The sequence below is a fragment of the Megalops cyprinoides genome, chromosome 14 (assembly GCF_013368585.1).
Source record: "Megalops cyprinoides isolate fMegCyp1 chromosome 14, fMegCyp1.pri, whole genome shotgun sequence".
NCBI classification, from domain to species: domain Eukaryota; kingdom Metazoa; phylum Chordata; class Actinopteri; order Elopiformes; family Megalopidae; genus Megalops; species Megalops cyprinoides.
The window spans coordinates 29,907,829-30,052,007 of record NC_050596.1 but is presented as its reverse complement, the minus strand read 5'-3'; the positions used below and the strand labels follow the sequence as shown (position 1 = coordinate 30,052,007).

At 44.0% G+C, this 144,179-nt stretch overlaps 3 protein-coding genes across 4 annotated transcripts; 2 read left to right on the top strand and 1 right to left on the bottom strand.

Annotated features, from left to right (window-relative positions):
• Positions 1–96,307: 96,307 nt before the first annotated feature.
• On the top strand, positions 96,308–104,741 carry LOC118789091 (zinc finger CCCH domain-containing protein 15-like). The gene is made up of 10 exons (XM_036545402.1): positions 96,308–96,461; positions 97,543–97,644; positions 97,872–97,980; positions 98,840–98,992; positions 99,722–99,813; positions 99,979–100,161; positions 101,913–102,059; positions 102,535–102,642; positions 102,980–103,112; positions 103,621–104,741. The coding sequence occupies exons 1-10, from the start codon at positions 96,384–96,386 to the stop codon at positions 103,800–103,802; spliced, it is 1,287 nt and encodes a 428-aa protein (XP_036401295.1). The 5' UTR covers positions 96,308–96,383; the 3' UTR covers positions 103,803–104,741.
• Positions 104,742–108,182: 3,441 nt separating this feature from the next.
• Positions 108,183–137,149, top strand: LOC118788926 (integrin alpha-V-like). The gene is made up of 30 exons (XM_036545140.1): positions 108,183–108,814; positions 109,397–109,524; positions 114,747–114,838; positions 115,373–115,487; positions 116,307–116,368; positions 116,634–116,679; positions 117,820–117,942; positions 118,243–118,287; positions 119,129–119,172; positions 119,279–119,335; positions 121,012–121,064; positions 121,792–121,997; positions 122,792–122,983; positions 123,226–123,271; positions 123,812–123,919; positions 126,081–126,136; positions 127,214–127,368; positions 128,311–128,448; positions 128,950–129,017; positions 129,138–129,285; positions 130,583–130,675; positions 131,313–131,392; positions 132,120–132,200; positions 132,702–132,807; positions 132,923–133,081; positions 133,479–133,604; positions 135,059–135,172; positions 135,262–135,369; positions 136,169–136,288; positions 136,498–137,149. The coding sequence occupies exons 1-30, from the start codon at positions 108,651–108,653 to the stop codon at positions 136,591–136,593; spliced, it is 3,129 nt and encodes a 1,042-aa protein (XP_036401033.1). The 5' UTR covers positions 108,183–108,650; the 3' UTR covers positions 136,594–137,149.
• A 2,852-nt stretch (positions 137,150–140,001) lies between these two features.
• On the bottom strand, positions 140,002–143,829 carry phospho2 (phosphatase, orphan 2). Of its 2 annotated transcripts, none has more exons than XM_036544674.1 (2): positions 143,260–143,829; positions 140,002–143,122 (listed from the first exon to the last, which is right to left on the bottom strand). In XM_036544674.1, the coding sequence occupies exons 1-2, from the start codon at positions 143,367–143,369 to the stop codon at positions 142,369–142,371; spliced, it is 864 nt and encodes a 287-aa protein (XP_036400567.1). In that variant the 5' UTR covers positions 143,370–143,829; the 3' UTR covers positions 140,002–142,368. The 2 variants fall into 2 exon arrangements, with proteins under 2 accessions (XP_036400567.1, XP_036400568.1); XM_036544675.1 differs by having other exon boundaries at positions 143,340–143,829.
• Positions 143,830–144,179: the final 350 nt, after the last annotated feature.

The window sequence follows — 144,179 nt, the reverse complement described above, 5'->3', positions numbered from 1 at the left end:
GTCTGCGCTGCACTGAACATCAATTATTCAGACCTTGGGGGGGGGGAGTGGGGGTGAGCTGGATTAAGGAGAAAGTCCGTGTTTGTCGGGACCGGCGTCTGCGTCACCCCCAGCCAGGGTCAGCCGGGTACAGAGGCAGCATTTCCCCGGAACACGGCCGCCGGCCATCTGCAGCCCAGGGGTTTCTGGGAGTTTAATTACTTGTGGAAAAGGGCAAGCACTCCTCTTCTCTCTGGGGGGGGAGGGGGTGTCCGCTGCACAGCGCAGGAGAGAGGCCTGCAATCAGGGTGCCTTCGATAAAACTAATTATATGGAATCAACCCAAAATCAATGGCAGGGGACTAAAAAGAGGGTGTTCATCGCTGCCTGGTAAACTCACAGCGGGTGGCCTGCACCATCTTAGCCCCCTGCACATTGAACGAAACGTAATCCTTCCTGTGCCCAAATTTTGGTGGTTTAAAAGCATCGTGGCAAGCAAACGACACACACACAGTGCACACGGGAATCAGTTATGCCTCTGTGGTTAAGTCTTTATCGGTGGTAAAAATCTGAAGCTGGCTCACCTTTCCCCCTCCACCTGCTACAACTGAGAATCAGTACTTATGAGGTGTCCTCATTTTTACCAATGTCTCTGTAAGGGGGGAAAAAAAACATGACCTCTGCCGATTCGCTCCGTGCAGCCCCAGATATAAAGCGTGGATCAAGTAAAATGGCAGTCAGAAGACACCACCTGCCGCTCTGAGCTCGAATCATTTGGGAGTTCTCAGTGCAAATCCTCCCTTATCTCTGTTCTTTTCTCAGCACTATTGCGCTGTGACAGGGTAATCTCTACATTTTGAGAAGGGATCTTCCCTCTTGCGCCTGGAGCAAAATCACCAGACCTTTTTCTTTTTTTTTTTTTCCCCCTGTTTCATCTAAAAAAGAGAGCGCACGTTTGAGGTCGTCGGTTCTCACCGTATCCAGGCAGCAGACCCGACACTGCGTCCGACGCCAGCACGTGGTAACCAGTGAAGCCATAGATAATCCATTGGCTAATGCGTCTCCCTCCCCAGAACAGCACTCATTGCCCATTAATGCCGTTAAATCAGATCATTATGGCCGTTTTTGCAGATTACCTTTTGCGTTTTTGCCCTTGATCCCGTTTTTCCTTTTTACTCGCACCGATACGCACTGGAGTGCTGTGGGAAACGAGGCCTTTTAATAACACTTAAAACGCTGAATGCTTGTGTTTGTGGGGAACCGCCCACTGCAATGAAGGAAAAAAAAAAACAGCATGGCTGTCCACGTTTGTGCAGGAAGTGTATTATCAGTTTTGGACGCGGTCTTCTCTCAGTGCATGACGCTAAAGCTTTGTAGCGTGAGGAAACCATACCTTTCTCATTGTTCACAAACAAAACAGTTTTTAGGGCCGCCTCGGCCAGACAAAAAAGTGCCATCACCGTGGCAACCAACAAGCGAAAGGTCAGCTTTTTTCTGTCTCTCACTAAGATGTACCGTTACACGCATACTTTCATTCCCGCGGTCTCACATTGTAGGTGAAAGACGACCTTTATCCCTTAATGTAGTGAGCCTTTAACATTTTACTCAGGGCAGAGTCTTCTGTTGGATCTGTCGCACTTTGATAACGCCGTCAACACGCAACGCGAGGCGAGGACTGTTGCCACGGACCTCTGCAGCATTTTTCAAAGGGATTCTTTGTTGCATTTCGCTCATGATAATGAAAAAGAAGTGTGCAAAATCATTCAAGTTATTCAAAAAGGGAAGGCTGGAGGGCAAATTTAGAATGTAGTTAATCATGTTGATGCAGGAGGGGAATTCGATGTCTGTGCAAATCATGTATTCATACATCAAATGATGACTGGAATTAACCACAGCTGGCTGCTTTTATATCTTCTGATATTACTTAAATAATTCTAAAAATATTCTGGATGGGAGATATATCAGGCCATTCTACAATTATTGACTTTCATAGCTGTACAAAGTAAATGACTTATGGGCTGGGGTACTACTGGGTTCTAATTAGATTGTGTCCAAAATGTAATACTGTCAAATGCCAGACAAAATGTCGCGGGGGGGGGTGGTTAGAAGAATTAATTACAGTATTTTGAATTCTTATTCAATTACACCAAACTTGGTTGAAATACATTATTCTTCTCATCAACTCTTTCAACCACCTTTGATCCAATAGGTCATTACACAAGTGGTGATTCAGATGTATCTAACCTGTTAGCCTGGGTAGACTGCAAATATAAACCAGTGCATCCATATGTTTTAATATTTGATAGCCAAAAGTGCTCACAGTAGCCAAATACCAGGCAGTACTCAGTGCTTACATTTTTAATCGTCGAGATTCCTTAGCCTTCTACATTGACAAGGTAGAAGTCATCCCTAGAGAGGAAGGGGGGGGGGGGGGGGGGCTTCAAATCTCGACCACAGAATGTACTGATTCTACCCGGGGCGTTATGGGTTTACACTGCTTCCCGGTGGAGGATGTACAGAAAGCTCATGCATGGCACCACCGTGTCGGTTTCATATGTCAATGTCTGCCAGCTGCACCCCCGGATGGCACGGCTCTCACTCCCCCTCCGCTTTAAAACAAACCTCCGAACTCATCCCGCGCGCATCTTTTTCGGGTAGAACAAAGAGCAATGCTCTCTGGCTGTCTGCGCCTCAGAGCACCCAAGAAGAGGAGCCGTCATATCAGAGCTGCATGACTCCCCTTGTCACTTTGGGCCTCCGTGTCAGCAGATAAGATGCTATCTGCCTGCCAATTTATTCGACATGAAATGGGAGTCTCGAGGCAGAATGGCTTTTCCACAGATCCCCATTATCAGCCCGCGCCGGTCACTTGCCCTGTAATCGGATCAGTCAAGATAAAGAGTACCGTCGTTGCCGTCTTTCTGCTTTCCGATGCCTGATACGGCCCGGGTCTTCCGCCGACGCCGTTTCTGCGGCCCAGATAAAGTCCGCCAAGAGTGAAACCCATTTCCCTTTGTCAACAAACTGCCCTGAGTTTGTTTAGTTTCCACTAATTCAAAATAAAGCGTCACCCTGGGCGGGAATTCATTTGTTGTGTATGAGGTGAGCTTACCGCTGAAGGAGCATATTACAGAAGGTGTTAGCGCATATGTCATCTTGATATGCCGCATCACAAATGTATTTGAACATACAGTATGTACATGCTGCCATATTCTCACACTCCACCATAGTCACAAAATGTTTCAAAAATAAGGCATTGTAACATAGCAGTAAGCAGCAGGGCTCGTAACTGAAAGGTTGCTGGTTAAATTCCCTACTGGAGCACTGCTGTTGTACCTTTAGGCATGAGACTTAACCCACAATTGCCTCAGTAAACATCCAGCTGTGTGAATGGATTACATGTAAAAATTGTTTAAGTAAGCCTCTCTGGATAGTGTGTCTGCTAAATGGCAATAATGTAATGTAAAATAGACAGACACAACGCTAAAAATTACCATATAGTGTATGCTTACAGAGCAGATGGTGGTAAAATCTCTTATTTATACATTTTATAAATTAACTGATCCCCTGCATTGCAGAAATACCTGAAGACAATTTTAGTATAATGTTTTGGAGTATAGATTTTTCCTTTTGTTAAGGAGTGTTAAATATGTGTAGTCATCACTCATCATTATTGAGCAGGCTGAAACTCATATAAGAATACAATTTCCAAAATTTAAAGCTAAATATTTCTCCACTTTCATAATGCACCCAGCTGAGTGAAACATTCACCCTTCAATAGTGCCTTGGATATGTTTCATGGTGTTTTTATATTCAAGAAATGGTGCCCTGTGACTGCAGCCACTTTTCCTGTTAAGCTGTGTGGACACAAACTAAAATTACAGTGCTGATCTAACACCTTTGGTGAATTTTTTTTTAACATAAAAAGCATTAAAAATACAGCCCACAACTGTATTTTATGCTGTTGAGAGAGGGTTGCGTAGACTAAGATCCAGGGAAGAAATGGAGGAAATAAACAGTGCTCTCTGTAGCATGACCCTCCATCGGAATTCAAAATGTCATTTACAAATGGGCCAATTAGGACAGACCGAGACATTTTCATCAAAGCCGTAAAAAATCTCAAAGCAACTTGAAACAATTATGCCCTTTCTTCCGGCGGTCTCTCTCTCCTTTTTCCCCCCCTCTCCTCTCTTTAAAATGGGCCAGGTTATTAGAATTTGTAATTGCATTGGGTACATTATTTCACGTTAATGCAGTTCAATAGGTACTGTAATTGTTTGCTCCCAGGCAATGGAAGGAAACCAAACACAGGAGACAGATCAGCTGAGGAGAGAATTAGAGATGCTGCGCGGAGCGGTGAGCGCTGAGGGAAACCTGGGTGTCTGAGCCCCTGGTCCGGTTGTTTCAGCCCGCTTCAGTGCCGCGCGGTCCTAATGGGATTTGGTAATGATCACACAAATGGCCCCGATTATGGAAATGCCCCTGTACAATCCACGTGTTTTTGTTCTCTTTTTTTTTTTTTTTTTTTTTTTCTTTCTTTCCCCCTGCGTTCCCTGCGGTTCAGGGCATGTTCATGTGTACTGGGGAGGAAAACGCTCCTCATTCGCTGACCATAAAGGCCCCAGCTGTCAACGCTGCTCCCGGCGGAAAGCGTTGAAATTCGCGGTGCGATACTTCCAGGGTCTGATTTCCCCCTGGGCTTGGGGACGGTTGGGAGATTCGAGACAAGTGAGGCGCCCCCCCCCCCCCCCCCCCCCCACACTCGAGATATTATTAAGCGGTGCGGTGCAAGCTCGTCGGCGAGGCACAGATCATATGCAGCGATGGAGAACACCGGAACTTAGGCGGAAAGGTCCCAGATGACCCGCATCAGGCTCTCGCATCTTATTCTAGTGTGACGGATGAGGTGGCTGTGCCTGAACAAAGATGGAACGTGGCAAAACGATGGAAATCCCCTGCGGGATTCTACACTGCGGGGTTCTCGCCATCCGCACAACACAAGATGTGTGATTGCTTGATTTAGCTGGGGTCCTGGGTCTGTAGCTCAAGACAATCATATTCCACAGTAGGAATGACATCACCACCTTCTGTGGTGGTCTCCCTGCTACAGGAGGTGAATTTCAGCAGAGCTCAACTACACTCTTCCCCTTGGCCAACGCTTTGGTCTGCAGCCTTAAAGTTACAGGGGAGCAGGCATCAAAACAGGCAAACCTATATGTCACGAAGACATGGAACAGCATTTTTTTATGTTTCTTTGCCTCAGGCACATTGTAAAGTTTCAAATGTGGGGAAAAAAGCCCTCTGCTAGAATGATGTATGTGAGAACAAACATTGGTATGGATTTTACCTGTACACACAGGAGAATAGAATCTAGTTAGACAGCGCACTCTTGAACTGAGAATGGGAGGTGTCATCACCCTGCTGCGGTGGACTCATGCGCTCTTTTGAGCTCTGCTACATTTAGCCCCCACGCCAGACATTTTCATTCCGCGGGAACTAGCAGGAAACTCATAACCGAAAGTGACTTTTTATTTAAACATTTTCATAGTTCAAGCCCTGAACCGCTGTGATCCTTTGTCTGAACCGTTTCCCCTTAATGCCTCTTGCATGGTATTTGCACCGGGGGAGAACGGAGAGCCATTCTGACAGAAGGCCCCTCAGGTGAAAAAAAGGCCCCTCGGCTTTCTTCCATGTTAACACTGCAGATCATCAGATTGTAGCATGTTGGTCTATCAGCTCGGCTTAAAAAGAAAAAAAAAACTGGAATTTTTTTCCATGTCATCTCAGTTGTTTGTTTTATATTTAGAGCTTTAGAATGACACAAAATTCTCCTTCACTAATCAAGCTGTTGACATGAATATTAAAATGCATGATATTTCACATGCTCTGGATCATTATTTGATCATTATTTTTGAGGGCATTATGAGTTATGAATTTGAAGAGCCTTTTATGTGTTTTTTTTTTTTAATTTAGCTTCAAACCACTCAAAGGCACAAATTCAAGTATGAATAATTAACAGCGTGCTGGGTGCTCAGTAGAAAATGCGAATTCATTGCAGTCCTAAGCAGCAGTTGGATGAAATTATTGTCAATCAAGCAGAAACACAAGTCTTCTCAGTGGAATACCTGATTTCTGATGTGCCACTGGCTTCAAGTCAATCATGTTTCAAGATCCAATCAACCGAAAGAACTTTCTTGGCTGTTCATTAAACCCATTCTCTGCAGTGCTTTCAAGGCAAAGTGCAAGTAGAAGTTTGCATTTTAAGTATCTCTGGTTAGTAAGATACGTATTAGACAAGGGCAATAGTTGTTAAAAGTAGGGCTGTCAACATTAACGCGTTAACGCTCTTTTGCGATTAATCGTAAAACTTTAACACGTTAATGTTTTAACACAAATTAATCATATTATCAAGTTTGACCGCAAATTCCCTCCGTAATTCCAGCGCGGATATTTACCTGGCTGAATTACTGAAAGGCGTGGCAAACACAGATGTGCTGAAGGGCAAATTTCGTAAATATCCGCGCTGGAATTACGGAAGGAAGTTGCGGCCAAACTTGATATGATTAATTTGCATTAAAACATTAACGTGTTAAAGTTTCACGATTAATCGCGAAGGAACGTTAACGCGTTAGCGGTGACAGCCCTAGTTAAAAGTATTATAATATTTTTGCACAGTTTTTCGCATTCAATGCAGGTGAAATGTCCAGAGAAGCTGGTGCTACTGGAAGAAAAATGATTTCTTTATTTTGCAGACACACTCATCCAGAGTGACTTTCAAGGTTAATATGGTGTGATATATTAATTACTGAAGATATTAGGCTTGGATCACCAGTGTGACATGATGTTGGTGGAGAAAAACATTTCAGCCCTCTCTTTAAACATTGCATAGTTTGCGGAACAAATGGATAACGATATCAACGGCAGCACTAACCTTTCCCAGAGATTAAGTGCCTGCTTAGATTCTTTAAGCTTCCTGTCTTAAAGCAAAAGTAAACATCATGATGCAAACATGCAGGTCCCCTGCGAATATCTGCAGATTTGATATGGTGTCAGACGCCATGTACTCCATACAGTTACAGCTAGCTACCACAGAAGCGACTGAACTATGATGCAGATTGCGTGACTTCAAAAGAACTGTCAGGAAACATTAATTCACTACACAATTCACAACATTATTCCTGTTGGTTACAGCCTGGTTCAAAAACAATCTGAGCCAACTGCCATATAATATCATAAGATTAGCATGTTGTGTTTCACAACAAAATTTAATACTGCTTGGTTGTTCGGCTCACCCATCAGATGCTATTTATTTGAGAATAACCGCTTGTCTAGTAGACACCCTCAGTGTTGCTCTTTAAAGGGCAGAATGGCACTCCATGCCTATCTGCCCGGCACACAGCATTATGGATAAAAATTGGGGTCAATGACCCTGTGAAACGATTACGTTCTATCCTCGCGGCTTACTTGTTTTGTCTTCCACCGCAGAAATTAAGCTAAGCTCTAACGGCTCCTCGGCAACACCTAAATATTTACCAATTTATTTCATTATATGATGAGCTCAATGAGAAATGCTCTGCAACGATGAGTGATGTGTGTGTAGCTGCCAACTCAATTATTCATTGAGAAACATGTGGCATAACAAAAGCTCGTTAATACACTGAGTTACAGACTGACTCACTCTCACCAGAATGACTGCTGAATAAAGAAATGGCATTAATTAACTGTGCCTGTGTGGTATTTTCATCAGATAGCAAAGCATTTCATGCCAAGAGGGAGACTCACCTCAATCCAAACACTATGCAGGGCTCTCCTAGGTTAGGTAAAATGCATTTTCAGCGCATCATTCAAATCACAACAGGAAGAATTTCTTTAGCCAATTAAAGTGGGTTTTGTGGTTAAACTGGAAAGGCACATCATAGTTTTTAGCAGGTTCAGCATCCCCATCATTGCACTGAAGCATGCACCATGTACTTCCACTTGCTCAAGAGGCAACCGCCCAAGCATGTGGTTCGAAAAGGTGACTCAATTGCTGGGTGGATTGGCTCTACATGCTATTATTGATTCTACTGTTATCATGAATAGGTCAGGTGGCCTGTGGGGGGGGGGAATGGTTATAAATATAAGGGTCTGTTCCACGTGGGTAAAATTATCGGGGAAGGCACTGAGCTGTTGGCAACACTGTTAAACGGGCACATCAGCATGACGAAATGGTGTGTATAAGAATATATTGTATGCATGAATGCGGTTTGGCTGAAACAAACACATGCATAAACAAAAAAAGATGTGGCTTGAGGCGCTGGGCTGCGGTGATTGGAGCAGTTTCAGCCTACATTCATTTTGCAACATTTTCCAAGATGGGAGCTGCAAGGCCATTAATATTACGGTCACGCCATAGAATAACGGCTATTTTCAGCCACGGCTGTGTGTTTCCTGTTCTTTGGTGACAGCTTGCTGCACACTCCACAAATTCTTCAGATGCTCCAAAATAATAAGGACCGAGACACATTTGGCTTCCTCAAAAAAAAAAAAAAAAAGAAAAAAAGGAGAAATGACTCTGGGAATGGCTTAGAATTTGCCAAGGTCTATACGGCAAACAGCAACTCTTCCGATATCAAACTTCAATCTCACGGAAAGATCTGCATGTAATCTGTATTAGAAGGCTGTTTTTTTTTTTTTTTTTCCTGAATGCGGAGTCAGGCAAATGGTGCTTTTAGTCTGTGTGTGTGGTTTTGCTCAATGCACAGGCTGTAACGAATGGAAATTCAGCGCTTTGGACCGAGTAGCCCCTCTGCCTCACTGCCTCCCATTTGTAATGACGCTATGATGTGCTAATTCTCAAGCAAGCTCCAGGCTCTATGCATTTGTTTAGAGTCATGTTCATTTCAATGTGAAAGAGCGGTGTTTTTTCGTCTCCTCCAAAAGCCCTTTTAAAGAGAACAAATCAGAATTTCTAGTACATGTACATGTTTTTCATATGCACGTTATTTCTTTTGTGAATGTTATTGATCATACTGTATCTGTATGTGGTGTGTCTGGTGGTCAGGAGGTAATTTCTCATGCATTTCAGACAACTCTCATGATCAAGCCCCTTCATACAGCTGACTTCTGTTGGTTAAATATTAACTTAAACAAGCCTGTTTCCAATGAGAAAAAAAATGTTTCATTTAAAAGGTTTCTACATGAGCCCCATTATTTTGCCAATAATTAAGGTGAATGTGAACCCATATAAATGCCTGAGGTGTCCTGATGGTTTACCTTAGCCAAATCAGATACTTTAAAATCCATGCCACCTTTGTGACGTAATAGATTAATCCATCATTATTGTAATTTAGCAGATGCTCTTATCCAGAGCCATCTCAATTCACTTGATATGAATTTCCATGTTTACATACATCTCCATTTCCATGGTTATATCTGTGCTTATATTTGGATAGGAGGCTGACAAAAGAATCACGCCTGGCCATTGACTAAGGTTGTTGACCCCCCCATTTGGGCATCATAAACAGGGAAAAGACAGGGAGGAAGGAGGCATAACACGAACAGCTGAGGTGGAAAGGCAGTGGTCAGTGGGAAAGGAAGTTTTATAGCTGTGGATAAGACCAGTTCGTCTAGGTTTGGTTAATTGCACAGGCCTGAAAATTCTCCTCAAAAATTTTCCTTTGGAACTTCAATTAATCAAGCTCACCCAATGAAGACCCTGCTTCTTTCTGGATTTTATATTATGGAGTACTGAGACTTTGTGATTGTGTGTATCCAGTAATTTTGCATATAACATACTTCGGAAGCATGAAAACATGATTACAATCTCAGCCATGTCAGTCAGTTTGTTTGCTATGACTATTAGATCCTGTGAAAAAAAATCTTAATTTGAGTTCCACCCAGTTAATAGAGAACAGAATAAGAGTGTGCTTATAGATTACTAATTTTTTTTCTCCCAATGAACCATTGAATGAAGTACGTGCCGCATGTGAGGAAAAAGTCAGCCCCATGCTTATCATCAGTACTGTAGTGTTGAATATGAAATATGAAAATGCAAATATTTCCATCAGCTTCCTTGACACCACGGAGAAAGTACATCTACTGCTTAACTCCATCATAAAAGAAGACTGATTCAAATTCAGATTAATACATTTCTGCTACAATAACTTTTCCCATTTTGATTAGTTTATAGCATTTTATTGCTGAGATTCATCTGAAAGTGCTGGTTCTCTTTGGGCCTATTTTAATTTTTATGAACTTTCATTTATATGAACATAATCAATGGACGGAGCCATCATAATCATTCATTAAAAAACTAAAATGCAAAAAAAAACTTACCAAAGCAGAGAACAAATTATAGATAATACTTTATTTTTTATTCTTTCCCCCTATGTTGGGTGCAAAAGATGAAATTGTCTACATTTTTCTCACCCATGAAATGTTGCAATGTTATGTAATATCATGACATTTAGTTGTTACTAATGTTAACTAATGTGTCTTAAACAAGATTTTGACCTTGCCATAATTCAATTCCCAATTTAAATACAAAGGGGAGATAACAACAGAATTTAGAAGGAACATGGATCTTGCAACCACAGGCAAGTAAGAGGAGGCAGTAGGTGGTTACAGTAGATTGTTTGTTTGTTTGTTTGTTTGTTTGTTTCTTTCTTTCTTTCTTTCTTTTTTCCCATTTTCCATTTTCTCCCCAGTTTGGAATGGCCAATTCCCCAAATTCTGGAATGGCCAATTTCAGCCACTGCTTCTTTTTGCACTGCGGTCCACAAGCTAAGCTAGCACAGAGATGAGTCAGAGAAAGACATTTCATATCCAGCTTTGGCACGTGGACCACAGGCGCCTGATCGATCAGCAGGGGTCGCTGCTGCTAATGGGACCGAAGCCCCTGCCGACGTACCCACCCCTATCCATGGCAGAACAAGGCCAATGTGTTCCACCTGTGAGCTCCCAATCACTGTCGGCTAGTGACACAGTCGGGTTCAAGCGGGCTGTGGCACTCAGTCTACACTCAGAACGAGTGCTTTTACCAACTGAGCCACTTGGGAGCCCCCCAGCAGTAGATTCTGTTTCTATTCTTCACAAATACATATATATGAGAACTTGCAAAATCAGGTGTAGCAGACACAACAGAGTTCAGGGCAAACGGCTCAAAATGGATATCAGTAATATTTAAACACTCCACAAGATTTAGCACTTAACTGCATTCCAATTACTGCACTCCAGTGGACGGTATCAACAGCACCAGTAAGGCCTGAACTCTTGTCAGTGTTTGAATAATGAAACGGCAGCAGTTATTAAATGATGAACTTCAGGGGTGGGGGGAAGGGAGGGGGGGATGAGAGGGGGGGGCATCGCTTGCAACAGTCTCTTGTCTGCCAGCACATGTGCTTATTGTGCTTGTCACATGTCTGTGTGTGTCCGTTTCGCCCAGTGGACAATTTTGAACTGTAACAAGCCAATCAGTTCGGTTATTTAGAAATTATTATATTGACTGGAGGCTTAATATATTATTTCAATTAAGTCTGACTTGTGTCAGAATGGTATGTAATTAAAAACTGAACTGCTGAGCACCAGCATTTAATTAAAAACGAGGATATTAACACCAGTGGGAATTTTCAATTTCAGATCGTGCTTTTCTGTAAGCTTGTGGGTCCTCTGTCAGCATTTTAAATGTAGAGATGAAGCTTTCCTTTAAATTATGTAACAATACTGTATTAATTCAAACGTCATTCCTCGACATATTCCAATCATTCCTTCCACTGTGAGAAGATGCTAATGAGATTTATTCTTACTTCACAGAACAGCGAGTGTGGACTGGGCGGTTCTGTGTGATCCATAACGATGATGTAACACACTCATGTATATATTATGTATGTATAGCTATGTAATTGCGTAAAATTGCATCAGTTAGCTACAGATACTTTTAATTAGTTTTTACTTTACATGCAGTGGACACACTGACCAACAAAACCTTGAAGATATCGCACATCCAGATACTTTGGATTTGATGAATATTAATCTGTTAAACCAGACAAGCAACATTCGAGCATAATTGCTTCACGTCTTGGCTATTGCCGGTAGAATTGAGCTGTGGTTGGAATCGTTCTTAAATGGGTGGGCTGATTAGGGTCGTATCACTGTGGTGGAGTGGGAGGCAGTAATGAGCAATATTCTGAGCCGCCCGATAGCAATGCTCGTCTGTAAAGAGGAGTAACGGTATTTCGACGAGATCAAATGAATGATGTCATTTCATTACCACGGAAGGAGAACCGATTACCGCAGCATTACGGCAGCTGTCTTCATTGCACGCATCAATATTTAACTGTGGGCATCAAAGGGGACAATGGACAAACACCAGCTGGTTGATGAGGGATTTTGTAGGCCCGTTAAACGTCTTGAGACACCGTGATTGTACAGACGTCAATGCAGAATAAGTGAAACCAACCTCAAGAGACCAACAACCTCATAAAACACACCATTAGGATCGAATTAAAAAGGCCAAAGTTACCCTGTTTAATTCAAACAGCGAACGGAACCCCCATTTTATTCAAACTTAGCCCTCCTTGCCGATAAACTCTCAGCATTTACATTTATTCATTTGGCAGACGCTTTTATCCAAAGCGACTTACATAGGTTACAGTTCTTTACAATGCTATCCATTTATACAGCTGGATATTTACTGAGGCAACTGTGGGTTAAGTACCTTTCCCAAGGGTACAGCAGCAGTGTCCCAGCGGGGATTGAACCGGCAACCTTTCGGTTACGAGTCCTGCTCCTTAACCACTATGCTACACTGCCGCCCCACTCAGCAACATGGGTGCACACCATTAGACCACATGAACAACAGTGCACATTCGAACCAAAATGATAATGCATACCGGTCCCTAAAAGGACTTAAAACATACAGTAACACAACAACAATAAAATATCAATGTCCAAAGAACAAAAATAAAAAGAAATCCATATTTAAAACACTTCCCCCAATAATTATGAACTACCACATGCAAAACTAATTATGAATGCAAGGTATGGCCCTCCCTGTCATGCCAGCACATTGGTTATGCATTTTGGAGTCCAGCAGTGCTGTGTGGACGTGATTCACTTTGATTTGAGCAGTGTTATTTTATGAGCGGGGGGTCACGGGGTGGGGTGAGATGGGGGGGGGGGAGAAAAGTGATTTGACGAGGTTATGTATTTACTGTCAGATATTATTAAGTGCAGGACGTGTGGTCAGCAGAGATAGGGAGCATATGTTTGTGTCACTAAACGGCGCCCTCCTAAGGAGGCTGAGTGAGCCAGGGCCGACAAGGACAAATTCTCCTTCCTTGTCATTTTCTTTTCTCTTCTCAGTCCCCCCCCCCCCCCCCCCTCAACTGCTGATAATGGGAAAATGTGGGAAATGCTGGAAACTGCTGACATCAAAGGGCCATAGCCAATAGGCTTACTTAGATTATATAAAAAAAACAATAATGCTTTTAGATTACGGCTGACTAAAGTCAATTTATTTTTACTTTCCCATTTTGTTTTTTTTTTTCTTTTTCTTTTTTTATCTTCAGCAAACCTTGACGTCGGGTGGTGTTTTAGTTGGAGAGATTATACGCACAATATTCCATTTTCTTCTTGATATATATTATCTCGTTTTGCTCCCAACACAAGTGCGCGCGCGCACACACACACACACACACATGGCAAAATAAGTCTTGTCTGCAGCCAAAGCCGCAGGCTGAGGCAGTGTTGACTAATGAAACTTCTAGAAAGTTCAGTGATAAGAGCCGAGTGGGCTGAAAATTAGACACTAAAATGCTAATTACCGAATATCTCAGCTGATCGTTCCTCATTAAATGCCGAAAACAGTGTTTGAATGTGCTGTGAATTTGGGGGGCCATTATGTGTGTTTTTACCCGTCAGCCATTTCCAAAATACAAATGGCCATTTCAATGGGAAGGGAAACACAGAGACACAGGCGGCCCCAGAAAAGTCTGAGGAAAAAAGTCAGATTGTTTTTTTTTTCAAATAACCTTGAAAGCGTGTCAGCATGAAGTGTACTTTGAACCATGCAGTGCCAACATTACCACAATACAACAAAGAGACCAGCAAATTGTCAAAACATGGCTGTTTGCATTCGGTAACAAGTCATTATCAGGGGCCATAATTCAAACAGTTTTTATTCTCAGTTTTAAAAAAATAAAGGCTACACAGCACAGCTTATGAAATTCAGGGTTTTTTTCCTTGCAGGGGGAAAAGTATTTGTTTCTGAGGAAATTTAAAGTGGCTATTACATGGTTAGGTCTAAATGACTTAGACAAATACGATTCCCTTCACTGAATACCCTTGAATTGACTAATTAAAAAAGATTTAATTTGTAATAATTAGCTGGGAGTTCAGTGGCGTCCCTTCTGGTACGTTGCCCCGAATCACGACTCGCCATCCAGAAAAGCTGAATATCAACCGATCTTCTCTCTTAGCTAAAAAAGAATCTTCTTGAATTTCTGGCCACACTTTTCACATCGAGTGCCTGCATCCTGTGAGACGTGCACCAGTACAAACAGCAAGGCATGGAGCTGGACAGCAAACACACACAACACCAGAGCTCCTCGTGAACACACCTTACCGAAGAACAGGTCACCTCTGAGACAGCCTCGCTCCCGGGGGACCAGAGGGGTGACAGAAAAAACACAGACATCAGTCTGTCTGACACAGCAAGCGGTGATTTTAATAATATGAGGCACAAACTCAGCCTGCCTCAGATGAGGAGCTGTGCCAGTCCTTCGGGTGCCGAGGAGTAGGGAGCTGTTGACGTCCCTGGTCTTTTTAATCTCGCGGTCTGTGGGTCCGCTGAACGCCGTGCGTGAGGGTGGTGGGAGACTGCCTCGCGAACGGGCCCGGACTCCTCAGCGCTGACATCTGAGCAATGACGGCAATTAAGAGGTAAAAGGCTGCCGGGTGCTCGCTAATGACTCGCTACCAGGATCTCGGGAGCGACACCTTTTTTAAGGAAGGGAACTCTCCTCTCGGTCTGAGCCTTCATTTCGCCCCAGTTCTCTCGCCTGGGAGAGAGAGTTCTTTGATGTTGACCTAGTTTGGCAGTGTAAAATTATTTATTTTGCTGTTGACTCTGGCAAGGTGTTTGACAGCAGCTAGTGCTCTCTGACATGCACTCCACCTCTCCGCCGCACTGGCTATTAGGGCGGACAGTCTATCACCAAACTGCGGCCGATGGAGATTTTAACACCAGCCGAATTCAGTCTCAACGGTACATGCAAGCCTACTTGCACGTAGGTACATGGCAGTGCAATAGTTCCTATGTTGGTAGAATGTAAATATCAGTATCAGGGTCACCTAAATGTAAAGTTGAATGGAACAGCTTATTGCATTTACACCCAACAGGGAGGAAATTTGTTTGCTTCTGGTAGGAAAACGATGTGAGCAAAAACCAAAGGGGAAGGAAAAATGTGATTATGGCACTGTAATAGCTCAAGCCTGCCTGCATCTGCAGAGCCGGCGCGTTCATTTGAAAGGGCTGGTTTTGCAGGGAAAACAAAAGAAATCCCTCTTATTTGGAGGTCAGGGCGAACACGAGCCGAGACGCGGCGGAGATCAATGCGGGCGATTCTTCGGGGAGCTGCGGCGCGGTCGGGTCAGAGAGAGGGGAACAGCACGAGGCCCTTTTCACTGCCACAGAAGTCCCTCCCGCCCCCATTCAGGAGAGGACAATAGCGCCATGCTCTCATTCTCCGGCTGCCGCATGCTAAGGAATGGATTCCGTCCTGATATTTATCAACCATTGTTTGCGCATTCACACGGCCCCTGAGCTGAGCGTGCTCCCAAAAAAAAAAGGCTTACTGACAGGAAGGGGGAAAGGAAAGTGTGAATGAGTGTCGCGTTGCAGAAGGATCTGCTTAACCGCACATCTTGTGTTTAAAGTTTAATCAACAATTCTGTTCGATTCAACCAGCCCTAGCTGCATGGCAAGATATTTCAAGTGTTACCAAAGCACTACAATAATGGACAATACTATTATACATTTACTAAATAAATTCAAGGAATAATACAACAAATAAAATATTATCATAGTAAAGTAATAGATTATTTATTAAAATGATTACATTCAAAGTAACGAATAAATACAACTGAATGTAAAAAGTAATTGAATTAAATCACTTAAATTGTAGTGAAACGTACAAGATTATCACACTGTGAAGTTGTGAGCTCTCAGGACTTAAGATAATTATTTAAATTCACTATCACTCTTAGCATCATGAAAGAGGAGATGAGCATTAGGGTTTGATATCAATTAAAAAGCTTCAACACTGATCTCTGCATTATGACTTACTAGCAGAACAATGAGTGCCCGGTCATCAATGGCAGAAGAGAGTTCTGGCATACATTCTTCCAGATCTGTGGCAAATATGCACTTAGTTGCTGCCCTTTCTTACACATTTCTTAGGGCTTACTACTATGGCCCTTATTACAAGTTCATTGTCGGTTGTGTTTTTTGGGGTAACTCTTTTACCAAAAAAAATGTACTATACCATTGTTTTAATAGCATACTCATCACTGATTTGGTGAGAGTCATGAACAGTTGTATTTTTTTTTTTTTCTTTTCGAAATTTACTCTTGAAGTTTAGCATAAAGCACTGGCTGAAACAATGCAGTTTAGTCTTATGCGTCTTGAATCATATCTCTTAATGCGCCAAGCCTTTATTACCTGTGAGAAATATGGAGCAATCAAGGAAAAAATGATTTCTCCAAAGAGTCCAAAGTGGAGATCATTGTGTCCGAGGTATACAAAGAAAATAAAAAGCATATTGTGGAGAGGCATTGAAACTGGGAAACACAATTCAGTCACTTGAAAGACTTTACATTTTCCAAACCCTGTTAGAGGAACAGCGAGAATGTCCTTTCCCTCATACACAGCCTGCATTTATTGTCCCTCCTCCTCCTTACACATAAATGTGTTGCCAGATATATTCCCAGATGCTATCTGTCCCTATTCTAAAAATGCATTTTACCACTGTAGTTTCCCGTTTGTTCTGCAATATCTGCATAATGCGAAACTCAGGATTAAGGACCTATTTTCCACGCAGAAGCAGAAAAATATACGATTTTACATATGAGTTCCACAAACTCTCAGACAGATTGAGTGTGTGCAACCAGCATCGCAAGCCATCTGTCAGGAGACAATGATTTTCTTTGCAAATTACCCATCCTGCATGAGCGGGAGAGTACAGGACATGCTGTTCGTACCTGTATGAATGGTCCATAAACGGGGCCTCTGCGTTATTGAAACGAGCTCGTAATAAGGGTTTGAAAGTGCAGGAGCGTTGCTGAGGAGTGCCAAACAGGAAATGACACCACCAGTCATGCCATGAGGAGAAAAGTGAGGCTTACTCATGTCAACAGGCAGGTTCCCCGAACCTAATAACGGAACCCTTTAAAAGCACGTAGTTGCCACAAACGTGGGAAGACGTTTACTCATCTAGATGACGGTAGATGTGACACGTTTCTTTCTGAGGCTCCAACCGTAAGGAAAACGGCACAGTTACTGAAATTCCGGTTGCCAGATGCTGCTATCATCCCATATTCCCTACCACGGAGCACGGCGCACCTCTGACGCGAGGAAAATCAAGTGAAATTCCCAGTTTGCACTTGCCGAGGCCGTCACAACAGTTAGAAGAACAAGCAGCCTTATATAACAGAGGGGAAGAGGTGGGGGGCTGCGCTCGGATTTGTTTCTATAATGCAAATGCTCCGCAGTGTCAGATATTACATTTGAGATATGGAGACTCTGCCGTGGGCAGATGGCTGCTCCCTCCGACCTTGGAGTGAGCCTGTTAACAGAACAGCCTTCAGTTTTGCACTAAGACATTGTTTATTTTGCCTATTAACAGCATCTAAATATCATTCATACAAAAAAAATTCCAGTGCAAAAAAACCATCACCGAAAACAGCACCATTTTCATCATTTTCAAACTGTTAAAATGTGCAAAGGCAGATGGTATTAAAGTTTTTAGAGTTTTTTCACCTGATAAAACTTAAAAACTGAATTCCTATGGAGACTGCAAAGCCAATAGAAAGCTCCGGGCCCTGTTTTAGGAAGCGCGCTAAATTGCCCGGCTTCCTGGGATATGAATAAATGCATTATGCATATTTGCTCTTTGAGCTCCAAACGGATCAATACTCTTTTCCCTGGCCTGTTTGTTTTTCGGTCACATTTCATTTCTCACCCATGACTTCAAACAGGCAGGTGAACTTTGAGGGAGTCCAGGGAATGAGAGCCCCCCATCCCCCCCCCCACCCCCCCAGGGCCCCTGACAGATTGGACAACAATGCTAATGGCGTCATCTTCTCAGAGCAACTGGGAGCTAAAAGTGTTCGGATTTCGCGCGGGCAGTGTCCTCTTTTCACCAGACACCGGCTGGTGATGAGGTGTCCACTCTGCCTGCTCACGTCAGAGAGCGTCCCTCACGGCCCTGCGGGCTCAAAAAGAGAAGCAAGGGACCTCTGCCTTTTTTCCGTTGTTTTGAATTCATTTGTGAGGAATTCTGGGATAGGGCTCAGGTTAGTCAACAACGACTCCTCAATACCTCATTTACTTGTCCACAGTCTGTATTGGAATTTCATTGCGAAACACGGTTGGGAGTTAATACCGCTGTTGTGGAGTGGAAAGAGGCATAAATGGAAAAAATAAAGCAATGCTTTTAAGGAGCCTTTTAACAGCCTCCCTGATGCAATCTATATTGGGGTTGGATTGAGAAACACAGCTGGAGGTTAATACCATTGCTGTGGAATAGAAAGTGGTGTAAATGAAAGCAATAGATCAGTTTCCTCCATTCTAATGAAAGCCATAGACATTTTACCCACTGTATGATGCCTAATATGTTATATTTGGGGGGGAAAAAAAAGACATTAAAAAATATTTGAAAATCTTTGAATGCCAGCGGTATCACAGTTTGTTGCCATATAAAAGCTTCATTTCATTGTTACTTTAAACTTGTCCTGATTGGCTGTTTTTGGTTTAACCTGTTGTAATTAAGTGTTTTTTGACAGGGCCAAGTGCCTTTCCCTGAGCTTCCAGAATATGCTAGAGATTCTTTCCGGAAGTTCAATACTAAAGGGACAGTTTTTTCAGCAGACACTTTTAATTGTAATTAATGGATATCTGATATTTGTGATGGCTTAACAGTGCTCTTTGGTTGATTGTCATTATATTCTAAGTGGAATGTGAATGTTATTTTCACTGTGCTTAACGAGCTATGCATTTTGATGCTAGCATAAAAGCTTTGGAGACACACTTAGTGCAAGCTCCAGACATGATCAGACACATCAAATTAAGAAAAAACTAACAAAAACACTAATCCTCACTACCCAGCTCTATTTCCTGTCATAGAGCAAAGTGCTGTACTTGTTGCATCTGTTAAACGCCGTAAAGCAGCTGATCTTTGACTCGTTTTGTTGTATTTTAACACTATGATTATTATTATTATATTATTATTATCAGTAGTCATACTAGAAGTGATATTATCATTATTAGGATTATTAACATGATTACTGAGTTCTACATGACTGAAGATATGATAAATATAGGAATACAAAAAATACATGTAGTACAACACAAACAAAAAATAAAGCAATGTTAGATACCAACTGCCATTCATCTCAAACACCATACCAACAAACTATTATTAAATGCTGCTAACAGCTAATTACTGGGGTGGTATGGGTACTGTGTTAATTACTAACAAGTGAGGCCTGCTATCTTTATAAAGCAGTGCCTGGGTTACAGCACAGTAGACACATACATCCTGTCTGTTTCAGTAGCAGTCGGTTTCCCAACAGGAGCATTAAGCTGCATGATGTAGATACAGGGTTTTTATCCGCAGCTAGCTGGTTAGTATTGAATCATGAATGAAACTGTGTGGGGCGCTGATGTAAATGCTGCCTGCTATTACTGCTATTACTGTACCTGTGCCGGAGCCGTGAGGCCTCTTTCATTCAGACGCGGCCCGGGTTCATCCCGCAGTCGCTGAATGCTGAATGAGTCTGCGTCGCGGCCGAGGAGCCCCCCGCCTGCTATTTCAGCGCTTTGCTTCACTCCCGTTTCGCCTCAGACGCGCCGGCAGCGACTGATCGTGTTTCAGGCTGGGTCTGCTGTATTTTTTTAGGGGTTTGTATTCGAAATTTGTATTTGCTCGGGAGGGGTATTTTTAGCATTTGTTTGCGAGTGTTTGTGTACTCAAAAAGTTCAACTGCAGTTCAGCAGTCTCCCCAAATCAGGACTGATATGGGCAGGGGGGAGCAGGAGCATATGTGCTTAAATAGCTATATCATATATATATATATATATATATATATATATATATATATAATCTCATCATAGCAACCATATATATATTATTTATATTATTTATAGTTGCTATGATGAAACACCATTGGCACAGGTACGACTTCCCCCCCGCTCTGGTGGTGGCTTGGGGAGGAAACATGCCATGTATCTAATGGGACACCTTCCTGCAACATGAAAGAAAGTGTACAAACCTCAGGGTTGGAGCGGGCTTGATGGGTGAAGGCCTGCATGGATGCCCACAGCCACGCAGTCACGTTGATTTCAGGAGTCAATAAGGAGCTGGCGCCAGGGTAAGAGCATTCGAAGAGGATGATACGTGGGTGATTCTGCTTCAGTGGAGACGCCGTCCCCCGGATCCCTGTGGCAAACGGAAAGTCAAATACACAGAGAGAGACAGGATGAACTTTGACAGGTCAAAATGCAGGACGTTTTCAGCAAATGAACAGATTACATGGTTTGCCAGGGAAATGGTATGTATTATTCGGGTAAGGAGCTTTTGGAGGGGTGGAATGTGCGTTTTCCCCGCCATGTCTCTTCCTGTTTCTCATCTGTGTGCCTGGGTGATTCACTGTCTCTCCTGCTTGCAACGCCCCCTAGTGTTCTGGAGAGCTTGTTTCTCTTGCCTCCAAGGCTGTGTGATGCTTGATGCTGGTTTTTGTAAGGGGTTGGCACAGTATTTTGCATGCTGAAGTGTGTGATTGTACTAGAGTACAACATATCGATGGCTAATTGGGTTTGGGGATATTATGACCTGACAGACTGGCAAGGGACGAGTAAGGCCAGTTGTTTGAGATCAAGAGGAAGAATCCCATGAGTGCATGGATCTATGTTTCTATGTCAGTTTCCCATTTTGTTGTATTTATACGATCTAAAGAGAAATCAGAGTGTACCGGTTGTTGTATTAACCAGAGTGTGGCTTTTTGTTGTATTTATTTGTTTACCTCCACATGCTGGCATTTAATACATATGTAACAGTCTGGTGATAAATTTACAGGTCCAAGGTTTGAACTGCTAACCTGTATTCTGATGTTTTTTGCGATGTGGCTTCAGGGAATAAAAGTCAACCTGTGAGGGACGGAGATAGAGCCATTAATATTGGTCACGTAGGTCCCTTTTAACCATGGCATAAGGAAGGTTAAGGTGACATATTCTCTGGTGAAACCATATGCTAAGCAGAAACATCTCCCTACCAGCTTTGATATGCAGTGCTGTTGCTGGGATTAGAATTGCACAAGGAGGGTTTTTTTTCTGAAATGGTATCAATGATTTCAACCCTTTTCAAATCATTTGTCACAGTGATTTCCACAGATGTCCTCAGGAATGATTTCAGGTGAAAAAAAAACATTATATTTTTAACCAAACTCGGATGTCCTTGGGTAATACTGGTGCCTTGCAAATCAACCTCAGTGTCAAGTATCCTATCTGGGCACCCGTACAGCAAGCACTTGGCCTAGACAATTCCCCAGTTAAAAAAGGACCTTGTTATAACATTGTGTTTGTGCAAAAACTCCTGGTTATGTGTCAAAAATATTTTGGCAGCGGTTTGAAGGCTTTGAACTCTTGTTTATGTAGATGGGAGCATCGTGTGTTTCAGTGAAAGACGGTTTCGCAACACAACCACACTGCAACCACAGTTATGAGACATTGAACCTCACTCCATTAGAAACCACTGAGCACTGACAAAATGCCAAATTGGGTTTTAAGACAAACAAAAGTGATGGAACTTGTGGGAAAGCAGGTCCAGCTCAGTTAACAGCACAAAAAATACACCAGATTTGACCCAGAGAAGATAATCGCATCACAGTGGAGTGGGAGCTGTGGCACACCTTGTAAACCTTATCGCCATAAATGAGACATGAGCTGGGGGCTAGCTGTAAAAACATGCCCTCATCTGGCCCAAAAAAAAAAAAAAATCTGTTCAATCTAGCGAAACTCATAGGCGGCTGTTAATGGCTGCTTCCTGCGAACAGCAGGAGAAAAGAAAGGGTGTCAGCTGGAGGCAGAAATCAGTCTGAGACACTTCTGCAGGGAGATGCCGGCTGGGTATTTACACTACAAACATGAGAACCATTTAGACTGAATGAGGGCAGATTTCATAAAAAAAAAAAATCACCCTCACCTTCAACAGGACGGAACGGCAGCATGTCCTCGACGATCCCTCATCATACCCTCCCGGTGCAGGGTCAGGGGGCCTGTGAGTGGCTACGCTGGTCAAAGCATGTTGGCATGGCAGGCATGGACAGGCATGTTGCTTCCCCAGACTTTTGCCAGCTGTAATGCTTTGTCTTTGTTTTCATGTTTCCTGCAGTCACATGTAGTGAGGTATTGAGCTGGTGGAATTGTGGTACGTCAGCCTCGGTCCAAAAAAACTGTTTTGCTTCTTTTTGTTTTGTTCTACATTGGAATGGCCAGTTGTAGCATAAAGATGCTGCTCATTACTACAGTCCCTGTAAGCAATCGGGGAGAGCAGATCGTGTGCTGTGCGTGCTCTTCCCAAACACCTGATGTCAGCCATCGTTTCTTTTCAGACTACAGTCCCCATGTCAAGTTCAAGCCCGGACATGAGTCAGAGGAAGGCACTTCATGCACATTTTTTACAGGCAGGCTGTGGGTACATGACTGGGGTCTCTAGTATGTGACAGGACAAACCACAGGCCAACCTACTGACACAGAGGGGATCAAACCATGGCTATAGAGTTCACTTTACATTCAAAGTGAACGCCTTAGCCGCTGACCTACTCGGGAACCCTGAAAATCATGCTAATGTTTTTCAGCTGTAAAAATATTTATAAATACAATACATGCAAGGGACCCCATGCCTACACGCCTCACAACCTCTCAAAACTACCAAACCCACCCACTTTCACTTGTAAGAAATACCTCTGAAAGTGCCTAAAATTATAGCTTTTAAAAAAAGCTTTACAAACATTTATAAAACACCGTTAAATCATAGCATTTATCATTATATATCTTGGCAGGGGACCAGCTTTGAAGAGGGAATATTTATGCCAGAGAGCACTTCGGAAAGAATCAGTAAATTTTATTTGCCAGACTATTTACTTAACATATTCTGAGCAACTGAGCACTATTTTTTCATTTTGAGAATTAAAACACTTCTACCCACCCATTGTGTGCATACAGTTCTGCTGTAGATTAGTTATGAAGATTCCTGCTCTGCTAGTGGCAGCCAACTTGTTCATTTGAATATTTGCATTCTGCACCTACTGCTCTGTACTGTGGGTATTCCTGGACAAGGACGTCTGGCAGACAAACAAATAATCAATGATGACCGTCAACGGCGAGGCGATCCTTGTCAAAACTCCCGAAAAGTGTTTGCTGATGGACGTTAATTTATTCGGCTGTTGCGCTGATGATTCCGTGCAGCGAGCTCCGAAAACCTCGCTGTCGGCGGGACGATTTTACGCCAGCTGCCATTTATTAGATCGCGCAGATTGAAAATGGCATTACCATGGGAACGAGGCAGTGCCACATATTATGTGACCCATCGGCGATATTAATCGTGGCACCCCCATATTGAATGCTGTTTCTGATAACTCTTTTTAGATTTAGATGAAACAAGTTATGAATTAACATGAATTGGCTATGCATAGCTTGCAAAGTTATGCATTGACACGGATGAGGGAAAAATCCATATCGGTCAGCTTGAAGAGTGGGCTGGCTTTTGGCTCATCTGAAATATCAATAAAGACAAACACCTCTGGTCCATTCCTCATATTGTCAACCTTCATATTTTCACACCTGAATATATTCTATGGGTAGGGAATTAAATATGCTTGGCAATTTACATCTTAATTGGGCAAGCTCGAAACTCTTATCAGTTGACGTGTACCACTAAGACCTCAATCTGGAACACCAGATACGTAGACATCTGACCTGCGAATAAAGCCATCCTCATCATCTTCAGCCTTTCAGAGATTCTTCCTGGTAATATGCAAGAAGAATCTCAATATTTCACGCTTTCTTTCCCGGCCTGTGCAAGGCCTGCTCCCTTTGATCTCCACACATGTTTTTGAATTCAGCCCACAGAAGACTTGTTATAAATAAGCTGCATCTCTTATTCTGACATGATCTCCAAGATGATAGGGGATTTCTGCTTAATTTCTACATATATTTGTATAAATATGAGAGGAGATGAAGTGCACTTTTCCTCAGAAGACCCTGTCTCGTTTAATTAAGGGTGGGTGGTTGTTAAGACACTTACGAACCACAAAGTTGCGAACTTTGAAGTGCGTCTTTGACTTGAAAGCCCAACTAAGTTTATAACACGGAAACCTCCAGAGTTTCGAGTTAGAGATGTTAACCTGGGCCAAAGGGTGTGGAGGTATGGGCACTGATGCTTCAATTTGTCATGACACCATAGGACTGGGTGACTTTGGCCTTTATGCCCTATTAAACAATTGTAGCTTCACCTCACCTCTTTGCTGACCATGTGATCAGCACTGTGGAGACTTTCAGCTCACTGTGAGGTTGGGAATACAGATGCTGCAGGTGACCTACGCCCCCCCGTGCCTTCTGCATTTACCAACTGGTGTGCGTTAATGGATGGGCAAACACGAGGCACCGCCTACCAAACTTTACATTGCCGCAAAGGCGGAGTGGGAGGAAGACACGCCTCTCCGCCCTCTTGCAAACACCACTCCTCAGAATTACCCCCTCGTTGCAGTCAATGCTCTCGCCGGGGCCTGTCGGGGTACAATGTAATATCCGAGTCCATTAGCTGTAAAATTATATTACGACCCTTCGCAGCTGTAGTGTGACGGGATTTTCCGCTTTCCCGCTTGTTCGGGGGTCTCCGAGGAGGAGGCATTAAATGACTCGCTGCTTACTTTCACGAGGGTGGAAATTAAAACGGAAAAACACCTCCCGCGGCCGCGGCAGACCGAGCCAGAGCAGCAGAGTGGGCCCTCAGACGGACGGCCTCGCGGCCGAGGTTTAATCAAACACTGAACCCCGCTAATCACTAATCAACGGTAATCAATGGCTACACAACATTCGTGGGGGAAAAAAAAGGAAAAAGCCTAATTCCCCCGAGTTAGAGCCAGCTGCCCTTTGACTGGATTGGGAGGGGAAAAAAGCCTCTATTAGTTTTATTAGTGCTTTTTGATTTAATTCCAGCCAGTTTCTCATTAAAGCCATTGATTGAGGGAAAGATTAATGCGGAGATCATGCGGCCCCTCATGCTCCAGGTCTGCCCCGGCTCGCCAGACTCCGCCGGTGTCATTTTATCCAGACCCCGAATCGCTGTCAGCTCAGATAGGAACTTTCCCTTCAATGCACACCCATGCTCCCGGTCTCCAGTCAGGGGTTCGATGGACGTGGCAGGATTGCTAATGAGCAGGGCTCCTGGACATGGGACACGGACAGCACTCAATATTCTCCTCTCCACACCTGCGCTCTCGAAAAAGAAACATTTTCTCTGAAATAAAGTTGGAAAAAAATTTTATATATATATATTATAATATAATAATATAGCATGTATATATGTATGTATGTGTATGTGTATATATATATATAAAATATATAACTGCAAGCCAGAATATGAAATCAAAATGGAAAGACATGCAATTTATTCAATGAGAGCAAGTTAAATATCTGAGAGGGAATTAAATATTTTAAGTTTGGGTTTCCAAAGGAATATCTCTCACTGCGTTTGATTCCACGAGTAATGTCCGCGCTGTGCACCACGCTGTGTGCACTGTTCCACTCACCTGGTCTGTTCACATCTTTAAGATGGATATTGTAAACACTAAGCACTAATGTAAACGCATTCTAAAACATTGTGCCGACAGAGTTCTCAGTCATTTTAAAAAGCTTGTTTCTGTCACAGGACACAGGAGAGATATTCACTCTGTCTTTTGCAGTTTTTAGCGTCATTTGTTAGTATTTGTAGTTTCCATCAAAAAAAATTATTTATACCTCAATTTTCATCCAAATTCTCTACTCCCCCCCCCCCCCCCCCCCTCTCTCTCTCTCTCTCTCTCTCTCTCTCTCTCTCTCTCTCTCTCTCTCTCTCTCTCTCTCTCTCTCTCTCACACACACTCACACACACACACACACACACACACACACACACACATATATTTCTAATCTTGTGGGAAGATGAGCCAGCTTGGTGTGATGCTGAATGAATGTGTCTGGATGCAGTGTGCTTGACTGAAGGCCATGCTCTAGTTAGAGAATAATCCTGTGTGTTTAGGCCCCAGGTGAGTCCACAGCTAGGGGCCACAGTGCTCAGGACTGATTGAGGGATTACTTAACCCATGTTAAGTCTGCGTGATATCGAGGAGAAAACTCATTTAAACACAATTTATTTTAAGATCCTCCTGGAATTTAAACATACGAGGAGGGATTTTCCAGTTGGAGGGAAAGCCGAAAAAATTTGATGGGTGGGAAAAGTAGCCCCCCCACCCACCCACCATTCGATTATATTTACAATATTGAGGAGTTTCTTGTATATATTTGAAATGGAAATTTATGGAAAGCATTTTATTTTGAGAGATACCAAGAAGTAGTGCAGTTGCTTTGAGTTATTCTGGCCAAATGAACACTGTAAACAGAGATGTAAAAAGCCATAGCAATTGAGTGATTATGTTGGAGGCAGTCACTGAAAAATGGGACGGGGTGACTGGGTTGCCAGCCTTACCATTTTGCTCTCACCGCAGCTAAATCGGCATTTTTGACTGGACAGCAGCTATTTTATATGCATATCTATAAAACAAAAAAATCAACAACTAAAAAGTCTGCTTAAAGCATTTTTGTATGCATTTGCACACACAAGCCCTGATCATTTGGCAAGTCATATTTAACATTTCACAAAATCATGTGGCATTGAAAATCCTTTCATAGGAAGAATGGTGTAATCTTTCACTGTTTCTTAGTATTGCTTAAATTGCTCAAAAAGAGTAAAAACTGCAGCAGCAGTCGTTTGCATACAGGTATAAGAACCCAATGAGGGTGTTTGAAGTTTGCTGGAAGTTTGGAATTGCCTGTGAAGCAGGAAATTTGATTGCTGGTTAATGCACTGTAGCTGTATCTCATATTTCCGGACTGCCAGTGAATATACACAATTACACAGGTCTTTATTTCTGTTCCAATTTTTGGAAGGCTTTCCCGATTTTCTGATTTATGAGCCAAGATAAAGTGACTCACTGCAATAAGGAGGCTCCATGAACTCATGAACAGTTGCCAAGCCCCACCAGAAAGTCATACAGCAAGCGAGAGGATACAGTTAAGGCACGGCCTTAAAACTGAGAAGACGGGAGCACGTTCGTCCTCCCCAAGCTTCATGTTTCTCCAGTCGCAGAAGCTCTCCCTCTCCCGTTTCTCCATCCCTCGGGCAGCCGAGCGGAGCAGTTAATTGCAGACCGTTTGTAACGTCATTATTTCCTTTGGCCGTTTCCTCAGTACCCTCACCGCCTGGCAGGCAGCGCCAACTCGGGAGGAAAGATCGGACTCTGGGCTTGATTTATAGACGCGAAGCAGTGCCATTCATCACGCTAAACATAGATGTGCTCCGCAATATTGTTCCCAATGCCCTCCCTGCCAAAGTCCGACGCTCTCGAAGAGCCTAGACCTCAGGGTTCTCCTGTGCTGAGAAGAACACAAGTGCTGAAGACAAAAAAAAAAAAACAGCCAATTTCGAGTTGACACGTGGACAGCTGAATTGCGGCGGGCGCGGGGGTCATTTTGGAAGGCATTTGTCAAGGTTCGACACCTTGAGCCCTGTTCAGTGCCTAGCTCTCTTCCTCAGTGCCAAAGCACAAAAAAGAGAGGGGGGGGGGGGAATCGTCACTTGTTTCCCCGGGGGCCCCCGCGGATCCATTAAGTTTCCCCTTCAGCGCCCGTACCTGTTGAGCCGCTGCGGCATGCACGGTAATTGAAAGTATTGCTGCACCTGTTCGCCGCGGGAGGCGGAGACGCCGATGACAGCTCGCGCCGCAAACACAATTTCCGAGCCGCCCCGCGTTCCGGCCTTCGCCGCGGCGCTGTCAGCCGCGCGGGGAGGGCAAAGAGGAGCTGTCACCCGGAACATGCCACTGCGCGCGGACTCTGCGGGGAACTCCGCCACAAAGCGCGGTAATGAACTAATAAAGCCCCCGCGCTTGATGAATACATCACCACGGGCTGGCCCATGCCGTCAGAGAATGTTTGCTCCTTCCTGTTTGACTTCCTCGTCAGCTTACCTCCGGAGACAAATCGTTTGTCCACAACTTTGGAAAAAAAATGACATGCAAATTTAACCGTGAGTCAGTCTCCCACAAACGTAGCTCAGTAAGTTTAACCATCACTGACAGAAACTGAAAAGATATGTGCCTTTGTGCTTTTTAAATTGTTTCTTGTTGCCGCCTTTACCCTGACGCTCATTGCGCCGTTTGAAGTTGTTGAAGTTTACCGTTTGAAAGTGTATCGTTTTAGTTGCCCTATAGGCTGTAATTGTACAAATCTAATAGTACTGTGTCCTCAAACAGACCTTGCTCTCAGCTGAGAACTGTCTCATTGTGGAACTGTACACATCCTGTCCCCGTACTGTCGCTATACTTGCCGTATGCACTTTTGTAAGTCGCTTTGGATAAAAGCGTCTGCTAAATAAATAAATGTAAATGTAAATGTAAATATGTGTTTGCATTGAAGAAAGGGAAAAAGGAATACTCGCATTCATGTGTTCACAGTTAAGCACCAATATTTCACTACAGGGGTTAATCTTTCTTTCATCACCTCACCAAACCAGAACGTATGGGTAACATTCACTCGTGTTAAAGGCTATGAAGAACGAATTCATATTTCAGTCACATAACTAGATGCTCCAGCACAGCATCCATGAAAAAAGGTTCATGTCACTTCCACAATAGATCAGGGGTTCTTTCAATGATAAATGCAGTGTGTATATGTACAGTATGTGTGTGTGTGTGTGTGTGTGTGTGTGTGTGTGTGTGTGTGTGTGTGTGTGTGTGTGTGCGTGTGCGTGCGCACACGCGCGTGTGCATGTGTCAGAAGAATACCGCAGTGTTATCTGGCCTACATAAAAATGTGTCTGGCTCATCCTTTTAAACGTCGGTGCAAAACCAGAGAAGTTAAGAGCCGGGGACCTCATTGCTTTCCAGACTGGATTATTTATGCTCCCCTCGCCCGTGACGCTCGGAGGGTGATGGGGAAACGAGCTGCCATTTTTCCGTTTCATTCGCTGCCACTGAGGGGAAACGCAACCGCGCGGCATCGCAATATCCGAAAAGCAGCACCCCATGCTCGCATTTTTACTGCCTGCCTTTTTTATTCTTCTTTTTTATTTCACCCGAACACAGTCCTTTACTAAAAATAATGTAGCGGGATGGTGTCAGCTACCTTTCCTTTCATGAGGGGTACAATAAAAACCAGTGCATTAAAATATATTCTGTTACCCTTACATTAAATAATAATAATTATTCACAGCTAAAAATACAGTAGGCCTATGTGTGTTAAAATGTATTTTAGCTAAAAATAAGGTACAGTAATACAAATACAGATATGCTGTATTCAACAAGGTTGCTGGCTGATTCCAGTGTGACTAACTGCAGTTGCATTGTAAGACAGTGTACTTACCCAAACCGCTTCAGTAACACTGCAGCAGCATGAACGGAAAACATGTTAAAATTGCAGGCGATCTAAGTCGCTCTGCATAAGAGCATCTACAACTGTAATGTAAGGAGCAGACTTTTAATCAGATAAGTGGATTTAATTTGCCCCACTGTGTTTGTTTCCTTGCTCCAAGTTCTGACGCTCTGAAAGATCGTGGATTTTAAACAACGGTGACTTTTATTTTATTTATTACCCAGAACCAAAGATGGGCGAAGCTCTTTGACATCATCTGTGCAGCTCTTAGTTAGTGAGCAGCTCCAGTGATTCAGAGCACGCCAAGAGAGCACTGCAAAAAGTGACACTGGCTCCAGAAACCACTTCACCCCTGGCAGAACGAGGCCAGTTCTGTTCTGTTCCGCTGCTACGGACTCCCTGTCATTGTCTGTGAATGGCATGGCTCAGACTCGAACCTGGGTCTGAGCCATGGCACTCGGCCTTCAATGAGTGCATTAACTGGCTGAGCCGCTCAGGAGTGGAAATGAACATCTTCTGCCATTGGTTAATTTCAGTAAAGACATTCTTATATGGCTTCCCTAAGAACTGTTTGGGACTGGAATCAATGGAGGTGACAACAGGTACCATCATTTTAAGTTACTGTAGTCCCAGGTGAATCCACCATACTGGTCATTTTTACAGAGCACATCTTGGATAATTACAGGCCAAAAAAATGAGCATTTTTGTCAAACTAAGGTATCACATGTTAATACCGGTCCTGTGTAAATCAGGGGTTTTGAGTTAATGCACAAATGTAGCCAGTTGTCGCCGCTGGGTTAGATGGAGAAGAGAGAGGAAATTGGAAATGGTTGCCTTCCAGGTGGGTTTTACTGTTTCTTTATGTGGGAAATCAGTCCAAACTGACAACCTTAACTCTGCCACTCAGAGACGAGTTGGGAGGAGAAAATGATGAACAATAAGATGAACTACTTCAGTGCATTCTGTATGTTTCACACAGTCTCTAACTGGTTCATTTAATGTTTCTCAATTCACGGTGGTAGGTATACGACGCTATGCTAATAGTACCACAGTGTTATTACACTGACACATTGTCTTGTCACTGTAATTTCTGTATCTTTACAGTTGTTTGAAAGCTGCTATATACTGTACATTTAGTATATTTGAGTTGAGTTGCTCTGGTGACTGCTAACTAAACACATCTACATGTACATACTTTGGACATTGGCCTTCTATTGTAGACACAGACAATGAACATACTACCAAGAAAGCAAATCTGGTCAAAGAGACAATGCCTTTTCAGCTGCTGTTGGACACAATCAAGGCTAACAGGAGGAAAATGGAGGAAGCTGTTTTGGCAGAAAATGGAGGAAATTACAGGGGACCCTGTAAGGGTCTGGTTCACACAATACCAGCCTACTGAACTTAGACATGCTCTGGTAATCTTACATCACCTGATATCCTTTGGTGGCGGTGGTCCCATCTGAGCAGTGCTCAAACCGCAGTCCGTGACAGAGCACTGTCACAGTGACGAGGACTGACAGCCAAAAACCCGCTGAAGCCGCAGTATCGACCCTGCCCCACGGGGGAAAGTACGTCACCCTCCCACCCTTAAAGCCATCCTGATTGTCTGGAAAAACATCGGACCAACGGGGGATTCCTTTCAAAGGCATATCTAAAACCGCCGTGTGTCGTTTACAGTTTAAACTGTGATGAATAATGCGTATGGCCTTGTTCCCCTGGCCATGCCACATGAAGACGGGTCATGTGACAGAAAGCCCGCTGTGTTGCCAGCGATGTTGGCCAGCATTGCATGTTAGCAAATTCACTCTCTGAAGCAGCTCATTGGCAGGGGTTATTATTTATGTGCGTCTTGCATAACAGCGAGAAATGTTTTGGACATGTGAAATTGTTCATTATAAATTTGGACAGCGGCTCTGTGGATATTGTTTTGTATCTGTCTGCATGAATTATTTAGCCGTTATCAGTGTGTTTATGGAAATTGGAATTCATTGATGGATTTTGTGTGGTTTACTGGCATGGAGGTCCTCTTAGGTAAGGCCTTGTCTTAGTAGTTGTCTCCTGGTGATAAACATTAATTATACAGCAAATGTGGAATGGGAACCCTTATCTGCGTTTTAAACCACCCAGCGTTTGTCTATACGATATGTATATAGAATATGTGATGAGGTTATCTGCAAGACACAGCTGTTATTCTCACACATAGGGTGTCCTGGAATAATTGAAAAATGTTTATTTTCATTAGATTGTCCACTTTGTGTGTTTCTTGCACTCATGCAAGTGAATCAGCCTTTCATGCCTAAATGCATGCGGTGGAAATTTGTACAAGTTTTATCACTCGAGTATATGTTATCAAAAGAGAGTCTTTTGTTTCAAATATTTGCAATGTTTTTTTAACAAAGCAATTAAACAAGTACTGTTTTTTTAACAGTATCTTTACAGTTATAGAATTACAAATGTCCTTGAATAGACGGATGTCTGCCTCCACCGCAAGGATGTAGCAATTTAGCGCTCACAGTGTGGGTCTAAAAAACAATTAAATGGACTTTGCACCCTAATTACATGTGTGAAAAGGGTCTCGCAATATGTGCTGCTTGACACTCATATTCAGCTGTCACACCCTAATCGAGACATGCTAGAAACTGTAAACTGTCACACAAAATCACCATGAAATAATTAGACAAGCTATTTTTGGCCATGGCGTTAATTTTTAATATTTTCTCATTAAAAAGGTGGTTTCCCAGCTGGGTTAGAAATTACATTACCCCTTTGCACAGTTTTTACAAGTGTAAAGCATGCCTTAATGAGAACAAGAATGACGAAGAATGACGAAGAACAAGTATGTAAGAAAAATAGTCTGCATGCTTTCTCTCAAATACTTCATGTGCATCTGCAAACTGTCTATTCAGATTTACTGAATTATTTGGCACTAAATCATAATTATTATATTCAAACTGTAAGTCATATATTGTGCATGGCTGCAGGCTACATGCTGTGTCTTTGGTCCATGTTGAATTTGTTGAGCTCGTGCCTGTTATCGTTTATTGGAGCTAACCATAGCCCAAGTTCTGCTCAGTTCCTGAAATGAAATCCATTATAGCCGCAAAGTAACAATTTAAACGATTTCAATTGTCCAGAAAGCAAAACAGTACTTATCCTAGTTGCTGATTTAGTTTATTTATTTATTTATTTATTTTTGGGTAACGGTTTGAAAAAACGAGTATTTTCAGTGGGAGGGATGATCCCTGCATTTGTCAAAATACTTTAAGTTCTGATGTCCCAATAGGCAGGCTCATCCAGACTTCCTCACAGGTGTGGAAGCTGTCTGGTTTATGAGTCTTACTGGACCGTCACAGCTGGTTCATATGGTTCATGTGAAATGGTACAATGTGAAATGGCTGAAGTATCAGCCAACCATATAGTGATCAGTTCATGCTGTACTGAAGTACAATAAATATGAGCTACACAATGCAGAGAAACATGGAAACGGAATAAGTTTAAGAACATTTTTCTCCCCTTGACTCTCCAACAAAGTCAGAAATCCCTTATGTATCATAAAAAATGAGCTTCCCATACTTACAGGGTATCTGTAAGCGAGGGCCTGGTTTTATAAATGACTCTGTGGAAGAAAATATTGGAAAAGAAACAATTACTTGGTTTCTAAACCATTCACAGTTGGGCCAAACCCTCAATTCAGAACAGTGTTTTTAGGAACGACCCCACAGCAGTAGGGTAATAGGCAGTGGCAGTTACCCCAGCTGAACGTGTAATTACCCCAATGCAGGGGACGAACGTGTTTAAACTGGGAGGGTATTCGGAAAAGGGGTCCACACTCTGTTGCATCTACTGAAGCTAATGTTACCCAAGATGTTTAAGTGTTGTGGGCCTTCTGTGCAAATCTACACTAGCTGGATAGTAAAGGTAAATAGTACAACACAGACCTGTCCTGACTCGACCAGAAATCGTTATCTCAACGTGAACTGACTATGCATTAACTGAGCAATTTGACAAACTGTTGCTCTTTTTTTTTGACGATTACACAGCAAGGATCCCAGAAGCAATGCCCGCTTAAATGTGTTGTTCAGACTAAATTTGCCATTCAGACTCATTCTATCACGCCTTGATTGAGTGTGGGCCTCAGAGTCTGCACAGGCGTATTCAGATTGCCTGGCTCTCTGATGGTTAGGTTACTCTGGCTGCTCCGGGGACATGATTGGTTGCTGTGTCGCTGGGGGGGGCAAGTTAATAGCAAAACAGCTTTCAGGTGGATGGGGCCATTCAATGCATAATTTTTTTTTCTGTTGTGATAACCTGGACTGCCCGCTTGCTGCGGAATAAGTAAACGCTTGTAAAATGATAGCTTAGGGACTCTATGACTCCCTGGGGCTCGGGGGGAGGGGGGGGGGGGGGGTTTGGGGGAGAGAAGGGGGAGGTGCATTCTGGGAAACACAGGAGTCAGCGTGACAGACAGAGACCTCGAGCGGTGATCTCATTGCGTTTAAAAGATGCCACGCTGGAGCCCCCCAGGGACGTGCCACCATGTTCATTTCCAATGTACATGTAATGCAATTTTTTTTTTTCCTCTATCCATCCTGTGACAGGTATGAAATGAAACCTGTCCCACCTCAGTGAGCTCGTGTAATGTTACGGTGAGGCAACTGTGTTTGAATTACACTGAAAAGGCCTTGGTTGTGTTGCACACAGAGGGAGCCTCGTTACTTCTTGCAATATCACAGGATCCCTGGACTTGCCTACATTGGTTACACCTGTCGGTTATTCTTATTGTATTTGTACAGTGTACTATGATCTGTATAGTCAGCTGCTGATTATTCCCCCATTATGTTTCACCTGGACAAGACATCTGAAATGACTTCTATGAAGAAAGACAAAAACTTGAAAATAAATTACTTTAAATGGTTGAGGGGTGTGAAGCTTGTATTCAAATTGTATTTTTTTTAAATTCCTCAGGATTTAACCGCTTTTCTCCTGTGACCTCCTGGAATAAACACTCACAGAATAACAGCGTATTGTGATTTTACACAATACCAGATCCCCATAAAGCCCTCTCTGTTAGAAACCCATAATATACCAGCCATGCCTGACTCCTTCAATCGCATTAGCCTTTGTGCTGCCATCCACTGTTTGGATTTTGGGGATTTTTTTTTTCATAATGGCCTTGGCAGTAAATTTCCCACTATCCCTCTCCTGTGCTCGTACAGTACGATGCAGTACAAGGGGCCAGCACAGATAACCCCAGTTTGTATTTAATTTTCTGACGACAGTGCATACCTCCCAACAGACAGATGTGTTGCTTCTGGTGCACACAGGTGCGTACTTCCATACAGGACAACAGGGACGGGAGATTGGGAACATCCGAGGAGGCCGTTACTGATGATGTGGGCTGCAGCACGAGGCGAGAGGACCTTAATCTCCAATTAATAACCCCCGCCTGCGGCTACGCGCGCTGTCCCCACGTCCCAGCACGGGGTGTCACACTCTCACCTCCCCGTCCCTAACGAGTCCCTCCTGTCCTCTCAGCCAGCAGCCCATTCCCAAATCCCAGACCCCGCCGAGCGCACGTGCTGCAAACAGCGCAGAGATTGCGCTAACGTGACCATCCCACGGCTACGCTCGCTACGCTGCCGAGTCTTTCTGTTTTTATTTTCATTTTACAGAGTGCGCCAAGTTCTTCTTAAATAAGAAGGGCTCTTTTTTTTTTTTAAGATCCATACTTAAGAAAATACCTACCTATGTAAGAGGAGTGGCAGGACAGCATGGAGGTAATGAGCAGAGCTTGTAAGCGAAAGCCTGCTGGTTCAATTCCCTGCTGGGGAATTGCTTGCTGTACCCTTGGGCAAGGTACTTAACCCAGAACTGCCTCGGTGAATATACAGCTGTATAAATGGATAATATGTTAAAATGGTAACCTATGTAAGCCGCTCTGGATAAGAGGTGTCTGCTCAATGACAACAATGTAATGTAATGTAAGATGCATCATATCAGGTGTATGCAGCACAGGAATTTATTATCAGAGTGAAAGCCAGGCTATGCATAACTGAATAACTTTTTTCTACGACAGTCAGACAAAAGCATCGTCCGCGGCGGTGACGTTTTCTGGCAGTTGTACCCAATCTGGGCTCTGTGTCAGCTTCAAATTAGGGGACGCAAAGCGGGATTGATCGGACAGCTGTCAGGGAGGCCCTTCCAGGAGCCCTTCATCGGCGAGGCCTGGCCTCTCTGCTCCGCGACGCCCCCCCCCCCCCCCCCCCCCCCCCCTTGCTCGGAGCCGCGCCTGGGACGCGCCAGGCAAGCAGCCCGTGACAAACGAGAGAGGAGAGTTGGCGAGACAGATGGTGCAGGATGGAGGCTAATGCTGATGCATCCTCATACATAAACAAATAACTTCCCCGACAATTCCTGTAAGGTCTCATCTGGGGCCAGCCATCATGCACACGCTACAGTTTTTCTTTTTTTTTTTTTTAAACAGTCTTTTGTCCTTTTTATCTTATTTCCTTTGTTTTATTTATTGAAGACGAAAAGAAAAAAATCCATACCATTTGGCTGAGGGGGAACAGCATGCCAAAGGAAAGTCCTTTAGCTGAGAAAATCATCTTTGTTGTTCGTTTTGTAAGCGTCGTGTAAAAAGTGCGTTGCAGTGCTCGAGAGACCAGATGAAAGCAGCAGCTTTCAGTCCGAGCACTCCTGAGTGTTTTGTCACAAACTGCTGTTTTTTTGATGCCTCTTTTCAAATCCGACACACCCACATCAAGTATCTATGAACATTTGAGATTAAGGCGCAGAAATAAAAATGTTCTAATCTTATTTTATCTGTTTCTCATTTGCATGCATTTCCTGTATCTTACAATGTGCTTACAAAGAAAGTTCTGAAGTTGTGTCGGGCACACCTATTCTTCTGAATGAGTTTTTTAAGGATATCTATACTGTAAGTGTCAAAATTCTGCATTCGATTCTGTCTCTGAAATATCCATTATACTCCCATTTCTATTACATAGTAATAAATGCTTAGTGACATAGTTATAAATCATTTATGGATATCTTTCAACAAATTATATTTCTGTGTTTGTCAGGGACTAAAATGATGTACAAATATTAAAGGCTCTGCTCGATATAGCATATATAAATGACGATTTTGACAGGAAATAGTTTATTGCAAACAAATTAACCTTATTGCATCATAAATTCGATCACAGAACCTGCTGTGAAGTTGTTTATATTACTTGTAAAACATTTTACAGCACAGCAATATTGATTTTCAATTGTTTTGCAAGTGCATTCATTTTCTGAAATGGAAGCTGGGTTTGCTGTCGTTCTCTTTCCCCCCAAAGGCATTTGCAAGATGACAAGGCAAAAGATGCACAATGCCAGTGTCCATGGTAACAGGTTGTTTCAAATATTTGAAGTTGAGGATGGCGTACAAGAGGTTCATCGAATGCAATGACGTTGTGTACTTTCATCTGAGGCCTTCTCTCTATTTCTTTTTTTTTTAATTTCAGTGACTTCACGGAGAGTTTGCGCAAACGCATCGAAACTCCGTCAGTTTCTCTGCATGTTTACATTTTTTGCCTGGCAGTCAGCTGCGTTTCCCCGGGGAGCTTCTTAATTTCGGACTGCGGAGTTTAATCACAGCTGAGAAATTACGGTTATAATAACTGCTTTTATTTGCATTTTCTTAATTGCGTCTTAATTTAATTCCGCTTTGTCGTTTCTGTGGCAGAAATAACCTCTGCTGAAATATCTGAAAAGATTAGCAGTGGCATAAAAATGTATTCCTTCTAAATTTTGAAATGAAACAAACAAAAGGAGATTGTACTGTGATTCGGTGTATGCACCCTGACTGTTTCAGTTAAAAGACCCACCCTCTCCAAGACATTTTAGGATATTTTACACATTCAGGTTTGTCCATAGGGATAATGTAGCAAAACATTTTTAAAGAAGTAATGACTTTAGCATTTCTAGGAAGAGCTAGCCCTGTAGTTTGTGGTAGACGCACAGGACTAGCTGCAGCTTTTTCAGGGCCCCGTGTGAGATCACGTGCCGTGTACATTTACTTTCAGATGTGCAGACTCTTTCCGTCCGTCACGTTCCATCATCATAAGAGCTGAATATGGAGCGTTTTGACAGATTAAACATGGCGTGCACAGCTCATGCGTTTAACAGAACAGCCAATGACAGCCATGATGAGTCGGCCTTAACATTTTTGGAATGTTCTGGTAGAGTGCACTATACATGATGTATAGCGGTGCCACTTGGGTGACCCCAGAACATAACACACATGATAACATATACATATACGCATACACAACATATGATGAGATGTGCACACAAAAATTCTGCTGTGCTGTTATCTTTGGAACTTGGCTCAAAATCGGGTTTAAAGTGTCACAGAGGCGTGCCCTCTGGTTTAACCACGTTTATACATTAGAGAGGGGAAAAGATTGGGTCTGTCCAAATGCTCAAAGAGGCAGCATACTTTCATGCAAATAGCAGTCTATCTGTGATACCTCTCCCTCTGTGTGCTGTCTCTGGGGAGATACAGGCTGACTTTACTGCAATAAATGTTTATTAAATATCACAGATGGCTCCCTCTTTCCTCTTTGCTTTCACAGTTGTCATATTTTATTTTGATATTTACTGTGTCACGAGGTCTATTAAATGTCCCTTTCCACCTGCAGCACCGGTATTTCGACACTATATATTCTGTACTGTTAGCAGTGTCTCTGTATTCATCAGTATGTACTGTTATTGCCCTACAACCCAACAGACTCAAGCATTCAAGATCATCCGTTGGATTGCATTAACTCTGAGATAGCATACTGGTATGCGCATGCAAAATCTGAAATGTATGAAATGTCTGTTATGCATCGCTACCTAGACATGTAAATCCACTCCTTACATAATGAACTAATGTTATCTGAAGAATGTGAACCAGGCAGTAAATCCTACAGTTTGGGACAGACTGGAGATATGCACAGCCTGCTCGCGGGTAAAATCTAGCTTTGCTACCACCCACCACATAATTCACCAGCTATTCAACGATCAATTTATCTCTGCAGATATGGGGCAGCATATAAATACCACAGTAATGGGTCACTGAAATCCATGTACCAATAAAAGTGAGGAGATATAGATTACCTGTTTTACTAGGAGTGTTTATACTAGGGCTTCACCCGTGGTGGGGTGGAGTTGGGGGGGGGGGTACTTTCTCTCCACGCAAAAACTAACCCTTAGCACTGCATGTTAGGTATTTGATACATGGAGGCAACCTGACAAATATCAAAGGGCCTGACAGTCGGAAACCGTTACTTGGAGAAACTCAGGCCTTTTGAATATTCCTCCCCCTTGAATTTATTTCATTGCTTGGTAGCCTGTGAGGAACCATAAGCCCTGAGGATGAGCCGAATGTCTACGATTTCCCTGCAACACTGGTAACTTTTTTTGCGCCTCGAACAGTTTGCAGTACTTGCTGTCTAAGCAGTGGCCCTGACCGCATAATTCAGACCAGTGGAGAATGAAATCTGGAGGAACGCTCTCCACTCCACAAACTGGATTTGCCAAATCCCTCTGGGCACAGGGGTAACAGCCATGTTGGGGTGTGGATCTGCAACGTCGCTGGTCTTTGGAGGACAGATGGGGTGTTGCACCGGCCCCCCGGTCAGCTGTAATCCAGGCCTAAGATGACCGTTCGAACAGGGAATGCATTTGGGTCGAGGAGCGAGCCGGGTCACGGCACGCCAAACGCCCTCGGAGGGCAGCTGAAGGTGGGGAGCAGTCAGCGGCCGAGCAGATGAGCGCGGGGGACAGCTCGGTGACACTGCTGGGACTGCGAGACAACGCCACCTGACAGGTCAGCGCTCCCAAGCTCCCGGGGCTCTGGCATTTCGGGAGAGAAACACCACACAAACAGACAGGGAGCGCGTCCGCTCGGGGGGTTTTGGCGGGGGTGGGGGCGGGGGACAGATGGGCCGGTGTCACAGGGGTCGGCGTCCGCATAATTCAGCCGTGGACTCCTCAACCCCAGCGCCACCGCTGCAGAAAGGGCTGGCAAGCGTTCAGGTGCTGGAGCTGTCCGGGTTTACTGTTCTGTGTGCTCCTGTGTCCGCGGCAGGCCAGGGGCAGAGAGCAGGCCAGGGTCGCAGGGGGAATACGAGAGAGCCAGCTGGGGCATGAGGCAGAGGGACAGAGACAGAGAGGGAGAGACAGTTATTGTGAGCACTTATTTTTGCTCAAAATATACAAATTTGCATGACAAATATTTTCCCATGATCCGAGAACAAAGTTACTTACTCTTCCTAACATCCAAACGTCCAAAAAAAAAAATCAGTGTTGTATTGGGAGATGATAAAAAAAACTGTTCATCTGACAGTGCAATATGTTTTGTCCTGCTTCACCTGAGGGACATTGGGTAGACAAACAAATTATATATATATATATATATATATATATATATATATATATATACACACATTCGTTTATGTGTGTCAGTTTAACTAGATGCTTCGGCAACACATCGTGATTGTTATGGTTATAAAAACTCTGCTCGAATTTGCATTGCACAAAGAGGGAGAGGGAGACGCAGGGAAAGAGAGAGAGAGAGAGAGAGAGAGACCCGAGGGGGTAAGAGAGAAAGAAAGAGGAAGGCAGAGAGTGATTGAGCGCACTGATCACGCTCAGTCAGACCCATGTCTGAATCAGCATCACCACCCCACGCACCGCTCCACCTCGCACTCTCAGACAGTCATCGGAGTGGATGAGTGCAGCTGGCCTTGCTGGAAGGCACCGCAGAGATGCAATCTGTCCAAAGTTTAAGGCGATGAGCAGCTGGGCACAGTGCACATGGTGAGGGGCTGTGGGGCCCGTGTCAGGCTTTCAGGGCAACAGGCAGTATTGCACAACTGAACCTGTGCCAAAAGCCTACGTTGTCAAAGAAAACAGAAAAAAAAATTTAACAGCTTTTTTTTTCACCCAGTTGCTTTTTAAGCATTCAGTGTAACAACAAAGAAGAGTGTGGTGTCTGTGACAGTTCACTGCGGCAAACTTATCTTACACTGGCAGAGGTTTTTGGCCTGAAACTCCGGAAGGTGGCGGGATGCAGCGCTGAGATGTCCGGCTCTGGTGGCACTTGAGGCCTTTCTCTCCTGACAGATGGCACCTCACGCCGATCTGTCTTGCTGCTCGAGGGGCAAAGAGACAGGTAAAGCAGACGTGAAGCTATGATATGGCAGCAGCCGAAGATCAGTACATTACGGTCGCTGATCTTCCCTTTGCCTTGTCCTTATGCCGCTTCTCCTCAATCTTTTTTTCTCTTTTTTTGTTTTAGCTGTTCCTGAAACTGAACCTATACATAACAGAAATATTTTAATACACTGACAAATACTGTTCAGCCCATGAACACATTGCAAATACATTTGAACTACATAAATTCAAAGCAGAATTATACTGCTTCTATTACAGAATTTTATATTGCTCCTATTACTTTTTTACTACTATTCTAATACTATTCTCCAAACTGTTAGGCAGACACCTTCAGCGTATGCCATCTGGCGGAGAGGATGACTACAGGCATGAAGAATGAGCAGTCAGATTGTTCCGATTGTCCCATGAGCCTCTGGGTGTCAGCTGCCTTTTCCCGGGAGAGTAATTACGCTGCCAGTGCGAATAATGTCTGTAACTTCAGTGGGACTTGCTCTGTCATCCGGCAGTCCCTAAGTGATACAAACAGCCCGGGCCCTTCTCCCCACAGACCCCCTTCATCTCTCCCAGGTGGGCGCTGTCCTGTCTCGTTCAGTTTCCGTCTTCGTGATCATCATCGGCCGACCGTGACGCCTGTCATGCAGCAGGTGTCCGCCATCAGTCCTAACTCTTCAGCCACGTCTTTCACCGGCCTCCTTTTCAGGAAGTTTTGATTTCATCAACCAGCATGTAGCACAATCTTTCCAAAAGTCGATCAATCAGAACTGTCACAGCACATTTTCACAAGTGAACACTGGACAGAATTATTTTTCCTAGAGGGAATTAAAAAAAAAAAAACAAAAAGAAAAAAACTCAAACCAGCCTGATAAAAAAACCACATGAGAATAAGTATGTCCTTCTTTTTTTGTCTTTCCCTTTTTTCCTTACGCAACCCTATTTTTGAGGAATCGCCAATTGTACACTAGGTTTGTCTTACAGTGACAACCACTGCATTTGTTCAGGAGCACTGAGGCAAGACAAATATAGCCCTCCGATACACTCGCATGCAGCTAACAGATATTTTCCACAATGCAAATCACACAGCCCACTACAGCAAAGTGGGCTCTAACTGGAGGACAGGCGCTACTTTGCTGGCATCACCTGAGAAACCTGCAGGAGCCTGACAACTGGGTGCCTGAGAGCAATGAGACGAGGAAAACCCTGATCAAACTAACCACCCTTGTCCCCTGCAGAACAAAGCCAACTGCTGGAGATTGTTGGCGAATGACACCACTGGGATCAAACCAGAGCCGTAGAGTTCAGCTTGTGTTCAAAGCAAAACGCAACCACTGAGTTACTCATCAGCCCAGAATTTCCTTGTTCAGATAAGCGTTTATGTAGGAGAGTTATGTATGAATGAAAGGGTTGGCTTTGCAGTAGTACAGCGTACTGATGAAAGTGTTGTCTCAGATGGTTAACATGACATACTTCGCACAGTCCATACGTATTCTAATATCTGTCTCAATGGTAAAAGCAGGGAATTAAGTGAGGTTTTCTAAAGTCTAAATATTGGCCCTGCATCAGAACCCCTGAGTCCTGTGTTCTAGCACATTCTGATGATAGGTCATCCATTGATTGCTTTGTAATTATCAGTGGTAATTAATCTGTCATAATTTATATGTTGTGATTTGAGCTGCATTTCCACAGCATTCGCCCAGCTGCACAAAGGCTGAATATTGATTGCCCTCAGTTTTGCTCAATATATACTGTAAATGAAAAGAGCTTAATCCTGCTCTTTCTTGCTAATGGAAGTTGGTGTAATTACATAACCAGATCTTAAAAAATGGGCAAGCTTTCTGTCAATGCAATGCTACCACTATTCCATTTAACATCCAAATGGACAACCGAGCAACTGTATTTTGAATGTTTTATTGAATGTTTCTATATTTTTAATTTTAATGAAAGTGTGCTTTGGGCAGTTCAGATATTGATGGCAATCAATAATCCTCATAAGTGAGTGAAGGCAAAATATATGTATGAAGAGTCACTGTGCTGTAAAATTACACATTAAAATGGTCGCCATGCCTCAAATGGCAAAGTACACTTGATTATCATATAATTTTTACATGTTCATGTGTCGTTAAGCCAATAGCTAAACATGCTCAATCCATCACATTTGTAAAAGTGTCCCGAGGACAACTGAGACTCAGACAGAGCTAAAAGAAAATAAGATTTACTCAAATACACAGGATCATTTTCTTGCATGAATGACAGGTCTCATAAGAAGATTTCATGGAATATTTTTCTAATACACATATGACCTACATATTCCCCGGGCTATTTTGGGACATTAAAGACCCTGTAAAATGAATCCTAGTTTGACGTTTTGTGAAGTACATTCAATTCATTATATACTTCTGTGTTTTGGTATGTATGTGATTGGCATCCATTGCCCTCAGAATTTAAAAAAGAAACTAAAGTAAAATTCATTCTTTTGGACAACTATCACAGCAATGAACAGACACCTCAATGACAGCCAACAGTACTATGGTGAAATTCAAGCTGATCATGAGAGAATCATTACATTGGCATGAACTAAATGCATAATGCTGTGCAATCCTCTACTGATTTGATCTGAACAATGCAGTTCATATTTTGTCAGTGAAATATGAACTTGCTTAATATCACAACACATTATTATTATTATTATTATTATTATTACTACTAGTAGTATTACTATTATTATTATTCTTAACTTAAGGAAAGCATTTTTCATTTTGAAAAATTTCATGGTGCTGTACAGTGATTGCATAAAAAACAACAACAGACAATAAAACGCATAATACAGACAGAAGTTATTATAAAACTCAACAGATGATGATAGGCTGATGGCGAGGTGGGATGAAACAAAATAGAACATTTGCGGATCTGTAAAGGTTATGTGGTAGAGGTAGGGTTTTTATACCGGTGTCTGGAAAGGTCTGGTTGATCTGGTTGAGAATTCCATCAGCAGAGCCCAACAGCGCAGAATGCATGGTCTCCCATTGTGTGGGGCCTTGCCTTGGGAGTGGAAGACTGGGACATGACTCTGGGCCTCAGATCACGGGAGGAGTCATGGAGGTGGCTGGGGGCGTCACCATGTGTACACCTGAAAGCAGGAGAGCAGGAGCATTTTTGACATGAATTGTTTGTTGAAGCAGAAGCCAGTGAACGGTTACCAGAATGGGAGGGATGTGCTGATGCTTACAGATCCTCATGAGAGGATTCTGGCTACATTTCAGTCTCTTTTGTAATACCTGCAAACAGGGAAATCCAGTAGTCAATTGCAGTAGTCAAATTAGAGATTGAACTGAAGACCCAGTTATGACTCATTGTTTTATATAATGAACATGCATATGCAAAAAAGGAGGAAAAATCTTTTCAGACGGTACCTCTGTATCATAGTGACAACTCTAATGCGAATGCAGACGTGTTATGTTCTACATATTGCGAGGCTTCAGATTATACCTGCATAATCCGTTACACCTCCATAATCCCATGCAGAAAAACTAAATTTTCTTCAGCACCACAGCACATTATCTCAGAAGCTCGCTGTCTGAAACCGGGCTCTAACGTTCACGCTGCATCTCCTCCTTTTCCCGTTGCTTTTAGTGTTACCATTTTGATTAATCTCGTGTCACCGCTCCGATGGCGAGTTGGGTACTGATATATGTGATGTATGCTAATATCACACACTCAGGGAGCAGGGCCGCACAGAGTCTCGTCAATCCATCAAAATTAAAACATCCCATAAAAACCAACTGGGAGGGCCATTAAGTACCAATAAACTGCATTAAAGCATTAGAGAAAGGCCAGTGTGGGCGTTCCTTATTTAAAGTGCCTTCAGAGAAGGAATAAAAGCGATTCTCTTCCTCTCTGGCTTGTGGAGTGGCCTGCACTCTGCCATGTTAAGCACCATTGGGTTTGGTCAATTCTGTCCCACAGCTGCAGATCGCAGCAGTTCTGTTGAGTACCGTGCGCCCTCAGTCTTCACAAGCTAACCTTCTGCACATAGAGGGAGAGCTTGGTGAGGCACAGCTACGCCCACTGGTTTGGAAGCTAAGACCCATGCAGTTCCATTGTATGGGATCTTTAAATGTGAGTTCTATTCAGGGTGCAGTGGGTACGCGCACTTTGCACGGTGTCAGAGTGCTTATTGTGTGCATTTGAAAGCTTATCAGATTCAAGAGGCATGGCTACCATAATGGCTTCCTGATTGATTCCTTTCAAGGCTTTCAAGCGTGTGGAGAAGCCATTGTGCATGCCATTGTTGGGTTTCTGGGAACTGCAGTCTTTGTTCATATGACTGTATAGCTAAGTGTATTATTTTACCTAATCCAATGACTCGATAACCACTTGGTATTACCCACTCAGGAGATCGAAGTTAAATTCGATACAAACACTACCAAGGTGGGTTTAATCCTTTTAACCATGACAAAGAGACATGCACTGTAACATGGAAAATGTATTTAATTGAGTCAGTGCTCCTTTTTTTTTTTTTTACATACCCGTCTACATTCATTCAAATAGGTAAGCTCTTTACACTGTAATCCAGGAGTAACACCTCTGTGGGTGCCCTGATAATTGAGCTGAAATGATAATCACGTTAGACACGGTACCTCTTCCCTCGGTGCATTGTGGGAGATTGTTCCTGCCTAATATCTGCTCAAATGGGAGGCATGATTCCTGCCCCCTCAGACATACCCTGTCGAGAGTGTCATGGTGATTGGTGCAATTAAACATGTCTGAATAACAGTATATACATACTATAAAAATTCCTTTATACATACTCTCATTATTTTTATACGTTATTTTAGTTCGTAATTACGTATCTGTATTTTCTGTATTTTCACTCTGCTGTGTTGCCCACCTCTATCCATTCAACCCTTGTTTGTGAGAAAGAGGATGAGTAGAACATTGTAAAAACGTTGTAAGAATAATAGCTCCTATTAACATGTTCAGGGTTGCTGTTGGACCAGATAAAATGTCCTAATGAAGGCTTGAACAATTAGGAGAATGGATTGAGCACCAATAATTGTTTACATGGTTGCCTCTTGTTAATGAAATTGCTATTGTAAGAAGCTGCAATTACCGTTTCTCCTCATAATCTCAGCAGAATCAGAGCTGAGACATGAGTGTGCTCAAATCTCATATCGCATAATTATACGGAATCACTGATGGGTTAGCTAAATATGGAAAACGGTGATTGGCAGCATGTTTAAAGTTCAATCAAATCACAATGTATAGAACATTGCATGCTTTACTTATCTGTCACTCGCATTTAATTACAGTTTGTATCTGGGAAAGGTACCATTACGCAAGGACGTGATTGCACTGATAATGTCAACAGACTGGAAATATTTCAATTATCGGGATATTAGGCTTATTGGACAGGCCAAAACCTTGTTCTGTCGATTTATATTTGAGACTGTTCCACAAATGGGGTTATTCCTAATCATTACTTTCAGAATTACAATAAAACATTCATAAAAATGTCAGGGATCCGAATTCATATTTTTAGGCTAAGGTCAAACACTGATTCCAACAAAAAACATTCACCCACATTTTTGGCATCCAAGAAGCCCAGTCAGTCATGGTGGCAATTCTAAGCACAGGCTCTCCATAGGTCCAGCACAGCCCTTGCTGTGTTCAAGTCTAGACTTGATACAGTTTTGGATACGCTTTAATTAAGAAATGGCGAGCTTAGTTGGGCCAAATGGCCTGTTCTCGTCATAATATGTTCTTATGTTCTTATGAGACAAGCCTAAAGTGTGATCAGAGATTCCTGACATTAGCAGATTTATAGGAGGAAAATACAAAAACAAAAAGAATAATGGAAGAACGCTTGCATAATGGAGAAGCACCCCTCACCACAAAAAAAATACAGGCCTTTTGCCAAATCTATGATAGCTCACTGCCATCAAGAGTCTCACCACGTAAGAACAGGACCTGTATGATTGTAATCATTATCCATCCGGTGTGAAGTTGTGCTGATGTCAGGGTCGGCTACCAGCTGCCATTTTATCATTCTCACCGTTATTTTCTCCACTCTGATCGCTATCCACTGCTCAGTCATTTTAGATGTAATGCGATATTTTCCAGCAATTCAGTCTATACACAATTTTTTCTCGTGCCAGCGCCAACGCTTGCATCAAACCAAACTCAAACCGGCACAAGGCTATGTAGTATGCTTTGGTATTGCCGCAGTGTTAAAGTCAACATGTTAGACATTTTATTTTCCTTATTGCTCCAGTTATTACAGCATGTCAGGTATTATTCTGTCAGACAATAAATGGAAATATGGGATTTTGTACCCTGTTTGACGCAGCTGCAGCAGCTGAATGAGTGGCACCTCCTCCACAACAACAGAGCCAGGCTGCACGTCCCTTATTATCACCTCCTCCCATAGACGAGTGAATCTCTACGGACTGAGAGTTCACAGCTGCTGGAGGGATGCAAAGTCCAATATTGATGTCTGAATCAGGCTTGAGTTTACTTTTGTTTTTTTTTTTTTGTTTTTTGTCTGACAGGCGGACAGAATTACCAATACTATCAATCATTTTGCAGCGGCTGTCCCTGCTAAGCCACATTGCTGCTCTCAAAAGATGCTTCAGTCACAGCTGTTATAACAACGGTGAGTGCAACCCCACCATCTCACTGACCATGCTGACTTTCATGCTACTTTATTGTCTTCTCTCAATGGGCACTTTTAATGTACTGGATTTTCTTTAGCTGCTCTTCCATCCTGAAAATGACAGCATTCAGCATTTTGACCATTGGACCTTGGATTAGGCTACATGCGGACCAACAAGCATCATGGCAGAGAGAAATAGAGGTGGATAAAGAGGCTCACAATCATTTACCTCGAAACAGAGATGCTATGCCATGCCTTAGCTGTCACAGAAATAACAGCTTGGTTAAAGAAGGAACAATAATGAAATACAGTGAGAACATTCAGAGACCAGACACAAAACTGTGTAATACAAAAAGACTGGAGAGAAGCCATTAAGACTTTCGGTAAATTTCCACTCTGAAAACCCAAAAGAAAAAAGCAGTATAGTAGCATGTTTTATTACCTTGCCCCCTTAAATTTTTTTTATAACTTTTAAGTCCCATTTTTTTGTGCAACAAGTCACCATAGAGGTGAAAGACCTTCCTCCTGAATGAGGTGGCTGATGAAAAGGTAGATTGCATTCATTAAAGAAATAAGGTTCCAATGCCTTATGTACCGTGATCCCAGGGAGTTTTGCCCCCACCGGCCACCAATTACAGATGAGCGCCCTGCCTCTGAGCGATTGCGCTCTGACTCAGGGTTTTTCCGTGCGCATGCAAGTGTGAAAGAAAGACACAATTTGCGATGATTAACACAGCGACCGTTATTCCCGCGCACAATGAGACTCCCTTTGTCTTCTTGCCAGGCTCCTATTGCGGGGGTCTTAATCACGCCTTATCAGCGCCGCCCAGCTCCTCCCCCGCCCTCGGCGTCACCGGCGGCCCGGCGGTTCGCGCTCGTAGATCACCGAGGCTCGGTGACGGCAGAAACGTGACCCCCGCGCCGCTCAGTCCCCGGGATCGCTGCGCCGGGCCCTTCCTCCGGATCCCTCCGACGGCCTCGCGGCCCGCATCTCTCCGCTGCATCCCTCCTCCTCAGACAGCAGGCCGCCTGCCACAGGCCTCACCTTAAACAATAACTGGATCTGCAGAAGCAACTGCACATCAACATGGGGGTTGGAGGACCCTGGGAAATATTTCAGTCTTGGACTGTACAAAAGACGAGATGTTGAAAGCTGCACAGAAATTAAATTAAGTCCAGCCATTTTTAGACCACTGTTGAAGTATAAGAGAAAGATTCTACATATGAAATGCATTAATATGCTTTTGATGTCACAGAAAGCCCCCATGTTCAGACGCCTGTCTCTAAATATGGTTATATCAAAGAATTGAACTGATTTTCTTTAAAAAAAAAAAGTCTAACAGAATAACTCTTTCTAAAAAGAATGTGGCTCTATGTCAGCAACTTGTCACTTCAAAAAGTGTTGTCTGTAGTTTTTGGTAAATATGGCCAAATCCTTATTGTTTCTAACATGGGGCCCTCAGTTATTAAACATGACAGAGTGACATTTTAAGTATTTTTTTTCATTAAAATACTCTGGCCCAATCAAAACCTATATGTAGCGTGCATCTTGCAGTATGTAAGATTATTCGGCCTATTTCAATGTGTATCACAATGTTCCATTATATTCTTATTATTCCTCTCACCTTTGACCTATGATCCCATAAGGTCAGTAACCGGGTGTTTATCTTCTTTATATGGGTGGGAGCCACAAATGCAAAACATACACAAATGGGAGGAAGACATTTGCAGTGATATGTGGACAAAAGGGAATTCAAGCTGTGTTGTACTGTCTAAAATTAAACACTATGTAGCGATGTAGTTGTGTTATTGTAATTACTATTAAATACTGTATCTTGGCGATAAAAATAGTCCATAGTTTTTCATCCGTTTTCAGTAATTTGTGGCTGCGTGGAGCAAATAAGCAAATTAATTCAGGACAAAACACATTCTGTGATAGGATAGGTAGATATCCAACTACAGAGTTTATCAATGTTTACATATGTTGGTATAAATAGAAGCTGCAATTTTCAATGGCTTACAGTTATTCAACTCTTTTTTTGGTACATCTGGTTCGAGTAAAAACTACTGTTTCAATTTTTTTGCACAGATGCAGAGGGCTCCATCAGACCTGTCAGCTATGGTTGAATAAATGAAACTTGACAACAGATACAGTTAGTAGAGTAAAGATCCCCAACCTAGGGAAATAACTGTACATTTGTTTGGGCTTTATGGGGGAGGGACATCACCTCCTGTATCAAACATCCACATACTCACTCATGGTACTGCCCACTACACTTGCTATCTCTCTATACTGCGTGATGTGTCACAGAAACAACAAGATTCATGATTATGTTACTATCCAAGTCCAATGAGTATCACTGATTTCCCATAAAACAGCTGTCTAAGATGAAAAAAAAATAACAAAGACTTAGATCAGTAAAGTCTCATTGCCTCAGAGGAAAACAAACATTACCAGAGGGAGTGTACAACATTTGCTTATATTCAGTTACTCTGTACCACTCCCTTGGTGCTCCAATGGAGAATAAATAACAGACTGATAAAAATTTTGTCAGCTAAAGTGACCTAACTAAATGACCTTAATCCATCCACAACCTAGCTAGCTACTGTGCTACAGATGATATTGTACTGGCTACTGTACAGACAGCTGTTTATAAATAACACACTGCATATGGGTATCATCAAATGATATCCATTCACTTGTATCCACGCAAGGGGAAAATTCACTGGTTATTCACTATATGGCTATTTTCTCTGCAACAATTATCCTGCTTCCTGATTCAAACCAAGGCTGGCCATGGTTCTTGCACATGCACCTCTCCAGGCTATTAGAGCCGCCCCTCAGCACCAGTTTCATACTCTGAAGTGACCGCGCCCTCTTCCCGCACTCATCTTTACTCGGACCGGTAAAGCCGAAGGCAGCCTGAATTAGCATGCACGGTATTCCACCTCCCCTTCCCTGGAAATCTCATCAGAATGTGTCCCGCTTTGCTAGTGTAGTGTGTCTGAGATCGGCTGCAGCTGCCAAACTGCGGGTCTCCTGGCTGGCACACCTGCCTTTGTGAAACCCCTAATGTGACGGTATTTCCGGCTTCTCGACCACAGAAGGCCGGAGGCCTGCTTCTAATCACAACAAAGTTCCCCTCAGTACATCAACAAGCTATCTTACAGAGATACAATGACCACCCCTTCACAGCCCTGTCTATTCAGCGAACATATACATATCCTTTTCTCTCATCTTACTCATTACTGATGCTCCTTTAGGGGGTGGTGTTGGTGCTTAACAAGGAGTGACCGTGACTGTCAAACCATACCAGCATGTGCAATCTGTGTCATATTTCAGGGCTGAACTAAGCCATGGTTTAAAAAAAAATATCTGCTTAATATAACAGACATAAAAATGGCCGAGACACGTAGGGAGATGGTGAGGAAACCCAAATTGTTTCTGCCATCTGGTATCCTGAGTGATTCATGTCTGCTGCTGAAGGACTAATAACGAAGAACATGTAAAGCTCCGCATCCATGAATAGATGAAAATTTCACAAGAACACTTTGCTGTAAAAGCTACTTGACTTTTTGATTTCTCGCCCTGAAAAAAAATCTCTCCATTCATTTGAACAATGGAAAAAAACGACTCCCGTGGAAAAAAAAATTCAGGTTGGTTATCATTAGTATTAATGTTTAATTATTGAGTTAATTATTCAACACTTTTTCATTGATGCTGTAGCGTAATCAAGCTGACAAGATTATACCCTTGACACTGATACATAAATTTGGCTTAATGCATCTCTTGGAGATTATCATAATCGCATAAAATCAGCTTATTAGCACTCAAAAAATAATTAACCTGAGGCGTATAATTAATTTCTTGGTATATTTTGATTGTTCTATCAAACAGGAGTCAAGCCTGAGTGAATGTTTTCGTACGTGAATAAATCACAGAAAAGGACAAACGGAAAGTAGTTGTCATCCCGGAAATGGAATGCTTTTTAAGTGCTGCTGATCCAGTATTGCAGTAGTCTGCAATTACAGTTAATTATGTCCCAGGAATCCTTGCTGGGTGTAATTAAATTTTGTTTGGAGTTTAATTTGGATTCCGCAATCAGGATTTTGATTAAGTTTGATATATCTCGGGCAATTAAGATGTTGCATGTTATGAACGAGGCAGAACGGGGGGAAAAAAGTTGCATTCAAGAAAACCTATCCCCTCCATTTCAGGGGGCCTGCAATCAAGGAAATTCCCCGGCTGGCTTTTCGCTCAATTCGACGCGGGTATTTTATTCAACAAAGTACGATCCTGCGAAAGAAAACTTCGCGTTTGACGGGCAGTGGGGAAACAGTGGGGAGGCAAGAAAATTGTTTTTAGATTACATTTGGGCCGAGCTGGTTTCAATCGAGGCCTCTGTTCGCTTTCTGAGGTGAGACTGTCGTCACTTTCAATTAGCAATGGGCTCCTTCATGCAGAAAGTGTGCTGGGAGGGAAAATGTACACCGCGGTTATTCTCTCGCGGGCTATAAAATGGAACCAATTCCCCTTTTAAAGAAGTGGATTTTCCCGAATATTAAGTTTTGCAGTAGACCGACTCCTGAAGGATTTCATAAGCTTGATAAAATTGTGTCGCAGTAAAGTGCATCATGCACGCGATACCTATTCGCAGATCAATATACACCCATTAGCGGGGAGCTTTCCAATTAGTTACCAAAACATTTGTCTATTAGATTCCGTAATGCATTTGAGGTCCCGTGTATAATGTGACCCTAATACAGAATGTGGTCCATGAAGCGAGGGGGGACACAGGCCACTCTGGGTATTACTGTTACAATATTGATGCCGAGTTATGAACGTTTAACTGTTGCATATTTTATTGTTTTTGCTCACCAAGGGCTCCCTCATATTTCATTTAGCCTGTGACTATCACATGATCTCTTAGCAACGGTTCCACCAAAAGAAAAAATCTATAATCCATTAGCTGTAACCCACAGATTCTCACCAGTGTCTCAGTCGTACAGAACCCTTCAAATGAGCACAATACATTTTGCTTAGCTCTTATCCAGAATACACTGCTCTGCAAGTCTTTTATATGTTTTTTAAGTAAGACGTTTTTATGTTTTTGTAGTCTGATGTATAATGCAACTAAGACTTTGTGCATATTTTAGCCTTTTAGTCGCGTCTCTTTTTCCTAACATAATGTTTTTCTCAGTGCAAGACACAGACACACATACACAGACATCTTTTCTTTAATGATTTCGGGAATGACCTTCATATCGTTGATGGATAGACAATGACACTTGACTCTCTTGCCAGTTGTGTTGTCAATTCACCGCTTGTCTTCATTCCGCTCCGAGAGGATATCATCTTCAAGCATTGCTCATCCCTCTTAGACAGCATTTTGGGTCCTCGAGTCCTGGGTTTGTCAATTACAGATGATGTTTCTCTGTGTTTCTCTGCGATTACGCTCCGGATACGGTACCTTGAAAATTGAGTGATGTGAGCAATTTTTGCTCAATGCTTTTTCTTATTCATGCAGCAACAGGGTTCTAAAACAATATTTTTATTCATATTAGAAGGCGTACACAGCCAGTCCCCATTTTACCTCAATCGCTTTACAACAATCCCCCTTTATGACACTCATAAAACTGCCACTGTAATTGTTTTACGGAGCAAAATACACATTTATGACACATCTTGTAAAAGAGCTCTGAAGAAACGCACAGCCATTTAGGTTTGCTTAAACTTGACATCTTTTAAGCGATTTCTCATGCATTAAAACGGCAGATAAAAAGGCAAAAACACACCCTGAAGACTGATGTTTCCGCACTGAAACAAAGTAGGAAGTCTGTAAATTTTGAAGCGTAAAGTAATTCAGCTATCCAGACAAGGAGCTGTAGGGATGTTGACACGGGCTGCACCTGCACTGAGGGCTGCTATGAAGTCCACATACATTCTCTGGAGAAACTTTCTCAAAAGTACAGATTAATCAGCAAACTTGCAGCTGTGTCCCCGTTACTGTTGTGTCATTACAGGCTAAAGCGAAAAGTTTGAATGGCCGAAAGAAAGTCACGGTGAAGAGGAAGAGCCGAAGTTCATCGTCTAGTTTGTTGATTTGTTTCAGTGGACCCGTGAGGCAGAGATGAAGATGATTTATTTTAGCCTTTGTGCGCGCTGTCTCGCTCGGCCTGTAATTAAACACCTGTCCGGAGAGCGCCATTTGCATATTGCTGTTCACCATGTCCTGTCATTCCCGGAGCATAACGCGGTGTGTGTCACAATGCTGAATATTTATACCGTGCTGTATTAAAATAAATAAATATTCATACGGTATTTTAATATTGCATGAATATTTGATTTAATGTCACATTTATCTAAGCTTTTTCATGAAGAAACGCATTTCTAGCCTATGCTTAGGAATGCAACTGCCACTTATAACATTGTATATTGGGAAAACAGGATCCGGTTCCCAATGATCCGGACGGTCTGTACTTCTATGTCCCACTCCCTCTTGTGTGTAACGCTTTAAGACAGCAGCGTGTGCTGTGGTTCATGTTAAGTATGATGGCTGTTAAGACCACTTAAAGAAATCAGTATTGCTCGAAGGTACAACAGTAGGGTCTCTATGCGCACTACACCATGCTGCTGTTCCTCAGGCAATGAGGAGGCATGGTCAGTGCAAAGCCGGAGACGGTGAGCGCAGGGTGTGAATCTTAAAGCGGTCTTTACGGTAAGCAAGAGACCGATAAATCGTCCGACCGTGCATCAGGCCCGAGGGATCCCTCACGCGCTGACCGTGTCCCTCACTCGAACACGGCAGCAGATCGCTGCGGGATCGCCGTCCCCTGTCCGTCATGTCCGTATGGCGACCGTACGGCGACCGTACGGCGAAGGAGGGCGAGCGCTAAACACGCCGGAGCCATCCCGTGGTAGCGGCTTCTGTCTTTCCGAGGGCACGCACGGTTCCCTCACCGAGGAGCGGGGGGGGATCCGAGTGCAGAGACTACTCGGGACGCAATAGGCTTGGCTCAGAGAAAATAACGTTTCTGGTACTGGTGACTCGAGGAGACGCAAACTGGGCTTGCCACAAGAGTTCACGCGCTACAAGCATGGCGACTCAAGACTGAGCAAATGAGTGGAGGGCAGGGCGTAAATAACACAAAACTAATGACTAATCAACATGGGCGGAAGACATTAACGAAATGAGACACAGAACACAGAAAGCTATGAGGCCACCTGGTGGTCATCTCAGGAAGCAGCAGCTGAATCCCTGACAGCAGGATGACGGGCCCTGGAGCATGACATGCGTGCGTCAGCTGCATCGTAGTTCACCCGGTTTCCCCTGGTTTCCTGTCACGTACAGAGCGGCGTGCCTCATATTTCAGTCCCGCTTTGCGATAGGCCCCTCCTCCCCGCAGGGCACTTCACTGATAGGATAAAGGATGTCTTTTCCGGCCCCTCGGCGCTCATCCTGACGACTGATCACCCTATCAAAAGAATCTGGCGTGGGGGGGGGGTCGGCAGTGAGAGAGACTTGTCATTGGTTGTGGGCTTATTGTAATGTGCGCCACACGGTAATGCAGTAGAAAGTGCAAGAGACTTTTTTTGGCCACTGTGTTGACTTTGCCTGGAAGCTGTATTGCAGAAAGTTGTTGTCCAGAAAGCGGTGCGTATTCAGATCGATACATTGAGTCATGCACGTCAGGAAATGTGAAGCTGCTTGTCAAGCGGTTGCTCAAATTGGGAGCGAAAGCCCTATCTTGCAGACAGATCACACTTGAAGACAGGCTTGTACTGCTCTGCCCAGCATAGGTGGAGCTCCTGTGTACTAATAGGCAATTCGGCAAGCCTCTGAGATTAACGCTGACAGTCAACTTTCATTTCAATGAAGTAAACAGCAGGCAACATCTACACATACTTTATGACCGTGGAAAACATGCTACTTCAGCAACTTGGGCTATTTCCTCAACAAGCAATTGTTTCTTAATTGTCCCATTGAGAGATTTCTGTCAAGCAAATTATTTTTTTTTTTGAGCAACACGCTCAGATATATGAACACTGCAGTTGTGCCATGTGTAATACTCTAAATACCCAGTCAGCCTGACAAACACATTGTTCTGCACCTAGTGCAACGTAATGGGCACACAGGGATGTACAGTAACAGTCTAATCTCATTCTGGGACTGCTTCAATCCCAATTAATTCTCCAGTTAACACAAAAGTACAAAGTACTCAATAAGAGGCGGACGCTTTAACAGGGCAGGGCATTACTCATTCTGTCGTAGGACGTCAGGAGATGGTTTCATTTCATTTATCCTTGTAACAGCAGAGGCACTGAACTGGGATCTATCTTTAAAAGGTATTGAGCTGACAGGCCTGTTTCACACATGACCAAGGAATTAGAGTCACTGTTGGAGTTTTCTCCTGAACGTGTTTTCCACCAGAGACACCTTCATCTAGTGAATGTTTTCTCCTCCTTCTGTTGAAGTCGGTGTCCCCTTGTTAGGGCAGCGGTGTGCTTTAATGGATGAGGAGGTGGCATGCAACCCCAGGGATTCAGCTTTGAAGGTTGCCACTACTGTACCCTTGAGCTGGGGCTCTTAAAATGAATTGTTTCTGGAAATATCCAGCCATAAAAAGTGGACCGCATGTAAAAATGCAAGCTGTGTGAGTCACTTTGGATAAGGGCCTCTGGAAAGAAGATTTAAAGTAACTGAAGTTGTGTCTCACACACACACACACACACACACACACACACACACACACAGAGCATATGCACATGACAGTCATCGCACCACCAGTGGTTTGGTTTCTTCTCTCCAAACGCCACAAGAAAAACAAGTGCTCCTCGAGATGACAGCTTCCACTACAGCAGGACAATCCACCGGCGCAGAGTATTTTTGCAGCATGCAGGCCGGGTGTTACTGGGAAACGCTGGGGGCGGGGGCGGGGTCTGCGGGGGGGCACCCATCATTCCCAGTGAAAGAAGCCTGGATCGCAGCTGCTCCGCTGGCATTATGCTGGATGCCTCGGCAGAATTAACCTGACGCCAACAACAATCTACCTCACCACACTGACAACTAAATCCCCCCACACAACCGCTCCTGGAACGGGCTGATCATGTCAGCGCTCTCCAAGGCTCCCAGCCCTGTAATGCATTCTAACCCAGTGGCTAACATCTGTGCAGAATTCCAACAGGCACCTACAGTGTTATCAATTAGTGCACCCTTCAGACAGTCAGCCAGCGCGTTGTGACGAAGTCACAAGAAAGGGTTTTTAAAAAAAGGCGTCGTTGAATGAACAGTGGATTGCTCTCCTCGATAGCTTGCGACTTAAGGCCAATCAATACAACCGCAAGGGCAGAGATGTGAACAATGACATCCCGTGGCAACTGTAGATTTTTTTTTTTCTTTTTAAGTTCCTCCTCACTGGCTCGCGCCACAAGATGCAAAGTCATATATAACTCCACACCAACACACTCCCCCCTGAATGAGACACTGCCGAGGCCTTTGTTCTCCGAGAGGACGCGGTATCGATCCAAGGCCATGTCAGAACAAACCCGCTTGCAATGCCTCAGCGTAAGAGTATGCTTTACAAAGTCAACACTTTTTTTTTTTTTTCTTTTTTTGTGCACGGCTCAGGTGAAACTTTAGGATTTATTTCAGGGGCAGTGCAGACGTCTGGGGAGCAAATCAATCGCACCCCAGGCAGGTTTGTTAAATGGCAAAAAATAACGCTCTCCCCCCACCCCGCCCCCCTCCTGTTGTGGGAAAGGTGATCATTATTTCAGTGGCAAAGAAACAATCATCTTTTTCCCGGGTCGCTCCTCTGATGCTGGTCATTCCTGCAGCGTGGCGTAAACGCTTCTCGAGGCCCCAGAAAGAGGTTTTCACTCTGGGGATCAGCAGCTGATTCTTTCTGTGACACAACTCCTTTCTCTTTTTTCCCGCTCAGCTTTTTTTTGGGAGGAGTGGGGGGGGGGGGGGGGGGGGGTTGGGGAGGGTTGTTCTGTTCGCAAGATAAGGTTTCAAAGAACTCATTTCCAGAGGCCCCATAGTCTTGATTGACATATCAATGTGCTTGCATGCCATTTGATGTGTATTATGGCGATGAAAAATTCATCAGTGCTGTACGGCACAAGTCTAAATGAATGAATTTCCATAATTTACTGAATCACATGGATCCCAGCTCCTTTAATGTGCACACTGTGGGCGCATGTCATAGTCTTTGCACTAAAACACTGCCTACTCTGCACAGAAAACGGGGAAGTTGTAGTCATGTACCATAATACATGTCAAAATGACAACATATTAGACATAAATGTTTTCAGAATAGTCATTATGGGCAGCAGTGTAGCATAGTGGTTAAGGAGCAGGACTCGTAACCGAAAGGTTGCCAGTTCAATCCCCGCTCGGACACTGCTGCTGTACCCTTGGGCAAGGTACTTAACCCACAGTTGCCTCAGTAAAATATCTAGCTGTATAAATGGATAACATTGTAAAGAACTGTAACCTATGTAAGTCGCTTTGGATAAAAGCGTCTGCCAAATGAATACATGTACATTATGTTCGCATTTCAGGATTTTTTCATCACTGTAGTAATTATGTAAAGGAGCAGTTTTTTTTCTCTTTAGTTTTTGCTGACAAGGGCATTATATGTCTGTACCCCCATCTGTTTCCTAGTTAATGCTCCACTATGTCACTCCTGTAGCAACTTCAGTGGGAATTAAAAGTTCACATCAAATGAATTGGAAATGGGGGCTGGAGGAGTAGAGCTGACATTTTTGCCCAGGCCACTGAAAGACCAGTTGTCATCCAACAGAGGGATACAACTGTCCCAGCTCTGGTGAATCGCCTCTTTTGAGGTCTCGAGTGGCCCAGTCAGCAAAGTGTTCGCTTTGAGCGCAGCCTGAGCAATACAGCCTGGGTTTGAAACTGGCTGTGTCATTGGCTGATAATAAGCAGGATCCCACAGCAGTAGACCAAATTGATTGCGTTCCTTAGGGAAAGGGGTGGGTAAGACAGCCCAGGCCTTTTCACCTCTGCGTTCTTAAGTCCCCCTGCGAGTCATCAGGTGCCTGCGAGTTGTATGGATGGCATCAGTAGAGCTGTGCCTATCTTCCAATGGGTGCCCACTCCATTGTACTGTGCAGTGTGATTCCTAGGTGTTTTGTGAGTGGGGCTGCTAGAAATCCATTGAAATGAGAGCCCTCACCATGTCCACAAAATAAACACACCCCCTACTTAAGGAATTTTAAATCTTTCCTCCAGGTATTGTTTTAGACCACCTATGAACAGACATCACACCAGTTCTTCCCAGCTTAAATAGATCTCATAAATGGTTGTTACATATTTTATTTTATCTGCTTGTTAAAATTTCTTTTTAACAGTTTTATCTGCTTTTAAATTCTAAACCTTTTCATTTGCTTTAAACATAGTTCCAATGTGTGTTTTCAGGACCAGCGGGCTGGTCTACAGCTAACAGTACTGTTTCTTTCATTTTATTTACTGTATGTCATGTGTGGTGTATATTGTAAATTGTGTATAATATTTCATTTAAGACACTGCAAATAAAAAAAAATCCCTTACGAAGTAAATAGAAACAGCTTGCTGTGTTATATTTACAAAGCTACAAAATACAGGGTAAGCAAAAAGTGTGTCACACTGGAGAGAAAAGTGTGCTGTGCATTGCAGCTAGCTAGAGATACAACCGTCATTGTTGAAGGAGAGAGAGTGAAAGGAGAAGGAAGCAACAGTAGATGAGTTTGGTATCAGCCTTCAATCCCACAAATACAATTCTCACAACTATCCATCCCCATTGAAATCCCCATACACCATGCAGAAAAGAAGGTTTGGTGCTTTGGTGGTTGATGTTTTCCATTTCCTCCTTTTTTATGACATATACACACACACACACACATAGATCTCAGCTAACCTCCCCACCTAATGATGCTATACAAGAGATTCCTTGTGCAATTTCTTTAATTTTTTTTTTTTTTTATACAAAAGCTTGTGCGTGACTAGCACCTTTCATCTCTGGCTGTGCTGTCACTCTCTGCCCTGCTGCCAAACATTTGCTGTGCCCCATCGGACTCACGGCGTTTTTCAGCTGCGGTCTGAAATCTGTCCTCCACAGAGGGCCCAGGCAGGAGGAGAGCAGCAGCCAACGCCGCATTCCCAGCAACCAGTCTCATGAATATCACAGGGCGCGCTGGCCTTTTGAATGATCGCAGATAACAAGTCAATCCATTTCCTTCCCTGCAAGCCACAAAATAAAATACCGTCTATTCTTTTCTCTCTCTCTCTCTCTCTCTCTGTCTCTCTCTCTCTCTACCGCAGGAATCACGGCAGGACAAGGGAAAGACACGTAATCCTCTGGGTCTGTTTCCCTTTGTGATACACGCTGTTCGGCAAATTTTAGTCCGAGCCCAGCGTTTTAAAGACGCAGCAAACAAATGCGGCAGTCGGGCCGTCTGGGCCTCGGTTCAGGGACGGGGCATTTTCCTCAGCTCTCGCAGAGCGTAATTCCTCATTATTTCCCAGACGCGCCGACGTTAAAATTTGTTCCCTTTTTCTTTAACATCTAACGCGACTTCTCTCGGGGGTTCGGAGAAGTTCATGGCCAAATTGTCAGAAGACGCGGAGACCGCCGTTCACGCCACAGCTCCCTGGACTTCAGTTAAAGGCAGAATGTGGAAAAAAAAAGTGTTGAATGCTAAGCCGTCTGTGCCGCCCAAATGCCAAGCGTGCCTTCAAGCACAGGAGCTAGCGCAACATTAAAAAAAACTTAATTGGTTTGTGCAGGCACTTTTCCTGATCTCTGCCACACAGCCTTTTAACTTGTATAAAGCTGCTGAAGCCAATTCATTATGCTTATAAAAGGCTATGGCAGATTGATGAATGAGAGCCTGTGACCCTCCACTCCCGCCGTATCACTTTCCCAAGATAAAGCAAATTATGTCATAAATTATTAACAGGAATCCAATACACAGGACTAATGATCTCAACGTCTTTCTGTGCTGGACGGAGAGTGTGTTCACCACAGGCGGGGGGGAAGGAATCAATGTTCTGTTACAAAGATGCGGACGTGTTTTCGGTGGGATTGTGGGTATTCAGGAAATCATAGTCGCACAAATAACACTTTTTAATCATCGTGGATAGCTGTGAACGTGTTCAGGCCGAGGGTCCTGCATCACCTGTTGGGTGTGTTTCAGAGCAGCAAACGCAAAATGTAATTGAGAAAAAGCATGACTAAAACTGTCACTTTTCAATTCTTGTCTGAATCAAAGCTGATGCAAAAAAACAAATATGACCATTCAGCTGAAAATCATTCATTTCAATGCGAGAGATTGTGCACTACCTTCGCAGGCCGAGATATCAAAGCGGGTGTCAGGCATTTTTACAGCTATTTAAAATGATCACCTTTACGCATCCCTGTTTTGGAGGGAATAGTTCATTTCTTTAAAAGCTTGAGAACTGTTATTTAGCATGTCATTTGGAGAGCTACTGAAGCTTGGAGTCACATGGCATGTGCAGGGAAGAGGTGAGAAGAAAACAACAGAATTACCGTGCAGATCTGAGTGCATTTCTAAAATGTTTGTTTGTTTCACCTTTGAAACCATTACAGCTTATCAAACAGAAAGCACATGGTGTGTGCAATGCCAGCAGTAATGGTGATGACTTTTGCAATGGAAAGATAACATTAGCATTACCCAGATGGCTAATTACAGTCACAACATCCATTTATTAAATACAAATTACTAACACAATAGCATCACATTTCAGCTACTGTATGTTGCAGGTCAAACTGTAGGACGTATGAGAGCGAAAATAAGATTTTTTTACATAAGATTTTGCCATGATTATTTCCTCCTAAGCGTGCATGTTTCCTGTTTCCTGTTGTATTGACAAAGGGGCTCAGCCCTCCCACGCCACCCCTTCCCTCTCTCTCTCTCTCTCTCTCTCTCTCTCTCTCTCTCTCTCTCACACACACACACACGCTCAACCTGTGTAATCGTTGAAAGAAAAAAAAATTGGCAAAGTTGCTAAAAATACGCAAAGTCCAAAACGAGCAGTAAAGGCACATTTTTCTCTTCCAAATATTATAAGTATGCAGGGATTCATAATTCATGGGGGGGGGGGGGCTGAGAGATGGAGGAAGCATATGGCGTGCGCGGCGTGTGGTGAAATATTAAAAAGCTGTGTCAGCGCGCGGGCCAGCTTCCCGTAGGGCAAGGAGACCTGCCGGACAAAGACCGCTCGCCGTGACAACCGCGCTCCGCAGATGCGCGCCCTCCACGTCGTCCGGCCGAAGACGAGAGACGGGGGAAGAGCGTAAGGCTGTGTTTCCATCACCGCGTTTGCACCGTGATTAATGGTTCAGAGCGAGGTCTGGCTGCGTGGGGCAGCTGGCCCGGCCGGCAGTGAGGAGCCGAACGGGTCCTGGAATACATCAGCATCGCGTTACTGCTCCAAACCTGTGAGCGCGGGTGCGTCAGGTTAACATAGCCACGCTCTTGCAAGAGGCTCTGGATCTACATCTTTATCCTTGTACAAACACTGTTCTCAGTATTGTGTGTGGATGTAACATGACATTCACTTTACTCCTTAGACTACTTTACTCTGGTAGATGATATGTTTCATGCCTGTGAGTGCTTACAGGTGACACCCGAGGGTCCAGGGAAAAGTACAGGCACCACTAATATCTTTCTGCTGTGGCAAAGATTTATATTCAGTGAATGTATTCGCAATGATTAAATCTGTCTCGTTTAGTTCCATACAATCCTGACAGTCTGCACTTTTGATAAATCTACTATTTGCACATCTGTGAGAGTAAAGTGTCATTCACTCCAGCTTTGGATGTGACGAGAAGGTTTATTTTATCTGGGTTTTCGTCTGTCAAGAAAACCGAGCCCCTCTTCATTCACTGTTAGTGGCTGCCCTCCGCGCCGCTTCACAAAGCGAAGGACGCCGGACGTTAAAATGACAGAGGCAGCGAAAGTGGCGCTTGGTCGGGTCCGAGGCGACGAGTGAAGAGAACTCATCCTTCGTTACCGCTCGGACTTTTCTCTGGCGCAGGTAAAAGACGTGGGAGGTGTCGGGGAGCAGCGCCGGTGTCACCTGCATCATCTGTCAAAAAAAAAAAAGCCCTCAACCTTCCTTTTCCCACCTCCCGCCATCACTCACAGGTTGCATTAATATCGCCCTTCGCGGCTTTGACTTTCAGAGCGTCGGGGGGGTGGTGCCGGCAGTAACGGGCCTGACAAAGCCACGACCTTGTCTGAGGCCGGCCTCCTGGCCCGGGCGCCGCGGTAACCACCGTTAAGCAGAGAGGACGGCGCGGGAGCCCCGGGCTTGATGGATAAGCCTGGCGGTAATGGGTGATTAGGAAGGACAGGAGGGCACGGCGGGCACGTGCACATGCACACGTGCACGCTCTGGTGTAACCGCCCAGCCTCGTTTCGGCACGGGAAACTGCCCACCAGAAGAAAATACAGAGGGGTGCGATTACAATCCACGGGCTGGCACAAAAAGTCATAAATACTATGTAGACATTAGGATGTAAGGAGACAACTGGGGGTGCATTGAGGTCCGTCTGGCACCCCCATAGCACCAGGCCTGGGGATGGCGCTTGCTGTTCGGACGACAGCACTCTCGCTGACACACCAGAGAAAGAGGAATGAGGTCATCATTAGTTTGTTACCGCGCACCACCTACGGGAGTCGAGGAGGGCGTTACTTGAACTTTAATAAGCGGCAGGAGAGAGGAGAGCTCTCTCAAACTAATTGGACAGATTAGACAGGACTGACTTTTTCTCTACAGGTATGCCTAGTGAGCTTTGCTTTTTATTAGTTATATTATGCCGGTATGCTTTTTGAAGCATCTCAGAACCTTGCTATTTTTTTAACAGGGTTAGATTTCAAAAGCTTTTACATATGTATATCAGTTCCCCCCAAATGTTAGCTTTTGGTGTTATGCAAGGGCGTTCATCTGAGGGTTGCGGACCCCTATAGGTCTGTGATGGTATTGCAGGAGATCTTCGGGAGAAATGTGTCAGCAAAATAATACTGGAGCCCCAGAGGTCACAAGAGAAAGGGCATAAATTCTTTTTCCCTGGCATTTCTGTACTGTATTATTGGTGAACAGCCCAAACCTTTTTCAGCGTTAAAGCAATTCGTGGTGGAAATTAAGTATTACGCTGTCACTGTTTTTAAATGACAAAGGGATTGTAGTTGCTGTCTGTTCTGACAAGCAAATATCAATGAAAATGAATACTGAGATGACCCAACACTCTCTGTGTCATCTGCTTGAGATGACAAACTCTTTCCTCTTGTCAAGTCCAAGATTCTCTCTAAAATAAGTTACATATTGTAAGTCCCATGAATGGACTTCACTTATAATGGCCGTAGGTTTTTTAAAAGTGGTCTGATGGATAGCTGTTGCTACAGGTGTCCGATAAGCTTCTGATTGTCCCACAGGACCAGCAAGCATGTTGTGTAATCACCATTTCACCCTGTGAACTTGGCCATAGAGAGCCAGTCTACGTTCATATAAATGGTATTACTTGCTTAAAATCCCACATCACAAACAAGAGAAGCTAAGAAATATTTTGTGTGCATGTTATTTTAAGCTGACCTTACACCAGTGCAAAACATTGTAATTGCTATAGAACCAATGTGTTACAACACAGTAATACATAACAACCGCAAACAATGTGAAGAGTTTCGCTAATGAAATGAAACATTAAATACTAAAAAAGGATATAGTCACCACAAATTAAACTTCCAATTCAATTGTTCAATGATCCTCAATATTGTCATGGTCACTCTTTCCAGTACAGGATGCTAAAGTATAGATAGACTGGAAAGCGTGGTTTAGCTGACTATGAGTAGTTGAATAGGCATCACCTGAGGCTAGCTACCAAGCTAAGTGAGGAAGAGAATAAGGAGTAGGCAAAGCTGTTTGTTAAACTGAAAATGGCTGACATTCCCAGGCATATCAGTTCTCCAGCACACACAATCCTTTGTTTTCTTTGGAAAATGCTCTAGCCTGAGTCTATCTGTATAATTCTGCTTGTGAAAGAAACAATACAGAGATTCAGCAATTTGCTTCAAGGAGCTTCTACAGATGTTGCAGCGGGAGAGTCAGATGATATTCACTGCGGTGGGGACTCAGTTCATAACACTTACAGATATATTATGGGATAATGTCTATTTCTCTGCAAAGATACTCTAAGAGGGTTCAGTTAAAATAGTAGTTTTCTTGTGTATTAAAGAATAAATGAGACAAAAAACAAAAAATGAATATGTTTCTCCAACCAAAACAAACATTACCTTCCCACATATTTAAGTGCTTTGTATTTTAACAGCAAAATGTAAAATGTTTCCTGTTATTGCTAACAAGTCAGAAAACTAAATGCAACCGAATGTTTAAAAACATGGCATTACTGGCATAGGGAAATTGTGTCAAGATATAGTAATTTAGTTCCAAATTAAATTGCATATCTTTACGGCGTACACATGTACAGGAAATAAAAACCGTAATGTCAAAAGAATGGCTGTCAGCTGCTGGAAAGGTGAGCTGAGTTCTGCTGGAAAATGCCATCAGTATCACCACCAGTTGTCATCACTGAAAATGTCTCCTTGAGGTACGGAGCCCAGTTAGATGAAGTGCCCCACTTTGAAACATACATTACATCCAAGTTCAATTTATGCTTCATTTATCTCTCCTAACTACCTCTTCAGAGCCCATTAGGAGCCCTGTTCACTTATTTCATTTATTCGCCGTATACCGCGTCTCCAGATATATCCGTATGAAAAACTGAGCCCCCTCTATACAGTCGATTCTCTTTCCAGGATGCCATTGACATACCCACTGGCTCAATAAGTGAATAATTAAGGTCTTGAAATTGTTTTGAGATGAGGGTTATTTTAACAAACATGAATGCTTTTACCTTGCTCTCAGAAGACTGAATGAATGCACAGTTAATTCAAAGTGCATGTCCATGTGTTCCCTATATTTGATCTCAAGGTCTCTCTGTGTTGACTTATCTGATTATTACACTGGGGAGCCGAGATAAGCACGAAGGAAAAGCAAGCATTTGAGTAAAATCCATGTCAAAGGTCACAATTTAGACTACAAGGGCAATCCATGTGCCAGTATTTATGCGTTACAGTTTATTTGAATTTGTTTTTTTATTCAAAACACGTAATTTATCACTTGTGTAACAGAATTTATTTTTCAAGATGCATTTAATGCTCTAGCTGCAGTGCTGAAAGCATTTAAGAAGGTGTGGAGTGGGTGGTTTCAGGCCAGAGCTGAAGGTCAACCAGAAGGTCATAGGTTTTACCCCTGGTTGGATACTACTGTTGTGCCTTGGAAGAAAATATTTAACCTGCGCTGCTTCAGTAAATATCCACTTTGAAAGCCTCCCTGATTGGCGGAGGTGGCTGTTATGCAAACAATAATAATCTTTCTGTTCATCTGAATATTTCCTACTCTTAAACCGTTATCAATGGAGGAGAGTCAACAATACGTACAATGTAAATAAACAATGTACATATGTGGAGAAAATGTATTAAAAGTACTCATACCCCTTCAAGCTCACGAAAACAATGTTTCCATGCAAACATACAGCTGAGTCAAAATCACCAAAAGCAAACAAGAAAAATAATGATAATGCATTTCATTTATATGGTGTCTTGAGGATGTTCAGGGTTGTGAAGTAAAATAAAATTTGCAAAGAGTTGAAATTAAGATGGTAACTGCAACGGAAACAAAACAATCGCACCACAAATCACATCTCATTGAGTGAAGCAGAAAAAAGGAGGCAGTCTGGGAGAGAAAACAGGGCAGCCGAACACTGAGGAGTGGGAAATATTAGTAGCAAAAACCCATGGATGTGAGTTACAGCTCCCTGCTGTTGCTCAGCTCGGGAAAGACAGTAAGGGGTTAACAGAATCAAGGGCAAGATTTCTGAAGCAACAGCCACGGAACTTTTTTCAAAACACTCTGTGAAAGTCCTTTCTGCTTTGGGTGCGCTGGCGAGACCCCGGAGGAGAGCGTGCAGGCAGCGGGCGAGCCGTCACGCACAGCGGCTCGCAGGGAAGGTCCATCAGCACTACAGAGGAGGCGCGGCCGCTTCAGAAAGCGGGCCAGAACCAGCGGGGCACGTGGTGGACGAGGCACAAAGCAGGGAAACAGCAGAATGTAAATATATGATAAATAAATAAATAAATACACATATATATATATATATATATATATATATATATATATATATATATATATATATATATATATATATAATGAGAGAGAGAGAGAGAGAGAGAGTTCTGCACACAGAGTTTGAAGTTTTTTCAGGCAGAATGGCAAGACAGGCCCTGTGTGTTTGATGTTGCAGTGTGGTGCAGTTTGGTGCCCAAATCTCGCTGGTCCTGTCATGCAGTGGCCAACGCCAACGCCGCACGGCAGAGACGGGTGGGGGTGCTGCTGCCAGAGGTCCAGCCTGTGTTGGTGTGGGGTCCACAGCACGGCTGTCTGGGCTCAACATGCGGACAACAGGCAGAAACTGTGACGGGGGCTTCAAGATGGCAGGAAGTGGCAGGGCGTGCAGAATAAAGGGGAGGGTCAAGGGGGGAGGACAAGGAGGGACCGCTCGCCTAGGTGCCACTTAAAGAGCGTTCCGCTACAGCAACATCAGAGGTGCCCACTCAGAACACCACGTGGAGGACACAATTTTCCTGCCTGCAATTTGTGTGGAAAAAAGCAGCGGGCCCTTTGTCTGGGAGTCTTCATTAGCATGTGTGTGATTGCAGCCAGTGACAACCTCCTGGTGGCATTGTCAGAGCTGTCACGCGTGGCGCGGGGAGCGCAGATTTCGGATTTAGACGTGAAAAGAAGTGACAGGTCGCGGAGGAGTCGGTTCAAGGACACCAGCCCTGACGTCGGCCGGGTGCCGAGCGCAGCGCGGAGCTGGTGGAATCTCTCCCGCTCTTTCACAAACATTGCCAAGAAATAACCCTCGCTTTGATCCCCGGGGGAGAGGGCCATGAATTTAAATGAATCACTCAAAACTCTAATTGATAAATTGATCTCTGCTTGATTTTTTTTTTTCTTTTTTTGGTTTGCTATTTCAGTGGTGTTGTGTGATGATTAGCTATCCCCTTAATGCTCAGGGTTCGATATGCAGACGTCAATAAGCAGCTAAGCAGGCCTGCTTCTATTAGCGCCAGCCGGCAGTGCTGGGCAAAGTTAAGGCCTGAGCCCCGTGGCAGATAAGGCTGGCTTCACTGCTGCGGCTTGATATGCGGCATCACTGTAACAGGCTTTTCCTTCACAGCTCCTCCAAACCACTTTGGAGACGGAGCTGTCAGGGGACGTCACCGCGGACTCCCCAAATTGATCAGCCACTGGAAGATTACGGGACAGATGACAGCATCCCCTCCTTCCCTTATAAACACTGCCTCCTCTCCGCAGAGTAACGGCGGGCCTCAGATCTGACACAAACGTATGTGCCGCCTCGCAGCCTGTTTGAAATGTGTCGCTCTCCTCAGTGCCGGAACAGTGACACCTTGAAACTCCTTTATTTTCATGAAACACGGGTAGTCGGGGTGCTCCGCTTCAAAACTGCAAGAAAAAATTTGAAAAAAATAGAGAATCACACATGCCAGACACCTTTTTCGTTTTTCTGAAACTGAAAATTCACTGCAGTATTTGTTTGACAACAGAAAAAAAAATGTTTAGTCATGTTAACTCCAAATAGAGGTCTTATTAACACTGATTTGATGATGTGTACAGATAATGAAGGCTTACTTTCAAAACTCAAAATCTTTTTCGATTTCAGATTTCTTCCCAGTCCATTTCTTTGGCCACACACCTGAATGAATACGCAAGCACTGAAAGAGAACTCTGATTCAAGAGTGACCTTGGGAAGTCCTTGGAAGTTGCTGTCCAACTCAGTTGTTTAATAATCACCTTTGTCCAGGCCCAGTCCTTTCAAATGTTAATAAAAATGCCTACTTGTGGCATCGGCGCTTCACAGGTTACACGTTTTTGGGCGTGTTTACCGCCAGTGCACTGCGCGTCCTCCCTGACAGACTGTTTCATGCTAACGTGAGCCAAATGCCCTACTGTGCCTTTCACAGGCAGCTCTGAATCCCATGTTGCCTTTCCATTTGATAGCACTGAAAGGCAAGGAAATTATGCCCGAATCAGTGGCAAATGGTTGTTTGCTTTTACGGAATAATTTCATTAGAAGGTCGTGTTGATTAAGAGGTGCAGTATAATTTGTATTATAATGCACAAATGTGTAGATGGCACAGTAAAGGAAACCTACCACACCTGCTGCTCAGTGGAATTATCTAACCAAAGTACTGAAATCTGAATTAATTTGCCATTAATGAGACTGTATATATATGCGTTTATACTGACTCTTCCATAGTTAGACAAATTGGATATTATAATGTCTGAGGTATGTCTGCAAAAGATTAATGAGTGTCTCTCATTGTATTCATGTATTTCTCATATGCATTCATATGTGCTTGTGCATATCATACATTAACCAAGTAAAATCATGCATACTAGCAGTGAATGAAAAATTAAAGGAAACTGATATAAAATCATTAATTGAAATAATTTGTTTAGTTCACTCTAAAACAACAAGGATGATATTTGCTTAAAAAATGTTTTCATGGATTTTAAAATAGATGTTTTGTTTTATGTTATTCAGACAAAGCATAAACTGATATGGTTTTCTGTATTTTATTGCCAAGTGTGTACGGATGGTTAGATTTTTTTGGCAAGCCACTTTTTAAATATTGCAGGCATGAGAGAGCCATCGTAAGTACCCATTTAAAATGTATTCGATTAGCCAGTGTTCTTATCCAGAACGGATAAAAGAATAATGCAGAATACTTTCACATCAAATATATAAGATTTCTTCATTTTCTGTGCAGCTTTTATTCTAAAGGTCATAATGATGTCCAGAAGGTCCGAACTGAAACAAAAACACAATTCATGCTGTCAAGAAGTCGAGTGAGGCTTACATTGAAAAGCCGTCACCAGGGGAGTTCGCTTATCAAGCGCAGTCCCAGAGATTAGACTGCCCTCTGTTGGTTGCCAAACGCACATAAAACGGCTCAACGAACTTAACAGGAACAGGACACTGGCACTGACGACAGTAAAATATATGTCACTGCAGAAACAGTTTAAACTTCATTTAAAGCGGTTATAATAATATCAGTTCTGCTCTGTCGCAATGGCTGAAATACGTTACTCGTCTGTAATGTACGCACTATACTGTAGGAGGATTGTAGGTTTGTCATTTGCTGCATGAGCTACTGCGCCATCGGCCCCCTTCATCACAACTCCCTTTCGGAAAGTGGTTCAGACTGTCGAGCGGCAGGTAACAAACGTGTTGCGTGTAACGATCGGGTTAAACTGGTGATCCTGGCGGGTGGCTACAGCTGTCCTCATTGTCCGTTCTACATCAATCGGACAAGATCGTTTTCATCTGCATGCATCACAATACATTCATGTCGCGATTTAAAAGGGAGGAAAAACATTTCTTGACTGGCGTTGCAGGTGGTTTATTGAGTATATGCATATATGCATACACCCCCCCCCCCCCCCCCCCCCCCCCCCCCACACACACACACACACACACAATCATCAACATTCATTTGAGAAATGAAGGTAAGTGGAAGCCATCTGGGTGTTTGTTCCCGCGTCGCCTCGAGCATCACGGAATTCAAATTGCCTAAAAGAATTTGCGCTCATAATCCGGCTCGCAGAATACGCATCGCGGACAGCGCGTATTAAATTTTGTAATGAGCCCAATTTCCGGTAATCTTGGTTTTAAAGGGTGAAAACATATTCCACTTTGAAACTATGTTTTTATTGCTTTTATTATTGATGCGGGTCTGTAACGTTTTTAACGTCATTTTTACTGCGGTTAATGCCTTATATGCATAACCGACACTAGAGACTTAAGCACATGCGTTTCAGCACTGTTGGAGTCTCTCTCCGCTGACACTCATCAAATGTAATTGACCTCTTATTTGTGTTGCATGGCAACCTATAATCAAATAGGAAATAATGTGTCAATTATGGAAAATTACACGATTCGAGGCAATTACGGCTTGTGTTTAGCTGCTGTTTGATTCAAATGTCAAATTAGCTGTCAGTCCATTGCCATAAATGCTGATATACAGTGTTTTCCTCATTTGAAAAACTGGCATTAAAGTAGCTTTTTCCCCACAGCAGATTGAGGTCTGCTTGGCTGCTTGTACCATGATGCTCAATTTTTCGGTTTTGCCAGAGAGGTGGAGAAGATGCAGAGAAGACTATATCAGACACCAAACAGATTCGTTTTTTCCTGAGGGCATGATTTCACCTTCCTAAATAGTCACTGAAGACCACAGTCCTCAGCTCTCTGGTTGGCTGAGAAACAGATATGGGTAGGCCATTCCCCTCAATCAGTAGTGCCAGAGTCCGCCAGCTGTTGCTGCTGGTTTTTGTTCTAGTCTAATAGTGACACTTTACGCCAGTGACACTTGACTAAGGGGAATTTTTCTGTCTGTTCCTTCCAGTCTACTGAAATAGACCTGCAGCATGTCAGAAATATGCAGATATATCAGAGAAATTCAGCCCCTCATGTGTGCTTAACATAACACTCTTGATCATATTGTCTTCAACATGGGATGCACAGTACACATATGGTTATTCTGTTAGTTAATAACTGATTCTGTTAGTATCTTTAGCATTAGTGTTTTTGGAAGCAAATGCCAAAAACGTGGTTCAGAAAACAAGCCAAATCTCAGCATGCAGCTTACTGCTCCGATAGCGTTTCCAGACATTTGATTCAACATAATTTATAACGTCAGGATATGATGGATGAAATTTGGCTTGCCATACTGAATGATCATAGTCAGTGTAGTCCACGGCTCCATTACAGATAGGGTATCTGATTACAGGTATCATCCAAAAATGTCTTTTGAGTCAGAGGAGGGGTGCAATTTTGGAATCATTTGGAATCAAAAATATGGGAAATAAAACTATTTTATGCGTCATTTATTTATGTTCATTACTCCCTTCAAGTCCTTAGCACCAGATTACCACTTGCTGTAAAAGGGATAAGAGTCTCCTGTCTGGTCTTTGAGTACCTTTACTCCTCCTGAAGCACTTAGCCTCCTGTTCGGACGGCTATTAATTGAAGTCCTGCTGTAATTGCAGGGTAGTGGGGTGTAATGGAAGCGGCTGATGTTAAATCATAAGAGCCGATTGCAATCTTTGACTCCGCCGCTAACCTGAGCACTCTGCGAAGTAGTCAGGGTGGAAAACCTTCCCGCTCAAGTGTCAGAGATTTAAACTGACAGTCAAGAGCGGTTTCCCATCTCCTCTGAATGATTTCAGTTCAATGCATAATGGATTCCTGTTCAATAACTTGTTCAGTGTTTTTTTCTGTTTCTGTTTTTTTCTGTTTGTCGCCGCTGTTCCAATTTTCCTAACACAGGAATTCAGTCCTCCTGCCGTTCTGAAATGAGCAGCGGGGATCCATGAGATTGACTCGCTCGTTCAATTGCAGTCGGCTGAGTTTCGCTGGCAACAAATTCGAAATGACAATGATGAACAGGGATGAGATGACAGGACCGTGAGCGATATTTTGAAGAACATGAGCAGGTTAGATGGCTTCATTTCAACTCTGCCGAGGTGCTCTGTCTCCAGGAATATCGAGTGTGTGCATTTGTTTGTGTTATTACCAGGCGCTGTAATCTTTCTGAGAGCACTATATGTATATCTGTGACAGGGAGACCCATTACCAGCATCTGTTCAGACCCCCACAAGTGACTGTTTCCTCTCCTGGAAATTCAAAAAAGACGCCTGAGGGAAAGGGAAAGCAATAAACAGATACAAAAACGTCCCTCGATTTGGATGAAAAAATCTCCTAATGGTTACTTTTAAAATTCAATTGTGTGCTGAGGAGTTTAATGATGTGGTTTCAGCTATTACAACGCAGCCAAAGGCTAAGTGTAATCACATTAAGTTTTAATGTTTATTTCATTTCAGATGATTACAATGCAGCTCAGTGCTACTGTGATATGTCTGCCCATAGATAAAAAGATAAGATTTTGCACAGCTGTGGCTCTTTCCTCTAGCCTCATTGCACCCTTAAGCCGACTTGGTTCGGGTAACAAACGCAAACACTATCAAAATACAGTACATGCCCTCTTTTGCAATCTTGTTTGATTCTCTCTTTGATAAATGCAATAGAAGGGTTATGAACTCAGAACAATCCATCCGAGTGCAATAAAACACTATGTTTGTTGCAGTAAAACAGCCTGGGTAATTGATTTTATTGTATTGCCGCGATAAATCAAATGTTTTCCTGGCTGGGGTCCGTTGTCCATTGTGTACCGTTTGTCCATCACCCCTATCCCTCTTGTGCATTTATCTGGCTCTAACTGTCTGCAGACTCTTTGGCTCTCAGACCTCAACCTGACAGGAGAGTTCTCTGATAAAGGCCAAAACTGTGCTGAACTAGCTTCAAGTTTTATGGCGTGTCACAAGAATTAGAAAACGTAACTCACGGTTTTGCGTTTTCCCCGCAGAACCGGAGTCGTGTAAGTGAAATGTTAAATTACCCAGTTAAAATGCTGATTAAATATTAGCCCATTTCCCTCAAAGGCCATTAATCTTGCACAAAATGTGATTTAGAGAGAAAGAGACTCTAAAAGGCAGAGGCGCAGTAATATTAACGCTTGTTTAAAACTTTTAGATGGTTTATGTCGCTGTTATATTTCTACCAGGAGACTCTTAGAGTTCTGTTATGGGGCCTATGTACCTGCGATTTGATTCCTCTAATTTTCTCAACAGAAGCCAGGAACAAGGGTGAGATGCCCACTTTGATCCACACATAGTCTCCATGCCTTCCTAGCACGAGAAAATGTGCTCTCCAAAGGGATATACATTTCAAAACCTGCATCAAAAGGCAGTGTTCTTCAGAATCCAACTTGGAAACCACAAGGAGTATCACTGGAAAAATGATCTCACAAGATACAGCCAAATAACACATGCCAAAGGTCTTTCAGACAACCAGAGTAATTGTTACATGTTTATAACATATTTATTTCACTTATTATACATTATTTCAGAAGGAAATCCTTTGAGGTTGTGTTTCTTCGGGGAAATGTGCAGCGATGGATATTTAAAATGAACAGCGAGTGCTGGCTGTCTCCGTAATTAAAGCAGCTGTTTACAGCTGGGGTTAGCGTTATAGCGCGGTAAGGCAGCACATTCTCCCATTAAGGAAGGCTTTCTTCTCTGTGTGCTTCCCAACCCACATACACAGGGACTGGATAGGAGTCATGCATAAATAATCTTCTCCCTTCTCACCGCGCTCGTCTTTTATTCATGGCACTAAGCTCCAAGATTGTTGAATATCTGTCTGGGTGTCTCTCGGCAGCCGAGGTCTATTTTTAACCCCAGAAACACCTTTGGCAGGGAGCTGCACATTTTTCTAATGAATCATGTAACACCCTTCTCAGGGATGCTGTGCAATTGAGATGTTCCCCTTCTCTGGTATGTGCTTATTGCCTCTGTGCCGGGGTCATCCTCACTATTGCCGTGATTATCGTGTACCATTGCCAGTTGAAAACTCCCTCTGTATGAAGTCCCATTGGTTTGTTCAGGTTAAATACAGATGCACCGCTATGCATTGTAATGTAACGTAAATGCTCTACAGGTGAATTTAGGCGTCACGTGTGTCTAATTCGCTACATTGTATCCAGGATGCTGGCTGCACCCTGGGTGTTCAAACAAAGCACAGCCTAAAATACTGTACCCTAGACCAGCAAGGCTAATTAGCTTTGCATTCAGGGGGAAATTATCTTTTGTGTTGGCTTGTTCTCTTGCGTTTAAATGCATTATGCGGTCTCTCTGAGGGAATTTGCCTTTTTGTGCTGCAGTGCACTTCTGATAAAAAACCCTGCTTTTTCTAATCTGAAACAGAATAATAAATGGTACCAAATACTGCAGAGTGTTACAATCAGGCGACTTTTAAGTCCAAGTCTTGCTCAGAAGTTCTCGAGATTTGAGAGGTTTATATTTTGGGTTTGTCACTGCAGTTGCTAGGATACGTGCAGGGGCTCAAATCAAGGTCTCCATACCTTTAATTAAAAAGACACAAAATAAAAACACAGCCAGATAGAAGGTACAGGAAAAAAAAAACATCTTCATTTCATTTCTTTTTGCATATCCAAACACGCCGCTGACAGGAGGCAAACTAATCAGCTGAGAACAAGCTTTCGCCGTCCAGACCAGGCCCGTTGCTGTGGGGGTGCACCCCTAGACAGACCTCAGTGCACCCCCAGTTGTCTCCTTATGTCCCGATGTCTACATCGTATTAATTACATTTTTTTAAGATATGATCTTTTGTGCCCCCCGGGGGGGGATGGCAATTGTACCCCACCCCTCTGTATTGTCTCCTCATTCAGGCCTGGTCCAGACCCCGGCAAAGTCGGGCCTGTCTCTGTGCTTGCATTGGTGGAGCTGTCACTGTGGCGTGGAGGGGGCTCCTCCCAGCGAGTCAGGGGTTTAAGTGCGGCGTATTGACCGTGATGCTTTTGAAGTATCTGGGAAGAGAGAGGAGGGCAGGGCGGCCGGGACCGCGACCCCTGGATGGGATCCGACAGCTCCTCTGAAGGATGGCCCCGGGGGAAATTGTGGAAGTGCCACTAGCTGTGCGTTTGATAAATCAGGGGGGCCTCGGTCCGACGCGGGGCCGAGGTCCCCGCGGCCGCCGCTGTCAGAGCCCATTCAGACGGAGATTAAAGAGAGTGATTACAGAGAGGACACGAGCAAACTTTAATTAGGAGTACAGGGCCGCCTCGCACCACGCCGCGCTGCCGGGAGCCCGCGAGCAGTCGCCATCTCGGGGACGTGCTCCTGTCCTTTTTAAAAACCTGCACACCAGGCCCTCCAGACATGCATCAGGCATTTTTTTATCGCTGTGTTGGGTCATTTTTTTTTTTCTTCTCTGTTCTTTATTTGTCGGGTTGAGCAAGGAGGCAGGGGGGATGGTGTGTGTTTAGTTGATTTCAGAGAAGCTGCTGTGATTTCCACTGCTTAAAACCACACCTGTGTCATGACTGCCCCAGTGACAGAGGCCTTGTAATCAAAAATACTGAGTGATGGATGACAAGCCGACTCACTAAATGACTAATGTATACCCATGGAAATGTGGAAAGATTGTATTGATTGGCATAAGAGGCTTATGGAAATAATCACGCTCTCATTGGTCTTAATGTACATTCTCCTATTATATTACATTATTTTCATTTAGCAGGTGCTCATAGATTCCAAATTTATCATTTTGTATAGCTGGATATTTACTCTGGCAATTCTGGGATGAGTACTTCGCCCAATAGTTCAACAGCAGTGCTCCAGTGGGGAATCGAATCGACAGCTTTTTAGTTATGAGCCCCATTCCTTACCACTATGCCACACGGCTTCCCACCAAACCAGGACAAACCCTACTCCTGGAGGTTAGCATTCCAGCGCTGTGAAATCAGTAACACACTCAGGCTAAAAAACCATAAATGGGTTGGGCTTCTCAACACAGTAATGAGTTAAATAGGATGGACTGGTTCCGCGTTGGTTTAGTAGGTTGAAATGGTTATTTTCTTTACACGTAAACCAACCTGAGATCGGTGGCAGCGTTGCCAAGCGTAGCGAGGATTCCCTTGCATTCACGGCGACATGAGGTGAAGCACATGAACTCCATTATCCTTCAAAACAATGACATTTCATCAGTGAGCGTCTTCCACTCGAACACCTCCTGTCAGTTTTGGGGTAAACACACAGGCACCGCAGCTGCATCGAGACAGAGCGGTACAGACACCGAAGTTAACCTTTCGCTCTCATAAAGCTAGAGTAAAACTGGGGTTAGCACAGATCATAGATTCAATTCTCTTCAATTATGCCAGAGGATTGCTGACATCGCTGAGGTTAAGCAGGCCCTCGCTCTCTTTATATTATACTCTACTACCTCAGAGGCTGCGTGTACAGTATGTGAGAATCAGGAGTGAATAGTTTTTCCCATCATATATATGATGGGGAATATGATTTTATATCTATCTATCTATCTATATATATATATATATATATATATATATATATATATATATATATATATATATATATACTGTGTGTAATTGAAAATCTGTACATGGACCCAAAAAAATGAGAATAAAGGGAAAAACTGATGCAAGTCAATTAAAAATGTGTCTTTTCCCTGCTCTCAATTCAAAAAGGCGCCACCGAACACCGCGTATCGAATGAAAAGGTTAGAACAATTCAATTACAGTCACATCAAGAGATAAAAATAGTCGGCATTTCAACAAGTTTTTCAAAGCCGGCCAAATTTTCAATTTTTTCCCCTTGACTGATCATTGATTTACCGAGATTAAAAAGCATTGCACAGAGACAGAGGCCCAGAGCTGCCTGATATGAAACTGATATCACAAAAAGTGCTTGTGGCTTCCCATCTTAGACAATGTGCGAGCACGCTTGAACGCATGTAAATGGAGGAAACAAATATGGCCTACCGCAGACTGCTCCTTACAATTATTGGATCAAGCAAATGACACTCTTTTTAATTACAGGAATTAGTACCTGGGGAAAGCTTTTGATTGGGTGAATATTGATAAAAAAAAAAACGGTAGAGGCAGAGGAGTGGAAGAGAGAAGGAACAAGACGTCTTGAATGATGTGGAAACAGTGGTGCTGATTAGTCCCTAGTGGCTCCCAGAGGGAATCAGTCTACACCACTGTTCCCTTGTTTCGGAGTTGTTAGCCCCCTGTGAAAAAATGTTATTTTTCATGGTGGAACTGTGAAACTGAGTTTTTGACCCTAAAAAATTCTCCCGGCCATGAAAGGGGCCGTACAGAAATACATTGGATTGAACTTTCCTCACATGATCTAGACACATTGACTAAATACAGAAGCCGCTGACAGAACGGCACTTTACTTTTTAATCTCCGACCTTGTGATTCCTTCACGGTCCCCGAAAGCTGTAAGACGGGCCTGCAAAGCTTGTCACTGTGGCATGTGCCTCACACCTCATTGTCGACATCCAAAACGGGCCATTAAGATTGATGCCACGTCCTGTCACAGCTACGGTGGCTGATTTGATGTAATCGACAAATGGTTGGGTGACATCACCAAGAGCACTTCCAGCATAATGCCAACCTGACTTTCTCCTCCACATTCAATTTAAGAACGGTCAACTCGTCACAATGGTTACCGTGGTGATCGCCTGTCCATTCCGAAAACCTTTTAGCCTCTTCTCTTTTTTTTCCATGCCATATTATTTAGTAAGGTATGCTCTGCAAAAGCCAGTCAGCACACACTATATATATAGACATTTGCAGGACAACTTTCACATTGGGTCTGTAAAAGTGGGATTGTTCCTGGGGTATATTTGCCTTTGTGCAGTTTGACCCATGCCATTTTTTTTCTGGGTGCAGTGTTGATTTTATTGCACCTAGCATTGTTTATCTGGCAGTATTTCCCCTGTGTGGCACTGTGGAAATGACATAATATAATCCTCTGTCATCGATTTTCACTCAAGTGCCTAAACTCTGTTTAAACACAAGGCAAATGAAGACCCTTTCTGTCCTTATACAGTACAGCTACCTTCAGTAGTGGTAAGGAGCAGGCCTCATTGCTGGTTTGATTCCCACAGGGGACACTGCTGTTGTACCCTTGGGCAAGGCACTGAGTACCCTGAGTTACCCTGAGTTACTCAGTAAAACTGTGTAAATTGCTAAATTTATTTGTTTGTAAAAATAAAGGATAAGTAGAAATAAAACAAAGAAAAGCTTCACTTCACTTGTAAAAGCGTGTCTGTGAGGGAATCCGGGCTAAGAAAGATGCAGTATCAAACGATCAGCAATAAACATTGCTTTCAGACAGAATACATATTAAAATATATACATACATACACACAATGCATACTTGGAGAGCATGGATTTAAACTTAAATTCTGGATTTAAACACAAACTGAAACATTCCTCAGTTACAATATGGATCGTGCTATTAAATTCTATATCCCTTTTTAGTTATTTTTGCAACATATCCCAGGTCCAGAGCTCATTGCAATGAAAAGCAAACTTTCCAAGCTCTCAGTCTAGACGGGGTATTTCAAAGTGAAACCGTAAACTGGAACACATACTGCAAGTGTTACTGTGAACAGATACTGCGCTTGTTACTCTTCCAAGATAAGTGAGTGCAGAGAGAAGATGGAAGATTAACTACAAAAACCTTGTATATAAAAACGGAGTAGACGGTCTTTTTTAATGACTATAAACCCACCTTCTCGTAAAGGAGGCAATAATGTGTGTGACCTTGCATTTGAAACAATGCACAGAGCACCCTGACACTCTGCAGTCTAAAGCTTGTAAAACTGCAGAAGAGGCATTCCATGCATATAACATGAGCAGAGTCGTTCATGTTTTTTGAAAAAGTGGCTAAACCCCGTTTTCTCTTTTTTCGCTTGGAAAAAAGAAGCAGGGCCTTGTTACAGAAACCAGAAACCCAGTTTCACTTTGAGTTTCTTTACAAGGTTATCTATAAGGGTTTCAAAATAGCACTTCATCAATCCATAGTCCAAGGTAATTGCAGGTTGGAACATGGTCGATAGATTTCCTGATTGGAGTAGAGGTGCTCAGATCAGTGTGTCTGCAAGCATGCTCTTCGAAAACACATACATTGTGTTTGTCTGCATTCACTACAGGTTTTAGCTGACAAAAGGCAGACTGAATGGAATTAAAAACCTGTTGCAGATCAAATTCAGCCTGCCTCAATGTGGGTGCACAGGTACACACGACTGTATCATCAGCATGTAAATGAATTTTATAGTTATTGAATTATGCATATTCTCACTAATGTTCATATAAATTGTAAACAATTCTGGACCCAGGATGGAACCTTGAGGAACCTCTTTAGAAACATTAAAAAAAAAATGTTTCCTAAAATCACTCTGGATAAAGGCACTTGCAAAAGAAGTATCATTTAAATGCAATGACCTTGACAAATTTCTTAGTTCAAGAGCTATGCAGGAGGTTCATCACTGACGGGTACTGCAGTAAATTGAGTCCAGCAGAATTAGCAGTGGTATTTTGACTCCATGACAGGCCCTTATTGACCCAACATTGTCAAGATCCCATTTGAACAGTATAGTATGAACAAGAGGGCATTGCGCATTTTGTTGGTGTCAGTTTAGACGAAACGTGCAACATGTGCTTTGTTTCTCAGGTGCCAGGTAAATGTGACAGTATGCAAATGAGAAAGGATGAACTCATTCTGATCCATAGCTCCCAATGCCCGCTTTATTTGCGTGTGAAAGTCAGAAGTCAAAATGTCACTTTGCAAGTTTGTTCGCAGATAAATCCCACCAAATCAGTGTGGGTATCTTTTCTCACTTGTACGTTGTACATTAGCATAAAATGTTCTGGGACACTTTCTTAAATATTAAGAGATATACAATATTAATTTCATGGTATGAAATGGCTCATAAATTCCTTTGATTTCATATAAATGCTGGTCAAGGGAACCTCAGTTGCAGGACCGTACTATTGCACATTACTTGTGTTACTATAACACAATTAGGAAGTAATATATCTCAAAATCATGAAAGTAATTACCGTACTTATAGCGCATGCTGTTAACACAAAACCTCATTAAAGGCATCACTGAGTTCAGAGGTGATGTGAAACCCAAGTCAGTAAATACATTCCTGTGCTCATGGCGTGGTCCCCCGCCAAAGGCATCATTACAGTCGTGCCTCCCACACAAATCATGCCCAAGCCCCTGTTATAAATCATATAGCCAATTAAGCTTGGTTCTACAAAAGAGTAAAACAGGCCCACCATCTCAATATAGCACACCTTAATTAGAGCTTGCTAATAGGAAGTGGTACATCACACAGAAATGCGCACATTACCTACATTAAAAACCCGTTTCCAGCATGCCATTCACACCGCTGACTGCTGCACACGTTTAACCCAGCCTGCCCCAGAATTATTACCTGCTGCTTTAACTATTGCCAATTAACTACTGCTCCGATGGTATTATGCCTCCTAATGAAAGTGATGAAAAAAAAAAAAAAAATTAACCATGGAGTATTATCAAGACGTGGACGTCTTCCGTGAACTTGATAGAATTCTGTGCAATTGTTTTAATATTATCAGTTCATGAAGAGAACATGTACTCCGTTGAGATACAGCGTGTAACAATCACAACTTGATGTGTCTGTTTTAATATTGTGGTGTATCAAAACCTTGAGAACTCCACTGTCCTCCATAGACATATGTGACTTGATGTGTCGCTTTTAATACTGGGAACTGTCCCACAGTCTGCGGAGGTGTGTGACTTGATGTGCCTATTCTAACATTGTGATGTTTTCTCTTCTATATGGTGATGTGAGCCCTCATTAGGGCTGCCTCCCTTTTGCTGCTGGGTCATTTCCAAGGGAACCGAACAACCGAAACCCCATGACATGCAACAGATTATACATTTCAGGTGACAGCATCCCAGGCTGGGGGGAAGTAAAGAGAGATCAAGAACAGAGATACCAAGGAAGACCTTGATTTAGTTATGTGACAACACCCAAGGGATGCTGGGATTGACACAGAAAGGATAAATATCTATGACTGAATTTTGTTTTTTCTGGGTTCACCAAAGTCAGCTGCTTGCACTGTGAACATTCAGTGTTTCTCACACATCCTTTGGGTTGATATTTTTACTTTATATTTATATTTATACTATATTTTAACTATTTTGATCACAACGTCTCAGCATCAGAACGTTATGTGTAACCACACTCATAAGCAATGGGTGGATATATAATACTTTGTGTTTTTTATTTTGTATTATATAATCCAAAATATTTGCATTTGTTTTGTTTTTTTATTTATTGGAGGACAGCTACAGTTTTATTTTTGGGAGCCATATTTTCACAACAACTATGTCATATTTGGCTACATTTGTAATCATATATTAATAGGGAGCTTCACTGGCTCAGTGGCATACATACATACACACACACACAAACACACACAAGTTGTACCTGTTTACAACAGACACGTGAGAAGACTGATAGTATGCCTTCATCATCTCAGATGCCTTCACTTAAAGAAGGACTAAAAGATTTATTAGCCCGGTCGCTGTTCACCCTGGAGTAGGAAAGGCTATGTGAGAATGCCCCAGGCAAATCCTGGAGAAAATAAACTCTGGGCGAAGAGTGGGAGGTAAGGAAACATGGAGAGAGAGTTAGAGAGAGTGAGAGAGAGCAAATGAGGAAGAGTTAGTGAAGGAGAAAAAGACCAAGCAAGCAAATAGGAGAAGAGAGAGAAAAAGAGAGAGAATGTGAGGGAGAAAGAGTCCATGGAGGAGAGACAGAATGAGCAAAGGAGAGAGAGAAAGGGAGAGAGGCAGGGAGAAACAGTCCGTGAAGGAGGGAAATTGTGATAAAACGAGAGATGAAAAGAGATTAAAAGAGAGAGAGCAAGGGAGAGAGATGGAGTGAGGAAGAGAGAGCGAGGGAGAAAGCCAGCAAAGGGAAGAGAGAGTGATAGAAGGAGAGAGATGGAGGGAGAGAGAGAAAGAGGTAGAAAGTGCAAGGGAGAAACAGTCAGCGAAGGAGAGAAAGAGTGAGTGAAGAAGAGAGAGAAAGGGAGAGAGAGCAATCGTTGCAGGACCAGTGCTAGCGCTCAGGAGGGCCCTGCGCGTCGCTGTGTTTTTATGCTGATGGGAAATGCGTCCCCACCATCTGCTTCTCCCCGACTCCAGGGACGCCTGTCAGATCAGATGCGTTCAGCAAGCAGAGAGGGAGAAACTGCAGCAATGCTCCCACCCCCACCCCTGTCACCACTAGCCCCCCTCCCGCCACCACCCTTACCCTCACGCTCACCCCCACCCCCGCTGTCACCCCCACCGTCACCCTCATCCTCACCCCCACCCCACCCTCACCCTTACCCTCACCCTCGGCCCTCACGCCTGGCCCAGCCAACTTGACATAACCGCTCCGGATAAGCCCCTTGCCCAGGGATCGCGCAGCTGGGGATGAGCGCCACCGTGGCACCACGCCAACGGCTGTCCGCCTCGCCCTGGCGAGACTCCTCCCGCGAACCCCGCAGCCAAATCGCCAGCACGAGGCCGTGTCCCTGCGTTCCTCCCCCCCCGGCTCTGCAGCCTTACAGCCGGGGCGTCGGCACGCCAGCGTCCACAACGAAAAACTCATCAGTACACAGCGCCTGCCCTGCCTCTGCCGTGTCAGTGTCCTCACCGCGCGGCGTCTTTGTCTCACGCCAGCGCTCCCGGTCCCGGGTCCCGGGACCCGGGTCTCAGGCTGCAAACAGAGGAGGCCGCTCACAGTTGGCGCTTCTGGGAACCTCTCGAATTCAGCTTCCGCGCTGCCACTGCAGGAAGCAATAACGGGCACACCGGTCATCTTTTCCTCTAATAAAGCAAAGGAATGCACATTGCATTCCATTACATTATCTCACCTCTCATGCATCTGTAACATTACATTACATTACATTCATTTAGCAGACGTTATTCAGAGCGACTTCCAGCACAAGTATTCACCCAAGTTAAATGAGCAACAATGATAGGCCAGATGAGCAACGCTCCCAGTCCAGTTAGAGTGAGTATAACACCACTCCAGCACTACCACAAGGTAACTTGTGCTAATCTTAAACTAGACCGGCTAGAAAACTATGGGATGTCTTGTACATACACTACCACATACAGTGTCATTAGATCACAGTATCCATAACTCATAGTGGCACTACAAGTAAATAAGCAGCAAGTAACACAGTATGAATGTTTTTAGTTTACACGTACAGATCATCCTGTTGTGTTTTTTCTTCAGGGTTTTGAATTTTGCAGAGCAGAAGGTAATGGCTTCACAGCATTCCTCTTTGCTTGAGGTGAACGTTTTGGTCGGGCTGCTGATCTGAGGCAACCTGTCATGTCTCAGCGAAGGGGGAAAAATGCTGTGTCATTCCGGACCGCTTTAAGGCCTTACTCTGCAGTCGCACTCCGGGAAAAGGCTTCTTGCTGGGCTCATCAGACTGAACTGCATTAGGGCTGCATATAAAATAACCGGTATGAAATAAATATGCGACAGGGGCCTATTTCAGTTTTAAAGTGACAACATCATGCGGCTCCTGAGCAGCGCTGTGGTCAAGGCGTTCGCTTTGAATGCAAGCTCAGCTCCGTGGCCCAGGTTTGATCCCGACCGTGTCATCAGTCGACGATGATTGGGAACCCTCAGGAGCAGAGTGTATTGGCTTTGTTCCACCAGGGATAGGGGTGGGGAGGTCGGCTGGTGTTTGTCCGTCTCATCGCACACCAGCGACCCCCACTGGTCAGTTGAGGACCCACCGTCTGCTTGCATAAATTTGCACACAAAGTGGCTTCTTTGGACTCAGGCCTGTGCAGGCTTGATATGGGGACTGCAATAAAGTGGAGTTTGACATCACATGTTTCAGAGGAGAGCACGTGTTCGTCTGCGCTCTGCCTGATTGTCAGCAGGGGTTGTAGTGGCGAGTGGTATCTCTATGAATTCATTTCTCTATGAAGGCATTTCAAATTGGGAGGAAAAGGGGGGGAGCATTGGGTATTCCAAATGTATTTTTTTTTTTTATTGATTTAAAATAATAACGTCGTGATGGCCGAAATTCATACCTTTCCTCTTTTTTTGGACATTTGTCGTTTGCTAAAAACCCATTTGCTCTGCTATCAATTACTATTAGGGAGTTTGGTAAGTGAATTAGACAGCTGGAGTGGCTTTAGGGTATTCAACATCTGTTCCACCTCAGAGGGTCCAAGTGCTTTTCAAACTCCACACTCAGCTTGTTAAATAATGATGCAGAACAGCTCCGGAAATGATTACCGAGCAGTATGGTGCACGAGCCAGGTAAGGCGAGTCATCAAAGGGATTAAAAGCTGATAAGGATTTTCTTGCTTTTGCGTAACAGGAGGCTTGCGTCCCGTTACGATCCCTTCCAAGTGTTTAGCTTAGCGTCTTGACCCCGCAGCAATTTTGCCCCAGTGGTCCGGGCTGTGGAGAGATTTCTGTGTCTGAGGCCGCAGATAAGGATGTCTCTTTTTTTTGCGTTTTTCTATTCCATCTTTTTCATACTGCCACCTTTGCTGCCTGCCGTTCAATCCGTCTCGTATTCCCTGTCGTCTGAGCGACGGCCTGGGTCTCTTCACTTTGGGTTCTTCTGCACACTAGTCTGTCATGTTTCAGCAATGACACACCCAGGCACAAGCTTCATCTCTCCCCCTCCATAAAAAAATAAAAAAAATACTCATTCACCAGAAAGAAAAAGCCGCTACTTTGCCCATAGCCATCACCCACGTTTTTTAAACAGAACGCCAGGAATGATTGACAGTCACGGGGAGATTGCCTGTTATTAAACATTGCGCTGTACAGAGCGATGGGACAATGACAGCAGGATCAAAGAGATATATGAGGGCTGCAATGACTGGCATCTGCACTGCCAGCCTGCACCGGCTCACTCAGAGAGGAGCTGGTGTCAGTGCGCAGGCACGGGATACATCATCGCTAATTTTATCTGTCAGTCTCCGAGTAAGAACGGCTCTTTATCTCCGCCCGGGCTCCGTCGTATTGGAAAACTCCTCCTCGCGGTAATAAGTTCCATTTTCACTAAGGGATGATGATGATGTTATTGGGAGGAAGAGCAGCGGGCAGCTCTGTGTTTGTAAACACCCGACCCGGCCGAACGCGGTACACAGCATGCATACTCCGAGGCTCCCATCGCAACTGGGCGGATCAATGCCGTGATGAATATTTACGCTCCTGTTTCTACAAACCGCTGCATGGATTTGCTTTTGATTTATGAAGCTCACATTCGCTCTCCTCTGCATTAACAAATCGTAGCCATCTGCAGTTTTGTTACCAAGGTCAATGAACTTTTTTTTTTTTTTTTTTGCCAACCAACCAAAGTGTAATTTTGCTTTTATAAAGGCAGTGGTATGACATTTCTATGGTTTAACTAAAAACGTCCTGTTTTGTACCTATACAAACAAAGATGTTTGAAATATTATTTCCCACTAACTCATTTAACGATTATGAAGACTGATTACACCAATATGTCATAACCATCCACGTTCCTAGTGTTACGTGATCTTCAGAACGCCTACAGGGGTGAACCACATGGCAGATGTAAACATCATTGCAAGAGACCTCTGGCCTCATTGACAGACAGAGATCAATAGGGGTCAAGCTTTTGCGGAAAAAGAGGCAGATAAACTATGGCAGAGGACACAGCACAGCAGCCGCGTACAGAAATACGACCAGAACACGACACCGATGGGCTGCCAATAGAACGGGGTTTGGCAATGCGCTCATCGCTTTCGAGCGATTAGAATCCCTGCATCTCACCGAGGTCCTCTAAACGAGGAGGAGGAGGAGGAGGGGGAGGGGGGAGGAGGGGGGAGGGGGGATTATCAAACAAAGAACAAAAGTTCTCTTATCTCGCTGTTGTTGTTTTTGCCTCTTTTCTTTCCTAAAGAGACAGGCTGATAAGCTCACGCTGGGAAAATGCATAGCCTGCCCGGCTGTGATCAGCGGCGCGGCAGTACGCCGCTGGGTGCTCCTGCTGCAGACGGGGGAGCAAATTAAGCGTGCGCCATTTAAATTTGGAAGGTGGAACCCTGTCCTTTCGTATCGCACACACTCCAGCGGCGCACTCGGGCGAGCAACGGCGGGGCCCGGCAACCGGAGAGCCGCGCAGCGGGGGGCCCTAATGACTTTGGAAGTTGATCTGAACTTTTAATGAAAACGAGACGATCTCTAATCAGTTGCCATGGTTTTCTGTCGCTATCACGCACAGAGCCCGAGCGCGAAAGTTCAGAGATTATTATTGTTATTATTATTACCATTATCAAGAGGAGGCGGTCGTAATTTTGAGTCCATAATAACATCTTCGATTATGATATCTTAAACTTTGACATCCTTATTGAGAAGAGTAATATCTTCATAGCGCCATCTCATGATACTCCACTCTGTGATTCCGTGGCCTGTATAAATAGTTTGAAACAGTCAGGTAACTACATGTACATAAGAGTTTTCTATTGTAATAACATTATTAAAAAGCCACATTGCATTACCCCTAGTAGTATTTCTCCAGACATCTTTTTCTAAGCCTTTATCCATTAACCTTAGAGCATCACCCGAGGCCTTTGAACAACTGCGGGGGACACAAAGCTCTTTATTGTCAGATAATATCAATATAATCCATCTAAATCTATTATGAATAATGGAGGCACGGCCTTGTCTTCCAAACGGCTTCACGCAACCTCTGGCACATCACTAAGGCCAGTGCTGTGCATTCAATATTACACCTTCAGCCCATAAATCATTTCAAGCTTGAAAAAAAAAAAAAAAATCATTTTTATTTAGAATTCAGCGTGAGTCACGCTTGGGTGATGTGATGTCATAAAGTCCTAAGCAGGAAGCAGGAGGGCAGAAGGCAGCCAAATGACCTCAGCTCCAGCGTTAGGAGAATGTCAGTCCCCAGCCCCCTGCTTGTCCCTGGGCTGCAGGGAATTCTTGTTGTTTCCCTTTTCTGAACTGTCCTTCGCTGAGACAAAGAGGGCCTCTCATACAAAAATGTATATGCTATAAAATATGTTGTCAAGAATACATTTTAGCTCAATCACTATAGTTAAAATATATAAATTACTGCCATTTTGTTATATTGCAATATATTTCTGATTTGTATTAATATATTTTAATTGCATTTGCAATATAGTCTTGGGCAGAACAGCATAATATATTGCACTATAATATTACATATTATATATTACAGTACATTACAGTATATTTCATTTTCTTATTGGCTTCCTATTTCTCCTCAAGGTGTCCCCATAGGTTATGGAGAGGTTCTGGATAAGCCCCTCCCACCCCCAGCAATTGATAGGATCTGACGGATGGGAAGAGAGGCGGCCTATTACTGAAGCTGCTAAAGCCGGTTATGTGTGTGGTACCCCGAAGTTCAGGAAGTGAATGAGAAGGTGCTTATCTTCCTGTGAAAGCAACATGATTTTGACCTAGCTGACATGGGAAGGTCCAATGTTCCGGTTTGACTGACAGGAAGTCAAGAGAGGTGGCCTGCACTCTGAGCGTTAACGTCACGGCTGTCCCACCTGTCCAGCTCTCAGACACACATTGTGCTTTACCCCGCCTTCCTCTGTGTCTGCTGGCCCGCCAGCGTGTTTTGGTGTTCTGTAAATTGTTGCTGCACAGGAGACAGTCCCCAGTTCCAGGCTTCATACTCTGTTCCCAAGCCACAGAGAACCTCGCCAGCGCACACAGTCTCACAGTAACAGTGTAAATTCCACATAATTATGGCATAATCGTATCAACATACTTGAATCAGTTGCTTACTGCAACACTTTACTCTCCTCTGGAATATATCCTCGGTGAATGGCAATGGACGTCAGAACAAGTTTTTTTTTTTTACAGTTTTAGTCTCAGACCAGTAGGGGGCACTGTGTGAGCCTGCCTGCAAGTGAGGAACAAGACTTTGAGCCGAACTGAAGCGACAAGCAGTTCTCCCTCACAAGGCAAACAGACTCTGCTTATGATGGTGTGTGAAGCCAATCCGGTGCTGGGACCGTGCATGCAGACCGCCACATTCAGACGAGCCTTAGACTGATGCGCTGTCTTGGGTTGTCCATGAACATCACAGTAAATAAAGACACATTTGGAAGGCTGACAGACACATAACCAATGTGTTACTGTCAAATAACTTCCCATATTCACTTAAACGAGACGCAGTAGGAGGACAAAAACAAACAAGGTATGATCAGGACTATCTTCACATAAAAAAAGTAACATATTGAGAATATATTTTAGAGAATATATTTTTAGCTCAATCAATATATAAAAAATGTATTATATATGTATTATAAATTATTTCAATAACCTTGCTATATTGCAATATATTTCTGCTTTGCATTTACATACATTTTAAATGCGTCTGCAATATATTCCTGGGGTGAAGAACATACTTCTCAGTACATTACAATATATTTCATCTCTATACAGGTTTTGCCCAGGGACTTTGCCATCTAATATAAATGAAATCTCTGAGTGGTTAAATGTTCCATTTTGGAGAGCTAGTTAGGGATTTCTCTTGCGCTCCCCCTCCCCCCGCCCCAGCTTTTGAGATCCTCAGTCAGACATTGAGCTCATCTCACTGTGACTGCCCCCCTGCTCCCATGAGAGCACAGGGTGTGGTGCAAGTAATCCTCTGACAGACACGCACACCAACACAGCTATTTTTCCACACTACATGTCCCACGGTGCACCAGGGAGCAGATGTCGTTTGGAGGATAGCAGCATCTTCCCGACACCCTCTTGGTAACTCATGGGTGTTCAAGCAAGTGGGGTGTCAGGGGTGGTACAGTGGGGGAGCCCTGGCCAACTTGCCCACCTCTGCCCACTACTGGGTGAAGGCAGTTTTTCACCACTGTGGGTTTCTGGGTACTGTCAAACTGACAGTGCTGTCAATAGTCCTACAATAGTGCTACATTTTATATATGGCACCAATGACTCAGTATTTCTACAGCTACACGGCTAACCCTATTGACACTTCTCTTTGAATTTCGCTCTGGATGGGAGTGTTTGCCAAATGAATAAATGTAAATATTGCCCCACTGAAAGTTCAGTGCAAACTGCAGAGCAAAGTCAACACTGAGGCAGAGTATTTAAGCATTCAACAGACCTGATCGGATTAAATTAATATAATGAGGCCCTTTCATTAACTACACACCATTACATTATTATTATTTTTTTTTTTAATCAGGCACTCCATAACACCCCACACCACATGCTCCCTCGCATACACAGACATACACACACACATGCGTGCACACACACACACACACACTCACACACACACCGACATCCCCCTCCCACAGAGACCTCCCCACTCTGGCCTTCTCGAAGCCTCTAGGGCAGTGTGCTTCTCCTGACACATCACTGAAACGTCAAAACTGCACCGCCTTTCCTCCTTTGTAAGTGGAACCAGCCTTTCAGATACCATTTGAATGCCAAATGGACCATGATTGCAATAAAAGAGTCGGTTCTACATTTTGCCAGGACACGTTGGCACTGTGATTATCAGAAAAGTTTTATATAAATGTTTTTTTAAGTCTGCGAGTAGAAACATTTCAATAAATCGCCGACGCCCGCTCAAATGCCAGGTCTGCCTCCGAGCGTGTACGGGGGGACAAGTGTGAGGACGGAATTTTAAAGAGTTTCTACATGTGCTCTCCAAAATCTCAGATGCACCTATTGCATTTTGATGAGCCTTGCCTCTCTGGTAGATGGTGATAATAGCACACTTTGCTGAGTGAAGCCCAGTTAAAATGGCTTTTTCCCCTGACTTGCGCAGTACACCGTACACGCTTGGGGGACTCGAGATCCTTTACTGCACCATGAAAACAGAAAAAAACAAGATTTTCCTCCTTATTTATTGCCTCCATTGAATGATTGTCCCGCTCCCCTCCTTGACTTTATAGTCTTATGTTAATGGAAAAAACTCAAATCAAGCCCCATTTATTTATTTATTTGACTGTTGGTTTGGCCGCTGATTTATTGGGCGGAGTGATTGGCTGAGAGGAGCCTTTAGCATAAGTGAATTTTATATTCACCGTGATATTACGGTATATGATTTACTCGTGTGTGACTTGTACGGGAAATATTCTCTTAATGCATCCCCGCCTCGCGCACAAGCGCAGCTTATGTTTGGACCGCGCCACCACAGGACCGTTTTGATTGTTTTTATTCACTGGAATCAATTAGATTAGAAGACCAGCATGACCAAAGTCATAACTGAATGGGACTGGATCATTTTGACCATGGGTGCTATGCATGGTAGCAGTGTTGTTTTGGTTTGTTTTTGTTTGCTTTTTGGTATAAGCGGTGCAATGATATTTGAATTTATACACGTGTTGTGTGTGTGTGTGTGTGTGTGTGTGTGTGTGTGTGTGTGTGAGAGAGAGAGAGAGAGAGAGAGAGAGAGAGTATGTTTGTGTATTCATACACATCTCTACTCCTCCGCTTTAAAGCCAATCAGTCACGCTTGAATTGACTCGGTAATGGTAATTATTAAAAGAGGAGTCATTTCTTCTGTGAAAGTTTAAATCACATTTCCGTGTCCAAGGTTCAGGACCCGGTGACCGCCGCAGTAAAAATAAACGCACCGGGTCCCTCTGCGTCAAGCTCCAACATTGCTGCTGTCCCATTAGCTTAAAGAATGCTGGCACTGACAGATATGTGTGCAGGTAATGGGTGATTAAAGGGACTTGTAGATAACTCAGCCGAGCGCTCAGTCAAGGTAAGCGCTGATTCATTGCTCCGTTAGCGGTTCTGCAGACGGCAGCCGCAGTAGGGGCTTTACGCGTCTGAGAAAGGCGCCGGTCTGCTGGGGCACAAATACAGATTAAAAGGCACTTTCCTCACTATTAAAGAATGCAGAGTTCAACAGAATACATACACACGGCGCACTGTGGAGATACACGATGCATTCTGCTTCCATTCAAATGGCGGCGTAGCCATTACTGTATTCATGAGATAGAGATTCATTTCATTTGCTTGTAATCACACCTCTCATTCTTCATAAACAGATGCAACAGAAAAAAAGGGAAATGCTTTTTTATTTACAAAAGCAAGGTAAACATCTCAAGTTTATTGTGATCAAATTGGATTATCAGTGACGGTTATTTGGGCCAGACGATATTTTCAGAAGAAACATTTGTAAATACTGCCCTCTAGTGGCCATGCAACGAGACGTTTTGGTTTGTGACATTTTTTCCTATAGGCCTTAGGAAAGGCGTTCCATGAATAATTTACATGAACGCTTTACATTTTCACAGAAATTAACCTTGTCAGTTTAGAGGGCATGTGCAAGTATTGTCATCAGCAGTAGCCTATGCCTCTGAAGGCCGTACATGGAAATGCCACTAAGCATCCAACACAACCACATGGAAAAATACAGTCATTGTTAGCAATTAAACAGGCCTATATCTAGCCAATCCCATTTCACTTTGCGCAACAAAAATAAAGCAACATAGGCCTACTGTCAAATAAAAACGTCAACAACACAATGGTTTCATCTCTCTAGTGGGACAGAAATACGTTTCAATTTATATGAAATACCCAGCAGCCCAGTCCTAAGATGTGATTAGTCCTGGGCAGAATGATTGCGTTTTTGCCGGTCTCTACACCTCAGTCAAAAATCCTTCGCAAAACACTTCAGATAAAGATTCTTCAGATAAAGATTTGCTAATCAGGGAGATTACCTCTGCGGCTCCACAAGTGCAATCATTCATCTTAATTCATTGTCACAAGCCGAGATGAATGAGAGACTTTTTATTACTGAGCGTTTCTTTTTTTTTCCTCATCGTGAGCGCATGAGTTTAGCGGGAGTAATGCTTTGCTTGCGCGTCAAAAACGCTGCGTCAGCTAAAGAGGCTTTGGAATTCAAAAAGAAACACTCCCCATAATGTAATATTTAACACTCTGGGTCCAGTGGTATTCGCAAGCCCTTTACTGTGCAACATTTTCCCAACAGTCATTAACATTTCTGGAATGGATATTAACCTTCCCCGATTATGAAACGGCCCCTGCTGCTAATCATGTCATTCAACTGACTTATTTATTTATTTTCTCACTTATTTACTTATTAATATAAAATATAGGAATGACAGGCGACACAGTGCAACAAAGGGCTGAGAACAGCGCAGTGCTAGTGATACATAGCAAGATATAACTGGTTCAAGGTTTGGTGGGGTTTTTTTTGTTTGTTTGTTCATGAATCGTGCTCATTTCACCCCCATGAATGGCAAGTTGCCAGGGCCTTACATCTTTGCAGTAGACCGTCCTGCCTCATGTTGTTAAACAGAAACCTATTCTATGCTTTCAGATCTCTGTATCTGGTAAATCTACAGGTGACTTTTTGTAGCTATAGGGTAATATAACAAATTACAGGTTACTTTGGACATAAATATATCAGAATGGCTTCAGTGGTTGCTCTTTTTGTACCCATCGATTTTGTCATAATCCAGAAGGTTTTTGCATTTGCTATTTTTTATCTATACGCATTTGTCTGAACAGCACGCAGTCCGATGAAAGAGCACGGTGTTAAATATTTAATAGGACTGTGAGTATTATTGAGTTGCAAACCCCAGAGAAACTAAAGCGCCGTTGGGTCTTAAGAGGACGATGTTTTTTTCTAAACCCCTCACTTAAAACACCGCTTTGAATATGTGGAAGTACAACTTGCTTATAAGACAGACATCCGGGCTCCGCGATCATTTATTCCCAACCAGCCGCGAGGCAGTTAGCTGAGAGGAGCCATCAACGGCAGCCCATTTGCCGTGGACCGGCGGAGTTGATATGCCCAGAGAGAGCGCATTCACTTGTGAAAAACGCTGCCGTTAATGACGGCTACCTACAGCGGGGTGTCCATTTGTGACTAGGCGCTATCAATCACTCTGACAGGCAGAACATATTTAGCTTGTGTTGATAAATCAAATCACTTCCAAATGATATTGCTCAGTGGGTCTGCCTTTTAATTTACACATGCGTTTATTTCTCAGCGAAGGCGACATGACAAATTAAAAACGACCAGGAGATGTTCGGCGGCTGCGCCACTACGCGAAAAGTGAAAGGGAGGTCGCCTGCACTCCCGACACGGTGGTGCAAAAACCGCGGTGTCCTGAATTGATAAACAGGGCAATCTGCAGGACTGAGAAAGAGGACTTCCTCTCTTTCAGCCACGAAAGCATTTTAGAGCATTTCTTCTTCATTCATTCATTCATTTTTTTTCCTATTAGATCTATACGTTTATAGAATCCCCCAATTTACAAAACATGTGAAGATGACAATGATGATGATAATGTTGTTATTATTATTATTATTATTATTATCATCATCATCATCATCATCATCATCATCATCATCATCATCCTATTATATGGTCTGTTCACACTTTCTCAGACAGTATGAATTGGCATATCCCATAAAATTGTAAAATTGTTGTCCATTTGATTCAGTCACAGTATTGAGTTGGTGTTGCTATGCCCCTTGTTTGTTGTCTAAATAATGTATTCCTTATAGATTTTCCAGTGCAGATACATTGTTATATTGTTGTGTCTGGATATTCTGTTTTTTGCCAATTCCGGGCAGCCTGAAATAATGTGATCGATGGTTTCCTCAAATTTACCACAGTTCATGCTTAACAGATCTGTTGCATCTTTGATTATTCGATGGTGGTAGGATCTGGTGGCAAGACTCTGGTCTTGGGCAGCAATGATCAATCCTTCTGTTCCTATTTTCAGTCCATAGTTTTTGATTCAATAATTGTTTTTTTGCTTGTCCATGTCTACTTCCTTTATTCTTTTTGGGCATTTCCCATGCATTGCTTTCTCCTCTCAGGTTTCTTGTTGTTGTTGCTGCCCAAGTAACTTTGCTTTCTTTCTGACTCTTCAGGTGTAGCTGTTTGCTGCCTCATTAATGATTGGTATAGTATCAGAGATTTTGAGTTCAGTTTTGTACTTGGCAGCTTCTTTTTGTGGAATATAACTTCTTCTCACTATCATTTCACTATTTCAGTATTTGGAGAAGTACAGCCAGCGGCTGTAGTTTTATGAGTCAGTTCCATTTGGTATAAGCCACGTCCTCCTTCTGATCTTAGCATATAGCGTCTGTCAGCATCAGCTTTCAGGTGTTGAATTTTTTCCACAGACAGCTTTTTATCTTGTTTTGGTGTCAATCCTTTTGATGTCATTAAGGCTCCAGTTGATGATGTTAGAACTATATGTCACTACTGGTATAGCTAATGTATTAATGGCCTCAAACTTGTTAGCTGCATTAAGCTCACTTTTCACAGTACCATCCTGACTCTAATGGATTTTTTTTTTTTTTTGAATTTTCTCCTTCATGGCTGAGTGTTGAATGCCACCTCCTTCATCAATTCCTACGTACTTGTAAGTACCCTCCTGATCTAGCTCTTTGATTGTGGTGTTCATGGCAAGGTTGATGTCACAGGTATTGGTGATGACCCACAGAGGCAGGAAAATGTGACAGAATCTCTTCTCAGGGGCCACAAGCGCTGTCATTTAGGATTCAGTTCCTCTCCTCACAACAATGACTCTGTTGCAGTTTACAGAACTGAAAACATATAGAACAGCAAAATCTGTCAGAAGATGACTTATAAGAATTCTTATCCTATAATTCATTAAAAATTATTAATCATAATAGCTCATAATGATCATAATGTAAATGAAATAATTGCTTCATGTATTCATTTATTTTAGTTTTAGAGCCTATTTGTTTTTGAGTAAGTCTAACTGTACACGCTTATCCAAAATGGTAAAGGGTAGTAGTGGCAACTATCTTTTTTCTTCACCTCACTGATCTGTGTGAGCCGTTGTCAAGTACTTCACTGTGTGCGTCATTTTTACTCCCACGCCGGTGGTTCTGGGAAGTTTTGTTTTGATTTGGAGAGAATGCCCGCTTCCAGTGGAAGCCACAAGATGGCGATCGAGCAGCAGCGATCCTAGAACCTGTGAAACGGCAGGACAGTTTTCGATTTCTTTCTCTTTTTTTTCTTTTTTTGAAGTTTAAATATGTTATTGTAATGTACAAATGTAAAACATAATTAGTCAAGAATCTTTGTTTTCTTACTGACATTGTCTTTGGTGTAGAGGACAGCTTCAGTCATGTATGGATTTTGCTGAAACTTTTTGCCTGTGCTATTCTCCAGGACGCTTCTGATTTTCTAGTTACAGGGTCAAAGGCCAAAGTTTCTTATGTTTGTTTTTGAATTCCAATTGCCACTTCAGCCAAGTGTATGTGAATTCCGATGATTCAAATGTTGACCGTAAAAATGTTGTTTTGACTCCCCCCCCCCAAATCTTATCAAATTTCAAGAGATAGCATGAGACGTTAAGGTCACTGTCTCACTAAAGTGCCTTCAAATTCCAGTCCTTGAAAGTTTTAGTAAAACTTTAGATGACAGTGATGGCACACATATGCATCCTATCGGCAGCGTCCATTTTCTACATTACATTAATAGCACATTCAGGGAATATTTTCTAAAAGGCCTATTTTGCAATCTGTACTTTTCATACAGGTAAATATCAACTACCTCATACCTGGTGGGGCATCATGACACACCTTTCAACCGTCATTACACAGCCCAGAGCAATGTACATTAAGTCTGTAATGCCGGGTGTGTGTACCTTAAAGGCTGTAAGATGAATTAGAGAAAAAGGGAAAAAGAAGACATTTTTTACATGCAGATGTATTATATACTTTTAAAATCTTGCTGAGATAGGGGGAAAACCATGGCTGAATCTCATGTGCCCCTCACAGGGAATTTCTTACCCACAGTGCTTTGCGGTTCTGTCATTCGGCCCCGGACGGAGACCAACAGCGCGTCACAGCTGTGGATAGAGACGCTCGTGTTTTAATCTTGCGCATTTTATATCGATAATGCCTCCGAAGAAACCAGCTCAAGCGGCATCCGGTAGTAAGAAAACACAAGAAAAGAAGAAGGAAAAAATTATCGAGGTAAGGGAGTTTATGCCAAAAAAAAAAAACGGAAACATCCGCTAGCTGGCTACGGTGGTTATCGGAGCTACAAAGAGGTGTGCATCTGGCCATGCTGCATTCACGGCCTGGTGTAACCGGCTGTAACGCTGATTTCCCTGTATTAGCTATTAGCCACCAGCTATTACTCAGTTAGCTGGCACTGAGACGTGTCAGGTAAATGACAGCACTCGGATGTTTGTCTATGTAGCTTGCTAACTAACCAGAAATTTCAGCTTGCGTCAGCGTTACTTAATACTTTCAGTATTGATTTTGGTGTAGTTTTCCTGTTAGCCAGGTATTTAGCTAGCCGACGTTAATTCCAGAAAGTAGCTCACTGCAGGTTAGCTGTCCAGCTAACCTATGAGCGAAAATATCGCTTACGCTCGTATCTGCGAGGCCTGGACTGATAGCAGGATAACTAGCTAGCTGTGCTGTGTCCGCTCAGACAGGTTTTCTAAAGACAGTTAACCTTGCAAATTGTCGATAGGGTTGTTGGTTAGCTAACCTGACTCCCGAAGGTGGCTTGCTGAAACCACGTCCATGTTTTATGACTTAGTTTTGGTCACAGTCATCTTGGCAGCCTGTTAGCGTTAGCCTGTGTATTCCCTAGTTAGCTATGTGATTGCCGCAGACACAATGAACTTTATTGTGTTTGTGTGTCAGAATAACAGTAGCTAGGAAGCTACAATATTCCAGGATATTCTCATATTGACGTGGAGCTGTTGTCAGGAATGTCATTTGCTGTCTTTACGTTAAATTACGTTGCTGTCATTTCGCAGACCGTCTTATCCACAGCGACTTACATTGGTTGCTGTTTTTACAAGCTGTCTGTTTATATAGGTGGATATTTAATAAAGCATTTCTGAGTTGTCGTTTATATAAGTGGATATTTAATAAGGCATTTCTGAGTTAAGTACCTTGCCCAAGGGTACAATAGCCGTGCCCCAGTGGGGAATCAAACCAGCAACCTTTCGGTTACAAGCCGTGCTCTTTACAGCTACACCACACTGCTGCCTTGCCACTGCTGTCTTGTAGCTAAGACACAATTTTATAATTTCAGGACAAGACATTTGGTTTGAAGAACAAGAAGGGCGCCAAGCAGCAGAAGTTCATTAAGGCTGTCACGCACCAAGTCAAGTATGGCCAGCAAAACGCCCGACAGGTAGGTGCAGTTACACCACTTTGGATTGTTGAGTTTGATATTGTGGTATCTGCGTGCGAGATACTTGTGTAATTGGTCGTCTCCTCTAAAAATATATCCTGCTGTCACAAGATAAATTATTATAATGGGACGATTTTCTGCCGTTGTAAACATTTTAAAGTTGTAAACAAGACAATTAACTTGGAGAAGAAAATAACTCTTTTTTTTTTTGCCTAATATTGCCCTAGATCGCTGCTGCTGAAAGCGAGAAGAATAAGAAAGTAGACAAGAAGAAGGAGCTGACTGAGCTGAATGAACTTTTTAAACCCGTAGTGGCCGCCCAGAAAGTCAGCAAAGGTACCTTGGGGATGAGCTGCAGGGTTGCTTTGAATCCACAGCAGGTGTTTTGAATGTAGATTTCTGTGGTGGGACAGACACTCGCTGAAATGTACAGCTGCTGTGCTGTGCTCCTGCGTCCTCGGGGCCTGGGGTCTGCGTCCTCGGGGCCTGGGGTCTGCGTCCTCGGGGCCTGGGGTCTGCGTCCTCGGGGCCTGGGGTCTTCGTCCTCGGGGCCTGGGGTCTGCGTCCTCGGGGCCTGGGGTCTTTTTTGTGGATGTATTTACAGAGAGCACATTCAGAGGTATATCCACTTTGGTTTCCCCCTGCACCCCAAATTACAGATGAGCTGGTTAACAGCCTACACAGACAGGTGTAGTGGGTGGTCATTATTCACATGTATTTAATGCGTTTCTCTCAGAATTAGACTTTATTTCAGTGTTAGTATATTGTACATGTAGTTTATTCAAAAGCTATGTGTTTTATTTTTAGATTTGCACCAGTTATCATTGTAATTATGTACTAATAATCATAATCATAATTAATTTGCGATATTTAATTTGTGCTGTGTCTGTTGTGATTGGTATCTTTTTCTGGATATCACCAATGTTTGTGTCTATTGAGAAGATATGAGGAATTAAAATTAATCTCACAGTTACATATTTGCTGTGTGGACCATTGCTGGTTTCACAGATTTTGTGGCCAGGCCAAGGTCTGTGTGAAAACTGCCTTGGTCTCAAAGACAAGTGTGTATTCAGTTTGCTTCTACACATGGTCAGTTTGTCACAACTTTTTTGTAATATATATTTGGGAAGCTGTGTCTGATAAGTTCTGGACTGATATTTTGTTGTGTTATATTTTTCTCTCTCTCTCTCTCCAGGTGTGGACCCCAAGTCGGTGCTGTGCGCCTTCTTCAAGCAAGGCCAGTGCACGAAAGGGGACAAGTGCAAGTTCTCCCACGACCTGTCGCTGGAGCGGAAATGCGAGAAACGCAGCGTCTACGTCGACGGCAGGGATGAGGACCTGGAGAAAGGCAAGAGCTCTCCCCTTCCGTCCACATTCAGCAGTGTCGCAGAGTGGTACCAGAGCAGTGCTAGTCACTGAAACCACTGGTTGCTGGTTCAATTCCCCATGGGGGCACTGCTGTTGTACACTTGGGAAAGGTACTTAACCCACAGTTGCCTCCAAAAATATCAGGCTGTATAAATGGATAAAAATGTAATGTAAAAAAATGTAACATATAAGTGTCTCTGGGTAGGAGCATCTGATAAATGACAATAATGTAATAATGTAAATTTAACCTGCTCTAAGGCGTGTGCAGCTCTCTGTACATTAACTGTCGTGCTTCAGTTCTAGTACTTTATACTGTATAACTGTTTCTAGCTACCTTCACTTATGTGTGAACTGAGTATTAGCTTAGCACTGAGCATTAATGGCATGACATTCAACTCTTCTGTTGCCTGTGGTTACCTTGCCTTGTTATCTGCACTTGTTTCTTGCCATAATGGCCTTATAAGTCACCTTGGATTAAGGTGTCTGCTAAAACAATATACTTAAAATGTACAGTCTGCAAAAAGGAAAGCTCAGTCAGTGTGTGGTGTTTGTCGGATTCTAACTTAACACCAGCAAACTATGGCACGATGGCAGTGGATGTTACATCTCAATGTGGACATTCAGTATATTGGCAGAATTGTGGGCAAGAAGTGAATGTCCAGAGAAACCTCTCTTTCGAGTGTCTCTAACATTCCCCGTTGCTGAACAGACACCATGGAAAACTGGGACGAGAAGAAGCTCGAGGAAGTCGTAAACAAGAAGCATGGAGAGGCGGAGAAGAAGAAGGCGAAAACTCAGATCGTAAGCATTTGCCGCGGGGTTGTGTTTTCCCGTCACTCGTCTCCGAGGCCACAGCAAACATTCACAACAAGCAAAAGCAAATCAGTTACAGGCCTAACTGTCCGCCTGACCGGCAGCTTTGAGCAGCCGGCGTGTCTCTGATGCGGCTTTCCCTCATCCCTCTAGGTTTGCAAGTATTTCCTCGATGCCATTGAGAACAACAAGTACGGCTGGTTTTGGGTTTGCCCTGGAGGGGGGGACAGCTGCATGTACCGCCATGCGCTCCCTCCCGGGTTCGTGCTGAAGAAAGACAAGAAGGAGGAGGAGAAGAAGGAGGAGATCTCCCTGGAAGAGCTGATAGAGAACGAGGTCAGTGCTGATCCATCTGTTGCTATTTCTTAATGGAATTGATTAATCCATTGCAGTTTCTTAATAGAATGGATTCATCTGTTGCGTTGTTCGTGACAGAACAGATTCATCTGTCACGGTCTCTCGATAAAGTAGGTTTCATCTGTTGCGGTTTCCTAATAGAGTAGATTCATCTCTTGCAGTTTCTTAATGGGACAGATCTTTAAGACATGTTTAAAGTGATTTGTGTAAATAATTAAGGCACAGTGCTGCCAAAAGGCCCAGATGCTTCTGTTGAACATTCTTGTCTGATGGAGCACGTGTCCAGTGTTATGTTGTTTCATCCTACCACAGTTAATAATAAGGCTAATTCGCTGTCATACCATATGGGTTTGAAAGTAGACGTCACTGAAAAGTGGTTGACTGTTAATCGATGTATGCAGTGTGGTAGCGTTAATGATGATGTCATAATGTACCAATCAGTTAGGAAGGAAAACGAGCATAAGCATATGTTTTCTACGAAATGGAGACGTTCACATGTGCCAGCAGTTCAGCTTTTGTTGGAGGTATTTGGAATATTGGATTCTGTCTGGTAGAATGCCACCATAAGGTAATCATGCCCAATGAGCTTGAATCTGGCGGCCTGAGAACATTGTTGAGTTCTGATGCAGTATATGATGCTTTTTCTGATGCAAAGAATTAACTGATCATTCGACTGCAATTAACATAAAAAGGCACAGCATGTAGGAAAAAGTCTGGAGAATTATTGCTTGGTGTTAATATTGGAAATTTGCATATTGGTGTTTTAGCAAGTCTGCAGGAGCATTTTAATGTTAGTGTTTTAGTTGTTGTGACTTTACCTAGTTAGTGAGTACAGTTCAGAATTCCTATTCATGATGGTAGAAAAGTGTTTGGACAGTGATGGTGGACAGTGTTTTGGAGTGAAAAGTAATGCCCCGTTCTCCCCTGTCAGATTCTGGTGTTGGTCGTGGGCCTGTTCAAGGTGGCTTGCGGTGGATTGCATTTCCACTGGAGTGTGTCGTACCTGACCCTAACGCCGTGTCCAGCAGTGTCTGCACTCAGCTGTCCCTCAGGTCTCCCCTGTCTGGCAGCCGTTTCTAAAGGGCGGCAGAGTAGTGCATGTCCGTTCCAGAGGGAATTTTGGTGCGTGTTCTGTGTGGTGGCCAGCTTGAAAACGTGGAAACTGAAGAGCATTAGAGCTACTGCTCATCCATATCATTTTGCAGACGACGCTGATTGGTGTTGAAGGTGGGGCAGTAACTGCCTCCGCTCAGGGGAGGCATTTTTATTTTTGTAATGTCTCTCACAGCAGCACAGTGACACGTAAACCAGACCTCTCTTTGCAGCCTGCATTATCTATGGAGAGAAAGCAGGCTGCTGCCATTATCTTTGATGGCTAGTGATGATGACACTTAAGCACCGTGACTTACACAAGGAATTGTTAGCTTGCTTTAGGGAGGTACATGGAACATCTATTACACTGTCTTCCCGTGGTGGTTGTGTGATATGAGTCTGTGTAATCCAAGCCAGGGCCTATACATTATAGAAGACTGTGGATTAAACACAAGCGCAGTGATGTTTCTGGCTGTCAGCGTGTTGTTTTATTTAATGTGACGTGTTGCGGTAGGCATCAGCATTGAGCACACACTGAGGTGCACTGCGCCTGCCCCGGTCTTTCCTCCTCTCTGGGCTGAAGCTCAGAGAGACCTCGGGCACTGGGTGTAATTGGGTGATGCCATGTACCGTTTCAGCGATCTGCCCTGGGACCCAATGTCACCCGCATCACGCTGGAGTCGTTCCTGGCCTGGAAGAAGAGGAAGAGGCAGGAGAAGGCGCAGAAAGCCGAACAGGATATGGAGAGAAAGAGGGCTGACTTCAAAGCCGGCAGGGCGCTGGGGGTGAGTTTGGCCGTGACTCACACAGAGTAACTGTGTAGCTTCCTGAAAGAGGCGATGGTCACAGTGCAACAGTGATCTCTTTCCTTAGCGTTCTGGCTGGCCTCTCCCACTTTCGACCAGAAGGTGGTGCCAAATCTCTGTGTACCTGAGAGCTGCCTGTTGATATGGCGAACAAGCTTGAGTAAATTATGATCTCAGTATACTGTCAGAAAAAAAATAAATCAATGAAGAATACACAGGAGACAAATGTCTTATCATTCTTGTTTACATTTGACTCAGTGTTAGTAAATCTGCTCACGTGGCCCAGTAAAATCCAAAAACGTGCAATATTTTTTGAGTGTTGAGTTATTTTCGTTGCCACGCTTTTCCGACTGTTAGAATAAATGATCAGAATGCTGAAATAGAATATCTTGCTGTTGCTGGGTGTCATGTAAGGACCCGGGACATTGCCACTAACCTGGGTGCGGTTGTATAGGTCAGCGGACGAGAAGTGTTTGAGTTCCGCCCTGATCTGGTGGACGACGACGACGAAGAGGCTGACGACACAAAATACGAGGAGGATGAAGATGACACCATACAAGAGGTGGGGCGGTGTGACCGGTCAAACAGAGATAACGTTTCCTGTGTAAACAGAACCATGTGATCATGCAGAGATAAGTTGTAAAATGACTAACATGCTGCATAAGTCCTTCATGGTGGATCACTTTATTGTGAACAACATATCCCACTATATTAGCTTCCTGTTCTATCTTACAGCACGGATGTAAGCTAGAACAGGAAGCTAATATAGGGAGGGGAGTTTCAGGGATCTCATGTTGAGTTGACACCACTTCATTCTTAGTAGGATGGAATGTAAAATGCATAGGCTTTAAATGCAGTTGGTCTTAGCATTACGATGCTAACGGACGTCCCTCTCGCAGGTGGTAGAAGACGACACTTTTCAGGACATCGATCTGGCCAGGTTTGTTCCGAAGGAGGTGGACTGCGCTGGAATCACAGTGGCCTCAGCGGACAGGTTCACAGCGAAACCTCCGCCAACAAGCGAAACAGACGGTCAGTGTTAGAGCATTGCTTTGAACATACTGTCTCTGATACTGGCTGCGTAGAAACGGAGACACCAGATCAGAGCTGCCTAATCTGCGTTCCAGTCATGTCAGCCTTGTATGGTATCTTTACATGGATGAGGAATCGTTAATCTGCTGTGCATGATCTGTATTTATGGTGCTTTATGTGAGATGCACCTTTGTAAATATTGATTTAACCCTTTTGCGTGCATTGTCAAACCGGTGTGGTTGGAACACTATATTGGAAAAATTCTAGCTAACGTTAGCTTTGAGGAAACAGTGAGTTAACGTTAAGTGTAGCAAATGCGGTGGTGAAAGCGCACTACATGGCATAAAATAAGTCACCTACGAAAGGGTTAAATAATTATAAACTTGATGACAGACCTACTGTGAAAACCATGAAGTGACTGTCTAGTTTAGCATCACCCGCTGCTTTGCGTTATGCCCCTGCGCTAACACTTCTCCCCCCCGTGGGGGGGGGTTTGGTCCTCCTTCAGAGAGCAAACTGGACGAGGCCTCGGGTGGCTCGGATGAAAACGAGGAGGCCCCCGAGGGAAAGGACACGGACGAGGACGAGGACGAGGACGAGGAGGACGTTCCCGTGGATGAGAACCTTTTCACGGGAGAAGACCTGGACGAGCTGGAGGAGGAGCTTAACACACTGGACCTGGAGGAGTAGGTTGGGGCCGTGGGGGGAGAAAAATGACATTGCGGCCTGCACGAGGCGCGGGACGAGGGGGGAAGGACAACGTTGCACAGCGGATCACCTTCATGCTGGAGTCCCGCCACCCCGCCAGGTCCCTGCACACCCAGACTTCCAGAGGAGCCGGCGCGGCAGACCTGCCATCTCTCCATCTCCTGCCCATTTTTGGTTTCTCTGTCCTGCTCAGCTGAATGGTATTTACAAACAATCAGTCCCTCTCTAAGCACAGTCATAGGTTTTGCTCTTCTGGCATTGGGATAGATTTGTCCATTTCTTAGTAATGGCTGGAACATGGTCTGAAATCTCTGGGGGGGGGGAATGTACATAAAACCTTCTTGAGCTATCAGTATGGATCAGGATTTTAAAATATTTCTTGAGGTTTCATAATGCATTACTCAATTGTATTTTGCCAAAGCTTGTATTTGAATTGTCAGATTTACAGCTTCAGTGATCACAGGTTTTTGATTTAAATTATTATCAATTTCTTTTTGTTGCTGCCATGAAATGGATGCTTGAGCACAAAGGAACTGTTTCAGTGATGAAATGAAAAAAAAAAAATCATATGAATTTTGGGGAGGGGGGGGTGTAAAATGTTTCATAGGGGGTGGAACCTGCAGGGAATACATGCCTCTTTGACGTTCACACCAGGAGGACTGGCAGTGGGTGAGACAGACTAACCAGCTGCTGTACGAACCGTTGAGCGTCAGCGAGTGAGGAAGCCTGGGGCGGGCGGGGCCGAGCGTCTGCCGGTCCGCTCATCGGGAGACGCTTTTCCAAGGGAAAAATGGCAGCGCCGCTCCAGCTCGGCTGTTCCTCTGCAGGCTGTTACCGAAAACAACAACAAAAAAACAAGCAGGAAATTTAAATATGTAATGCATTTGTCCTTGTGTATTTTAAATCTTCTTTCACCAGTATGCCAAGATGAGTTGTAAATAAAATTAAAATATTAAATCCATGTTGCTTTTTTTTCATTATATAATTTATATTTAGAGTTATGTTTGAGACAGGAAAAACTTTTGAAATCCATGCATTTGCTCCCCTAAATGCCTCTTACTGAACACACATTTCCTTCATCCAATCGTACTATACAACAGTGTGTTACTGCAGCTCTGACATTTTCAGCTTCCTGGATTTTGGAACACTTACTCTCTTTCCAGCATGACATGTGGAATGAGCTTAAGCTGTACCAGAGCAGTGAACAGCAGTTAAGTTTTCAGAAGGCCTATGTATTAGCACATGTGAGCCTTTCTTCCCCATAGAATATGCAGATCTAAAGAGCCGTTCTGCATTTCAGCATGAAATTTCCGCTCTGTAGAGGCCGGTAATAGAAAAGCTAACCAGAACAAGCGTTTTTGATGCCAGAGATTAATACTCGGTTTCTAGGCGTTGTAACACGTTGAAAAAAAAATGCCTTGGGGTGGTATGATTTTGTCATCACAGAGGCATTTCCTATGATGTGAAGTATAAGAAATGCAGGTTCACGATTTCTGTGCACAGCTTACATCCGTCTACACCCCTGGAAAGTCTTGTTCATGGAAACTGACCACAACACCATATGGCAGTACTGTGGCCGTGGTACCTTGCCGCCATTGACGCAAACGTGATGAACACAAAGCACGGTTGTACAGCCGGCACAAACTAAAGCAAACCACTGTCTCTACTTCAGATCTTCATTTACGTGTGCAGGATGTGTGAACTAATAATGCGAAGTAATTGCTTCTTTGAGCTTTTCCCCCATTTCTGTTTTTGAGAAAATCCTAGTACGCTCAGAAGTTACCACTGCAGCATAAGCTGATTTAATGGTGTGAAACTTACCAACATGAGTGTACAATGTTCTAGTGAAAACAAGTCATTCAGCCCTTGGTGGTTCATCTCTATGCCCATCATAAGCCCACCCAATACGACAGCTGACCCGCCAGCTAATGTAAGGGAGGTGGAACAAGCCCTGTAGAACAAGTGGCAAATTATATGTAATTCAGACCTACGTATTAAAAAACGGGCCACGGGTCTTATCACAGAGAAAACCAATGCCCTGTGTGGTTGCGAAAATCTGATATTGTGGTGAAGGAACTTCCTGTCGTGCCTCCGTACTGCTTGCAGCTGGTCCTTCTGTCCGCACCCGCTGCACGCCGAGGGCGCTAATACGACGCCTGTGGCTTCCAGGGGGTCTAATTATAGCGCCCCCCCCCCCAGACAAAACTGTGGATCAGACACTTCAGTGTGCAATCCGCGCTTGGGCAAGAGACGGCTTTACATTGCGGAAACGTCCTCGGGTCTCTGGAGAGCGTTAATGTCTCGCAGCTGCTTTTTCCCCGGACCGGGGCTGCGGTGTGCTTTCTGTGCGATAGCATGTTGCTACGGTATAGGGTAAAGAGTGTTCTGCTATTCAGACTCCCGCTTTCACTCACATCCCATTCGTGGTTCTGCGTAAAGAGTGAAATTATTCAGCTGCCTCCTGTATCACCTGTTAAACAAAAGAAGCCGGTGAATACTTGAAAGACGAATAAGACGATTGTTCTCTGTTGAAAGAGAAACAGCACTCCAATTACACATTTGGATCGTCACTGTCATTCAGTTTCTGAAATAATCTTTTCAGATCCAATTTAAATCACAAAGGTTTGACAGGAAATAGGCTACAGCGCGGTCAGACGAAGCGCTCATGCACGCTTATCAGTACAAAGGCATTCAAATTATGAGTAACATTTCCAGTTATCTCTGTTTTGAAAATACAGAAATACAAAAGTGCATTAGGCAAAAGGTTGTAGGAATAGATAAATCAAGACAATTTTACAGAAGCAAACACCTGATGAAAATGCTGTCACACTAACGGTCACACGGACACTGTCAAATTACACCTGTCGGTTACTGTCTAGTTCGGTTTAGAGATCAGAAAGACTGCAAAAGTATAGACGTATGACAATCAATCTAATTTTCTTTTAGAAAAATTGTTCTCCATGGCAAAGGATATTTTCTCCTTCGTTGTAATGTAAAGCTTTTCCAAATCTACATCAAGCTGCTTCTTCCTCTTTTGTATGCGAAATTATTTGCTGACACCGTCAAAGCAAGCAACGGCTGCTCAGCGTTTTTCTTTATCGGTTTTTAGTACAGAGGATTTCAGACCCTTAAAATCTGCAACAAATCTTTGAAACTAATTATAAGTCAATTTGTGTGTTAACATGGGAGAACAACGCCGACGATATTGACATTTGAATTTCTTCCCAAAATATCACAAACAAAATATTTTTCTGCTGTCTTAGGTATGTTTTTTTAATATATAAATCTTTGATTGATCACCTGAACTAGCTCTGCCGTTAAACGGCTCTCTGTGAAATGTGCCGTTTTTTAATGGAGGGAGAGCGGTTTGGGGTGTTGAGGTTGTCCTTTCTGTGTCCGCCAAGCAAAACAGAACAGGCATTCCATGCTTTCCCTGTGTGCTGAAACTCAGCTGCCCTTAAAGAGGGAACCCGGGGGAATTACATCTCGCATTCTTTAGACGGTACTTCATCGCCGCCCTTACGGCGGCGAGTCAGCGGCAGAGCCTAATATGACCAAAGTGTCTCTAGCCGGGATAAGTCAGCTGAAATTGTCCAGCACCGTGGGGGCTTTCAGGATGCGACCTTGTTGCAGAGAGAATGAGTCACTGTGGTTGCAGGATGGCTGGGTGTGACTCTAAAAGGCTCTGCGAGAGAATGAGATGTATTCCTGTTGGGTTAAGGATTGACTTACTAGCTAAATACTGGGTCATTCCGGGAGGGAAAAAAAAAAAACTGACGAGTTCATTGTCGTCATTGTTTGTTCTCGTCATATTAACACGGCAAGGTCGGTGGACTCCACTTGGCTTTGTAATGGATTCTCATAGAATAGCCTATCGGCTATCCCAAAACTTGTGTCAGTTAAAAATCAGAGTGCTTGGTTTACTTTTTGTTGCCCTGATTACCTCTATAACGGACATGAAATTATGACGGTAGCGTCAAATTGTGTTTACATGCGATACGAACTGTATTGGCTGCGCAATGCACCCAAAAAAGGCCGACTCAGCTTTGCGAATCATAGGCAATGACACAGTGCCAATGTGAGGTTTGGAATCAAGGTTCACGGCGTATTTTACGTCCTGTTTCTCCGAGTCGCTGTTCCGTAATCTGACAGACGGTGGAGCTGTTCCCATATCTGTCAAATGGGGAGTTGTGTAAAATAGGGGAGACATGTTAACCTTCCCCCAATTCCTTTTTTATTCAGGTTTCTTTGGGAGTGACTTGACATCAACAGCCTTGTCACACTTTACAATTAACTGTAACTGATTCGTCTTTGCTAGCCAAGCTGGAAAGCTATTGAGAAGAGATTGCCGTTGATTCCGTGGACTACAAACTGTCTCACCGCTGGTTCTCCATAGAGAAAAAGGAGGATTGCGGAAGTGTGCGTTACGTTTGAGGTTCTGTGTGGTTCTCACTTCCTGTACAAGGGGTAGTTGGATGCGTTTGCTGTTCCCCTACTTGTTCACATGAAACCGGAGTATCAAAAAACAGAGCGGCAGTGATTTTTGAAGAGACTGAAGAAAGACGCCGGATTAGGCTACTGTACACACTCTCCTGTTGGCAAATATGTAAATGCTGTGACAATAAATGTCTGTTTGCGGTCTGTCCGTCCGTATGGAAGAATTACTCATCCGTGGGCTGGGAGTGTGAATTCATTGTGGGTCATTAAATGCGTTCGCATGCAGATAGGGACTACATCAAAAGGTGCTGCTCATCGTTTTAGCAGCGGCATTTGCAGATCTAAACACTCCGTTGTGTCGTGTTTGAGGACTACAGTACCGCCCGAGCCAGCATGGAGAAACGCCGCAAATTCTGTTTTTCTTTGGCTCTGATCTTGCAGTGTTTTAAATGGAGCTCTTCTTTTAACTTGGATATCGACAATCCATCAGTTTATTCTGGTCCTCGGGGAAGCTATTTTGGATTTTCCGTTGATTTCTTCAAACCTGACCAAACACAGTAAGTTTTCATTGCCCTATATGACGTATCAGTGTTATTTCGAGCAACATATCAGTTGCTGAGATTTTGATTTCTTGTCTTCAGATAATTCCCTGTCAGCATTTTTTATCGTTTTCGTGTGGAATATTGCAGTTGTTCGAGCGAAGTGGAAGGAGTTCGCTAACTAGGTAGCATGCATTCGTTGCAGTGCCCTGGAAAGATTTTATTTTGCCTACAAAACAAAATGTGACCATTATTGTTGCTGTGTTTCATTCAGTTTCTGTCAGTCATGATAACAGTATATCCAATGGGTCACCGTTTTCCCATCCAATTTACTGTTGCGACCGAGAACATTATTCACTATTTGTCGAAAAGCCAAGCGGTAGCCCTATATTTACTAACGAACTTTTAAAACCGTGTAGGCTAACCATTTCAGGCAAAATGTTACACTTAGTTATTGCGGTAGACGAGATGAGTGTAGACATTTTACCGTAGCGACTCTTTTGAAATGTCATAGCTGGCTGCTAAAGAAGTAAATAATTTAATGCTTTGTGTCCTCTTGAATAAGTAATTCAGGCCTGATTTGTTTCTGTTCATTCCCAGGTTAAATGTTCTAATTGGGGCGCCGAAAGCCAACACATCTGTTTCGGCTGTGGTAGAGAGGGGAGCGGTATACAGCTGTCCTTGGCAAACAAGCACTGCTTGTCAGCAAATACAGTTTGACAACACAGGTGAGATGCGTTTTTTACTTCGTGCAGCAGTTCTGTTATTTGTAAGTTCTGTCAACAGTCTCGTTAACTGTAAAATCGTTTTAGTGTGTACTTAATCACTTTTTCGTTACATTTTAACGTTTGGTCGTTGCTTTTGGGTCCCTGGTGTGGCACCTCATCCATATATGGAAATACTAACCACAATGAGATTTTAACCAGCGAACGTGCTACTAGCGAGTATTGTTGTATCCAGTACAGAGTACCGCGCGTATGTGTGTGTGTGTGTGTGTGTGTGTGAGAGAGACAGACAGACAGACAGACACAGAGACAGTCGCAGTTTAAAACAGTTTTTCAGCAGTCATGCAATAAAATGACATTATAATTGTAAACGTGAGACACACGTCCAGTTTATGAGGGAAATTGTTGCCCGAAGCACCGAATAATGGACGGCGCTGTGAATCAGCTCTGCTCCAAATGTTTTCAATAGGTGTGTTAAAAGTGTTTGCTGCAGAACAAAGAGGCAGCGATCTGTGCTCATGTCAGGACTCATCCAGGAATGCAGCAGATGTACCCCAAACGCATTGCTGCGCAGCTGCGCTCCGTGCCGGAGAAGACAGAAAGAGCGTGGGTTTCGCCATGGTTTAGAAATAAGCCAAGCCTCTGTAAACCAGTCTTTACCGCGTGATGCCACGGGAGCAGGGAGCTGGAAGATGTATGCAGCTGATAAACGTTTTGGTTTTTAAAAGATTTAGTGAATCTCATGACGCAGGGACCGCCGCGCGCACGCTCATGTTCAGACGCACGCACCCGCACTCACTGACGTGCGCACACAAACGCATGCCAACACGCACAGTCTCACACACGCATATGCACGTTCATGCTTTACTCACACCTGTAAACACACACCTATTACTGAAGAACTACATCAATAGTGCTCTTTCATTTTCTAGTAACCGTAAAATCAATATGTCTCCATTGTTTTCTGGATGAAGCTGATTGGCAATCACTAGTTCTCAGGTATGTCTCACAGTGTTTACAAATCTGCATGTTAGCCATGTACCCATCAATAAGTCCTTATTATCAGGGGACAGGGTCGTTCATAGGTGGGGATCTGGCAACCCTGAGCATTAACAGCCACCTCCCTCTGTATCATATGGGCTCCTTGCCACAGTAAGTGGGAGATATTGGGGTGGGGAGCTGGGGGTGGGGGTAACTTTTTTGTCACAGCCCTCATCTGCATTCTGTGGCTGTCAGAGATCAGCGCAACTCAGACTAAATGGTATGAGCCAAGCCAAGATCCTCACAAGACCTCTCCACAAAGGCCTTCATGTGGATTATCTGACTATGCTTAGGGTTCCCACCAGAAACAAACAGCAGTCTTTTTTTTATTTTAATCCTGCATTTCTTATGAGTAGGATTCAGTCAGCTCACCAGGATTTAATTGCATGTTTGCGTATCTTCATTTTAAACTAAAATTTGCGCATATTTAAGGAAGCACTGCTTAATTGCTGGTCTCTGCTCCACTAAGATTTTTTTTTTCTTTGCAAAGGACTAGTATGTGTTTTTCATAGTCAACACATTTCATCAAAGCCACTTCTGCGGATGCGTTTTTTGAAATAAATGCCTGATTTAAAATCCCTTTATTTTGCCAGTGTTTTGAAGGATGACAAACTTAAAGGAGCATGTGCCCAGTGCCTCAGAAAGCTCAGGCTGTCCAAAATAGAAGAGAACAGGAATGGAACTAATGTTCATTTGTTTCCAAGGCTGACCACTGTGTCATAGTCCACGTAGGAAACAATTCCTAAGACGCTACACTGGAGCTTCAAAATCGACCGTCCATCAAGCTGTCTATGGGGAATTTTTTACCCCCAGGCCCTTATATGGCCTTGTTTGCGTCCTGAAACTGGGGAGCCGTGCCCTTGGAGCCGCAGTGGCCTTGGAGCCGCAGCTTGTGTTGTTGTGAAAAGTGACCAAGTCGGGACAATAGCGCCTTTTGTGTTTTGCTGACCCTCTAGATTAATGAGGGAAGGCTGCATCAGTGTAGATTACAGTGAGCAGGAGGAGACTGTAGAGGAAAAGCACTGTAATTACACAGTGCGCACGGAAGCCGAGTTCTCACCCAGAGTCTCTCGGCCTATTGTGAGGTCATAGCCGAAGTGCGATCTGATTGGTTTCCCTGCCCGTGGGATATTGTTATTGCTTCTTGAGGAGAGGCCTGCCAAGGTGCTGGTGAACGGCCGAAAATAAGAACAGTGTTACAGCAGCTGCTTCCTCCCCCTTCCACCGATGCTAAGTGCTTAATTGCAGATAAGCCAGGGTGTGTCACTGAATCAGACATGGGTCTGTGTTGGCACGCTCTTTCCATGAGTGAAATCCACAGAGTCGCACATCGGGAGGTGCGAGAGGTCAGACGATCAGATCACTCCTGCCATGACCAGCTGGCTCCAGTGTGGAGCAGTGAGGCCAGGACAGACGAAAGACTGCAGCAAATATGTGTTGAAATGCAGAGGTCTCTGCACGGGCATGCACACACAGAAGCTCTTCGCCTCGGAATTGCAACATGTATCATTTCACGTTCCGCTCTGTCGCTCAAACCGTGATTAACTGATAACCGTGGACCACCTTTCCTTGCAGTCACTCTGCTCATCTTTCAGTTAGTCAGCAAAGAGTTGCCTTTTTTTTTTTTGTTAACCATTGGCCATATGTGCCATTGAAGATGTACAGAGACAAAGGAGGAAGGAAGAACGACTGTTTTCCAGTCAGGTGTTTCCTGCTAACTTCTGAAAATAAGATGAGTCAAAAATCCTTTTCAGAGAGTTAATTGTCATTGGTATGAATCTTCTAGTCAGTATTGTTGATCACTAGAATAGAGATCAAACTCTGAGGAGCTGAAGGAGGCACGTGTGCGTGTGAACTTTTACCCCTCAGGCTTTGGGTTGGCTGGGTGTGGTGAGGTCTGGTGCCTTGTGCTTTCGTGTGGTGGCGATTCTAAGAGTGTAGCTGAATTGTTTTTGTTTATACATAACACAAAAATCCAAAACCATAACTCCTGAATATGTAACAGATTTCAGTACAAAAATAATCAGGTGAATTATCTGATGATGCCTATTTAAATTGCATTTATCTGAAACGGCTCTCTTTGCAATTGGACTGTTTATGTACTGTCCCTTATTACACTGTTTTTTATCACACACAGTTGACACTCAGGAGCTATATACATATATACTCATCACCACCACACTCTGTAAGTCTCATATTATATATGAATTTCTGTCATTTCTCAGACAATTACTATCCAGAATCATGGTGGCTTATCTGTATAAGCGAACATATCGTAGGAAGCCTCACAGGACACCTGAATATCAGTGTCATGGAGATGATCTAGCCAATAGAAGCAAAGAGAGGAAAGCTACTAAGTGCATGCGACACCATGGCAAACAGGATTGCAGATACAAAAGCCCAGGGTCCAAAAGTGATTAGCAACCAGCCAAATTCTCTAGGTGTGGCAGTGGCCATTTTTGCTGAGGTGTCCTGTTGCCCCTGAACAGGAATAGAACAGACACTGGCTGTGTTTGTAACACCCCTGGGCAGGTTCCTGACAGAGCCCCTCGGCTCGTTCAGGGCTGAACAGGGCTAGGTCAGACGCCGAGCTGTGTTTGTAATACCTGGGTAGGTTCCTGACAGAGCCCCTCGGCTCGTTCAGGGCTGAACAGGGCTAGGTCAGACGCCGAGCTGTGTTTGTAATACCTGGGCAGGTTCCTGACAGAGCCCCTCGGCTCGTTCAGGGCTGAACAGGGCTAGGTCAGACGCCGAGCTGTGTTTGTAACACCCCTGGGCAGGTTCCTGACAGAGCCCCTCGGCTCGTTCAGGGCTGAACAGGGCTAGGTCAGACGCCGGGCTGTGTTTGTAACACCCCTGGGCAGGTTCCTGACAGAGCCCCTCGGCTCGTTCAGGGCTGAACAGGGCTAGGTCAGACGCCGAGCTGTGTTTGTAATACCTGGGCAGGTTCCTGACAGAGCCCCTCGGCTCGTTCAGGGCTGAACAGGGCTAGGTCAGACGCCGAGCTGTGTTTGTAATACCTGGGCAGGTTCCTGACAGAGCCCCTCGGCTCGTTCAGGGCTGAACAGGGCTAGGTCAGATGCCGGGCTGTGTTTGTAATACCTGGGCAGGTTCCTGACAGAGCCCCTTGGCTCGTTCAGGGCTGAACAGGGAGAGGCTTTATGACACGTCTCTTGTTTTATGGATTCGTTTTAAAAAGACGTGCATGCGCAGCTCTAAAGGCGGTGAATAAGCTGTCTGAACAAGCCTTTGCATTTTAAAAGTGAACAGTGCTGGCAGAGAACAAAAAAAGTCTTCATGGCAAACACGTAGCTGTAGGTTTAACGGCTGGGTCGTTAAGAACCAGTATGGGTTTGGGATCAGCATTTGGGTGAGAAGTTTATAGTGTGAGATTAATTGCAGGAGCTGTTAAATAAAAATCTGGTGTTGAGGAGGACAACACTGGAGATGGAGACTTGCTCATGTACAGCTCAGCACACCAACTATCCTTTCCATAAAATGTGCATTTTTCAGAGGTGAAGTTATCATCATTGCTTTACATTATTGTCATTTAGCTGACACTCTTATTCAGAGTGACTTACAGTTCATACAGATGGATATTTACTGAGGCAATTCCAGGTTAAATACCTTGCCCAGCGGTACAGCAGCAATGCCCTAGCAGGGAATTGAACCAGCAACCTTTTGGCTACAAGCCCTGCCCCTTACCACTATGCTACACTGCTGCCCCCTCATCGAACAGCGATAAAGGTGCAGTGTGTGCCAAAGGGATACTTGTGTGGCTTATGAATTAGTTCAGCTGTCTGGGATCATTAGGGCGTGTTTTCACCACACAGGGACTTACAATAGAGGCTGCTGAGGGTGTTGTTTCTGATTAATATCCTGTCTGGGAAAAAAACACCGTTGGGTCTGTGGCCTCACAGGTCAGAGAGGGAGGGAGAAACAAGGTTCTGTTTCCTTTGCTTCAGAAATATTCCAAAAATGCTGCACCGAACTCAGTTGCAAACACTGAACGCAATGGTCATTGTTATTGTTACTGTCACCCGGAAGACTGTGTCAAGTTTGTAAGTATGTTCTAGCCTTCTGTTACTCAGAAAGGGCACCAAGTCACCCATGAACGAAAGTTTTTCTTCCTCAGAGTTCACTACATCGCTTTTTTTTTTCTTCCTTCCCCCTTTCTTCTACAGATGACCGAAGGAACGCCAATGGCATCCCAATGGAGTTCAAGTCCAACCAGTGGTTTGGGGCTTCGGTCCGGTCTGTGGGGGATAACATACTGGTGAGCTTCCTGGCCCAAGCTCTCTTTTCAGTAGCCACTCTGTGAGGCCTGCTACCAAGACCACAGCCAGCCCATCATAGCCTAGTAATCTTTACATTACAGTACATTTTTGGCATTTAGCAGACACTCTTATCCAGAGCAACTTACACCAATTACAGGTTTTTACCATGTTATCCATTTATACAGCTACCAATTGAGGCAATTGTGGATTAAGTACCTTGCTCCAGGGGTACAGCAGCAGTGCCCCCGTGGGAAATCAAACCAACAATCTTTCGGTTACGATTCCTGCTCCTTAATCACTATGCTACGCTGCCAGTCATTGGCCATTGAAGTGACATTACGTTAAACTGTATTATTGTAATGTATCAGACACTCATACCGCTGGACATAAAGATCTGCTTTATTTTGAGTTCATAGAACAATAAAGGACTGTTGGCTCTTTAAAATGGTTTGAGGGTGGATTCAGTTTGCTGGTCCTTTGTCAACTCGAAACGGGCCAGCTGATTCCTGAGGTTCTGTTTCTGTGTGTCCCAGGCTTGCGCACCTCTTTACCAGTGGAGCACGTTCGGGTTGATGGAGAGAGAACCCGTTGGGACGTGCTATCTCAAGAAGGGGGGGAAGATAGTGGAATATTCCCCCTGTCGCACAGGTACGTGGAGCATTCTGGGCTAACTTGTTACATCATGTCTTGTGAAATGGAATGACACACCGCTAGCTCTTGGAGAATCCAGGCCAGCGATTTCTCCCCCTGCAAATGTAGACTCATTCCTCCACCCGCTTCCCGTAAAGCTGTGCCACTCACAATAACAGAGTTAGGGCTTAATCCCGGTGGGTTAATCCCAGGTGTGTGTTTGGCTGGGGACGGGGGAAAGCTGTTGGTTGTGAAACCGAACACGCCCCTGCTGTCTGACAGCGTTCCCTTCCTGTGGTGAAACGCAGTGGTGTAAGAGCTGACTGGGCCCTCTGTGTGAATGACACAGCCGTGTGCGCTGGGCCCGAGCGCAGTCACGTCCCCCCAGCTGAATGACCGGCTGTGTTTCAGGACGTGAGTCAGCACCCTGCCCCGCTGTTGTTCAGCCTTACTCCCTTATCACCGCGGAGGTGTGCTCACGCCCGTGTTGCAGGGACGTGCGTGGGCTCGTCCAGTAAAATTGCACCAGGTCCCGCAGAACTCCAGCTTTGTTGTCAGTGCGATGTCACAATTTTATTGTGTAAATGATGCAGTGTGTGTTTTTTGTAGTTTGTGGATGTTTGTGGGGTTTTGTGCATGCATGTGAGTGTGCGGGGTTTTGTTTTTTTGCATGCAGACGTGTGTGTTTGTTTTGTGTTCTGTGATTTTGTGTGTGTGTGTGTGTGTGTGTGTGTGTGTGTTTTTGTCCATGCATGTGGTTGTGTTTGTTTTTTGTGTGCACTCACGTGTGTGTGTGTGTGTGTGTGTGTGTGTGTGTGTTTCTGTTTGTTCTTCCAGCCTCCAGCACACCAGAAGGACAAGGCTTCTGTCAAGCAGGATTCAGTATTGATTTTGTGAAGGTGAGGAGTGTTTTCATGTTTTTTTAATAGTTTTTAACCCACTGCAGCCAAAACCACAAATTTGCTTTAGCCAGACTCACTGACCCCCGTATCAAAGTGACTTTTGACCTCATGTCTTTGCTCTCAGATAATTTGTATGGTCTAGTTCAAACATATCCTGCTTTATTGTTCATTGTATCCTTTTAGATTTCATTCTTTGTGTTACCTAGTGTCTCTACTTGCCTGACAACAACTCAAAAATCAACTTTTTTCCCTCCCCCAACAGAATAACAGAGTTGTTATTGGAGGACCTGGCAGCTTTTACTGGCAAGGTATGAGTGTAACTGCATAAAAAACCTGCTTGACAGGGTTTGATTTTTTAAAAAACAGGAAGTGGCTGCCACAGATTTCCTTCTTGGTCTGATATGCAGTGTGACGGATTGCATGGCTAAATTACTGCCATTTTGAAACCTTTGTATGGATACTAATTGACATTACATTACATGCTTTTAGCAGAAGCTCTTATCCAGAGCGACTTCCAGCACAATAGAACGTAAGCGCGTCCGTTCAAGTTCACAGCACTCCAAGACCAGAGAGTGTGAGCATAACATCAGTGAGAGTCTAACCAGCCTATCTCACAAGAGGCCAGTTGTGGGAAGGGAGGCTGGTATGACCCTGCTATTTCCATGTAGTGGGTGGGTGTTTGAAAAAATCTGGTCCAAAAGCAGCAAAAAACCCCACAGTCCCCACTGTCCAAGTGTGCAGTGTGACCCTGTTAATGGGTCACTCAGTCCCCCTTTTGGTTTGTTTGGTATTCCCTAATTGCTCTTTCCTGTGGAAAGTCGAGGGTGTGGAGAGCTCTTTTCTGACCTGTAAATGTGTTGCATTGTATCTCGAGAAAAAGGAGGTTGTTCTGAATTTTTGAACGCGACCTTATGCTGGTGGGCGTAGCAGGGTGGTAAAGCTACGTCCTGTTAGGAGGGGTGCTGCTGAATGCTGAAAGGTGTCAGCTTTCCAACAGCTGCCAGGGTTTGCCTCTCTACGGGACAGCGTCAACAGTCAGTAGCAGGGCGCTGTGAGCTTCATCTGTTTGTTTGAAGTGACAGCCATGGGGTATAAAGTGTTTGCTGTGGGTTTTAGTGTGGGGTTTTGGTGCAGATGGGGATAGCATTGGTGTTCTCAGGCTGAGCTATCTCTCTTTTTTATGGAGATGCATTTGAAACACTGATCAAAAATAGTGTTGATTGTTATAGATTTTCTTTTTGTAAAAACTGCCCTTAATTGCTACTATTAAACGTATTTGTAATTCTACTCCAACTGTATTTCCAATTCAGTGACTATAATTATAGTTTACCCTGTTCCATATCAGTCACATCTAGTTCTCGTAGTGTGTGCCAAGTTTTTTTTTATCCATTTCAGATGTCTGCATTTGCTTAACATTCGGCCTGAACTTTGCTGCCTTGTTCTCCCAGGGCAACTGATCTCTGACGATGTTTCCGAAATCATAAGCAAGTACAAAAATGAATTCTTGATCACCTATGGCAACCAGATGGCAACCAAGTCAGCCAGCGCTCAGTATGATGACAGCTACCTAGGTAAGACTATCCGCACTGGTGTTTCTCCTGTGTTCTCAAATGCTTCTTAAACAGTATTTTCAGCTTCAGTCTTCAATCTACCCCTGTGAAAGAGTGCTCTCAGCCATCATTAGAAATCTTGGATCAGATTAGCTCAGATGTTTGGTTTGAAATCAAGCCCAGAGAGCACTGTTCACACAAGCTCAAATATGTTTTGGCCCTTAGCCGTAGAACATGAAACACAGTGGTTTCACTGTTTCACTGTTTTATTGTTACCTTGCTGTTCACCTTTTGAATATTCACACTCTCTGAACCCGTCAGGTTACTCGGTGACTGTTGGTGACTTGAATGGCGATGGAGAAGATGGTGAGGCCTGATTACGTGCACCTCTTTGCATGTCAGCTCTGATGTGTCTGTAATGCTTACCCCATCACACCAGTGTGAGCAAGAGTAGTCCTAAAAGGGCGTTAGTAGTTGGAGTTAAGTCTCTGCTATTAGTATTATGATAGGGCTAGAAAAACAGGAACTGTACAATGTTTTTAATTGTTGACAGTAATTTGCTGCGCTTTTGTGGTGGACCAGGAGCTGCCTACTCAGTCAGTCAATGAGTCAATGAGTCAATGAGTCAGTCAGTCAGTCAGTGAGTCAGTCAGTCAGTCAGTGAGGAACCCAGCAATTCCTAATCCATGCAGGTGCGGTCAAAAACACTACCAGCTTCACCACACAGTGCCATTGGCCATTGTGTCTCACCAAGTTTCCCTCACCTTGCAGTAGAGTAGAGTGTTGTTTCTGTTGGGCGGAAGATGAACAGAAGGAGCAGGAGTGATCCTTTCAGGGTTAGATGTCTGTTAGTCACCAGCCCTTTGGGAGGGGGGGGCTGTGAAGGGCTTGAAAGGGGTGAAAGCCAAGCTGGAAGGAATGCCTCATGACTCACACTTTTTCATGCAGCAGCTACTGTAATGGGGGGGGGGGGGGTTCCGTCTGTCCAAATACAGGTGTCTGGCCTTACAAACCCCTACTGCAGTGTCCCCTAATATGAGTCTCTTTAACCTTTTTTTTTATTGTGCTCTTTAATTTAGCCTCTGAGCTACTATGGTTCAGTTCAGTAAGGCCAAGAGCTTTCAGAGGTACACTATTTCTTGCGATCATGTATTTGCTGGAGGTCAGTGGCTAATGTGCGCTGGGTCATCATTCCTTCTTTCCACAGATTTTATCACAGGAGTTCCCAGAGGGGAAAAGGCCCTTGGCTATGTAAGGCTTCTTTACTTTGGCTTCAGTTCTGCACATACATGGGCTGTCAGCTCCTCTAGAAGCACAGAAGTTAGAGCTCTCTCTCTCTCTCTCTCTGGCTCAACAGGTTAACGTTTTCAATGGGAAAAACATGGAGTCCGTGGTCAACTTCACTGGAGTGCAGGTGAGCTGGTTAAGCCTCGCTCCCGCGCGTTGTCAACGGCACTGCCACTCGGCCCAATCATATTCGTGCGTTTTGGTCACGTGACCAGCATGTGCGGGAGGGAGCCTATCTTGAAGGTTTTGGTACATGCATGCCGTTGGCTAGAGCACAGCACAATGTCCCCAGTGGTCAGCGCCTCGTTTCGCCTGGTATTTGTACACAAGCCAGTAGTTCATGTCCTAAATCTACTTCCACATCTGGAAGTCATTAGTAGGGCTGTCAGCTGAGGCGGTTTAGGAGGATGGGGGGTGAGTGAGTGTATGTGGGGGGGGGGGTCGTTTGCATTGTCAGCACACTGTTTCCCTCAGAGCCTAAGACCTTGCCAGCGCACCCAGGGGAAGGGAATTACATCACAGTACATGTCCACAGCACTCGCTGTCTGATTGGCCGATTACCCCATCAGGGGAGGCGCCCTCGTACCAAAAACCCAAATGGACAGGATTCTTTTTCTGGATTTAGACGCTCCATTGTCCAAAGGAGGGATATAAACACCCCAGTCCACAAAAAGAATGCTGTGGATGAAAAAGCAAAGATTTTTATGTCTAGCAATTCCCAAGGTGAGATGTGCAGCATCCATTAGGGTCAGTAAAGGCATATGCTCTGCATTTTATAGGCAGCATCAGAGGTCATTTTGAACCGTTTGGCTCCGAGGTCAGAAGGGCCCCTTCAACAGTCACTTACATATTTGACTTTTATAGAAAAACAAGCCTCTTAAAATGGTCCTCGTCAAATATGTTGTCACAAACCCGCAAAGCCTCATAAATTTTCCAGTGCTGTTTCGTCCTGTGTTGACAGTAAATGGTTTTCCACAGAAGCTGGCATTGGCCTCAGTTTGGTGATAGCCCCACCCCCGTGCCCTAGCATAGCATATGACCTTCTGAACTCCAGTTTACACGCTCTTCCATTTAAACAAAGACCCATCAGTTTTTAACAGCCCATAAATTTCTAGTGTTTTCTTCTCTGATCCCCCCAGTAAAAACAGTGACACGCGGGACAGAGCTTTTGGTGCAGGAGCCAATGGGAGGCTAAGAATGCTAACAGAGTCGATATGTTTGTAAATGTTATTGTTGCCCTGGGGGCATTCTCATAACCGCTTGGAAAATATGTAAACTATGGACTATAGACCTCAACCATATAAGCCACCATTGTATTCTGTGGCGAAGGGAGAAGGCTTGAAATCTGTGTTGCATTCCAAATCGCCTCCTACTCCACAACTGAGTTCAGGCCCATCCAGCTGATCTCTGACCAGCGCTCAGTGCATCGTACTGAGGCACTTCCATGCTGATTGCTGATGCGGGATCAGCAGGGAGCAGCAATGGTAGTGGCAGGTGTGGTGTAGCGCTATATCTTCTGCACCCCATCTTACTGTGGGTATTCCTCAGCTTGCTGGAGCTGATGATTGCTGCTGAGGTCTTTAAGCCTACAGTTACCCCAGCATTCAGCACGACAGCTCAGTAAATACAGAGCTGAGGGAGTCTGGCACTGAATCACTCTGCTATGTTCCTGCAGGAGATGATATGCTGAGTTTTCATCTCTGTCTGGATTGTTTTTTTTTACTACTGCGTGGGGACTGTGTACAGTAGGCTACGTCATTCAGGCTCGCAGGTTAACCTTTGTCTTCTGATTCATGTTCTCAGATGGCTGCCTATTTTGGTCATTCTGTGGCTGCGACCGACATCAATAAGAATGGGTAAGCAGTTAGGTGTGCACCGCATTGTGAAGTGAAACCCACCCACGTAAACCAGAAAAAAGAGAACTGCCCTGTTTTTATCAGTGACAAGTAGGCTTCTTTCACAGCAGATAAATCCCAGCTTTAGAGAGAGCAGTCTGCTTCTAAAGTCATTATGATCTCTCAAGGGCATCAGAATAGATAGCAACCCCTCTAAACACCAAGATTTTCTGTGTGTGTGTGTGTGTGTGTGTGTGTGTGTGTGTGTGTGTGTGTGTGTGTGTGTGTACGTGTGTGTGTGTGTGTGCGTGTGTGCGTGTGTGTGTGTGTGTATGTATATGGATGTGTGTGTGTGTGTATGTATATGGATGTGTGGTTGTGTGTGTGTGTGTGTGTGTGTGTGTGTGTGTGTGTGTGTGTGTGTGTGTATGTATATGGATGTGTGGTTGTGTGTGTGTCTTTTATTGTGTATATAGATGGATGTGTGGTTGTATGTGTGTGCGTGTGTACGTGTGTGTGTGTGCGTGTGTGCGTGTGTGTGTGTGTGTGTATGTATATGGATGTGTGGTTGTGTGTGTGTGTGTGTGAGTTCTGCACTGTTCTGCTCCACTTCATAACTGGATGGAATGTGTGATCCCTGGAAAGCTGAGATAGTGCTGCTTGAGTGAAAGTGCAAGAGGATATCTCACTGTAGCATCATAACCTTCCTCTTACCCTCTGCCCCCTCCCTGAACACCACATCCTGCAGAATTGTAGATTTGTTTGTGGGTGCGCCCCTCTTCATGGATCGCGAATCGAACGGCAAGCTGCGGGAGGTGGGCCAGGTGTACGTCTACCTGGGGAAGGGGGGCTTTACTTTCGACGACCCCCTGAAGCTGACGGGCTCGGATATCTACTCGCGTTTTGGCAGCTCCATCGCCCCTCTGGGAGACCTGGACATGGACGGCTTCAACGGTATGAGGGGGGGGGGAGGGGGGGGTCGTCGCCATGGCGACAGGCTTTCAGAGCGGGCTAACCCAGCAGAGCTCTGTCATGCTGTCGGTGCAGATCCCTGATGAGTCAGGAACAGTGACACCATCATGACTACGGCAGAGAGAGCAGGGAGGGAAAAGTCCCAGCTCACACCTGCTGCCAGGGCAAATCAGAACAAAGCAAGGAAGGAAAGGCATCTCTCCTGCACCACGGTCAACGCAAGCCTGACGAGGCTTGTCCACTGCTGTGCGATGCTGTGCCCCGAGGGCTTAAAGCTGGGGTCTTACTTCATCTAGATGTACCGTGACTGCGGCTGGCTGGAGGTGTCCCAAACCTAACAAACTGTAAATGCTTGCTTGGAAAAATTGGTCAACTCTGCCAAAAAGCAGGTTTACCTCAAAGGAAACCCGCCTGCGCATGCACACGTCAGCAGCTAGGGGTGGGGCTGGGTGCTGGGGAGCTCTGCATCATGTCTGCAGCCTGGCTGCAGAGCAGTGTAGCATAGCGATAAGGATCGGGGCTTCTAACCAAAAGGTCGCTGGTTCAACTTCCGCTAGAGCATTGCTGTACCCTTGGGAAAGGTGCTTAAACCCGCAATCGTCTCAGTAAAGTAGTAGGTCGCTGTAGATAAGGGCATCTGTTAAGTGCCAATAATGTTACAGTTGCTTGGTTACTGTTGAGTTACTTACTGTTACTTTCTTACTGCGTGTTCTTATTGGCAGTGGGGGAGGATTTTGTAGACTTCTTTTGCTAAGGGCAGTCACTTCTTTTTTCAGACATCGCCATCGCTGCCCCCTACGGTGGCCCAGACCACAAGGGCCTGGTGTACATCTACAACGGGAGGCCCGGTGGGCCCGACCCGGCACCGTCCCAGGTTCTGGAGGGGAAGTGGGCCTCCACCTCCATGCCCCCCAGCTTTGGCTACTCCATGCACGGGGCCACCGACATCGACCTCAACGGGTACCCAGGTAGGAAGCCCCTTCACTTCCTGCCAGGCTGATGTGGGGATTACAGCTTTGTCGCACTGAAGGAGGTGAAACGCTTGGACCTGTCCTAAAAGCAAACTGGAGGACACATTTTTTAAATGAGTGATTAAATGTGAATTTGAAGTGGATGAGAGGGGTTATTCTGACGCTGGGCTTGCTGCCCAGCTCTCCCGCCCTCACGACTACATGAAGGAAGTGACAGGAGCTTTTTCTCGTTTTTGCAGACCTGATCGTCGGCGTCTTCGGGGCGGACAAAGCCGTTCTCTACAGGTACCTGCCTCTTTGAAGTCACACGTGCGTTTGATACACTGTATTTAATCGTTAGCGCTACCTTAACAATAAGCATGTGTTTTATATGCAATTAGCGAGGCGTAAACATGAGTTTTAAGGCTGCTGGTTTGAAAGCAAGCCCAAAACCGCGAGCACCCAGGAGTCGGCTAACAGAGAGCTCTGCTGTGCCTCTCTCAGCTGTGAATGCATGCTGGACGGTATCGACTGACATGAATCCTCACCCATTTCTTTCCATTGCTCTATTGATTTATTGATTGTGACTGTTAAATAGGCCGTCCAGTGACCTCTCTAGTCAGAATAGCCTGGTGCATCTGCTCTGCATTCCAACCGTACCTCTGAAACACGCACTACAGTTTGTGGTCCTCCATTGTGAAGACGCAAATCAATTTGAAGAATTCAGTGCCGAATTCTTAGGGTTGGATCTGCGTGCCGATGGGGGAGAGTTTCCCCCCTCTGCTGCTCTGTTCTCGTGGGAACGCGTTCCACGTTGACCGTCTCTCTGTCTCGGTCTGACCGCAGGGCACGCCCGGTCATCAGCGTGAACGCGACCTTGGAGATCACCCCCCAGATCCTGAACCCGGAGGACCGCAGCTGCACCCTGCCTGGGACCTCCACGACCGTGTCATGGTGAGCGGCCCTCAGACATCAAAGACCATCACACTGAGTGCCGTATATTTGCTGGCTCATGTATTTTGTGGACACTGTCCTCCAGACCAATGCACAAGGCTGGCATGGCCTGATACACGGACTGCATGTCACAGGAGCAGAAGAGCCAGGACTGGCTGTAGCAAACCAGCATCAAGCCGGAAAAACAGTGCTAAAGTAACGCATGGCAGCCAAAACCAAGTGCCCAAGTGTTATCCTCAGGACCAACACGCTTGAACACAGAGCTTAACGATGATCTATTTAAGCCACATGACCTTAAACCATGGTGTGTACATCTGTCATATTCAGAGGTTTAGACTCAGCTAGGTAATTTTAATGAATTAGGTTGTTCTGCAGCTTGTGCATAAAACCAGACACAGGTGCAATAACATAACGGAGTGTATACAGAGGGGCTGTCCGCTCCGTGGCTCTCCACTGCAGCAAAGCTCCAGCAAGATCGTGAATTCAGCTGAGACAGTGTCATTTCCTCCGCAGACAGTCATTTGGAAGCACAGCTCTCGTAAACCCCAGTGTTTTCCACCAATAACCACACATACGTATAAAAACACATTAGGCAACTGTTGTTAATTTCGAAGATGTAGGAATGGGACCGGGTCCGTCCGAATCGCCCTGCTCCGCACGTGTTGGCTCCACCAAGCCCCGTTTAATCCGAAACGGCTCCGCCACCGCTGCCTGTTCCCTGACCCAAGCCAAGCCAGGGGTTCCCCCAGCTGACAGAAAATCAACATGTGTGTTTGCCCTTGCCTGGCCAGGACAGACGAGCCCTCTCTGCTCGGGACACCCCTCTCCCTCTCTCTCTCTTTTGCTCCCTTTCTCTCTCTCCCACTTTCTCTCCCTCTCTCTGTTGTTCTCTCCCTCTCTCTCTCTCTCTCTCTCTCTCTCTCTCTCTGTGTGCTGAAAAATCAATATGTATGTCTGCCCCCGCCCAGACAGACGAGCCTTCTCCGCTCGGGACACCCCCCCCCCCCCCCCCCCCTCTGTGACTGAGGGCCTCTGTTTGCTCTCTGCCGCGCTGTAGAGGTGGAGGCGCTGTGCCATTACTCTCCCTGTGACAGCATCCGGAGCCACCCTTGGTTCAAATAACATAAAGGACGGGGACACAGGGGCATCTGCCCTCCGTTTGCGGTGCCCCCCCCCCCCCCCCAAGCACCACCCAGTTAAACGCCTTGGGACACAGTTTGCAGGTGGTTTAAAGGTGGTTTAGTGGAAAGACCGCCGGAGCGATTCGGGTTTCGTCAGCCTGTCAGTTACAATAAAGAGAAGGTGCCCGTGTGCAAAGGTCTCCACAGTGTGATGTTTGCACAAGATAAGAAATGTTTTCCTCAAGATCCCAGATACTGCTACTTCTATATGTACTTATACCAGCTCCACAGAGGAGGTGAGCTGCTTCCAGAAGCAAGTGCATTATGGGGCTGCACGGACTTAACCATAGTACTGTTATGATTTATGTATAATAACCAGGCAAGTAAAATTCTGCATGACAGTTTGGCATGTCTTTGATATCATGATCGCTGTAGGTTGGTGCAGTGCAAATTTGCCTGATGACTTGAGGTATTTAAAGTGAAAGAAGCAACCGGGTCCCATAGGTCTGAATCAGCTTAGTCATTAACTACAAGCAACAGAGGCCATTCATATAGGACTGACTTATTTACAACAGGGTAAACACAGAGCCTCATCAGACTGTGCTTTTCAGAGTGTTGACCTTGGTGCTTTATTTATGGGAACAGGCTGTGATCACAGGGACTTTTCCAGTATTGTCCAGGTGCTCAGGAAATGAGCAGGTGTCTGGGATTCAAAGTTAATCTCCTTCACATGGCTGTGGCCATGTTTTTAAATCATGTCTGTATAGGTATATGATTAAACCAAGCAAGCCTCTCATGTGCATCTCTGTCTACGCTCGGCAGTGTAGCATAGTGGTAAGGAGCAGAGCTCGTAACCGAAAGGTTGCTGGTTCGATTCCCCACCAGGGCACTGCTTGTTTGTCTTTGGTCAAGGTACTTAACCCCAAAATTGCCTCAGCTTTATAAATGGATAATATGTGAAAACTGTAAGCTATGTAAGTCACACTGGATAAGAGCGTCTGTTAAATGACTATAATGTAACCTCTCTTCCCTCCCTGCAGCTTTAAAGTGAAATACTGCCTACAGGCCCGAGGAAAAGGAAGCCCTTCCTCACTGCGTAAGTGCTGATTGCTTTCAGCTTTGCCTTCAGTACACTTCTCAGCTTTGCTTTCAATGCACTTTTCAGCTTGATCAGTTTGGAGGAACTCGCAAATGTCCTTTCTCAAAAAGACTAAATGTGGTTTTGTGTTTTTTTTTTTTTTCTTTTTTTATTCTTTTAAAAAATGGATTAATTAGTACCACAGGAAAAACACACACTTTGGCTTATTGGGCTTCATCAGACATTACCTAGAAACCAAAATGTCCATTTTTTGACAGTTCTGACAGTTTTCTTGCTGTCCCCCAAGGTCGGCTTGCACCATGTGGGCATGCTCCCTGTCCCTCCGACCACCATAGTCACACTTCCTTAATCCTGTCTTAAACGTGTAAACGAGTAAAAGTGTCACGTGTAAAGTGGTCTGTCACCCAGTGAGTGGAGGCGCCCGGTGCTGTTTTATCCAATGGCAGAGCAGAATGGCTGGGGGGGGATTCTGTGCCGGGCGAGGGAGGCATGCTGTGCGCTACGGTGGCGGTAAAAACAGAGCATCCGGCTCTTATGTGGCGCCATGTTGAGAGCATAATGGCTCCCAGACACAGGTTCTGTGCTTAAAAGACCACAGACGGAGCATCTTATTAATTATTTGTGCAAGACTTGCTGTGAGCAGCCCTTTGAACTTTCTCTCCTGCGCCCCTTACTGAGGGCTACTGTACGAGGGGCCCAGAAAAAAAGACTTGACTTTAACGTTGAAATACAGGGTGCTGGTTTGGATTGTCTATGTTTAACTGTAATGGTGCATTTGAACATGTCAAAGAATGACTTATTTGTTTGTTTGCTTGTGTGTGTTGGGTGTGTGTTGTGTGTGCCTATATTGTCTTTCTGTTTGTTTGCATATAAGTGTGTGTTTCTGTGTTTTGTATGTCTGTGTGAACTTGTACTATGTCTGTTTGCCTTGTTTGCCAGACAGGGTCCTTAGCCATTGGACTGACCCTAACCTGTGTTTATCTGCTATATACAGGTGGCCTTTACAGGTAAGGCTAATGCATTGTCAGCACTCTGACCGAAGCAAAGTCTCACAGGTGTCCCTCCCTTTCCCAGTCTTCCAGGTGGAGCTGGTGCTGGACAGACTCAAACACAAGGGGGCGATAAAGAGAGTGCTGTTCCTACACAGCAGGATGTCCCAGTACTCCAAGAACATGACGGTGACCAACAGCAAAGGGCCGGCATGCGAGGAGCTGGAGGCCTTCCTGATAGTGAGTTACACTGACAAACGCACTACGTCAACACGTCATTACAGATGATGCTCCGACCAATGAAAAAAGCAGATAGGGCAGCTCAGCGGTTAAGGCATTCACTTTGAGGACATGTTTTATTAAATGGTGAAATTATACATTTTGACCATGGAGGATGACTTCACTGAGACCTCCGTGGTCCAAAAATTGTTTGATCAGTTTCAAAAAATTTTCAGTTTCGGATATTACAGTAGTGTGCGTGCATATTAATTTATGTTGTGAATACAGCTGTCCCCTCTTTTTGGGTTAAAAGGCAGAAAGAGAAGGTCTGTGGGGAATGAGAGGGAGACAAAGTGGTTCAATCTGCTGAGCATTTTCTAAATCCGCTTTGTAAGGGCCGATTATGAGGAGCCGATTATGAGGAGTATCACTCCCTGCTGTTATTCAGTTTATGGTACTTACTTACTTTTTCCAGTAAACTTAAAATGAATGTCAAGCCCTAATTAGATTAATACAGAACAGCCCTGGGGGCTTTTTAAAGCATGAAAAGGGTGTTGAATACTGAAAAACCTACATGATGAATGATATGTGTGTGATATTCTTCAGTTAGAACATGTATTAAGTGTCATAGAGATAGATTTAACTCATTCTGCATTAGGAGCTTGTTTTTAGTTACATCAACAGCTTTTAGCTTCTTCTTCTCTGGTAACAGCAGGTGTTGTGCCTTCTTCTGACATGCTGTAATTACATCTGGTTACATAATTACATGCACCTCATCGTCACTGATGGACCACTGCCCCTGTTATTATAGTTTGTGGTTGAGTGGATGTTTTTGTAGCGCAGGGCTTTGAGATGTGCAGATAGGCCGGCTCTAGGCTATAAACGGAGTCCTGGTCTGCATTGAGTGGCAGTTTGGGTGCCCCTCCCATGTCTTAGCTCATGCCGTGGCGCTCTCTCCTGCAGGACGACTCAGAGTTCAGGGATAAGATCACGCCCATCACCATCTTCATGGAGTACAGCCTGGACTACAAAAAGGCTGCAGACAACACCGGCCTCCTGCCCATCCTGGATCAGTTCACACCCGCCAACGTGTCCAAGCAGGTATCGGTCCCACCCTCAAAGCCCCCCCCAACCCCAGCCTCCCCCCCGGATTCCCCCACGTTATTCCCGGATTGTCCCAGTTCTTTCTGGGTGCAGGAAAAACACAAACAGCTGTGATTTGTGCCTGAGGCTTTGTGCTAGCATGCGGTGTGGGTCCGTAGGGGATGGGCGTGTCTGTCTGTCTGGAAGAGTTACAACATGATGAGCTGAGAGAGGAAAGGAAACACGCACGCACTCATGCTAAATGCACTGCTGAATCACTGCTCCATTATGGTTATCCAGTGAAGCAAGAACAGAGGGATTTGGTTGGTCAAGTTTACTGCATAGAATGAATCCGTAGAAAACTCTCTTCAAATCAGCTGAAACAAGCAAACATACACTACATGCAAAACGAGCAAAAAAACTCAGATAGGGTTTGTGTGACAGCGCAGGGTGAGTATGAGTTGTGGGCAACACCTGAAAGACTGGGCGTAAAGGCTCTGTCGGGGTTTTTTTTTGCAGGCACACATCTTGCTGGACTGTGGGGATGACAACATCTGTAAGCCCGACCTGAGGCTGTCGGTGGTGAGGTGAGTGGTACGCTCCTCAGAACTCTCACTTCTCCCCCACCATTGCCGTCCATTGGTACAGTCCAGGAGGGTGGAGGCTCGGACTGTGACCTCTCCCGCTCTCTGTCACCCTTACGCCAGCGACCAGAGGCAGATCTACATCGGCGACGACAACCCGCTGACGCTGGAGGTGACGGCGGAGAACAGCGGGGAGGGCGCGTACGAGGCGGAGCTCTACGTCACTCTGCCCCCGCAGGCAGACTTCATCGGGGTGGTGCGCAACAGCGAGGTGAGAACCCCACCCCCCCCCTCCCACACACATAAACATGGTACAGTCCTTCCTATGGACCAATCAGCTCTCAACACTGCGGCTTTCTTTGGAAAGAGTATTTAAGGAAAAACCTTCTACTGTCATTCTGGAAAATTCAAATTATGTCATTTTGATGGTGAATCATGGGCATTTTTTCCATGCTGTTCATGAAGAAAGCACATATTTAATCTGTATCTAAATCCTCCTAAGCAGGAAGTGGCTGCTTTGGATCTACCTGAACAAAATGCTTGGTTGTACTTTTCGAACAGAATAATCCTAAGATTAGAGATGCAGTTGCAGTGTGGCTCTGCAATCTGGCGGTTGGAATAAATTGGGTGGTTTGGAAAATGCTGCCAAATTTCTTGGAAAGTTTTACCTGGTGATTAGGAAACTACTTAAGTCATGATGTTCAGATGATTTACTGTCTGTAACTATAGACCTCAGAACACCCAGGCACATACTGCTAAGTTAACATCATATATATGTATAATATAACCATAATGGAGGTGTGATTAACTAAGACAAATTAATGTGTTACTTGCTGTTTTTAATCAAGTTAAGTGAGCTTGAAACCATGGAATGTATCCAAAGATGAAAAAACAAGTGTTGTTCAGACACCATGATTACATTAGTGCATCACCTTATCAGTGCCTTTTCACCATCTAGTGCTACAATACAGGTACTGTCATTAATTTGGGGGAGCCAGTCGGTCAGTCTATCAGTGAGTGAGGTACTGTGTTGCAGCTCTGGGCTATTTAAGCGGTATAATGCACTTCAGGAGAAGAAACTGTGGCTTAATCTGCCTAATTTGGCATTTTTGCTATGAAAGACTAGGGCAAAATGTAACATTTCTCTGTAGTTTAAGTACTACTACTTTAACTTCAGCAAGTATTTCTGTCTGATAATGAAAACCAATATGATACACTATTAACACTTGGATCCCTATCAGAGGGTGACATTGTTAAACTATGGAAAATGACAGCAGCAAACTTTGTCATGCTTACACATTGACCCTGGTAAGTACATTCTTGTTTTTGTTTTTAAGCGTGTTCTCTTTGGGGGCGTGAATTGCAGTTCAGAAATTCTGGAAATTTTGTGGTATTTTCAGCGTAGCGTTTGCCCGAAATCAACCATGCAGATTCATGACTTGCGGGGACATGTTTGAGGTGTTCTTGTTTTGTGGATAACTGTCTTAGCAGTAGTATTTAGCCTGTTGCCATGACGCCGGATGAATTTTGCCCTAGTTGACGTCTCGTCTGTCCGCCGTCTCTCTCAGACTTTTTCCAGACTTTCGTGTGCCTACAAAAGGGAGAACCAGACGCGGGTCGTGGTCTGTGACCTGGGGAACCCCATGAAAGGAGGAACAAAGGTGAGAATGACCTTTGACCTCCTTTACCTGAGCACTTGCAGAGTTAAGGACACGCACCTACTGCCTCACGATTTACACGGCTGCATGTTTTCAGGACTCTGAACTTGTGTGTATGGAGGGTTTCAGATTACCTGAAACAGGGCACTATTGTTGTTTTGGGGCATTGTGCAATTCCCAGGAATATGATTCCAAATGATAGAAACAGATTGTAGATTCCTGTATGTATATTCTAGAAAGGATTAGAGAGGGTAGTAGCTGGTTAAGAGACCAAGGAAGGACTGAGCGAGGCAAACCTCACTGATGCAGACCGTGGGCTAGAGAGTAGGGCTTTCTGAACCCCAAAATGGGTGGAGCCATAGTGCATGACCGGTCAATAACTGAGCTGAACCAATCGTAGTGTGGCACTGTGGAGAATAACGTATTCATTGGTTCAAACAAGTCAGTAGTTGACAGTAGTTGTTACTTCCACCTATTATGGTGTTTATGACACCTTGTTCTCTAATGAGTGCTGTAAAGCCTCGGTGCTGCAGGTGACAAGCTAACACTGGCCAACTCTGTGATGACCAAATCTGTTCCTGTCGGCGTGCCCACTTCCTTTGTACCAGAGAGCCGTCTCATCTCTCTTCCTCTTTTTCAGCTGCTGGCTGGGCTGCGCTTCAGCGTGCACCAGCTGTCAGAACAGGATACCTCCGTCAAGTTCGACCTGCAGATCCAAAGGTACCGGAAGGGCGTAACAGGAAGTGAACCGTGTGAATAGCTGAGATGTCTGGCTCGTGGGACATGTCAGTTGTAAATTCCGCATGAAATAAAACATGTTGCCCAGTTCTGCTGCTGCTGGGCTGTCACTGTCATCTATAAATACCCTCCTGCAGAAATTTGACCTCCAAACCTCTCTACAAACCTCAGGCCTCTACTGGCCTGAATATCAGTACGAGAGAGCTGGTGGTGCAGATTTCTGAGTCTTTGTAACAGTTGGCTCGACACGCCCAGGGTCATACTGGCACATCTGTATTCTTCCCCCCCCTGGCCGAACTCCTTTTCACAAAGAGACAGTAATTACAGTCCAGCTGAGATTTCTCTGTGAAACAGAGCATTCTTCACCAGCATCTGATAATTCACACCCTCATTGAACTGAATCTTTTTTCTGCACCTCAAAATATCACTTCAAGTTGATCATTCACTTATATATTATTGTCTGAAATCGGTTTAGATGTAATTTATTCCTTTGTGCTTAAGCATGAGGACTTAGCAGTGCTGTATAGTCTGTGGGAATTGTGTTAGTCTTTGGCATCCTTTCAAACTAAAAGTTAGTTGTGAAACAACAGCACCACCATCTGTTTGTGTTAAGCATAACCTTACACTGTAAAGCATTTTTCTTTCCTCAGATTTATCTGGCTGTTGAACGTCTTGTGTAAAATCTCTCCGTGTTCTTATTGTCTTGCAGTTCCAACCAGTTTAACAACACGAGCAATTTGGTGTCCAGCATCACGAAGCTTGCAGTTTTAGCCAAGGTGGAAATTCGAGGGTATGTGACCACATGGCGTAGAGCTTTGCTGTTTTCCTCTCTACCCCTCTGCATCTTACACAGTGTCACACACTTCATAAGAGGGCTTACAGTCTTTGATTTCACAATAATTGTAGGTTTATACCAATCCAGTGGCTAGTAACACCAAGAGGAAGTACATTCTCTTACCATTGCATCTGACTTAACGCCGTGGTTTATTTACACCTTTCGAATAAGTGTGTCATAACCTGCTGTCTTTGTCACACCTGGGTGTAATATCCTGTCTTCTCAATGGTAAAAATGAGTTATTGCGATTGTATAGCAGATTGGGAGAGCTTTTCTGGCCTCAAACGCTTAGTCAGAAGTTAATGTCTGCAAACAGCCATTTGGCATAACCAGTCCCCTTGTCTTTAAAGTGCCCCCACCCCAAAACACACTCTGGACTTCATGTTATGTTGTACTTGTAAATGACCCTTATCTCCCTCCTGTCTCCACCCTGTCTCCCTCCTGTCTCCACTGCAGTGCTTCCACCCCAGACCAAGTGTTTATCCCCATCCCAAACTGGATGCCCAAAGAGATCCCTGTTGTGGAGGATGACATCGGCCCCCTGGTTCAGCACATCTACGAGGTCAGAAGTGAGCGCCGCTCACTTACTGAGGCCATTACAAATCAGCAAAGTGGTTGCTGACCTATTCAAAGATTTCTTTAATTAATGACTGTTGCTTTTTTTTTTTTACCCCCAGCTCCGCAATAACGGGCCGAGCACATTCAGCAAGGCCGTGATGGACATCGAGTGGCCATACAAGTTCAACAACGGCTCCCTCCTCTACATCACCCAGTACGAGGTGGACGGGCCCATGAACTGCAGCACAGACATGGAGATCAACCCCCTCAACGTCTCGGTGGGTTCTCCCCGCGTTCGCCCTGCATTCCTCCTGTGTTCTCTTCATGTTCTCCCCACTTTCCTTCTATGTTCTCCATGTGTTCTCAGTACAGTCTCCCCATGTTCTACCCATGTTCTATGTTCTACCCATGTTCTATGTTCTACCCATGTTCTATGTTCTACCCATGTTCTGTGTTCTACCCATGTTCTATGTTCTACCCATGTTCTGTGTTCTACCCATTTTCTATGTTCTACCCATGTTCTGTGTTCTCCTTCTGTTCTCCACACATTCTCCCCATGTTCTCTCTGCATTCTGTCCCACGCCTCTGTACAGAGTCACATTCTATCAGATCAGTTGAACTGAGAAGTAAATACAGGTCAGCTTGATGGTTTACGCCACGCTGCCGTTTTCCCAGAATCCCAAGGCGGGCGGGAGGAACACCACAACGCAGAGCGGGGACCGGAACGAGGGCGGACCGCGCAGCCACGTACACCGCCGAGACCTGGAGGGGAAGCAGATGGAGGGGGACCTGGAGATCCTGGTACTGTCACTGTGACTGACGGACACACGCCTCTCACATCGGCTCCACCCACACCAGGTTCCACCCAGACAGGGCTTACCTTCCAATAGGGTTTCTTACGCAGTCTTCACCTCTGAAACACCAGGCTCAGAACTTCAGACTAGAATATGGCATTGTTTGTAAAGACCAGATCCAACAGAATACAAAGGTTTCTGGGTTTATTAAGCGACAGAGACAGACTTTTACTTCGCACCCGGTCACGGGAACATCATCATGGTGTTTTCAAGGTTCCCAACACGTTCAAATGGCAACACAGCTGGGTTCTGTCTTATACAGTTATGGCAAATCCCCCCTGGGGTGTGAGACAACGGCTCCTGCCCTGACTGCAGGCCATGGAGAGGTAGCGCCATTGTTACGCTAAACACCTCTGTCCTCTCTAGTATGCAGTTTACGCAGAGGTGTGAATCATCAGGAGCAGGAACGTCATGCTAAAAGTGCAGGATGTTATCTGTGGGTGTTCTGCTTCCCCCACAAAATGAAATTCTTTTTAATAGCTTGTCAGGAGCATGTCAGGAGGATGTGAAGGCTGAATTTTCAGAATTGGCACCAAACATAAACTAAATGTTGGGTTACAGCGTGCTTTAAATAAGTGACATTTTCCGACAGCAAGGGCTGGATCTCTCAGTCTTTCCATTTAATAATCCCCGCTTAGCTGGCTAAATGCTTCCTTCCTGCTGTAACTCGGGTGATGTGTGGTGATTCTGGTGCACAGTGGCTGCCGAGCATCACTCGGGTGGAGACTGAGGTGGAGGTTATTTGCTCCCCTTTCACTGTAAAATACTTTGAGATTCAGTCCATTATTAATACATTTACATTTATTTATTTAGCAGACGCTTTTATCCAAAGCGACTTACAAAAGTGCATACAGTAAGTACAGCGACAGTACGGGGACAGGATGTGTACAGTTCCACAATGAGACAGTTCTCAGCTGACAGCAAGGTCTGTTTGAGGACACAGTACTATCAGATTTGTACAATTACAGCCTATAGGGCAACTAATATGATACACTTTCAAACGGCAAACTTCAACAACTTCAAACGGCACAATGAGCGTCAGGGTAAAGGCGGCAACAAGAGACAAAATTTAAAAGCACAATTTAAAAAGCACAGCGATTACGACAGCACTGATGGGTGGGGTGGGGGGGTATTATAATAGTATTAGTACATTATATTACATTTGTTTAGCAGACGCTCTTATGCTTCGATGTGAACAATGTTATTCATTCATACGACTGTACATTTACCAAGACAAATTGGGTTAAGTACCTACCCAAGTACCAACCCACTGGCTTTCAGCGGAAATGAGGCTGAAGTTTTAACCTGCAAAAGGAGTGGCTCCGATGTTTCTGTCTCACCTGTGGCACATGCCACTCACTTGATCATTTATTCTGTGTGTGTGTATGTGTGTGTTTCCAGGACTGCGCCAAAGCTGAGTGCCTCAAGATCAAGTGTCAGGTGGGACGCCTGGAGAGGGGCAAGATTGCCATCCTGTACATCCGATCCCGCCTGGGCGTGGCTACCTTCCTCCAGGTGAGGCCCCTCCCCCTTCTTCCATCTCCCAGTCTGTCCGCGTAGCCCCTCCTCCTGCACTGTGATTGACATCTCTCTCTCAACCCCAGGCCAACAGCCAGAACCACTCGTACATAGTGAGGTCCACCGCCTCCTTCAGCGTCATAGAAATGCCCTATAAAAGCCTGGTGTCTGAGCTTCCCTCCAACTCCACAGTGGTGAGTGTGTGCTCTCAGAAACTGCAGAAACTGGGGCAGTGGAAGTAGGATTTGGACTTTCAGCCAGGCACGGTTCCGCTTTCACTTCACCTATTCGCCAGCAGGCGCCTGTGTGAAAAGGAAGGGGATGCTCTCCGGTCTCGAGTTCAGAGTTCAGACCGGGAAAAGTTTGTTCAGTACAACCAAGCAGTTGCAAAAAAGTGCAGTTCACAGCAGAGTGCAGTTCACAGCAGAGCTTCACACGAGACGGTCTCTAATTGAACAGTGAGACCGTGGAGAGCATTCCTGAGGCCTTTCTTTGTATAGGCAGAAAGAGAGAAATGGGTTTTCTTGAGCGCATCTAGAAACACCTGTGTGTTTGGTGTGTCTGTGTCTGTGTGCCTGTGAACATGTGTCTGTCTGTAACAGTGGAAGGGGGAGGTGTGGCTCTCTGGAGTTCACACAGGATGCTGCTCTATTCATCTGGCCAGTTGGTGTCATACACAGGTTTGGCCCCTGGGGGCTGGGGAATTTCTGCCTGTCTGGATAATAAAGCTAGGCTAGAGACTCTCCTGGGTCTGTCATACCTTACACAGAGCACAGAGAATGTGCATAGCTCACATTTCATACGCTTATACAGCTTTATATTTACAGAAGCAATCTGAGATAAGTGCCTCACTCAAGGGCACAATGGAACGTGTGCTCGTTGGGCCAGTCTTGTGGTGTCTTCCCACTGTGCCACACTTCAGCCCCTAACATCTGAACCTTGAATCATGAGCTGTGAGTGACTCCGGCCCCTCCCCTCGTTCTCCCGCCCCAGGTCAACACGGCCGTGATCTGGAACGCGGACACCAAGCAGCCGGTCCCGGGGTGGGTGATCGCCCTGGCCGTCCTGGCAGGGCTCCTCCTCCTGGCCCTGCTCATCTTCATCATGTACAAGGTGAGCGCTCTCCTGCTCGCACCCTTTCCACTGTCAGCGTTGCTGCCTACGCCCTGCTCCGCCCCGCTCCGCCCGCCCCGCCCAAAGGAGCGCTTTACACTACAAAAACAAAACCAGTTGATTACATTGTTGCAATTATTTCCCTAGTATAGGTGAAGGTTCACCCCTCATGCTGGCACTCTAACAGTTTCTGTCCCTCCCTTTCCTAGCTGGGCTTCTTCAACCGAGTGCGCCCCCCTCAGGACAGTACAGAGAAAGAGCAGCTCCAGCCACAGGAGAATGGTGATGGTAACCCAGAGGCCTGAGACCCGAGGCTGGGGGGGGAGGGGGGAGGTTGGGGGCGGCGTAGGGCGAGGAGTAGCCAAACCATTTCAGTACCATGCCACAGGGGCGACGCCCACTTCCACCCCCCATCTCCCTGCATGAGGATGAACGATCAAGCCAACGCAAAAAGGCTCACCTACACCTTGTCGCTTTTAAACCCTGGAGTCAAAGACCAAGATGATGACCGAGAGATGGATTTCTAAAAAAAAAAGAGCTGGTGCAGTAAGCCAAATTCACACTTCCTTTGAACGATCTTGTGGCGTGTGAAACCATGTGGTACTGACCAAAGTGGCGATCAGAACTGAAAAATCGTGATCGAGCACTTCCACGTAATCCTCGTATGAGGTCACCGGCTCAGTGAGGACCCCTGTCCTCTGCTACCAGAGTCCTTCCTGCTGGCTTCTTCTATGCATCTTAGTGCACTGAAAATGTTTTATAGTTCTCTGTTACCAGTTAATTAATGCAAATACGAGAGGCACCAGCATAACAGGCTGCGTTCATGCGGCTAGTTGAATAAATACTGAAACGTCATAACATCAGTCTAATCTTATGACCGACTGATTTTTTTTTTTTGGTGTACCTTTTTTGAAATGGCTACTGCCAAGGGAAGGGGGTTTCAGGGCTTCATTTTTTTGCCGTGGGAGGTATTGTATAGACAGATTTACTGTATATAAAATGATGAAATGCTTCAGTAACTTAAATATGGTCTCATTGATTTCAGACACAATGCATGGCATAACTTTCATGTAGGATCGTCAGTTTCAGTGGTTTAATTCCTGGCGAAACCAACAATTGATGACTTTGAGTTTTTAGGGTCACCCTTTCTAAGGTCACTCCATTAATGTTGTCTTTATACAGTATCCCAAATGTTCCTTTAGCACAAACTAACTCCTGTGTACTATATTTAAGCGTACGAATTGTAAATAAGGCTGATACTCTCACATGGATAGATAAGAACACCATTCACTAGATTTTGCTTCGTAAAACATCAGTTCAGTCCTAAAATATACACATTTTACCTTTCTCACATGCCTTTGGGATAACCTTTGTGAAGGTTTGCACATTAAAATGAGAGAGGAGTCTAATGGAGGGTTGATTAATTGTTTTACTGAGCATTTTCTAATCAGCTGTCTCCCTCTCAAAACAGCACAAATTTACAGTGTATGCACTAAGAAGTTTATTTTTGCCACGTTTGTAAAAAAAAAAAAAATGAATAAATGAATAAAAAAAGAAAGGAAAAAAGCAAAGCGAACTTAATATAACATTCAGAGCATTTTTGGATAGCTAAATCAAAGAGCATTATTTTTGGTACGCAAAATAAACAGTCTTCCTCATGTCAAGATTACAGTGACTCCTTGCCTATTACTCTGAGCTGTTTGAGGCTGCAGTGCTTTCTCTCACTGGCCTTTTCACATAGTGTTTATTACATATCCACCATATGCATTTAGCTTAAGACCAGCTACTAAAGGTTGAACAGGAAATAACCATTTCAACCAAAGACTGAGAAAAATGGTTTTGAGATTTCATTTGTTTCTAGCAACAAATTTAATCTTATTTGCTGTTTAAAATGAATAATTGTGCCAAAAGGACTTTAAATGTTAATTGCTACTTTCTAATAATTATGCATTTTTTATTAAGTGCAGTCTAAAGTAAAAAAAAGGCATTTTATACTGTACTGAAAGAAAAAATTGGAAAAGCACAGCAGTATTTAAATATGTGCTGTTTTGTATTTAAATAAAATTTTGCAATGCAGTGAATCAGCATAGGTCTGCACAAAATGATCAAATGTATAGTTCCAATTTAGGATTCATCTAACTATAAAGCATTATTGAAATTTGATATTTCATTGGTGGCTGCATAATTTAACCAGAATAGTATTTTCTTGAGATATATGCAAATGAAATGTATTCTGTCTTATTGGTTGTGCACCATCTGGTGGCAGAATGATGACCAGCTTCTGTGTGATCCTTTAATCAATAACATATTTCTTATTGCTGTGTAAAGCAAATTTTCCAGGAAGTAATATAACAATATACAAAATGGGCCAGTCTGTCATCTGGATATGGAAGTATGACAGCAAAAAAAATATATATTGTCTTCCATTTTGAATCACGTTGTCTTTCATTTGCTGGTATTGGACTAGCAAAGTGTTCTGCTATTGACACATCTGAATTAATGTGCGTGAGTATGTGTGAGGTTTTAGTTTTTCATATCCAGTAACCATTACACAGCATCTTGATGCTTCTTGGCCAGCTTGTTCCCTGGTGTTTGTTTCCAGATGCCAGTATTTAAATATATTTAGTATCCTTGAATCTTCCAATGCAAATTAATTACTTTGTTACTGGCTTTGTGTGTGTATATATGCTCTTGGGATGTAAAAAAGGATTGAGAATATACTTGTCACCCATATTGGGTAAACAGATTGGCATTGGGTTTGTGTTCAGTTTTCTTTTAAAATAGTAGGGGATATTAGGCTGCATACTACAAAGTGGTAGAATTTTGAAGAGGTGGGAATTTTGCATCTCAACAGGTTTACCCATGGCTTTTAAAGCAAAGCAATAAATAATACAGAATAGCAGCTTTTTCTTTTCAGTTCATTAGTTTGCTTATTCACTCCCATGCAATGTTTTTGTAAAATCTGAAGTTTCATTCAATGCTTTCACTAAGGCAGTTGTACTTTACAAACCGCAGATTTAACAGCTGTGTGTTTGGGTTTCACCTGCACACCGTTATTAAGAATATTATTTAAATATTAAGAATATTTTTTTGAACGTGAGTTCAGAGCACCACAAGGTAGAAACTTATTTTGCGTGTCTTTTGATCAGGTGTACAGCCTCACTTTGCATCATGAAACTTCAAAGCTGAGCAAAAATATTGCAAATCGCAGTACCTGACTGAGCCTGGAAGCACATACTGCATTTCTGTTGGTGTTTTCTCTGTTTCTCTTTCTGGAATCTTGGTAGCATTTATTTCAATGTTCACTCCAATGTTTCCTCTAGAAAATCACATTCTTCCTTTATTGTCTAAGCATGTGTTTTAGCAATCATTTGTTGGCAAAGGTGATCTTCAAGTGACTTCAGATTTCATCTGAGAAATAGGTATGCTTAGTATGTTGTGTTCACTCTCATGACTGAAATAAAGGGGCGTTTGAATTCAGTGGTATGTCCTGCTTTGTACTGACCTCTAACAAATCAGATCACTTAGCTATTCTTTCAGTTTTAGTATTTAGAATAAGGATGCTTCCTTAAAATCAACATTTTAACACTGATTCAGTGAGCTTAATGGCAGTCTCAAAAAAAGAGAAAATCAACAGTTTATTAATGCACTGACTTCAGTGTTCATTTATTCAGATTTAATTTATTTCAGGGCTTTGTTTCAATTGACAGCTGCAGTTTAACAGGATAATGTTATTTATACTGTATATTCTCTCAACCGATGCATCTGTACTGGTAAGAACAATTGCCATAATCACTCTGTAATATAAGAATAATGCAATTCTTCATAATATGATGTTAATATGTGGATGCCCTGAGTTCAGCAACGTACATTTTACTGTGCAGCATAACTCCAGCACATCACTGAGAAGTGAGAATGCGAGAACACCACACAGAGTGCAGTGATGATTGCATGGTTTGTCTAAACATCCCTGGTTTGTAAAGACATTTTAAAATTGCAGCAAAAACTGCACAGAAGTCCACATCTGGGCCAAAGCAGTGTTGCTGCGCATACAGCCTGAACTTTTACACAGTTGGCAGTTTATTGGATGCAGTTGCTCTTCCAGTTTATGTATGTTACTCGACCACACTCTGGGACAACACAAAATGGTAAAATGCTTTATGCAAGGAAAAATCCCAAGACAAGTTGTGCTGTTTAAATTCAATTTAAATTAAAGCACAGGGGGGTGCTATGATGTGTCCCTGAGGCAGAGCCAAGAACAGTACATGTTAGCTAGCTACATCACTGTTTTTCATCCAAGTCACGGTTTAGCTTTCAGACATCAAACACTAAAAGAGCGTTCCATCACTGTTTGTCAAACAGGGTAAACGGAATACTCCACATCTTCCTAACGTATGTCACAACAGCCTAGCTGTTAGAGAGCAAGCACAAAATGTTCTCATCTTCTGTGCTGTGGTCACAGAACACACGGGGATGTTTTCTTCTAACTTGCTGCCCAAGGCCAATACAGCTATGGCTCATGTCCAAGTATGTTATTTCTGATTTCTGATTGAGTATGGCCCTCCATATTCTTTACTTCTAACAGTAGTTCAAGGGCAGCATTTGCATTTTGGACACTCTTGTCACTTTTCATCAGTTTTTATCAGTTAAGCAGAACTCGGTTCATTTCAGTTCATTCATCTCATCGCTTTCTTGTTTGCACTTACAATTTAAAAAACGGTCATTTGAGAGGTAATTGGAAACTTAGTCTAAGTGACATGAGTAAAGCCACTGACAAGATCATTACAACCAGAGCAATGAAATTTGGTCAGATTGTAAGTTACTACAGAATGCTGATAGTTGTATGTCAGCAAAACCTGCTGCATTCAGTCACACAGAATATCTGCCACTTTATTGCACATTTGGAAGGTTATCAGAGGGCAATTTCAGTCCTAGGTGGTAAATTTTATGGCCATCCTTCTCTGTGTGTTCACAACCTTCTGGACAATGTCCAACCCTCCGCACTTTTGTTTTGATCTGGAGACAACAACACGACTAGCTTTTAGTGAGAATCTGCCTGCTGGAAAAATCTGAAAGCTATCGGATTTCATAGGCCTACCTGTGCAGATGGGTGGTGTCCTTACCTGGGGGGGGGGCACATTTCTGGAAATCACATATCTATTGTTTCACTGTTAGCTTGTTAAACACTCTCCCAAACAAAAACACACAACTGAATCAGATTCAGTGACATGTCTATAATATGGCTGTGGCTTCTGCTGTTAAGGTCAATTGAAAGAGGACCGCGGCAAAACGCATCACCTTCCAAACTGTGCACAGCATATATTTCAGTGCAGCGTATTACTGGTGTACTGGTGTCAGCCAATCTGGTGAGTGTTCCAAACTCCCTGCCAGCAGAAAGTGCCCCCGATACATGAAGCCTTCAGTATGCTGTGTGTAGGTAACTGGCAAGTGTTAAACAGTATGAAAAGGAACCAAAAGCTGGGTCTTTCTCTTTCTTTTCTGTAACTCAATGCCTCCATTTTCCCCATTTATGCTGACCTGATCATGACGTTCCCAAGTTCAGGTAGATGTTATATCAACGTTTCCAGTGTGTGCACTCGTTCATAACCTTGTACATGTATGTAAAAAGAGGTAACCTTGTTGTTCATAGTTTCTGAAGTAAATACAACATTGTGGTGGGCAGGTCTTTTGATTCTGAAACTCATGCTTGCCCTAACCCAATGCATCATACATACAATATATATATATACACACTCCCTCTCTCAATGTATACAAACTTGCATAAAACATTTCATTTGAACTGTAGTAACACTGAAATGACATCTTATTCAACAGGAAAATCAGTACTTAGTGGTGAAATATTTAACGGGTGATATTTCATCCTATGACTAGAATTTTAATGAATATTAATTATAATTTACCGAGAGACTTTTGAGTTTACAATATTCTCTGTACACAAAAAGGCCTCGAGGCAGCTCCTCGGACCCTAACTTTAATTAGATAGAGAATTGTCTCCCTGATGTTCGACAGTTTGAAAAACAGTCCATTTTAACGGATGGTACTGTGGGCTACACAGTACATTAAGTCAGAAATGCGTTCATTTCATTTAGGATATCCGACCCGCTGGACCACACGACAACCCGCGGCCTCAGCCAACAATTGTCGTCGGCGGCGACCTTTGACAGCAGCCTTTCCAGCGTGTACCCTTTTCGGGGCATCACAAAATCCGCTTCTTTTAGACTTTTCACGGGACAAAGGTCGTTTCTTCCGTCACCAACATAGCAGACTCTCTGGTACTGAACGCCACCCTGTCGCTGGCTTTGAATGAAGTCGTCCAGCACTTTCCTCTTGCAGAGGTTGACGGGGCACTGCCCGCACTCGTGGGAATGGTGGCACCGGACTGACATGTAGCCCCGCTCATCAAACGCGGCGGGATTAGTAAAAACACAGTCGACCGCCGACTGTACGCCGGCCGCTCGGAGGATCCAATCGATGAAGAGGGTGTTGGAGTCGGAGATGATGATGCAGTCGACGCGGTTCTTGTTCTGAGAGATGAAGGTCAGCAGTTCAATCATCCCGTCGGTGAAGGGCACGGTTTCCATGACACTGCGAACAGTGTCCCGACTTACTGCTTGGTCTCCTATATAAGACATCACTCGTCCCATATACTCGGTCCATCGTCCCTTCTGGTACGAATTCGTCAGCCAGTCCGGCAAAGATTGCTCGGGCGTGCATTTTATTACCCAAGTGTCACTGTTATCGTCCACTAACGTGTGATCAAAATCAAACACAACAAGGGTCTTCATCCCGCACTGGAGACAGAGCCGTGAAAACCTGTGACCAAAAACAGAAAGCAAAAGCTATTCTTCCTGAAATGAAACAGCTTGCTAATTATAACTACAGTCTAGCTGTTATTAGCAAGCCGGCTGTTCAGTTCAAGCGCATTCTTTTCTGCTATACGACACACTCACCGGTTTCTCCAAGTGTCTACAGCAACCCGTTTAAAACAATGGAAAGTGGACACCGGGAAAAGCAAATTTATTCTGCTTACGTTACCCAATAAACCAATGGCGCTCAGCATTGGGCGACTCTCACGAGTTCAGACCAGAACCGGATGCTGGTAACACATTCCACGAAGAGTGACGTGCCGGATTTCTACTTTAAGGAAAGAGGGCGGTCCTTTCGCCGGTTACAAAAGCGGAACTTCTTAAACGTACAACTTCAACGTAAGCCGGAACTTATTAGTCGAGTCAGAAGGAAATACACCGTATGTAAGTCTCTCTGTTGGAGTATTTGGCCAGTAAGGCTAAATGTACATGCTTGTTTCGAGAAAAAAAATGCAACGTATCAGAGTCTCACTTTTTAATGATTCAAAGACATCTAATATGCATCGTATTACGAATGAATTTGCAAGCATATTTCATCCGATAGTATCTGAGTTAAAAGTTGGTCACTATTTTTAATAAAAAGAAGTTAACCAGTGTTTAGATGCAGATTAATTTATGAAAATTCTCATAAGGGATGTTAAGGGATAGTGAAGTGGGGGGTTAGGCTGCGTGGGTCGTTCAATTGCGTTGTGGAATCTGGTGTCTGTACTCCTTGTTACCCACAATGCACCTTTTCTAAAGCAGGGAATGCATTTTGTTTTTTGAACGATTTTGCTCGAAATTCTGTCGTCACTGGCAATTTTATCATGGTCATTGTGAAATCTTTGCGTCCTAAGCGAGAACTGGGTGGTCTTTACCAGAACAGTGTGACAAGGTCAAGGCCATCCGACTAACCTCCCCTGCATCCTCCGGAACCCACTACGACGCCCAAGACAAGTACGGCATGCCAGAATTTTTGTCGTCTGGCCGTACCGTGTAAACAGTACCAAGCATTGAATGCCAAG

Excerpts from the sequence above, each read along its gene's own strand:
- LOC118789091 (XM_036545402.1), top strand. The coding sequence starts at position 96,384 with ATGCCTCCGAAGAAACCAGCTCAAGCGGCATCCGGTAGTAAGAAAACA. Across the intron at positions 100,162-101,912 it reads AAGAGCTGATAGAGAACGAG|CGATCTGCCCTGGGACCCAA; the intron begins GTCAGTGCTGAT and ends GTACCGTTTCAG. Across the intron at positions 102,060-102,534 it reads AAGCCGGCAGGGCGCTGGGG|GTCAGCGGACGAGAAGTGTT; the intron begins GTGAGTTTGGCC and ends GCGGTTGTATAG.
- LOC118788926 (XM_036545140.1), top strand. The coding sequence starts at position 108,651 with ATGGAGAAACGCCGCAAATTCTGTTTTTCTTTGGCTCTGATCTTGCAG. Across the intron at positions 114,839-115,372 it reads CTGTGGGGGATAACATACTG|GCTTGCGCACCTCTTTACCA; the intron begins GTGAGCTTCCTG and ends TGTGTGTCCCAG. Across the intron at positions 129,286-130,582 it reads GGGTGGTGCGCAACAGCGAG|ACTTTTTCCAGACTTTCGTG; the intron begins GTGAGAACCCCA and ends CGTCTCTCTCAG.
- phospho2 (XM_036544674.1), bottom strand. The coding sequence starts at position 143,369 with ATGCTGAGCGCCATTGGTTTATTGGGTAACGTAAGCAGAATAAATTTG. Across the intron at positions 143,123-143,259 it reads GTAGACACTTGGAGAAACCG|GTTTTCACGGCTCTGTCTCC; the intron begins GTGAGTGTGTCG and ends TTTTGGTCACAG.